Here is a 120,627-nt window from a genome sequence, read left to right on the forward strand (position 1 = left end):
TTAAATGAGAAAAAAAAAAGTTTAATTAAGGGAATGCTTACAAAAACAAGATCAGAACGAGCCCATCTAACAAGAGCATGTGTACGATAATTAGCACATCGAGACCTTTTCAAAACATTCCAACTTTAAAAGGAAGATAAGTCTAGACAGATACCTTTCCTTACGTGTTTTGTTTTTTAAAGAACTTTCTAAAACTCAATATAAATGAAAACTTTGTTTAACGCCAACTGTTAAAAAATTGTTGGTCAAATGATTAAATTTACCATTTTCTATCGGCTAAAACTTTTAGATATAAATAGTAGTTCTAACATTATATCAGAGCAAAACATACATCTTGAGTTCAAACATTATCTCCGCCAATTCACCCCCTCCAATTTCAGGTTAAATATTTCTCGTGTTGGTTCTTACTTATTAAAGAGAAGTTTGAGCTTACACATGAGAATGAGTTTTAAAGTATTGATTAAATGATTAAATTTACACATTTCTACAGGCTTAAACTTTAGGTTTAAAAATTAACGCCAACAATATCAATGAAGCAAACTTTCATTTATAAAATTTGTTATATACAAGGATTACTACATTTCATCATAACATACAGTCATACATGATGAGTTCCTCCTTACACTTTTTAAAGCCTATATATAGTAAGTACCACATCCTACGTACGCAGCAATCACCAAACAAGTACAACAAAATATAGAGGAAACCCTTTTTTCTTTTTTCTCATAAATAGTTGGAAATACTATTTTTATCCGAATTAAAATCAGATAAAAAAAAAAAGTGTTTCCAACCATTGATAACTCCATTAGACAGAGCCGTTACTTCTTGACGCTTTTAGGAAAGATCCACTCTTGGTGATCTCGCGTAACGGCTTGTCCGTGAACCTGATTATATTGTAGACCCATGCACCGGATATAGCCCCAAGAGTCGTCGCCGAAAGGTACACCCATAAGCTTTCGTACTTGCAATGTACAATAGCAGGCCCCAAGCTTCTCGCTGGATTCATCGATGCTCCAGAAATTGGCCTGTCAAAATAATATCCCCAAATCATTAGACTAAGGTAGTACAATTTTTATTACAAGTTCTTTATAAATTAAATTTACCGTTCTCGTGACGGCCTTCGTAGTACTATCGCATGAGTTTTTTTTTTTTTTTTTTTTTTTTAACAAATAGCATGTGTTATCATTAATACAAGAAAGCTCGAAGGCATACAACTTGAGAATTAAGGGACAGACCCCCAACACTTTAAGCCTGAAGAATCTGACTTAAAAACAGCTGTCTAAGCAGAATCACAAATCTCACTAGAATTACATTTAAGCCCCCTTACAATAAAATTTCAATAAAATTTAAGTCATACATGGGCAGACTGTACATAGAAACAAAGGAATACATAAACACATCTAACAAAAAAATCACTTAAGCCGGCAGTATGGACACTGTCATTGCCAGAGACCGGCACGTGAATTGATAAAAGAATGGAGTAAAACAGTGGTATTTTAAGTATTTTTCTTAAAATATGTGCCAAACATGAATATATACGAATGTCATACAATTTGATGATATTAAAAAAAAAAAAAAAAAAGATTTTCAGTGTTGCATCATCCTAATTATATAATAATTGTATTGCAGTCTATCGAATAAATAAATATAATAAAAAAATGGTGTGAACATATAATTTGTGCAATATATTCTACTATTCTAATAAGATTAGATTAAGCTATTACCCGGCAAACATTACGTTAAGTAGGACCGTAGACCCAACAGCAAGGCCAGCAAGCTCTCCGATCTGCATTGACAAAATATATATATTTTAACACTTTATATATTTATTTATTTGAACAGTGTAGAAGAATATTGATACGTAATTGTCAACATGGATAAGCTTCAAAATTATTTTCGTATTATAACTCAACACATTTGGGTTTATATACAAGGCAGATTGCTTGATATCATAAGATTCTGTACGCAATCGGTCAACGAGATGGGAGAACTAATCAGCCAACCAAATTGGCTAATTATAATTAATTTGTTGTGCAATTACTTTAATCGGAGAATTTGATTGAATATTAATTATATGATTTTTTTTAAATATTTCATTGGTGATTTGACATAATTAAGACAAGCATTTTTCTATTTGAAGGCCAACAAGGCTCTTCGTCGAGATGGGTTTACCTCCTATTTTTTTCATGTAGACTTGGTGTATTGTTGGAGATATGGTGTTACGGGTTGTGAATTTTTCTTTCTTCTAATGAGGAATGTTATTTCTTCAACTCCCTTGGTTCAACTCTAGTAACTTTTTGTAAAATTAATTATTAAATATGTAAAATCCACGTGTAAGAAAATAGATCTAATGATTAGTTTGAAAAATAAAAAATAATAATAAAAAAAAAGATTAAAATTAGACAGAAATTGAAAAAGTATTAAATCCCTTTTTTTATGTGTCTCAACAAACTTCTTAAAGTAGTCATTCTACAGCTATCTCTTTGATCTCGAAAGTTTCTTGCTGCTAAAAGATTTTAAGTTCAAATCCTGATTCTATATTTCACCCATATTAGAGCAGATATTTGAATTCAAACACCGACTCTATATTTCACCACCCATGTTAATTAAATATTTCACAACGTGTTAACCTCACTTGTATGATTAAAATTAGTACGTTTTATAAACTTAAACTTTTGAAAGAACAGCTAGAATTAAACAAAATTAAACGAATAAAAGGGTGAAAGAACTAACAGCTCTGTTGTCGGTGGCAACACCGGATATGACAAACATGAGGAAGAATGTGATTATGAACTCAAGCACAAAAGACTGCAGGTTAGACCCCGCTGGAATTGTTCCGGCAAACCGGTTCTCGTGCCCACTGAATATCAACAGTAGGGTGCCGCTCGCCAGTGTCGACCCGAGGACTTGAGCTGATACATAAGCTGGCACCTATATACAAGAGATATAAATTTGACAAAAGAAAAAAAGAAAAAAAAAAAGTTTTAATCAGACAGACAAATCTGATTCACATGGTATTTTTGGCAGAATATTATTCGAATACAATGTGGATTGGTTGGGAGAAGGCATATGAATCATGGGTTTTTGTCACAGCTTGAAAATTCACCAAAATTGAAGTAATTTTTTTTGGTAAATAAGTTGAAAATACATGAATTTTTTACATACCCATTTGGGTGTTAATAACAATTAATAACATGCCTTTTTAAAACAAGTTGGAGAATGTTTGTTTGAAAGGAAAGTGGGTTGTTTAGAAACTGCAAAAAAAAAAACTTGTTAATTAACGCGCTTTCTTGCGGTTCACCCAAACAAGAATGAGAAAGTTTCTCTGGTGTGGTTTACCTGCTTCCACGGAAATCTTCTACAAGTGGCAAAGGCAATGGTGACCGCAGGATTAAAATGGGCGCCGGAGATGTGGCCAACAGAGTAAACCAGAACCATCACAGCCAGCCCCCATACTATCGATATTCCCGGCAGAGTCACCACCTTGTCATTGTCCAAATTCACCACCACCGCTCCACAACCGGCAAAGACCAAGAAGTAAGTACCAAAAACCTCTGCCACCAACTGTCATCAACAAAAAAAATTCTCTTTTTCATGTTAAATCGGATTAGATAAGGCTGAATATGCAGACCCAAAAACATTCTTAAAGCTCATGTTTTCTAGGACTTGGAATATAAATTGAAAAAGAACAAAGGAATCAACTAAATATATATTATGCACCTTCTGCATGAAAGGAACAGAGAGATAGAAGCCTCCTCCTTGGTTGGTTTTGGACGCAGAGGAGGCATGGTTGTGATTGGCCTCGCATTCTTTAACAGTCAAAGAAACATCATGGTTTCCGTTACTTCCTGAATTCTGTGCCATCGCTCTTGACACGAAAACAGAGGAAGGAACAGAGGTGAAAGAACAGAGAAAGGAGATTGCTCAGCTTTGGCAAAGAACACCCAGCGGAACAACTCCAATTTATTGGTACATAAAGATCCAAAGAGAGAGAGAGAGAGAGAGAGAGAGAGAGAACGGACTTTTTTAGTCCCCAAATATGGGGATGTGTCATTAATGCCTCCTGACCTTTGTATTTAACTGTTTTCTGCCCCTCGTCTGGGCGCAACTCATGGAATTTGGGCCCTTTTTTTTTTTTATTTATTTTTTTTTTAACAAATAGCATATGCTATTATAAATTGCTGAAAAAGCTCGAAGGCATACATCTAGGGAATAAAGGTACAAGACCCCCTACATTCTAAGTCAGAATGATCTGACTTAAAATACAGCTGCCTAAGCAGTACACAAATTTTATAAGAACAAACATTTAAGTCTCTCTTTACAATAACGCACACTTCAAAAGAAAAGAGGATCGATCTAACTCCAAGCCTACAGATAATCCCAACAAAATTTGAGCAATACAAAAGCAAATTGTGACATGCGAAACAAATGAATAAACACAAAACAGAAACCACAAAGCAAACAGTGTCGGAAAAACGTCGTCGCCGGAACCGGTGCATGCAGGCCACACGCCGTCTTCAGTAGCCCTCCCAGTAGCGGACAACGCTTAGAACCACCGAACTCTGCCAAACCACAACCGAAATACGACGGTCGTGGCCCTCACGCGCGGATCCAGGGAGAGAACGCCCTGGCGTGTGCTGGCCACACGCTGAGCAGGACAGCCCATCACGGCCGTGGCTTGATGATGCCAAACCGGAGGAAGCCGGCGACTACCATGGAAGGGCATTTGTCTCAAGAAAACTAGCCGAAGACCACATATCTAGCTCCAAAAACTAACACCCAAAAAGCACTGCCAGAACGCCTTCATCGAAGACACTCCAAGAATGTCCATTCCCCTCAACCGACTACTTGTGAAGCTTCTATAAGAAAAACCAAAAAAGAAAGCAAGACATAATAGGAAAGAAAAAACTCTATAGCTCAAAGACTAGGAGGACCACCAGCCACCACCGAAAAAAGTCAAGAGGAAAACAAAACTCCATAACCCTAGTGGCCGTGAGAGATCTAGCCTCTACTAGTTCACACCATGAAAAATCAAAAAAATATTTCCTAACTTTTAAAAGCTAGAGGGAAACCAACTTCAGGAGGAGGGTGGCCTGAAGCCTCCCTCCCCCAACACTAAATCAATTCACAAGCCCCTCTCTCTCTCTCTCTCTCTATAAGAAAACAAGACCCCCTCTCTCAGAAAAGAAGAAAGGGTGACGACCATTTTTTAGGGTCCACTTGGGATTTGGCCCTTCTGAGTTTAGTCAAATGACAAGAAAAAAAAAAAAAAAATCAATTAATGATTAAACTACGTAAGTATGCCGTCATTGATAGTCTGATAAGTCTTTATTTTATTTTTTTTCTGAGTCAAATGGTGGAATTTAAAAGAAATATCGACAATTTAAAAGAAGAAAATGCATGGATTCAGAAAATTTTCCAACTGAAGATGAGCATGCATGTGCCAAAAAAGATGGATAGTGATTCATGACTTTGGTAGCAAAAATACCCATTTACACGACATTTTCTTTTTTAATGATAACTTCACTTATAATTATAATTCTTGAATTTTCATCTTTTTTTTTTTTATTTTTTTTTTATTTTAAATAAGGTACTTAAAACGTTTCAATTTATGATATTTATTTTTCAGAAAGTTTTAATCGCAGTCATCCGTTAAAAATTTTCGTTAATCCTGCCAAAATTCTCAAAATATCCTCTCTTTTTTTTGGAAAAAAAAAAATTGCTCGGATTTAGATGTTTGTTAGAATTAAACTGAGTTTACAAAAATACTCATGCCTAAATCTTTGAATAGTTTTATTAATTTTTTTTTAAAAAAAAAAATAAACACAATGGTATTTCGAGAATTTTGATAGGATTTAACAGAAAATTTTAACAAATGACTGAAATTGAAACTTTTTGAAAAATGGATACCGTACATTAAGACGTTTTAAAGTATAGGTACATTTTTTTAAAAAATTGGTGAAAGTTTAAGAGTTATAAGTGAAATTCTACATTAATTAAAAAATAAAAAGAAAAAGAAAATAAAAAAAAATATACTAACTTGTTTGAATTGATGCATTCCCTTTTAGCTTTGTGCATTTAAGAGCATAATTCATGTGATTAAGATAAAGAGTTGTCAAACACCGCCATGGTAATTAAAAATTTATCCTTATCCCACTTGAGAGTTGAGAATCAATCAATGGTTGCTCACTTTCTATATATATGTGTATGCACGACCCTTTCCTCGTGTCATCTCTTTCCTTTCCCTCGCATCTTACGTGCACGCCTTATCCCTTTTCTCTCTTTAATGTCATTTACGTAGTTATTCATGTGATATGTACTCACAAAATATTCCAACAAACTCTTCTTTACTTCAGTTCATTAAACATATATATCTTCTCTTATATATATATATATATTTTCTAAAAAAGTTAGAAAAAGAGGTTAAGTGAATGCTTTAAAAAATAAGATTACAACGAGCCCATCTAATAAGAGCATGTACACGATAATTAGTACATTGAGATACTTTCAAAGCACACTAATTTTAAAAGGATGATAAGTCTAAATATAAATCTTTCCTTACGTGTATTGTTTTTGCAAAAAAAAAAAAAAATTCGAACCCAATTTAGAACAACCTTGAGAATTGTTCTTTCAGCTCAAAGCAACTAACAACCTTTATCCATTTCTCTAGGTCTTTTATCATCTCCTTGACATATATTTAGGCTCTTTGTTTTGGTATAAAATATTTTTTAATTTTTGCTATTTGTTTGTAAATCATAAAAATGGTTATCACCCAGTGCCCTGGACCTGGAGGGATAGCTTGGCCTTGGAGGGAGTTGTATCCTTATTTTTTATATGAAGTGGCCAATCTCAAAACTTAAACCTACACACTTGTAATTGGCGGTCCAAGATTAATTTATATTACACCAGACATGGCCCTTATTTTGAGAAACTAGTAACTGACTCAATAACTCAATCAGAGCTTAAAGAGCTCATATTCCGGTGGGAAATGTTTCTTAGGTTAAGAGGATCCAACCTAAATTAAGTCTGTCAAGTATGTTCATAGTCATTAGAAAGAAAGAAAAAATGTATGTTCATAGTAAAGTACCATGGATTTAGTTCTTGTATACCTTAATCTATAACGACCCTGAAAAAAACGTCAGTCACACACATCTGCATTATCACCCTAAAATGACTTATCAATTTGGAGCTTTTCGAGAATTATTTAACTCAATTTCACCTAGTAAGTAACTAATGTGAGACTTAATACCTATGTGTTTCTTTCTATAACCCACCCTATGTAGGCAACTTTTGGACTGAAGTGTTACAAACTCCCCCACTTAAACCCCAAATGTCCTTGTCAGGGCCACATTATGCAGTACTAATAGTATTACATTGCGTATTACTAGGTGGCTCTGATACCATTCATAATGACTCAAGAAACGGTAGCCACATCTGTGTTAAACCCAAAAATACTAATCAATTTAGAACTTTTCTAGAATCCCTTATAAAACTCAGTTTCACATACTAACTAAGCAAAATGAAATTTAACACTCGTAACTATCTTTATAAACCACTCACTTTATGTATAAAGACAGAGGTGTTACATAAATTGTTTCCTATAGTCTCTCACAAGTCGAGTATCTGATTGCATAAGTTGATCGTTTTTATTTGTGAATTAATCCCATTACTCCTTTTAACATTACCATATATATAAAAGACATGATATTAACTCATGTCTTTATGAGCTTGCTTTCTCAAAATACATTTTTTTACCAAAGTATCTTGCTAGCTCCTGCTATTCGAGAAGAGCTTCTATGCCTATTGATGCTTATAGCAATAACTATTTTTGTTCTGACGTGGCATTAATCAATTTAGAACTTTTTTAAAATTATTGATAAAACTCAATTTTACTTAATAAATAATTAATATGGGACTTAGCATCCAGTAAATGTGTTTTATATATATATATATATAAACTACCCACTCTATGTGAACAATTTTTCTTCTCAATATAGAATTGGAGTATTACAAACTCTTCTTACTTTAATTTCTGACGTCCTTTAAAAGAGCTTCTATGCCTATTGATGAGTGTAGCAATAACTATTTTTGTTCTGACATTGCATTAATCTTTAGCATCTGATGCATATACTTTGATATGCAGATATGGCAAAGGGGAAAACCGAGTCAAGTTAGACAAACTTTCACCCAGTGTATTTTATTTTACAGAGAAAATTTAAGCCAACAACATGTAGCTTTCTGGTGTCTGTAGGTTGGAGAAGCTTTGAATGTAGTAGCTATTATTAGTTAGACCTACCTATCAATCGGGCCCTTCTCCTATGATTTTACTTATTTTTTGTTGTACAAACAGGCTGGGCACCGAGGCTGTACTGTGACCTTTATCCATTTTTCTAACCCTTTTGTCATCTCCTTGACATGGGAAATGCTTGATGGGAACACTCATTCGTCTCTCATCACTCATTTATAATAAAAAAATAATTTTTATTAAAAAAGGTTTACAAAAGATGGATGAGTGTCTAAGCTTGTTGCTGGAGGTGGCTCTATCCTCCACATTAATATTATTATTAACTAAAAGTGTTTAGGATGTTGAAAAGCACCTCCAAAGACTTGTTTTGGCTTTTCCTAACCGACAATTCTCTATAAAAACAAAACAAAATATAAAATAATTGAGAAATTAATAGTGGAGCCCTTTGTTTTTTTCACAAATTTTTCATCCAAAAAAATATGAAAATGACATCTAATTCTCAGGTACATTTTTAATAGGTTTAATAAAGTATAAAATATTTGTTCTTAGAATATGTGATTCTTACTTGCATTTTAAAAATGCATTTAGGTTTATATGCTTTAAAGACATATGTCAACCCTACAAAAATGTCCATTTTAAAAATGAGGTAATTATTATTTTTTGAACGAAAAATCTGAATATTTCATTAATAAAAAAATTACAGGCATAAAGCTCTTACATCATAAAACATAAAGTTTTACGAAATTACAAAGTCATATATACAAATAAAATTCTTACATAAAAGTGTTATATATGATTTTCATCTTTCGTTAACCCATGTACAAAAATAGTTAAAGAGCAAATCTGCTAAAAAAAAATAGTTACAGATGTGATCATTATTGAATTTATTGATTTAGCAATGAGTGGGTCATCATCATCGTAGGATAATTAGGAGTTTTGGAACTGATAAAGAGTAATGCTATATATCATATTTTTTTAATTTTAATTTTTAATTTTATCTCATAATTATCACATAATGTTGACGTGTGAGTCCCAACTAATTTTTGGATCAATTTTTGTCTTTTTTTTTTTTTTAAAAAAAAATGGAATCTAAAAATTGTTTACATCGACACTATAAAATAATTATGTAATAAAAAAAAAATATAATTTCTAACATTAATTTCCAAATGGGTAGTAAACTTTCCTCTTGGTCTAAAATATAAGCCTTGTGCATATGTCTATATCACTTTCCCTCCTTTTTTATCAACTGCCAAATTGACAAATTTGTTTGTCATGGAAATGTAAAGAGTACAGCAAGTTGAATTAGTCCCCAACTTTGGGGATGTATCATTAATGCTTCTGACCTTTGTATTTTACTGTTTTCTGCCCCCTCTACAAGGCGCAACTCATGGGATTTGGCCCTTTTGAGTTTAGTCAAATGAGAAGAACAAAAAATTATTAAAAAAATCAATTAATGCGTAAATCTTTACAGAAGCATGCCATCATTGATGGACTGATAATTAAGTCCTTTTTTCTTTTTTTCCTTTTTTTTTTTCGAGTCAAATGGTGGAATTTAAAAGAAATATTGACAATTTAAAAGAAGAAAATGCATGGATTCAGAAAATTTTCCAACTGAAGATGAGCATGCATGTGCCAAAAAAAAAAGATGGATCGTGATTCACGACTTTGGTAGCAAAAATACCCATGTATAAAACTTTTTTTTTTTTTTTTTTTTTTTTTTTAGGGAGAATTCATTTATAATTTTTGAATTTTTACCATTTTAAAAAAAAATGTACCTAAATTTTAGAACGTCTCAATTTAGAGTATATATTTTCTCAGTTTTAATCTCAGTTATCCGTTAAAATTTTTTGTTAAATCCTGTCGAAATTCTTTTTTTTTTTGATAAGTAAATTATGTCAAAATTCTCAAAAGACTCCTCCATTTTTTAAGGAAAAACAAATTGCTAAAAATTAGATGTTGGTTAGAATTTAACAGAATTTACAAAAATACCCATGTCTAAATCTTTAAATAGTTTTTTTTTTAAAAAAACAACGGTATTTTAAGAATTTTGATAGGATTTAACAGAAAATTTTAATAGAATACTGAGATTGAAACTTTCTGAAAAATGAATATACTAAATTGAAACATTTTAAGGTTTATGTACCTTCTTTCAAAACGAGTGAAAATTCAGGAATTATAAGTGAAATTTTAAAAAAAAAATTTTAAAAAAGAAATATAACTTTTTTGAATTGATGCATTCCCTTTTGGCTTTGTGAATCTAAGAGCATAATTCATGTGATTAAGATAAAGAGTTGTCATCTATAAAAAAAATAATAATAATAAATTAAAAAAAAAAGATAAAAAAAAAAAGATAAAGAGTTTTCAAATACCGTCACGGTTATTAAAAATTTGTCCTTATCCATTTGAGAAATAATTATGCAGAAAAATTTATCCTTATCCCCACTTGAGAATCAATCAATGGCGCCTGCTCACTTTCTATATATATGCATGCTGTCTTTCCTCGTGTCATCTCTTTCCTTTTCCTGCCCTCACATGTTACGACTTACGTGCACGCCTTATCCCTTTTCTCTATCTCTAGCTTTAATGTCATTTACGTACGTAGTTATTCATGTGACATTTTCTCCATCACAAAATATTCCAACAAACTCTTCTTTAATTCAGTTTATCAAACATATATTTATTTTCCTAATTAAATGAGAAAAAAAAAGTTTAATTAAGGGAATGCTTACAAAAACAAGATCAGAACGAGCCCATCTAACAAGAGCATGTGTACGATAATTAGCACATCGAGACCTTTTCAAAACATTCCAACTTTAAAAGGAAGATAAGTCTAGACAGATACCTTTCCTTACGTGTTTTGTTTTTTAAAGAACTTTCTAAAACTCAATATAAATGAAAACTTTGTTTAACGCCAACTGTTAAAAAATTGTTGGTCAAATGATTAAATTTACCATTTTCTATTGGCTAAAACTTTTAGATATAAATAGTAGTTCTAACATTATATCAGAGCAAAACATACATCTTGAGTTCAAACATTATCTCCGCCAATTCACCCCCTCCAATTTCAGGTTAAATATTTCTCGTGTTGGTTCTTACTTATTAAAGAGAAGTTTGAGCTTACACATGAGAATGAGTTTTAAAGTATTGATTAAATGATTAAATTTACACATTTCTACAGGCTTAAACTTTAGGTTTAAAAATTAACGCCAACAATATCAATGAAGCAAACTTTCATTTATAAAATTTGTTATATACAAGGATTACTACATTTCATCATAACATACAGTCATACATGATGAGTTCCTCCTTACACTTTTTAAAGCCTATATATAGTAAGTACCACATCCTACGTACGCAGCAATCACCAAACAAGTACAACAAAATATAGAGGAAACCCTCTTTTCTTTTTTCTCATAAATAGTTGGAAATACTATTTTTATCCGAATTAAAATCAGATAAAAAAAAAAAAGTGTTTCCAACCATTAATTACTCCGTTAGACAGAGTCGTTACTTCTTGACGCTTTTAGGAAAGATCCACTCTTGGTGATCTCGCGTAACGGCTTGTCGGTGAACCTGATTATATTGTAGACCCATGCACCGGATATAGCTCCAAGAGTCGTCGCCGAAAGGTACACCCATATGCTTTCGTACTTGCAATGTACAATAGCAGGCCCCAAGCTTCTTGCTGGATTCATCGATGCTCCTGAAATTGGCCTGTCAAAATAGTAACCCCACATCATTAGATTACGAGCATCGGTAAGGTACTACAATTTTTATTACACGTTCTTTATAAACTGATTTTACCATGCATTCTCGTGACAGTCTTCGTAGCTCTGTCGCATGAGTTGACTAAAGGATGTAGTAAAAACAGTAGTATTTTAAGCATTTTTTAAAAAAAAATTATGTATTAAACATGAATATATACGACTGTCATATAATTCGATAATGTAAAAAAAAATTTTAAAAAAATTGATTTTCAGTGCTACTTACTGAACAAATATATATAATAAAAAAATGGTATGAACATATAATTTGTGTAATATATTCTAATATTCTAATAAGATTAGATTAAGCTATTACCCGGCAAACATTACGTTAAGTAGGACCGTAGACCCAACAGCAAGGCCAGCAAGCTCTCCGATCTGCATTGACAAAATATATATATTTTAACACTTTATATATTTATTTATTTGAACAGTGTAGAAGAATATTGATACGTAATTGTCAACATGGATAAGCTTCAAAATTATTTTCGTATTATAACTCAACACATTTGGGTTTATATACAAGGCAGATTGCTTGATATCATAAGATTCTGTACGCAATCGGTCAACGAGATGGGAGAACTAATCAGCCAACCAAATTGGCTAATTATAATTAATTTGTTGTGCAATTACTTTAATCGGAGAATTTGATTGAATATTAATTATATGATTTTTTTTAAATATTTCATTGGTGATTTGACATAATTAAGACAAGCATTTTTCTATTTGAAGGCCAACAAGGCTCTTCGTCGAGATGGGTTTACCTCCTATTTTTTTCATGTAGACTTGGTGTATTGTTGGAGATATGGTGTTACGGGTTGTGAATTTTTCTTTCTTCTAATGAGGAATGTTATTTCTTCAACTCCCTTGGTTCAACTCTAGTAACTTTTTGTAAAATTAATTATTAAATATGTAAAATCCACGTGTAAGAAAATAGATCTAATGATTAGTTTGAAAAATAAAAAATAATAATAAAAAAAAAGATTAAAATTAGACAGAAATTGAAAAAGTATTAAATCCCTTTTTTTATGTGTCTCAACAAACTTCTTAAAGTAGTCATTCTACAGCTATCTCTTTGATCTCGAAAGTTTCTTGCTGCTAAAAGATTTTAAGTTCAAATCCTGATTCTATATTTCACCCATATTAGAGCAGATATTTGAATTCAAACACCGACTCTATATTTCACCACCCATGTTAATTAAATATTTCACAACGTGTTAACCTCACTTGTATGATTAAAATTAGTACGTTTTATAAACTTAAACTTTTGAAAGAACAGCTAGAATTAAACAAAATTAAACGAATAAAAGGGTGAAAGAACTAACAGCTCTGTTGTCGGTGGCAACACCGGATATGACAAACATGAGGAAGAATGTGATTATGAACTCAAGCACAAAAGACTGCAGGTTAGACCCCGCTGGAATTGTTCCGGCAAACCGGTTCTCGTGCCCACTGAATATCAACAGTAGGGTGCCGCTCGCCAGTGTCGACCCGAGGACTTGAGCTGATACATAAGCTGGCACCTATATACAAGAGATATAAATTTGACAAAAGAAAAAAAGAAAAAAAAAAAGTTTTAATCAGACAGACAAATCTGATTCACATGGTATTTTTGGCAGAATATTATTCGAATACAATGTGGATTGGTTGGGAGAAGGCATATGAATCATGGGTTTTTGTCACAGCTTGAAAATTCACCAAAATTGAAGTAATTTTTTTTGGTAAATAAGTTGAAAATACATGAATTTTTTACATACCCATTTGGGTGTTAATAACAATTAATAACATGCCTTTTTAAAACAAGTTGGAGAATGTTTGTTTGAAAGGAAAGTGGGTTGTTTAGAAACTGCAAAAAAAAAAACTTGTTAATTAACGCGCTTTCTTGCGGTTCACCCAAACAAGAATGAGAAAGTTTCTCTGGTGTGGTTTACCTGCTTCCACGGAAATCTTCTACAAGTGGCAAAGGCAATGGTGACCGCAGGATTAAAATGGGCGCCGGAGATGTGGCCAACAGAGTAAACCAGAACCATCACAGCCAGCCCCCATACTATCGATATTCCCGGCAGAGTCACCACCTTGTCATTGTCCAAATTCACCACCACCGCTCCACAACCGGCAAAGACCAAGAAGTAAGTACCAAAAACCTCTGCCACCAACTGTCATCAACAAAAAAAATTCTCTTTTTCATGTTAAATCGGATTAGATAAGGCTGAATATGCAGACCCAAAAACATTCTTAAAGCTCATGTTTTCTAGGACTTGGAATATAAATTGAAAAAGAACAAAGGAATCAACTAAATATATATTATGCACCTTCTGCATGAAAGGAACAGAGAGATAGAAGCCTCCTCCTTGGTTGGTTTTGGACGCAGAGGAGGCATGGTTGTGATTGGCCTCGCATTCTTTAACAGTCAAAGAAACATCATGGTTTCCGTTACTTCCTGAATTCTGTGCCATCGCTCTTGACACGAAAACAGAGGAAGGAACAGAGGTGAAAGAACAGAGAAAGGAGATTGCTCAGCTTTGGCAAAGAACACCCAGCGGAACAACTCCAATTTATTGGTACATAAAGATCCAAAGAGAGAGAGAGAGAGAGAGAGAGAGAGAGAACGGACTTTTTTAGTCCCCAAATATGGGGATGTGTCATTAATGCCTCCTGACCTTTGTATTTAACTGTTTTCTGCCCCTCGTCTGGGCGCAACTCATGGAATTTGGGCCCTTTTTTTTTTTTATTTATTTTTTTTTTAACAAATAGCATATGCTATTATAAATTGCTGAAAAAGCTCGAAGGCATACATCTAGGGAATAAAGGTACAAGACCCCCTACATTCTAAGTCAGAATGATCTGACTTAAAATACAGCTGCCTAAGCAGTACACAAATTTTATAAGAACAAACATTTAAGTCTCTCTTTACAATAACGCACACTTCAAAAGAAAAGAGGATCGATCTAACTCCAAGCCTACAGATAATCCCAACAAAATTTGAGCAATACAAAAGCAAATTGTGACATGCGAAACAAATGAATAAACACAAAACAGAAACCACAAAGCAAACAGTGTCGGAAAAACGTCGTCGCCGGAACCGGTGCATGCAGGCCACACGCCGTCTTCAGTAGCCCTCCCAGTAGCGGACAACGCTTAGAACCACCGAACTCTGCCAAACCACAACCGAAATACGACGGTCGTGGCCCTCACGCGCGGATCCAGGGAGAGAACGCCCTGGCGTGTGCTGGCCACACGCTGAGCAGGACAGCCCATCACGGCCGTGGCTTGATGATGCCAAACCGGAGGAAGCCGGCGACTACCATGGAAGGGCATTTGTCTCAAGAAAACTAGCCGAAGACCACATATCTAGCTCCAAAAACTAACACCCAAAAAGCACTGCCAGAACGCCTTCATCGAAGACACTCCAAGAATGTCCATTCCCCTCAACCGACTACTTGTGAAGCTTCTATAAGAAAAACCAAAAAAGAAAGCAAGACATAATAGGAAAGAAAAAACTCTATAGCTCAAAGACTAGGAGGACCACCAGCCACCACCGAAAAAAGTCAAGAGGAAAACAAAACTCCATAACCCTAGTGGCCGTGAGAGATCTAGCCTCTACTAGTTCACACCATGAAAAATCAAAAAAATATTTCCTAACTTTTAAAAGCTAGAGGGAAACCAACTTCAGGAGGAGGGTGGCCTGAAGCCTCCCTCCCCCAACACTAAATCAATTCACAAGCCCCTCTCTCTCTCTCTCTCTCTATAAGAAAACAAGACCCCCTCTCTCAGAAAAGAAGAAAGGGTGACGACCATTTTTTAGGGTCCACTTGGGATTTGGCCCTTCTGAGTTTAGTCAAATGACAAGAAAAAAAAAAAAAAAATCAATTAATGATTAAACTACGTAAGTATGCCGTCATTGATAGTCTGATAAGTCTTTATTTTATTTTTTTTCTGAGTCAAATGGTGGAATTTAAAAGAAATATCGACAATTTAAAAGAAGAAAATGCATGGATTCAGAAAATTTTCCAACTGAAGATGAGCATGCATGTGCCAAAAAAGATGGATAGTGATTCATGACTTTGGTAGCAAAAATACCCATTTACACGACATTTTCTTTTTTAATGATAACTTCACTTATAATTATAATTCTTGAATTTTCATCTTTTTTTTTTTTATTTTTTTTTTATTTTAAATAAGGTACTTAAAACGTTTCAATTTATGATATTTATTTTTCAGAAAGTTTTAATCGCAGTCATCCGTTAAAAATTTTCGTTAATCCTGCCAAAATTCTCAAAATATCCTCTCTTTTTTTTGGAAAAAAAAAAATTGCTCGGATTTAGATGTTTGTTAGAATTAAACTGAGTTTACAAAAATACTCATGCCTAAATCTTTGAATAGTTTTATTAATTTTTTTTTAAAAAAAAAAATAAACACAATGGTATTTCGAGAATTTTGATAGGATTTAACAGAAAATTTTAACAAATGACTGAAATTGAAACTTTTTGAAAAATGGATACCGTACATTAAGACGTTTTAAAGTATAGGTACATTTTTTTAAAAAATTGGTGAAAGTTTAAGAGTTATAAGTGAAATTCTACATTAATTAAAAAATAAAAAGAAAAAGAAAATAAAAAAAAATATACTAACTTGTTTGAATTGATGCATTCCCTTTTAGCTTTGTGCATTTAAGAGCATAATTCATGTGATTAAGATAAAGAGTTGTCAAACACCGCCATGGTAATTAAAAATTTATCCTTATCCCACTTGAGAGTTGAGAATCAATCAATGGTTGCTCACTTTCTATATATATGTGTATGCACGACCCTTTCCTCGTGTCATCTCTTTCCTTTCCCTCGCATCTTACGTGCACGCCTTATCCCTTTTCTCTCTTTAATGTCATTTACGTAGTTATTCATGTGATATGTACTCACAAAATATTCCAACAAACTCTTCTTTACTTCAGTTCATTAAACATATATATCTTCTCTTATATATATATATATATTTTCTAAAAAAGTTAGAAAAAGAGGTTAAGTGAATGCTTTAAAAAATAAGATTACAACGAGCCCATCTAATAAGAGCATGTACACGATAATTAGTACATTGAGATACTTTCAAAGCACACTAATTTTAAAAGGATGATAAGTCTAAATATAAATCTTTCCTTACGTGTATTGTTTTTGCAAAAAAAAAAAAAAATTCGAACCCAATTTAGAACAACCTTGAGAATTGTTCTTTCAGCTCAAAGCAACTAACAACCTTTATCCATTTCTCTAGGTCTTTTATCATCTCCTTGACATATATTTAGGCTCTTTGTTTTGGTATAAAATATTTTTTAATTTTTGCTATTTGTTTGTAAATCATAAAAATGGTTATCACCCAGTGCCCTGGACCTGGAGGGATAGCTTGGCCTTGGAGGGAGTTGTATCCTTATTTTTTATATGAAGTGGCCAATCTCAAAACTTAAACCTACACACTTGTAATTGGCGGTCCAAGATTAATTTATATTACACCAGACATGGCCCTTATTTTGAGAAACTAGTAACTGACTCAATAACTCAATCAGAGCTTAAAGAGCTCATATTCCGGTGGGAAATGTTTCTTAGGTTAAGAGGATCCAACCTAAATTAAGTCTGTCAAGTATGTTCATAGTCATTAGAAAGAAAGAAAAAATGTATGTTCATAGTAAAGTACCATGGATTTAGTTCTTGTATACCTTAATCTATAACGACCCTGAAAAAAACGTCAGTCACACACATCTGCATTATCACCCTAAAATGACTTATCAATTTGGAGCTTTTCGAGAATTATTTAACTCAATTTCACCTAGTAAGTAACTAATGTGAGACTTAATACCTATGTGTTTCTTTCTATAACCCACCCTATGTAGGCAACTTTTGGACTGAAGTGTTACAAACTCCCCCACTTAAACCCCAAATGTCCTTGTCAGGGCCACATTATGCAGTACTAATAGTATTACATTGCGTATTACTAGGTGGCTCTGATACCATTCATAATGACTCAAGAAACGGTAGCCACATCTGTGTTAAACCCAAAAATACTAATCAATTTAGAACTTTTCTAGAATCCCTTATAAAACTCAGTTTCACATACTAACTAAGCAAAATGAAATTTAACACTCGTAACTATCTTTATAAACCACTCACTTTATGTATAAAGACAGAGGTGTTACATAAATTGTTTCCTATAGTCTCTCACAAGTCGAGTATCTGATTGCATAAGTTGATCGTTTTTATTTGTGAATTAATCCCATTACTCCTTTTAACATTACCATATATATAAAAGACATGATATTAACTCATGTCTTTATGAGCTTGCTTTCTCAAAATACATTTTTTTACCAAAGTATCTTGCTAGCTCCTGCTATTCGAGAAGAGCTTCTATGCCTATTGATGCTTATAGCAATAACTATTTTTGTTCTGACGTGGCATTAATCAATTTAGAACTTTTTTAAAATTATTGATAAAACTCAATTTTACTTAATAAATAATTAATATGGGACTTAGCATCCAGTAAATGTGTTTTATATATATATATATATAAACTACCCACTCTATGTGAACAATTTTTCTTCTCAATATAGAATTGGAGTATTACAAACTCTTCTTACTTTAATTTCTGACGTCCTTTAAAAGAGCTTCTATGCCTATTGATGAGTGTAGCAATAACTATTTTTGTTCTGACATTGCATTAATCTTTAGCATCTGATGCATATACTTTGATATGCAGATATGGCAAAGGGGAAAACCGAGTCAAGTTAGACAAACTTTCACCCAGTGTATTTTATTTTACAGAGAAAATTTAAGCCAACAACATGTAGCTTTCTGGTGTCTGTAGGTTGGAGAAGCTTTGAATGTAGTAGCTATTATTAGTTAGACCTACCTATCAATCGGGCCCTTCTCCTATGATTTTAATTACTTATTTTTTGTTGTACAAACAGGCTGGGCACCGAGGCTGTACTGTGACCTTTATCCATTTTTCTAACCCTTTTGTCATCTCCTTTGACATGGGAAATGCTTGATGGGAACACTCATTCGTTCCTTATCACTCATTTATAATAAAAAAATAATTTTTATTAAAAAAGGTTTACAGAAGATGGATGAGTGTCTAAGCTTGTTGCTGGAGGTGGCTCTATCCTCCACATTAATATTATTATTAACTAAAAGTGTTTAGGATGTTGAAAAGCACCTCCAAAGACTTGTTTTGGCTTCTCCTAACCGACAATTCTCTATAAAAACAAAACAAAATATAAAATAATTGAGAAATTAATAGTGGAGCCCTTTGTTTTTTTCACAAATTTTTCATCCAAAAAAATATGAAAATGACATCTAATTCTCAGGTACATTTTTAATAGGTTTAATAAAGTATAAAATATTTGTTCTTAGAATATGTGATTCTTACTTACATTTTAAAAATGCATTTACGTTTATATGCTTTAAAGACATATGTCAGCCCTATAAAAATGTCCATTTTAAAAATGAGGTAATTATTATTTTTTGAACGAAAAATCTGAATATTTCATTAATAAAAAAATTACAGGCATAAAGCTCTTACATCATAAAACATAAAGTTTTACGAAATTACAAAGTCATATATACAAATAAAATTCTTACATAAAAGTGTTATATATGATTTTCATCTTTCGTTAACACATGTACAAAAATAGTTAAAGAGCAAATCTGCTAAAAAAAAAATAGTTACAGATGTGATCATTATTGAATTTACTGATTTAGCAATGAGTGGGTCATCATCATCGTAGGATAATTGGGAGTTTTGGAACTGATAAAGAGTAATGCTATAAATCATTTTTTTTTATTTTTAATTTTTAACTTTATCTCATAATTATCACATAATGTTGACGTGTGAGTCCCAACTAATTTTTAGATCAATTTTTGTCTTTTTTTTTTTAAAAAAAAAAATGGAATCTAAAAATTGTTTACATCGACACTATAAAATAATTATGTAATAAAAAAAAATATAATTTCTAACATTAATTTCCAAATGGGTAGTAAACTTTCCTCTTGGTCTAAATATAAGCCTTATGCATATGTCTATATCACTTTCCCTCCTTTTTTATCAACTGCCAAATTGACAAATTTGTGTGTCATGGAAATGTAAAGAGTACAGCAAGTTGAATTAGTCCCCAACTTTGGGGATGTATCATTAATGCTTCTGACCTTTGTATTTTACTGTTTTCTGCCCCCTCTTCAAGGCGCAACTCATGGGATTTGGTCCTTTTGAGTTTAGTCAAATGAGAAGAACTAAAAATTATTAAAAAAAATCAATTAATGCGTAAATCTTTACAGAAGCATGCCGTCATTGATGGACTGATAATTAAGTCCTTTTTTTTTTCTTTTTTTTTTCGAGTCAAATGGTGGAATTTAAAAGAAATATTGACAATTTAAAAGAAGAAAATGCATGGATTCAGAAAATTTTCCAACTGAAGATGAGCATGCATGTGCCAAAAAAAAAAGATGGATCGTGATTCACGAGTTTGGTAGCAAAAATACCCATGTATACAACCTTTTTTTTTTTTTTTTTTTTTTTAGGGAGAATTCATTTATAATTTTTGAATTTTTACCATTTTAAAAAAAATGTACCTAAATTTTAGAACGTCTCAATTTAGAGTATATATTTTCTCAGAAAGTTTTAATCTCAGTTATCCGTTAAAATTTTTTGTTAAATCCTGTCGAAATTCTTTTTTTTTTATATAAGTAAATTATGTCGAAATTCTCAAAAGACTCCTCCATTTTTTAAGGAAAAACAAATTGCTAAAAATTAGATGTTGGTTAGAATTTAACAGAATTTACAAAAATACCCATGTCTAAATCTTTAAATAGTTTTTAAAAAAACAACAACGGTATTTTAAGAATTTTGATAGGATTTAACAGAAAATTTTAATAGAATACTGAGATTGAAACTTTCTGAAAAATGAATATACTAAATTGAAACATTTTAAGGTTTATGTACCTTCTTTCAAAACGAGTGAAAATTCAGGAATTATAAGTGAAATTTTAAATTTTTTTTTTTAAAAAAAGAAATATAACTTTTTTGAATTGATGCATTCCCTTTTGGCTTTGTGCATCTAAGAGCATAATTCATGTGATTAAGATAAAGAGTTGTCATCTATAAAAAAAAATAATAATAATAAATTTAAAAAAAAAAAAAAGAAAAAAAAAAAAGATAGAGTTTTCAAATACCGTCACGGTTATTAAAAATTTGTCCTTATCCATTTGAGAAATAATTATGCAGAAAAATTTATCCTTATCCCCACTTGAGAATCAATCAATGGCGCCTGCTCACTTTCTATATATATGCATGCTGTCTTTCCTCGTGTCATCTCTTTCCTTTTCCTGCCCTCACATGTTACGACTTACGTGCACGCCTTATCCCTTTTCTCTATGTCTAGCTTTAATGTCATTTACGTACGTAGTTATTCATGTGACATTTTCTCCATCACAAAATATTCCAACAAACTTTCTTTAATTCAGTTTATCAAACATATATTTATTTTCCTAATTAAATGAGAAAAAAAAAAGTTTAATTAAGGGAATGCTTACAAAAACAAGATCAGAACGAGCCCATCTAACAAGAGCATGTGTACGATAATTAGCACATCAAGACCTTTTCAAAACATTCCAACTTTAAAAGGAAGATAAGTCTAAACAGATACATTTCCTTACATGTTTTGTTTTTTAAAGAACTTTCAAAAACTCAATATAAATGAAAACTTTGTTTAATGCCAACTGTTAAAAAATTGTTGGTCAAATGATTAAATTTACCATTTTCTATCGGCTAAAACTTTTAGGATAAATAGTAATTCTAACATTATATTAGAGCAAAACATACATCTTGAGTTCAAACATTATCTCTGCCAATTCACCCCCTCCAATTTCAGGTTAAATATTTCTCGTGTTGGTTCTTACTTATTAAAGAGAAGTTTGAGCTTACACATGAGAATGAGTTTTAAAGTATTGGTTAAATAATTAAATTTACACATTTCTACCGGCTTAAACTTTAGGTTTAAAAATTAACGCCAACAATATCAATGAAGCAAACTTTCATTTATAATTGTTAGATACAAGGATTACTACATTTCATCATAACATACAGTCATACATGATGAGTTCCTCCTTACACTTTTTAAAGCCTATATATAGTAAGTACCACATCCTACGTACGCAGCAATCACCAAACAAGTACAACAAAATATAGAGGAAACCCTCTTTTCTTTTTTCTCATAAATAGTTGGAAAAACTATTTTTTATCCGAATTAAAATCAGATAAAAAAAAAAAAAACCAAGTGTTTCCAACCATTAAGTACCCCGTTAGCCAGAGCTGCTACTTCTTGACGCTTTTAGGAAAGAGCCGCTCTTGGTGATCTCGCGTAACGGCTTGTCCGTGAACCTGATTATATTGTAGACCCATGCGCCGGATATAGCCCCAAGAGTCGTCGCCAAAAGGTACACCCATATGCTTTCGTACTTGCAATGTACAATAGCAGGCCCCAAGCTTCTTGCTGGATTCATCGATGCTCCTGAAATTGGCCTGTCAAAATAGTATCCCCACATCATTAGAATGCCAGCTTTAATTGCAGGGTACTACAATTTTTATTGAAGGATCCCGTTCATTTGAAATGGATAGGATTTTGGGTTTATTTGGCAAAAACATGTATATAGCAGAACAGAATAAAATAATAAGTTGTTAATTTTAAAATTAATAAAAAGTGATGATGTGATATAATTGACCCATGCACCGGATATAGCCCCAAGAGTCGTCGCCGAAAGGTACACCCATATGCTTTCATACTTGGAATGTAAAATAGCATGCCCCAAGGTTCTCACTGGATTGTTAATTTTAAAAGTGTTGATTGGCAAAGACATGTACAGAACAGAACAAAGTAATTGGTTAATTTTAAAATTAGTAAAAAGTGATGATGTAATATAAAGTAAAAAGAATTTGTATAGAAAAGTAAAAAAGTTTTGTATTGTAGTGAATTTTTTTATTTGAATAATAATAAAAAAATTATTGATGTGATATAAAAAGTAAAAGAAAGTGAGAATATTTTGATGTTGATTAATTTTAAAAAATATTAAAAAAATATATGAATAGTAAAATTCACTACCGTGTATTGTTCATGCTCTTAACAAACAAGGCCTCTATCCATTTAGTTAAATAAGAAGGGCATAGTAGTCTTTTTACATTTTTAGAGAATGTGAAAAGACAACTATACCCTTATTTTTATACTAAATGGAGAGGATCAAAATTCAATTTCTCTATTACATTTTTCTTATAAATTGATTTTACGATTCTCATGACAGTCTTCATAACACTGTCGCATGAGTTGATAAGAGTATGTAGTAAAAACTGTAGTATTTTAAGCATTTTTCATAAAATATGTACCGAGCATAAATATATACTACTGTTATATAATTTAATGATGTAAAAAAATAATTAATTTTCAGTGTTATGTCATCTCAATTGTATGATAGTTATATATCAGTCTACTGAATATATATAATAATAATAATAATAATAATAATAATAATAATAAAAATGGTGTGAACATATAATTTGTGCAATATATTCTAATATTCTAATAAGATTAGATTAAGCTATTACCCGGCAAACATTACGTTAAGTAGGACCGTAGACCCAACAGCAAGGCCAGCAAGCTCTCCGATCTGCATAGACAAAATGTATATTTTAACTCTTTATTTATTTATTTATTTGAACAGTGTAGAAGAATATTCATACACGTAATTGTCAACATGGATAAGCTTCAAAATTATTTTCGTATTATAACTCAACACGTTTGGGTTTATATACAAGGCAGATTGCTTGATATCATAAGATTCTGTACGCAATCGGTCAACGAGATGGGAGACCTAATCAGCCAACCAAATTGGCTAATTATAATTAATTTGTTGTGCAATTACTTTAATCGGAGAATTTGATTGAATATTAATTATATGATTTTTTTTTTTAAATATTTCATTGGTGATTTGACATAATATCACTATCAAGAATTAAGACAAGCATTTTTCTATTTGAAGGCTAACAAGGCTCCTCGTCGGGATGGGTTTACCTCCTATTTTTTCATGAAGACTTGGTGTATTGTTGGAGATAAAATTAAACAAAATTAAACGAATAAAAGGGTGAAAGAACTAACAGCTCTATTGTCGGTGGCAACACCGGATATGACAAACATGAGGTAGAATGTGATTATGAACTCAAGCACAAAAGACTGCAGGTTAGATCCCGCCGGAATTGTTCCGGCAAACCGGTTCTCGTGCCCACTGAATATCAACCGAAGGGTGCCGCTCGCAAGTGTTGACCCGAGGACTTGAGCTGATACATAAGCTGGCACCTACGAGAGATATAAATTTGACAAAAGAAAAATAAAAAAAGAAGTTTAAATCAGACAGACAAAATCTGATTCACATGGTATTTTACTATTTTTGGCAGAATATTATTCGACTACAATGTGGATTGGTTGGGAGAAGGCATATGAATCATGGGTTTTTGTCACACCTGGAAAATTCACCAAAATTGAAGTAATTTATTTTGGTAAATAAGTTGAAAATACATGAATTTTTTACATACCCATTTGGGTGTTAATAACAATTAATAACATGCCTTTGAAAGGAAAGTGGGTTGTTTAGAAACTGCAAAAAAAACTTGTTAATTAACGAGCTTTCTTGCAGTGCACCCAAACAAGAATGAGAAAGTTTCTCTGGTGTGGTTTACCTGCTTCCACGGAAATCTTCTACAAGTGGCAAAGGCAATGGTGACCGCAGGATTAAAATGGGCGCCGGAGATGTGGCCAACAGAGTAAACCAGAACCATCACAGCCAGCCCCCATACTATCGATATTCCCGGCAGAGTCACCACCTTGTCATTGTCCAAATTCACCACCACCGCTCCACAACCGGCAAAGACCAAGAAGTAGGTACCCAAAACCTCTGCCACCAACTGTCATCAACAAAAAAGAATTTTAATTCCCTTTTTCATGTTAAATCGGCTTAGATAAGGCTGAATATGCAGACCCAAAAACGTTCTTAAAGCTCATGCTTTCTAGGACTCGGCATATAAATTGAAAAAGAAAAAAGGAATTAACTAAATATATGCACCTTCTGCATGAAAGGAACAGAGAGACAGAGGCCTCCTCCATGGTTGGTTTTGGAGGCAGAGGAGGCATGGTTGTGATTGGCCTCGCATTCTTTAACAGACAAAGCAACATCATGGTTCCCGTTACTTCCTGAATTCTCTGCCATCGCTCTTGACACAAGAAGAGAGGAAGGAACAGAGGTGAAAGAACAGAGAAATGAGATTGCTCAGCTTTGGCAAAGAACCCCCGGCGGAACAACTCCAATTTATTGGTACAAAAAGATCCAAAAAGAGAGAGAGAGAGAGAGAGAGAGAGAGAGAGAATGGACTTTTTGGGAAAATGAAAGAGACGACCAAATGGGTTTTACTTTTAAAATATGAAGAGCATAGTAAATAACGTTGAAAAAAGTGATGTTTTAGATGATGTGAACAGGTATATGAATTGATGGCTGCTTCAACAACCCACCGGAAATGTGGAGGGATGAAATGAATGGCTTTTAAGACTCCAAAATCACTATTAATGGATATTGGATACTGCTTATACGGCCAGCCATGATCCGTTGCTGATTGTCTAATGCTATTGGGACTTCAGTTTGGATCAATCTTAGTTGAGGATAGCAGTAATAACACCTCTCATAGGATTTTATCAAATGTAAAAGAGATAAAAATAGATAATATACTCTTCTTCTAGAATGTGAAAGGATAGCTATGACTAATTTAATGAGGTTCTCCCTTTTTCTAAAAAATAAAAATAAAAATAAAAATAAAAATAAAAATAAAAAAGAAGAAGAAAAAACCTATTCTGTAAAGGCTTTCTGTTGCATGAGGGGACATAATTTTGTTCTTTTTTCTTTTAGGAAGTTATGCTTCAAAATATTACCAAAAAGATGACTAAAATGTCATTTTTTTTTCTTCGTTTTAGTAGAAAACAATGTTATATACTATACCTTCATTTCACTCTTAAGATGTGTTTGGCATTACGATTTTGTAGATAAAAAATTCGATTTTAAACCAAATCGCTGAACATGAATCGTTTAGAATTACGTTTTCTTAATATTTTAAACCTTTAAACCAAATCCCTGAATATGAATCAATTTTGTACATGAAATGTCATCAAAAGTGCGATTTTGTAGATAAATTTATGATACATGATACTACCCACAAGAACCATATATCAGTTGATTGAGTGAGACTTGAACAGTCGATTTCGTGATATTAAACAAACGAGACAACAATTGAGCTTAATTACCCTTGCGGGCACCGCAAATAACTTATAATAAAATGTTTACAAAATAAAACAAAATCTAAAAACACGGGTGTAAAAGTCTATAACCATATATATATATATAGAACCATATGTTAGTTGAGTGAGGTTTGAACAGTTTATTTCGTGATATTAACTAAACCAGACGGCAGTTGAGCTTACCCTTGCGGGCACTGCGGATAAGTACTTCTAATAAAAAGACGGGCGTAAAAGTCTATAAGACTATATATATAGAGGTTTAATTAATCAACTAGGAGGAAACTACTTTAAAAGGGTATTTCTAGAAATGTAAAACAAAGAAAATTAAGAATATTCAACCCGAACCTTTGGGCTCCTGAAAAACCTAAGGATTCATTCCAGCCAGTAGGATAACTTTAGTTGAATCTGCAGACTGCAGATATACATGTTTGTTAAAGGTTTAATAAGTCTTTTTATATTTTCAAAAATAAAAATACACATATTTTAGAAAACATATGCTTTTTTTTTTCCTTTTTTTGTAGAGATTAACTTATTACTTATAAAAAAAATATTTAAAAAGAGAGAGTGGTGGCCGCTCGGCCACCCCCCGAGCATGCATACAGGCGGTGCGATACGGCTTTGGACAATTCTCTTTGTTATGTACAATTAAAGACAATATTAACAAGCAATATTATAAGTGTACATGGAGGGCAAGTTGTCATGTTCAACTCTTCCTGCACAAAGGGATCCACATATTAATTTAATCATTCTTTTATTTACATTATTTTTTCCTTCAATTTTAACTTTTCTGATCCACCATTTAGTGAAGCATTTGTTAATTGTAAATGTGGGGAACATTAGAGAAGAGACGTTTGGCTTGAAAGGTAACCCGTGATCATGTAGATTAGGGACCAAACTAGAAATTTAACTTTAAAAATAGTAAATTGTATTTAAAAAAAAAAAAAAAAAAAAAAAAAGAGGACGTCTATTGTTTCTTTTTAACAAATTCAAAAGGTTGAAAAAACTTCTTACGAGAACTTCACTTATAACTCCTGAACTTTCACCACTATTGAAAAATGTACCTAAACTTTAAAAAAAATGTCTCAATTTAGAATATTCATTTTTCATAAAGTTTCAATTTTAGTCGTTCATTAGAATTTTTCCTTAAATCCTATTGCAATTCCCAAAAATACCCCTCATTTTTTTTAAAAAAAAAAAAAATTGCTAGGATTTAGGTGTTTGTTAGAATTTAATGAAATTTGCAAAAATACTCGTGCCTGAATCTTTGAAAAAAATTATATATATTTTTTTAAAAAAAAGTAGGGGTATTTTGGGAATTCTATATATAACACTTAAATTGAGACGTTTTAAAGTTTAGGTACATTCTTTTAAAAATGATGAAAAATTCAATAATTATAAGTGAAGTTCTCTCAAACTGTTTTTACAAATTCAATAGTAGGTGATCTAGGGTCTCATCTTCAATATTATTAGAGCAAGTGAGGGCTATATTTGAAAGAGTAACGTTACACGTGCTATTATGTAATTAGAGTCATGTTAGTTAAAAAAAAAATTAACATATTCTAATTACATATGCTGACACGTGTTAGTAAATTGTAAAAAAAATGTAGGTCTAATATTTTTCTATTTAAAAAACATTACAATTTAAGACAAAGCCACTTATAGAGCTTTCGCTTTCTTCATAAACCAAATGATTATGATGGTATCATATAGTATTAAAGTGGTTCGGCTCATATCCAATTTCGGTTGGAATTGGATTCGTGGAGATTAAGATATATATTCGATAATAACAAAATATAAGAAATATATGTCACAATCTTAACTAGTCTAATTTCAACTAATGCAATGATACAAAAGCTATAGTCCTAGATTTCTCCAACTTTAATCATCATAGCATAAGTCGTGGTTGGTTCTTTTATTATTATTTTTTAACCCTATATGAATCAATCTTAATTAAGCACTATGGTTCAATGACATATTGCTTCCAAATAATTGGTTATATATACCTCGATTTGGTGAACAGAATCCATAATCCAGTTACTGGTTCCACCAACATGAGACTAATTGGAGACAAACCACTAGCATTGCCGGCCGTGGTTGTTGACGAAGAGTGTCTGTGTCGACTCTGTGTGTCATATATATATATATGTTTGCAATTAATTTTTTTATATAAAATAATGTTATTTATTAGACCGTTGAAGAATCAGTAGCAGATACCCTATAGGTGGTTCATTTCCGTAAATATAGTAAAAATATCAACAAAAAAAAATCACAAAAAATTACACGCAACAGAGTCGATACAGGTTCCTTAAGCATTAGGAATGCTACGGTACTTCACAATGTGTAGAGAACCAAAAGAGCTTCCCTATAATTATTATAATCATAAACTCGATTATCTCACATCTCACATCTCTTCTCTCACCTCTCTCTTCTCTCCTTATAATAAAGTAAAAGTTAAAAAATTAAAAAAAAAAATTATATTTATATATTTTAATTGTTTAGGGAAAAATTAAGAAAAGCTATTGTGAAGTGTTTTTGCAACAGTTTTCTTTAAACTTTTTCTCAGTATAAATAAACTAAACCACTTTTTGTTTTCCTATTTAAATACACTCAATAATAGCTTTTATTATCTTTTCCGTATACCGTGTACATATTTTTTAAATTAAATGTTACGGGAAAGATATACGAAACATAAATCATTTAAATATTATTTCATTTATAAGAATGAGAGATGGGAACGACTTTTGCTTCTTTAAATATAGGGTACAATTTTTGGTTCCATTAGTATTTTCTTAATTTAGAGAACAACAAGAGAATCTTATTCAAGTGATTTTTTAGAAGTTTGTCCTACATCTGGAAAGGGGGTGGAATTTAAGAAAGCTGTTGCTAGTGCTCTTATACGATTGTTATACAACTGAAATGACATGACGACAGTGAAATTCAACATTTAGATCAACAAAAACATATAATAATAATAATTAATTTTCACTATCATTTTATCATAATTATATAACACTCTACTTAATAGTATTTAAAAAAAAAAAAATCAATTGCTGATCTTTATATAAAGGTCAATGGTCAGGTTTGACGGTTGGGAGGAGGATTAAAGGCATCAGATGGCCCACGTTTGAAGAAGTAATAGTGGGGTATATGCTAATAAAAATATGAAAAAAGGAGAGGATCATGGGGACGGACTGGATCGGACGGGGGTACTGTTTGTCGTGTTTCAAAGATTCAGCTTACATGAGTCTCTGATATATAACGGTGACGTCACATTCTGTCATAGATTACGTAACAAAGTACCCTCTCCCTCTGGTTGTGTCTCAACTATATATGCCACGTGGAAAGGATGCTCACAATCAATCAGTTCACTGTACAGTTCTATTTTCATTCAAAGTCACCCAATCAAGACCGGTAGTAGTTGCAAGGCAACTATAAAAACTGTCCATTTTCTACAATTAGTCGTTAAAAGGAGAAAAAATTAACCAAAGTGCACGTTAAAATCAACCACCGTAACCCATGTGTTTGACCCACCAATTCTGGAAGTCAACTACGCGTTGTTAAATAAAAGAGGGAGCGAAAGGGAAATGATAGAGACAACTTTTTAATAAAAATTAATTTTTTTATTATAAAAGGGTAATAAATGGGGGATGAGTGAAGGATGTGTAGAAGCTCTCGGAGTGAAATGCTTGGTGTCCCACCATCATCTCATTCCTATCTTATTATTGGTTACGTGGACAAATAATGTTATTAAAAAATCAGGGTCCCACTACATTCTCTTTGATATCTCTTACATTATTGATCCACGTAGACAACAATGAGATAGGAGTGAGAGTAGGACACCAACCGTTTCACTAAATAAAATTACAAAAAATATTCCGTTCTTTGTTTTAAAAAAATGACGGTTTTAAAAAATTCATGTTTTTAAACTCCATACAAGAGAGTGCATTTTTAAATAATGAGTCGCAGTTTTACCGAATTCTTAAACACAAAATTTTGTTTTAAAATTACTACTTTTTTTTTTCTTCAAATAAGACGTTTTGAAAACCATTAAACCAAATGAACAATAAGACCCTGTTTGTTTCGGCGTAAAATATTTTGTCGGAAAAAGTTGTTGGGTGAAAACATTTTTTAGGAAAAAAAAAAGTGACTATTTTCTGCTAATTGTTTGCAACCTTGAAAAATGGTTCAAAAAACATTTTCAACATTTGCAAGAAAATCATATTTTAAGATATTTTATTCAATATCTTAAAATACAGGGTATTACAGCTTGTATAAAAAATCACCAAATATTTATTATATTTTCATATAATCTGAGAAGCTACGAGGAAGAGAGAGACAACGAAGATGAGTTGTGAAGGAAGAGAGTACGTGAAAATAGAAGGCATTCGGCTTTGGGACTGAGATTGAGATCTAGTGCAATTGCATACCCATCTTGCTTGCAATTTGTACAAGCAATTATGAAAGGGACCTTGCGCGGCTCACATGCCCAAGTAGGTGCTCAGGCATCCCAAGACCTTTTCGGGCAAGTATACCCCATAAAGGGGTCCTCTCACAACTGCCTATCTGGGGCTATGGGTACGTAAGTGACGAAAAATTGTTTACGCAAATGAAAAACATAAACCATCTAATCGTGAAGGTTATTGTTCTTGGTCAACTGAAAACATTTTCAGGTTGACCAATATTTTACACCGCAACAAACACTTAGAAATAAGAATAACTTTTTTCAGAAAATATTTTATGCCAAAACAAACGGAAGGCCAAAAATAATTTGGGAAAAAAATAATATTATAAAGGCAGGAAAATCAAACCAAGTGATTAAGTGCTTATTAGTGCATCTAATTTTCTACAGGATCCACTAACAAATGCATGCTAAGGCAAGTAATGATCACACCAACTATGCTCATGCAAAATCTAACCCCCCACCATTCACCATTAATTTCAACGCTATGCTCGATCAAATTACTCATTGTGGCCTCTCTCTTTTTTTATTTTTTATCATTTATTTTTATTTTGAATGGAGAATTTCCACACCCATTTTGCATGCCAACGTTGGACTTGGACCCTATATTACTGTTACTCATGCAATCCCACGCTTTGGCAAAGAATCCATCAGTTCACACTATTTTTATGTGGAAAAACTTGACCAAAATTGCAATTTTGAATGTATTTTTCTTTTTTCTTTTTCTTTTTTTTCTTTTTTTCAAATATCCACTATGGTTGTTGGAAGTTGTAGAAAGTAGAAACCTTTGGTTTTGGGTGGCAGGCAAAGACTACTTCTCACGCTTTAATGTAAAAGTTTTCCTCCCTTTGCATGCCTCCTCTGCTTTTGTTTTGTTATGTTTCTTTCACTTTTTATAGTCATTGCACGAAATTTCCTAACGTGAAGTTAGATCAAGCTGCATGCAATTGTAATAACTTTGACTTCACCTGTGATAATTGTTTGGGTGCGCTTTCTTGCAGTGCACCCAAACAAGAATGAGAAAGTTTCTCTGGTGTGGTTTACCTGCTTCCACGGAAATCTTCTACAAGTGGCAAAGGCAATGGTGACCGCAGGATTAAAATGGGCGCCGGAGATGTGGCCAACAGAGTAAACCAGAACCATCACAGCCAGCCCCCATACTATTGATATTCCCGGCAGAGTCACCACCTTGTCATTGTCCAAATTCACCACCATCGCTCCACAACCGGCAAAGACCAAGAAGTAGGTACCCAAAACCTCTGCCACCAACTGTCATCAACAAAAAAATTCCCTTTTAAATGTTAAATCGGCTTAGATAAGGCTGAATATGCAGACCCAAAAACATTCTTAAAGCTCATGTTTTCTAGGACTTGGCATATAAATTGAAAAAGAAAAAAAGGAATCAGCTAAATATATCTATGCACCTTCTGCATGAAAGGAACAGAGAGACAGAAGCCTCCTCCTTGGTTGGTTTTGGAGGCAGAGGAGGCATGGTTGTGATTGGCCTCGCATTCTTTAACAGACAAAGCAACTTCATGGTTTCCGCTACTTCCTGAATTATCTGCCATCGCTCTTGACACAAAGAGAGAGGAATGAACAGAGGTGAAAAAACAGAGAAATGAGATTGCTCGGCTTTGGCAAAGAACACACGGGGGAACAACTCCAATTTATTGGTACAAAAAGATCCAAAAAGAGAGAGAGAGAGAGAGAGAGAGAGAGAGAGAGAGAGAGAGAGAGAGAGAGAGAGAGAGAGAGAGAGAGAGAGAGAGAATGGACTTTTTGGGAAAATAAAAGAGACGACCAAATGGGTTTTACTTTTAAAATAGGGATAAACACCTTTTTAGTCCTTGAGTTTTGGCAACTTTATTTTTTAGTCTCTGAGTTTCAATTCGCATCACAGACGATACCTAAATTTTTGGAAATGACCAAATAAGTACCTCGGTTAACTTCTCCGTCCAAAAACTAACGGCTCGCCACGTCACTGACACTTAGCACCACTAGAATGTCGACATCTGTCCAGTGAAACACGTCAGCATTCACTTAATTTCCAAATCACCCAAACACCTCCACCTCACACACCCACGTCATTTCTTCATTTTGGGGGGGAAAACTATTTTTTGCAATTTAAGAAACTCAAAACTGAAACTCAAATATTCAAACAAAAAAACTTAAATCATTTCATCGTTAAAATCAAAATCCCTAAAATTAACTTGTGAAGTGAAGAAGTGAAGAACCCTAATCCCTAAAATCCCCCTCGGCCGACTCTCTCTCGACCGGCCGACTCCCTCCCGGACTCCCGGACTGTCGCTCGATTTCTCTCCCATCGACTCCACAGAACCGGCCGACTCCCTCCCGGACATCGAAGAAAGGGGATTTCACCTAACCTCGGCCGGACGTCGAAGGAAGTGGATTTCGCTTGCTCATCAGGTCGGCACATTCCGAGGTATTTTGCCCATTTTTGTGTTTTTAGAAGTTTGTTTCGTCCTATATATATATATATGGATTGTGTATTGTGCTTGTCGATTGAATCTTTGTTTTGGTTTTTGGAACAAATGCTTGTCGGTAGTTGGGCAAAGTGATGAGGTTATAAAAGTTGATGGCTTCTTGTCGCACACGAGATTCCAAAGGGAATGAAGTTTCCCGTGGTGTAGACAAGGTCGGTTCTTAGGCTCAAATTTTTTTAAAAAATTTGTAATTTTTTAATTTTTTCCTTAATTTCCGTTTGAAGATTTAGACAATTTTTTGTTTGTTATGTGTTTTGTGTTGTCCGTTCCTTGAAGTCATCATCCGGATCGTCCTCAGTGGGCCGTGTTGACATATCCTATTTCTGTTTCTGCGATTTACCCGCCCCTTTGAAGACCTCGTGGACTAGGGAAAACCCTGGAAGAAGATTTTGGGGTTGCGCCACTTACAACTCAAGAGTAAGCATTTTGTTATAATTATAGATACTCGGTCGTGAGTTTTTGCTGACTGAATGTTACACTTCAACATGCAGACAAAAGCTGCATGCAAATTTTTCAAATGGCTGGACAAGCCAACTTGTGCAAGGGGTGTGGAGGTTTTAGATGAGATTACCAAGAAGCTTAACGAAGTAGAGGATGCAAATGGTACTTTGGTAGCAAGGGTTAAAGATTTAGAGAATGAAAATGTCAGTTGCATGGAAAGAGTTACGCAATCACAGAAGTGGGATGATAAACAAATGGAAATCATCAGGTGTCTAGAGAAGGAAAATGACAGCTATAGGACAAGAGAGAAATTTTTGATGTATGCTTTGTTCTTCTCATGGTTTATAATTCTGTTGATTGCTTGTGTTGCACTTATGAAATGAAATGTAGTTTGAGATATGAATTGTAGATTATGTAGTTTGGATATGTATTTTGTATATTTATGAGAAGTATGTAAGTTTTATGGATGGAGCTGCTGGAGAAATATTGTTAATATGTTATGTCAAACAATATCCCTTCATGCTGCAATTGTACACTCTGTGCTCAAATTCTGGGTCTAAACAATTTTATTCCATTGCCCTTCAAGCAGTATCACAGAGAGTACCTCATGTTTCCATTTATATCATAGTAGGTACCTAGATTTTATATAATTATCACACATAGTACCTCCGTATGGGTTTTAACAAGTTTTTAATGTAAAGCACAAACAATATCCCTTCATGCTGCAATTGGTCAACAAATGCACACTAAGTGCTCAAATTTTGGGTCGAAATAATTTATTTAATTGAAATTCAGTAAGCATCACAGAGAGTACCTCATGTTTCCATTTATATCATAGTAGGTATCTAGGTTTTATATAAGTATCACAAATAGTACCTCCGTATGGGTTTTAACAAGTTTTTAATGTAAAACACAAACAATATCCGTTCATGCTGCAATTTGTCAACAAATGTACACGCTGTGCTCAAATTTTGGGTAAAAACAATTTATTCCATTGCCCTTCAGGCAGTATCACATAGAGTACCTCATGTTTCTGTTTATATCATAGTAGGTACCTAGGTTTTATATAAGTATCACACATAGTACATACGTATGGGTTTTAACAAGTTTTTAATGTAAAACACAAACAATATCTCTTCATGCTGCAATTGGTCAACAAATGTACACTCTGTGCTCAAATTTTGGGTCGAAACAATTTATTTAATTGAACTCCAGGAATTATCCCAGAGAGTACATCATGTTTCCATTTATATCATAGTAGGTACCTATGTTTTATATAAGTATCACACATAGTACCTCGTTATGGGTTTTAATATAAGTGTCACGAGCAACCTGTGCCTTGATTACAAATAGCCTGCCTAACAAATATGTGTAAATAGTTATATCAACAACCAGTACACATCCAGTAGGGTAACAAAATACATTAACAATATGTGCATCCAATAATCAAACATGTACAAATATGTACATCAACAGCCCTTTTTGCAAAATATCAATACAACACAAAATATGTGCACATCACATGAACACCCAGTAGGGTAACAAAATACATTAACAATACTCTCGGGCATCCACAACCCGGATACAAGCATCCATTAACATAAAATGTGTCTTGTCTTTGTCTTGTACATCAATCTATTTGAATTGGTTGTGATCCACCTCGCTGCAACCCAACCAAGAGATAGGTCAATCAACATGTATTTAAATAACAATTAACCAGCCCACATAGGGTAACAAAAGTTAAAAATTAGTATGTGGCCAACCTTTGGTTGCCTCTTATACACGGAAGACATTCTCCTTTCTCTTGGTCTTCGACGTATGCTTGTTCCTCGAGGTATGCTTCGTGTTCGAGGTGTCCTTGCCGGTTGACCTGATGGACCTGCAGGGGCAGATGGGCCTACAGGGGTAGGTGGGCCTGCAGGGGTAGATAGGCCTGCAGGGGTAGATGGGCTTGCACCTGATGGACCTGCAGGGGCAGATGGGCCTACAAGGGTAGGTGGGCCTGCAGGGGTAGATGGGCTTACACCTGATGGCCCTGTCCTTGATGTACTTCCCTGCCCATATTTGACAAACACATTAGTTATAGAAATATGGTCATTGAACCAGTAAATAGAAATATAGTTATTCGACCAAAAATACCTACCTTCGGTTTCCTAGGCTGTTTGGGATACTTCTTCCTATTCGGGTTGTCGGGTTCACGGCAACTCCTAGCATTGTGCCCCTTTTCACCACAATTTCCACACCGCACATCGTATCCCTTGCGACTCACTTTGATGCTCTCGTCTGGCTGCTCATTAACTCCTCTTTTCCTCTGTTTTTTGGGCCTCCCGCGCTGTTTCCTTGGCTGCGGTGGTTCTATAGGTTCCACACCCTCATCAACAGGCCACTCATCCGGGCCAGGCATAGGACAAATCCCGGAGGCATAGGACTTTCTGTACGTATCCATCATGTACCAATGGCTGACATAAGTCTCGGGTTTTCCTTTATTGAGGTATATTGCACAAACTGCATGGGGACAAGGAATACCATTAAGTTGCCACCTCCCACAGCCACATGTTCTTCCTTGAAGATCCACCACCCGCCGAGACTCATGGGCACTATCGACCTCAAACTGCATCTGATTGCTCCACCGGCAAATATAGTTCTTCGCCTCTAACTTGTTTCTCTCCAACTTCTTCACAATCTTTGGACAAATTACATTCGGTGTCGTTGCTGCCCTAGCATTTTTCTTACTGAACCGGTTCATAATCTGCCGCCGTATAGTCTCGAAACAAGTTAGTATCGGCTGGCCTCTTGCTTCCAACACCCAAGCATTGAAGTTCTCGACGACGTTATTTAGCAAGATGTCGCTGCAGCTGGTGGTTCGAAATGCGTGCCTTGCCCACATTTTTGGGTCAACCCCCTCAATGTACTCGAGATTTTTTTGTCCATACCTCCAATGACAAAGAGGAAGTACTTAAATTGGACTTCATTGGGTGCCCTAGCTGCACCCCATAACGCGTCCTTGAACTCCTTCCCCTTCCATCCCTTCCCCTTCATGTTTGCATGCAGGTGCCTAACACAATAATGATGCTCGAGGCCGGGCATTAGATCCTCCAGAGCATCGATTAGTCCCTGTGTAAACAATAAATAAATATCAAACAAATGTTATTAAAATAAAAATGACCATACAATAATTGTATTAGATATTACCTTCTGTCGGTCCAAAATGAACGACCACATATTACTCCCGCGGAAGCCCAATATCCTCCAACAGTTGGACCAAGAACCATGTCCATGTCTCCTTGTTCTCGGTCTCGCATACCGCAAATGCAATAGGATATATGTCATCATTACCGTCACGGCCGATTGCGGCATGCAACTGCCCACCCCATTTCGTCTTAATGAAACATGCATCAACACATATCATCGGCCTACATCCTGCCAAGAATCCTTCTTTACATGCCATCAAAGAAACATATATCCTCTGGAAGAACACTCCGTCCCTTTGGATGTAAGCCGAGCTACCGGGATTCCACTTCCGCAATGCATTGCAATACTCTCGGGTGTGACAATATTGTTCACCATCTCTTCCATCGAGGATTTCGATTGCCATCTTCTTTGCACGATAGCAACTCAATATTGTCATCTGCACGTTGTAATCTCGGCGTATCATTTCCCTCAACGCCCTAGCCTTAAAGCTTCTTTGGTCTCGAAAAATCTCTACATATCGATTTGCAGCCCACCTGATAGTTGCCTTCTTATTGTAGTAATCACTGCCACAGTTATGCTCATTATGGAGAGTCTTGATCTGAAAATACTTTCTACAAGGCATCCAGGAGGCATGTATTTTCCATGGACATAACGATTTGCAGTGGGCGGTTACCCGTTTTTGCTCGTTATGCACATACTTGTAATCAAAGTTATTTTGCACTGTGAATAGTTGCAATGCTTCTTTAAATTCTTTCGGGTTCGTAAACCTCAACCCTACACTTAACTCCACTGTCTGACTCCAGTCCCGCTTTTTCTTCCACTGGGGATACCTTTTCTTACGCTTTACAGTTGACCCTTCACTGTCTTCTTCACCACTGTCTAGACTGTCAAAGTACTCACTGTCATATGAATCCGCGTCCGGGTCATTTGCTGCATCGACTCCAATTCCCGCGTTGGAATCTTTATCCCAAGTCTGAAACCAGGTATTTATATCATCATTCGGTTCCCGTAGGACATCCTGTTCCTTCCCTACAAACATGTCCTCCTCATCGCCATCAGTCAACTCAAAATCACTCAACTCAATGTCCTCCTCCTCCTCCTCCTCCTTATCCCTCTGTTTCCTTGGCCGCCCGGCTGGCCGTTTCTTTGGCTGCTGTGGTGGATGTTGTATTGCTGCTGGCTCTTGGGGTGTCTGTTGCACTGCTGGCACTTCTGGAGGAGACTGGGTCAAAAGCAAAACAGGGTTTACCACTTCAATTGGAAGAGGTTCTTCATGATCCACAAAAACATGCAGCTTTTTCCTGCCACTACTCTGCAACCCTTCTTTTAGAGTAGCGAAATCACCATCTTTGGTAAGACCGTGTATTTGCTCGTTGGTCTCATCATCAAACTTGTAGTACATTTTGGGTATGTTGTTGTATTCATATTGCAGGTAGCACTCCAAAATGTTTGTCAAATCTCCAAACTTGAACTGGGATGCATCTATACCGACGATTGTAAGAATGTCTCCGCCAATATAGGCCATCCTGTGTCCAGATAGTGACCCATTATGGTAAACAAGTAGGTCAAATGTTGGATCTGACATTTTCTGCACCCTGTGAATTAAACAAAAAAGGATCGTCACACTCTAGCAATAAAAACTGTAAAATTAACTACCAAAGAAAGATGGGCACAAAAGAGGGGCTTCTTAGAAAGTCTCTTTTGTTTTCCTCTCTTTTATTTTTTATTTTTTTTGATGTAGTAAGTAACATGACACATTTTTGGGATGTTTTTCAAAAAATGATCTTGCCTTCAGATAGGCATAGTCATTCAACCTTCATCCTCAAGTTTATTAATGATTTCTGTCCCGAACAATAGGAACTTTATGTTAGTGGGTCTGGTTTAGTTAATAAATGTAAATCATCCTAAGTGTCAGTCATTGTTTTTGTTTTGAAAAAATAAGTCTGTCTGTTAATTGGTGAAGAATTGAAAAAAAATGAATTAATCCTGTAATTGGTAAAAGTTATATGACTTCTAGAGTGAATATGAATTTAAATTTTGCTTCTGTTTGTTCACAGCATGAGTATATATTTGGTGTGTGTTCGTGTGCATATCTATTTTTAATAGATTGACTTTCTCTTGTCTGCAGCATGGGAGGCTTGGTTGTCAAGCAGATGCTTTATAAAGCTAAAGCAGAAAATATTGATAACCTTGTGAACAACACCATTGGAGTGTAGTGCTTTTTGTACAGATGCTTCACATTGCAGATGCTTCTTAGACAAGATGTATAGTGCTTTTTGTACTTTATTGTTCCCTTTTGCACAGTTGGGACCCTCTTGGCCAACATGTGCAACCACAAACACAACAGATAAAGACAGATATGCAATAAAGTCATACATTCAATAATGCAATGTACTGGACAACAACCCAACCAAACTGGTTGTTGGTTTTCTTTACCCAACAAAAGACAAAAACATGTGACGATGGTCAGGCATGTGACGATGGTCAGGCCTTACCCAACTCGGGATACACCCACAACAACCGAAAGTTTCGGTTTTTATAACCTCATCACTTTGCCCAACAACCGACAAGCATTTGTTCCAAAAACCAAAACAAAGATTCAATCGACAAGCACAATACACAATACATATATATATAGGACGAAACAAACTTCTAAAAACACAAAAATGGGCAAAATACCTCGGAATGTGCCGACTTGATGAGCGAGCGAAATCCACTTCCTTCGACGTCCGGCCGAGGTTAGGTGAAATCCCCTTTCTTCGATGTCCGGGAGGGAGTCGGCCGGTTCTGTTGAGTCGACGGGAGAGAAATCGAGCGACAGTCCGGGAGTCCGGGAGGGAGTCGGCCGGTCGAGAGAGAGTCGGCCGAGGGGGATTTTAGGGATTAGGGTTCTTCACTTCTTCACTTCACAAGTTAATTTTAGGGATTTTGATTTCTTTCTCAGATTAACGATGAAATGATTTAAGTTTTTTTGTTTGAAATATTTGAGTTTCAGTTTTGAGTTTCTTAAATTGCAAAAAATAGTTTTCCCCCCAAAATGAAGAAATGACGTGGGTGTGTGATGTGGAAGTGTTTGGGTGATTTGGAAATTAAGTGAATGCTGACGTGTTTCACTGGACAGATGTCGACATTCTAGTGGTGCTAAGTGTCAGTGACGTGGCGAGCCGTTAGTTTTTGGACGGAGAAGTTAACCGAGGTACTTATTTGGTCATTTCCAAAAATTTAGGTATCGTCTGTAATGCGAATTGAAACTCAGGGACTAAAAAATAAAGTTGCCAAAACTCAGGGACTAAAAAGGTGTTTATCCCTTTAAAATATGAAGAGCATAGTAACGATGCGTTTGGCAACAGAGTTGCCTCAGATTTCTATTCGGGTTTTTTCAAAACCCGCATTCAACCCGAGCAAAAAACTGAACTGCATTTCTATTCTACTCATCCACACGAATTCCAACACCATTATTACCTCAAAACCAGTGTTGAATAGTACTGTGGGCAAAGTGTCAGTCCCATTTTAACTTGAAGTTTTGTTAGACTAGTATATATATTATTGTATATGTAGGAAAAGGACTTTTGACTCTTGAGAGCACGCCTACCCTACCCCCAATCTTTTTTCTCAGCTGGGAATTGAGAACATTACCTTAACAGTGCCGACGGCTTTAATGGCCGCCACTCTCCGTCACCAGTAGGTCCTCTCTCTAGCTCTCTCACTCTCTCTGATCTCTTTTTCTCAGATCTAAAATCTCTTCAGCCTTCCAAAAAGCCTCAAATGGGGTTCTTCATGCTCTCACCAAAGGTCTCTTCCAGAATACTTCTTATGATTTTTTAGTTGAGTTGCATATTTAATTTTTGTCTGACTTTGTTTTGTTTGCTAATTAATAAATATTTAATATTTATATGTTTTTTTTTTTATTTTCTTTGCTTGGTTTTTTTTTTTTTGTTTTTTTTTTTTTTTTCAGTTATGAAGGTTGCATTGTATGAGCAGAATGAGAAACCTTCTTCTGCCCTTGAGTAAGTTCATTTCTTTTATTTTATATTTTTTTTTAAGCAAATGCGTTTTTTGATCTGATTTCAAATATATGTGTGTCACTTTGTATTTGGGTATGAACTGGTGATAGAATTTTCTTCATCTATAGTTGTGCGGCACTTTCTTCTTCTTCTTTTTTTTTTTTTTTTTTTTTTTTGGTTTTCAGGTATATTGCAAGGAGCCGGCATCACTTTCTTCTTTGTTTTTATTTTTTTATTTTTTTTTATTTTATGATGTATTTGTATTTATATATATATTTTTTCATTTTTTAATAGTATTAGTTGCATATAGAGATTTAATTAATGCAGTGAAGATAAATGGATCTAAATTTTTTTTAAAAATATATATATATATATATATTTTCAATTTTTTAATAGTATTTGTGGCCGCTAATAGTCTAGTATTAACAGCGATTTTAGACTCAGTTAACAATTATTAGCGACGGATAAAATTACTTTTAGCAGTGAACTTGGTGGCCGCTAAAAGGGGAGTGATCCTTACACTCACACTACACAACAATGGCACAACACCAAGGCTGTGTGGGCCCTACTCCATTGTGCCTTGGTGTTGTGTAGTGTGAGTGTTTTTATCATTTCTCTAAAACAATTATTAGCGGCGAGCAAAAAAAGTGGTCATTAATAGTCTTTAGCGTCGGACTATTAGCGGCTACTCTTTGGCCACTATTTATTAATAGTGACCAAAATAACATCATTAGCGGCCCAATATGTTGGCTGCTAATGATTAAATTTTTTGTAGTGACAACTGTTTGTCCAAAAGTGTGGGAGAACGGTAAAAAATGAGTAATGCTACACATCATCCCCTTGTCCTCCTTTTGTCATCTCAAAATTGATGTGACTCTTAAAATCACCATTGGATCAAAATTCAAAAGTGATATATCAAAAATTCAATGGTGATTTTAAGAGCCACATCAATTTTGGGAGGACAAAAGGAGGACAAGGGGATGATGTGTAGCATTACTCGTAAAAAATAATTTACGGCACATAAGATATATAAACTATTTTATGTCATATAAAATTTATATTTCCTTCGTCAATTGAAATATTTTTAAATTAACAGTTACTTTAAAAAAATATATATTTATAGTGGGCATCTATGTTACTTTAAAATGTAAATGGTCAATTAATAGAGAGTGGTCAATGAAAGAAAATTTTATGTTTTGCCCGTCTTGTACAGTATGAGTGAGAGCTCATCCTAATTCCTAAGAGTAATGCTACACATCATCCTCTTGTCCACCTTTTATCCTCTCAAAATTGATGTGGCTCTTAAAATCACCATTGGATCAAAATTCAATAATGATCTATCATAAATTCAATGGTGATTTTAAGAACCACATCAAATTTAGGAGGACAAAAAAAAGACAAGGGGATGATGTGTAGCATTCATCAATTCGTAAAGACTAGTTTAGGTTTATAGCTGGAGGTGGCTGTATCCTCCACATTAATATTATTATTACCTAAAAGTATATAGGTTGTTGAAAAGCACCCTCAAAGACTTGTTTTGGCTTCTCCTGACCGACAATTCTCTATAAAAACAAAACAAAATATAAAATAATTGAGAAATTTATGGTGGAGCCTTTTGTTATTTTCACAAATTTTTCATCCGAAAAAAATATGAAAATGACATCTAATTTTTACGTATGTTTTTAATAGGTTTAATAAAGTATAAAACATTTGTTCTTAGAATACGTGATTCTTACTTACATTTTAAAAATGCATTTAGGTTTACATGCTTTAAAGACATATGTCAACCCTACGAAAATGTTCATTTTAAAAATGAGGTGATTATTATTTTTTGAACGAAAGAACAAAAGACTTGAGTATTTCATTCATTAAAAATTACAGACATAAAGCTTTTACATCACAAAACATAAAGTACTATGAAATTACATAGTCATAGATAGAAACAAATTTTTTACATTAAAGTGTTATATATGACTTTCATCTTTCGCTAACCCGTGTACAGAAATAGTTAAAGAGCAAATCTGCTAAAAAAAAATAGTTACAGATGTGATCATTATTGAATTTAATGTTTTAGCAATGAGTGGGTCATCATCATTGTGGGATAATTGGGAGTCTTGGGACTGACAAAGAGTAATGCTAGAAATCATTTTTTTTTTTATTTTATCTCATAACTATCACATAATATTGACGTGAGTCCCAACAAATTTTTGGATCAATTTTTGTCCTTTTTTTTTTAAAAAAAAAAATGGAATCTAAAGATTGTTTACATTGACACTATAAAATAATTATGTGATAAAAAAAATATAATTTTTAACATTAATTCCCAAATGGGTAGTAAACTTTCCTCTTCATCTAAATATAAGCCTTATGCATATGTCTATATCACTTTCCCTCCTTTTTTTATCAACTGCCAAATTGACTAATTTATGTGTCATGGAAATGTAAAGGGGACAGCAAGTTTAAATTTTTTATTTTTTATTTTTTTCTTTTGAGGGAATTGGGGAAAGGAGAATGAGATGAAGTCACACACATCATAACTGAATTGAGAGGAAGAGATAGTCACAGACAGTCTTACAAGCTGAGTTCAACTCATCTCTTCAAAATAGCCTATCTCTTGAAGAGAGAGAGGAACTTATAAGGCCTCTGACCTTTGTATTTCACTGTTTTCTGGCCCTCTACAAGGCGCAACTCATGGGATTTGGCCCTTTTGAGTTTGGTCAAATGAGAAGGAAAAAAAAATATTTAAAAAATCAATTAATGCATAAATCTTTACATATGCATGCCGTAATTGATAGTCCGATAATTAAGTCCCTTTTTTTTTTCGAGACAAATGGTGGAATTTAAAAGAAATATTGACAATTTAAAAGAAGAAAATGTATGGATTCAGAAAATTTTCCAATTTTCCAACTGAAGATTAGCATGCATGTGCCAAAAAAAAAAAAAGATGGATCGTGATTCATGACTTTGGTTGCAAAATTTCCCATTTATACAACTTTTTTTAAAAAAAAAAATTTAAGGGAGAATTCACTTATATCTTATGAACTTGTACACTTTTTGAAAAAATATACTTAAACTTTAAAACGTCTCAATTTAAGAGTATCTACTTTTTCAGAAAGCTTCATTTTCAGTCATCCGTTAGAATTTTTTGTTAAATCTTATTAAAATTCTTAAAATACTCCTCAATTTTTTTAGGAAAAAAAAAATTTAAAATTTAAGTGTTGGTTAGAATTTAACGGAATTTACAAAAATACTCATGCCTGAATCTTTGAATAGTTTTATAAAAAAAATAAACACAATAGTATTTTGAGAATTTTGATAGGATTTAACAGAAAAGTCTAACGGAAGACTAAGATTGAAACTTTCTGAAAAATGGATACTCTAAATTGAGATGTTTTAAAGTTTATGTACCTTCTTCCAAAATGAGTAAAAATTCAAGAGTTATAAGTAAAGTTCTTAATTAAAAATTAAAAAATCACAACTTCTTTGAATTGATGCATTCCCTTTTGGCTTTGTGCATTTAAGAGCATAATTCATGTGATTAAGATAAAGAGTTGTCAAACACCGCCATGGTTATTAAAAATTTATCCTTATCCCCACTTGAGAATCAATCAATTATGGCTGCTCACTTTCTATATATAGATGCATGCTGTCTTTCCTCGTGCCATCTCTTTCCTTTTCCTCACATGTTACGTGCACGGCTTATCCCTTTTCTCTATCTCTAGCTTTAATGTCATTTACGTACGTAGTTATTCATGTGACATTTTCTCGATCACAAAAAATTCCAACAAACTCTTCTTTAATTCGTTTTATTAAACATATATTTATTTTCCTAATTAAATGAGAAAAAAAGGGTTAATTAAGGGAATGTTTACAAAAACAATATCAGAACGAGTCCATCTAACAAGACCATATGCACGATAATTAGCCCATCAAAACCCTTTCAAAGCGTTCCAATTTTAAAAGGAAGATAGGTCTAAACAGATATCTTTCCTTACGTGTTTTGTGTTTTAAAGAACTTTTTGAAACTCAGTAAAAATAAAACTTTGTTTGACGCTAATTATTAAAAAAAAAAAAAAAAAAAAAAAAAATTGTTGGTTAAATGATTAAATTTACTATTTCTATCAGTTTAAACTTTGGGGATAAGTAGTAATTCTAACATTGTATCAGAGTAAAACATTTTGAGTTCGAACATTATCTCCGCCAATTCACCCTCCTCCCTCTAAATTCAGGTTAAATATTCTATGTGTTGGTCGTTACTTATTAGTTTGAGCCTATACATGATCGAAGATGAACGTTCAAGTATTGGTAAAATGATTAAATTTATACGTTCATATCAACTTAAACTTTTAGAATAAATTAACGCCAACAATAACAAAGAAGCAAACTTTCATTTATAAGATTTGTATGGATACAGAGATTACTTCATTTCATCATAACATACATATATCATACATGTGTTTTTCAAAAAAAAAAAAAAAAAACATACATATATGTGAGTTCCTCCTTACACTTTTTAAGCCTATATATATATATATATATAGTAATTATAAGTACCACATCCAACGCAGCAATCACCAAACAAGTACAACAAAATATAGAGGAAACTCTTTTCTCATAAATAGTTGGAAAAACTATTTTTATCCGAATTAAATCAGATAAAAAAAAACAAGTGTTTCCAACTATTAATTACTCCGTTAGCCAGAGCCGCTACCTCTTGATGCTTTCAGGAAAGAGCCACTCTTGGTGATCTCGCGTAACGGCTTGTCGGTGAACCTGATTATATTGTAGACCCATGCACCGGATATAGCCCCAAGAGTCGTCGCCAAAAGGTACACCCATATGCTTTCGTACTTGCAATGTACAATAGCCTGCCCCAAGGTTCTTGCTGGATTCATCGATGCTCCTGAAATTGGCCTGTCAAAATAGCATCCCCCCATCATTAGAATGCCAGCTTGGCAAGGGTACTACAATTTTTATGGACAAGAAAATGGATATGATTTCTCCGTTATTTAATTAAATAGGAAGGATATAGTTGTTTTTTTACCTTTTTACAGGATGTGAAAAGACAATTATACCCTCATTTTTATACTAAATGTGGAGAGAATCCAAATTCAATCTCTCTATTACACGTTTCTTATAAACTGATTTTACGACGATTCTCGTGACAGTCTTCGTAGCACTGTCGCATGAGTTGATAAGATATGGTAAAAATTGTAGTATTTTAAGCATTTTTCTTAAAATATGTATTGAATATGAATATATACTATTGTTATTCAACTCGATGATGTAAAAAAAAATAATAATAATAATTTTTAGTGTTATGCCATCTCAATTGTATAATAGTTACATATCAGTCTACTGAATAAATATATACAATAAAAAAAAATGATGTAAACATATAATTTGTGCAATATATTCCTAATGAGATTAGATTAAGCTATTACCCGGTAAACATTACGTTAAGTAGGACTGTAGACCCAATGGCAAGGCCAGCAAGCTCTCCGATCTGCATGTAGTTACAGGTTGTGAATTTTTCATTCTTCTAATAAGAAATGTTCTTCAACTCTTCGGTTCAACTTTGATAACTTTTTTTAAAATTAATTATTGAATATGTAAGACTCGCATGTAAGAAATTAAAACAAATTTGCTGATTAGTTTGAAAAAAAAAAAAGAAAGATAAAAATTAGACAGAAATTGAAAAAGTAGCAGATGTCTTTTTCTGTGTGTCTTAGGCGAACTTCTTTAGTCAATTCTACGGCTATTTCTTTGATCCCGATCGACACAATCTCTATATCTCACCCATATTAGAACAGATGTCTAAGTTCAAACACCAACTCTATATTTTACCATTTATTTCAATTAAATATTTAACGACGTGTTAAACTCACTTACATGAGTAAAATTAGTACATCCTATAAACTAAAACTTTTGAAATAAATTAACAAAATTAAACGAATAAAAGGATGAAAGAACTAATTACAGCTCTGTTGTCAGTGACAACACCGGATATGACAAACATGAGGTAGAATGTGATTATGAACTCGAGCACAAAAGACTGCATATTAGACCCTGCCGGAATTGTTCCGGCGAACTTGTTCTCGTGCCCACTGAACATCAACCGAAGGGTGCCACTCGCCAGTATTGACCCGAGGACTTGAGCTGATACATAAGCTGGCACCTACAAGAGATACAAATTTGACAAAAGAAAAATAGAAAAAGAAGTTTAGGTCAGACAGACAAATCTGATTCACATGGTATTTTTTGCAGAATATTATTTGAATACAATGTGGATTGGTTGGGAGAAGGCTTATGAATCATGGGTTTTTGTCACGGCTTGAAAATTCACCAAAATTGAAGTAATTTTTTTTTTTTTGGTAAATAAGTTGAAAATACATGAATTTTTTACATACCCATTTGGGTGTTAATAACAATTAATAACATGCCTTTTTAAAACAAGTTGGAGAATGTTTGTTTGAAAGTAAAGTGGGTTGTTTAGAACTGCAACAAAAAAAAAAAAAAAAAACTTGTTAATTAACGCGCTTTCTTGCAGTGCACCCAGACAAGAATGAGAAAGTTTCTCTGGTGTAGTTTACCTGCTGCCATGGAAATCTTCTGCAAGTGGCAAATGCAATGGTGACTGCAGGATTAAAATGGGCGCCGGAGATGTGGCCAACGGAGTAAACCAGAACCATCACAGCCAGCCCCCAAACTATCGAAATTCCCGGCAGAGTCACCACCTTGTCATTGCCCAAATTCACCACCGCCGATCCACAACCGGCAAAGATCAAGAAGTAGGTACCCAAAAACTCTGCCACCAACTGTCATCAACAAAAAAATTCCCTTTTTTTCATGTTAAATCGGCTTAGATAAGGCTGAATATGCAGACCCAAAAACACTCTTAAAGCTCATGTTTTCTAGGACTTGGCATATAAATTGAAAAAGAAAAAAAGGAATCAGCTAAATATATCTATGCACCTTCTGCATGAAAGGAACAGAGAGACAGAAGCCTCCTCCTTGGTTGGTTTTGGAGGCAGAGGAGGCATGGTTGTGACTGGCCTCGCATTCTTTAACAGACAAAGCAACATCATGGTTTCCGCTACTTCCTGAATTATCTGCCATCGCTCTTGACACAAAGAGAGAGGAATGAACAGAGGTGAAAAAACAGAGAAATGAGATTGCTCGGCTTTGGCAAAGAACACACGGGGGAACAACTCCAATTTATTGGTACAAAAAGATCCCAAAAGAGAGAGAGAGAGAATGGACTTCTTGGGAACATGGAAGAGACGACCAAATAGGTTTTACTTTTAAAATATTAAGAGCATAGTAAATAACGTTGAAAAAAGTGGTGTTTTAGATGATGTGAACAGGTATATGAACTGATGGCTGCTTCAACAACCCACTGGAAATGTAGATGGATGAAATAAATGCCTTTTAGGACTCCAAAACGGTATTAATAGATACTGCTTACACAGCCAGCCATGAGCCGTGGCTGATTGTCTAATGCTATTGGGACTTCAGTTGACTTGGATCAATCTTAGTTGACGACAGCAGTAATAACACCTCTCATTGGATTTTATCAAATGTAAAATAGAGAAAAATAGATAATATACTCTTCTTCTAGAATTTGAAAGGATAGCAATTACTAATTAATGAGGCTCTCCCTTTTTCTTTTTCTTTTGTTAAAAAAATAATAATAATAATAATAAATAAACCCTATTCTGTATAGGCTTTCTGTTGCATGAGGGGACATAATTTTGTACTTTTTCCTTTCAGGAAGTTATACGTCAAAATATTACCAAAAAGATGAGTAAAATGTGATGTTTTTGCACGATACAACCCACAAGAACCATATATCAGTTGATTGAGTGAGACTTGAAGAGTTGATTTTGTGATATTAAAAAAATGAGATGTCAGTTACACTGCAGATAACTTCTAATAAAAAGTCTACAAAATAAAACCAAATCTAAGATGACGGGCGTAAACGTCTATAGCTATATATATTTATAAAGGTTTAATTAATCAACTAGGAGGAAACTGCTATATATAAAAGAGTATTTCTAGAAATGTAAAACAAAGAAAATTAAGAATATTCAAACCGAACCTTTGGGCTCCTGAAAAACTTAAGGATTAATTCCAGCCAAAGGACAACTTTAGTTGAATCTGCAGACTGCAGATATACATGCATGTTTATTAAAAGGTTTAATAAGTCTTTTTATATTTCAAAAATAAAAATACACATATTTTACAAAACATATGCTTATGGTTTTTTTTTTTTTTTTTTATAAGTAAAAATTAATTCTATATCTGCCTTGTGTTTTTTCAAAATAAATATGTTTAGCTACCGTTTTTTAAAAGGAAAAATACAAAACTCTTTCTAAAAAATTTATCAATTATTTTTTTTAAATGGACCCCAAAAAAAACATTTATACGGCTTTGGACAATTCTCTTTGTTATGTACAATTAAAGACAATCTTAACAAGCAATATTATAAGTGTACATGAGGGCAAGTTGTCGTGTTCAACTCTTCGTGCACAAAGGGATCCACAAATTAATTTAATCATTCTTTTATTTACATTATTTTTTTCCTTCAATTTTAACTTTTCTGATCCACCATTTAGTATTAGTGAAGCATTTGTTAATTGTAAATGTGGGAAACATTGGAGAAGAGACATTTGGCTTGAAAAAGGTAACCCGTGATCATGTAGTTTAGGGACCAACTAGAAATTTAACTTTAAAAATATTAAATTGTATTTTTTTTATAATTAAAAAAAAAAAAAAAAAAAAAAAAAAAAAAAGAAAGAAAGAAAGAAGAAGAAGGAGGACGTCTATTGTTTCTTTTTAACAAATTCAAAGGTTGAAAAAACTTTTTAAAAGAATTTCACTTATAACTTTTAAACTTTCACTCATTTTAAAAGAATGTACTTAAATTTTAAAACGTCTTAATTTAAAAAATCTATTTTTTAGAAAGTTTTAATTTCAGTCATTCATTAGAATTTTCCCTTAAATCCTATTACAATTCCCAAAATACCCCTCATTTTTTTTTTAGAAAAAAAAAAAAAAGAAAATTGCTAAGATTTAGGTGTTCATTAGAATTTGAAGATTATTATAATTATAAACTCATTATCTCTCCTCTCACCTCTCTTTTCCTTTTCTTCTTTCACCTCTATTCTCTTTAAAAATAAGGAACCAAACGAGCTTCTCTATGATTATTATAATTATAAATTTAATTCTCTCTCCTTTCACTTCTCTTATCTTTCTCTTCTCTCCTTATAATAAAGTAAAAGTAATATATATATATATATAGTTTAAGAAAAAAAATTAAGAAAAGCTATTGTGAAGTGTTTTTGCAACAGTTTTCCTTAAACTTTTTCTTTGTTTAAATAAATTAAACCACTTTTTTGTTTTTCTATTTAAATGCACTCCATAATAGCTTCCATTATTTTTTCCGCATACCATGTAAATATTTTTTTAAATCAAATGTTACGGAAAATATAAAAGAAAGATAAACCATTTAAATATTATTTCATTTATAGGAACGAGAGATGAAATAGATTTTTTTTATATATTAAAATAATGAGAAGGGGACAAGTTTTGCTTCCCTAAATCTAGGGTACAATTATTGGTTCCCTTAGTAGTTCCTTAATTTAAAGAGTAACAAGAGAATCTGATTCAAAAAGTTTTTTATGAATTTTTCTTACATCTAGGGAAAGGGGTGGGAATTAGGAAAGTTGTTGCTAGTGCTTTTATACGACTGTCATATAGCTGAAATAACATGACAACAGTAAAAATCAACGTTTGGATTAACAAAAACAAATAAAACAAATAAAATAAAATAATAGTTGTTTCTCAATATCATTTTTGTCATAGTTGTATGGCAATAGTATAACGGTCTGTATTTAAAAAAAAAAAAAAAAAAAAAAAAAAAAAAAATTCAATTTGCTGATCTTTATATAAAGGTCAATGGTCAGGTTTGATGGTCTGGGAGGAGGATTAAAGGCATCGGATGGCCCACGTTTGAAGAAGTAATAGTGGGGTATATGCTAATAAAAATATGAAAAGGAGAGGATCATGGGGACGGACTGGATGTGGCCATGTGGGTATTCTTTTTTTTTTTTTTGTCAAAGATTCAGTTTACATTTGTCTGATATATTAGGGTGACGTCATATTCTGTCATAGATTACGTAACAAAAGTACCCTCTGGTTGTGTCTCAACTGTATATTTCACATGCAAAGGATGCTCACAGTCAATCAAAAAACTGTACATATTTCTATTTTCTTCAAAGTCACCCAATCAAGACCGGTAGACGGTAGTAGTTGCAAAGCAACTATAAAAACCGACAATTTTCTACGATTAGTCGTTAAAGGAGAGAAAATTAACCCAAGTGCACTTTAAAATCAACCACTTTAAACGTGTGTTTGACCCACCAACTCTGTAAGTCAACCATGCGTTGTTAAATAAAAGAAAAATTAGGGTCCCACTATACTCTTTCAAATATTTTTTATATTATTGATTTTTTTTACGTAAACAGTGGTGGGATAGGAGTAAAATGGGAGTGATTTTTTTACCAAAAGCTTAAACACAACATTTCGTTTTAAAATCGATTTTTTTTTTCTTTCTTTCAAATCAGGCGTTTTGAAAATCATGCATTAAACCAAATGATCGGCGTAAAATATTTTGTTAGAAAAAAAAAAGTTTTTGGGTGAAAATTTTTTTCAGGAAAAGTGGTTATTTTCTGCAACCTTGAAAAATGGTTTAAAAAATATTTTTTTGGCATTTGACAAAAAAAAAAAACATCAAAAATCACCAAATATTTATTATAGTTTCATATAATCTGTGAAGCTATGAGGAAGAGAGAGACCACGAAGATGAGTTGTGAAGGAAGAGTGTGTGTGTGAATAGAAGGCATTTGGCTTTGGGAGTGATATTGAGATCTAGTGCAATTGCATACTCATATTGCTTACAGTTTGTACAGGCAATTGTGAGAGGAACCTTGCGCGGCTCACATGCCCGAGTAGGTGTTCAGGCATCCCGAGACCTTCTCAGGCTAGTAGGCCCCATAAGAGGGCCCTCTCACAATTTCTTGTCTGGGGCTAGTTATGGGTAAGTGACGAAAAATTGTAAACTATTTTACTTATCGTGAAGGTTATTGTCCTTCGTCAACTGAAAACATTTTCAGGTTGACCAATATTTTACACTGCAAAAAACACTTAAAAATAAGAAAAACTTTTTTCATAAAATATTTTGTACCAAAACAAACGGAAGGCCAAAAATAATTTGGGAAAAAAATAATATTATAAAGGCAGCAAGGTCAAACCAAGTGATTAAGTGCTTATTAGTGCATCTAATTTTCTACAGGATCCACTAACAAATGCATGCTAAGGCAAGTAATGATCACACCAACTATATATATTCAATGCGCATGCAAAAATCTAATCCCCCCACTATTCACCATTAATTTCAACGCTATGCTCGATCAAATTACTCATTGTGGCCTCTCTCTTTTTTATTTTTTTTTATTTTTTATCATTTATTTTTATTTTGAATGGAGAATTTCCACACCCATTTTGCATGCCAACGTTGGACTTGGACCATATATTACTGTTACTCATGCAATCCCACGCTTTGGCAAAGAATCCATCAGTTCACACTATTTTTATGTGGAAAAACTTGACCAAAATTGCAATTTTGAATGTATTTTTCTTTTTCTTTTTCTTTTTTTCCAAATATCCACCATGGTTGTTGGAAGTTGTAGAAAGTAGAAACCTTTGGTTTTGGGTGGCAGGCAAAGACTACTTCTCACACTTTAATTTAAAAGTTTTCCTCCCTTTGCATGCCTCCTCTGCTTTTGTTTTGTTATGTTTCTTTCACTTTTTATAGTCATTGCACGAAATTTCCTAATGTGAAGTTAGATCAAGCTGCATGCAATTGTAATAACTTTGACTTCACCTGTGATAATTATATCATTATTAGGCCACTTTTAGACCGAGTCACTCTCTTCACACACATTTCACACTGAAGGATGGGACATGTTTTAAGTAGCTAATACTTAAACGTCAGTCGGTGTGAATAAGTGTGATAAATAGGTGTGAAGAACAGTATTACTCAAGTGTAAATAATACTCTCTTGGCTTTGGAATGTGCTTTTCGGATTATTTCATTGTTCACAGTTTAGTTTAAAATTGTACTTTTAGTCTACGAAACGCACTCTAATTATTTCATGATATGTAAATCTTAATGGATTTCTATCATGTTTTATGACAGAAGGTGATATATATTGAAGGTGCAGTTGCATGATGAAACAGTGAAGCAAAAGGCCATGATGACAGTCTCTGGTTTTCAAGGTATAGAATTTTTACCTGATTGTAATTCTGCAATAACCCCTATGGTAGTCTCTGATATTATATATGCTTCACGTTGATGTAATCATGTTATTTGGGTTCAAAAGTTGAAGGAAAATCTGCCCTCAATAATTCGAGCTGATTAGGTGAATTAGGGCCCGTTTGGAATTACAATTTCAAAACATAAGATTTAAAAATAATAATTTCAAAAACGCGAATTTTAAAGATGCAGTTAAGTGTTTGGTAAATTCATTATTTGTCTTTAAAAATCGCAGTTTAACGTTTAAAATCGTGTGTTTTTAAAAAGTCTAAACTTTCGATTTGAGAAAGTCTAAACGTTCTTTTTATGTCCTTGTTTTCATTGAATGTGTAGTGAAATCTAGTTTCACACCTTCAGTAATTGGGTTTGACAACTCCAGTGATTGATTTTTAAGAATATTATATGAAAGAAAGACTGGAGATCGAATGACAAATAGCAGTTCTCTTTCTATTTATATACTTTAGCATGGCCTTATGGCTGGAAACATGTGAAAACTTCACACCGGCCAACTAACTTCAAAGGCCCACGAGACTTGTTGAATGAGAACTAAAAGCAACACAGCCAAACCATATGCTTCTTTTCAATTTTTTTGGTGTAAATTAAATATGTTCCAAAAATAAAATAAAATAAAAAGAACAAACCAAAATTGATGGAGAAAAGAATAACCCTAAAAAAAAAAAAAAAATCATGAAATCTTATTCATGACGGCTTTTAAATATTGAATTCATTGTTAGATCATCGAGTTTGAGAAAGTGAGGCCGAGAGATGAAGAAAAAGAAGAAGATGATGCAAAATTCAGATCGAATAAAATGAGAAGTTGAGAGGTTTCTTTGAACTTATTTTATGGTAACACTTGCACAATAGCAACCACAAAACCCTTTCACAATTTAGTTGAAAGGGTTTCTTTTATGCATCCACGAAATTTTCCTTTTTTCTGGTACTTTGTTTCACAATTTTGATGATAGGAGAGAAAAAAATATAAAAAGAGAACAATACATTTAAAAGAGGTTAATCCTTTAGGGGTCTATTTGAATTTACAATTTCATAAGTGTAATTAAAAAACATAGCGAACTTTAAAACATAAAATTTGAAAGCACAATTTTGTAAAAACACAACTAAGCGTTTTGCAAAATCATAATTTTCCTTTTAAAATCACAGTTTAACTTTAAAAATTGTGTGTTCTTAAAAATGCATCCTTATATCATAGATTTAAAATTGCATTTTTTTTTCTACATTTTCAATCCATAATTTTTTAAAAACAAACACTTTCTACAATTTTAATTAAAATCACACTTTCAAAATGTGGAATTGCACTCTAAATCACATTATAAAATAATGTGAATTCTTTTAGAAACTTTTATAATATGGATTCTTTTAGAAACTATCACCTTGCCATTTGACAATTTGAATGATAATATGAACTCTAGTTACAATATTTAAAATAGTAATTAACTATATACACATAAGAGCATTCCTAATAGTCTCACCAAATTTTACAAGATAAAATAGTTAAAAATCATTTTTCATTGTTTGTCATCCATTTTTTTTAAAATACACCCAACAACCTCACTATTTTAGCTATCTACAATCATTATATCATTTCAATAATCTTTTTAAAAAATGAGGTTGTGTGATACATGAGAGATAAAAATAAGAAAGAGAATTTTAATAGTTTTTTATTGTTTTGGTGAGTGAATAGTGCGCACTATAATTAGTGAATACTGTTCACTCATCAATTTTTTTTCGCTAGATTGATGAGTCTGCTAGAGACTCATTTTGGACCATTTCAACAAATTAGCTCACCAAAATAGTTAAAAACCTATTTTGACGAGTCTACCAAGAATGCTCTAACCAACAGAACAATTACTTTTTGAGTCACCAACTAGTCTCCCCCAAGAGCATTTGGAACCATAAAATAGAACACTTGTTACTTAATTAAATGCATCTAACTGAAAATATAAAAGTACCAAGAAAAAAAGATTTAACCATATCTGCACCAAACATCCACCTATAAGGCTATAAATATTGCCCAACTCTAGCTCTGCAATTTTGACCTCCCAATAAATCTTTACAAGTCAAAAGCAGTGGCAAGAAAAGACACCCCAAAAACTAGCACCTCATACAAACACGGAGTGCTTCATCTGATCTACAAATTGCCTGTAAGATGGGTGTTTCCACCCAAAACCTGCTAATTTTTCACCCACCGATGTGGGGTTATCATATTATAATTCAAAACTATGAAAGCCATATCCCTTCTTCCTCCTATCACCCTACAGTTCGATTTGCCAACAGTGCTGTGCGAACGCTAACAATGATTCAATTAAACAAGCTTCAAATTTAAAAAAAAAAAAAAAATCCATGCTTGGTTTAAGCAGGCAACTTTAGCTTTGCATTGTTTTTCCAGCTGCAAAACAAACGATTCTTAATGTTATTCATCCAATACAAAAGTGTCAGAGAGGATCATAAGATTGTGAGAGTTGATTACCTAAGAAAGTAGTAGTAAAAGAAATCTGCATATAAAGCTGTCTGAACAAGACCAGAGAAGCAAGCTGCAAAATTAAGAAAGAAATTTAGGTATATCTACACGCACCAAGACACACAACAAACAGTTTTTCTCAGTGATTCTAGGCATAGCTTACATATCCATCGACTGAAATACGTCTCTGTGAAGTAGCGGTATATCCAGTTAAGGATGTAGAATGCACGGTATGCCCTGCACAACAAAAATAAGGAATACTCCCACCATAAGTTTAATTAATATATATATATGCATGCTATATCTTTCCTTGCTTATGCGAAATATGAAGCAGAGAAAGACTGTCAGCAATAAATAGAAAACAAGATAAGAACCGGGCAAATAGAGAGTTTACGCTTCAACTGGAAACAGAAACAAGAAAGAGCAATACGTTAAACTGTTACACAAAGCTGCATATAGTTTTGATCTATGTTGCATCAACTAGGGGATGGGCGTCAGGTTTGGGTATGTACATGAGTTTCAAAAGCTCCATTTCCAAAGGTTTTACACCACATTGGAGTATCCAATACAACACATACCCTTCGGGCCATGTTGAAATGGGTTGGCAAGGTGTGAAGTGAAGGGTCCAAGAAACACCAAATCATAACAATTGAAAGCTAATAAGCTATCACGAGGAGTGTTAGAAAGGCCCCTTTTTTGCTCCCTCTATTGGTAGATCAGAAGGCCCTACTGCCGTCAGTTCAGTGACTCAATACAAATGCAATATTATGATGTATTTCATAAGGTCCCAAAATTATCAATTGGCACCCAATTTATGGGGTGGGGAAAATCAAAATAGAGAAAAAGAAAGGTCAGACATAAATACAAAACCAAGAATTCTAGCTTTTAAAAGCAGCATCCCATAAATTATGGTTATGTTTTTATGTGCGTGTATGTCTATAATGTTATATTGTGTGTGGGTACGTGCGCCAGTGTAGAGAGAGAGAGAGAGAGAGAGAGAGAGAGAGTTTGATTTACATCACTCTCAAATGGGTTCAATGTGTTTTGAGTTTTAGATGCATGCAGGTGCACTGATACCCATATACTATGGTCTGAATCATTTGATCCCGGAAACACCACATACATTTTTTATAATTTGATGCTCTCCTTACCCTAGTTTTCTTTTCAAAAAAATTTAAAGAACTACTCGAAAGATAGACTATGGAGAATGTAAAGGGTGTATCCTTTCCAAGAAATATTCTGATTTCTTAACTTACCAATAGAACATAACATCTAAACACAGAGAGAAAAACATAGGTATTTATACATATACATATATATTCATTCACATATATCACTTTTTTTCATAAAGAGTGATGCATTAAGAAAACTAAGGAGCAACAGAAACATTCCTTACATAGTACAAACCAGACACATCAGGGTGCTGTAAAAGTAGCCAAATCTACAGGGGTCTCAGTATAAACAACCAAATGGTCCAAATCTGCCACATATAATCATCATGTTGTACTGATAGGTGAAATTCTATATCTTATCCTGATACATCCATAAATGTTATTTTACACAAAGCTCTGAACATTCAAAATGTATCAACCGCTACAAAGTGGACTAGTAACTGGTCTTCTTTGCACATGAACATGACACCTTGTTTACCTCCCCCTTAGTTTATGACTTACAAAAGACTCTTATGTTCCTTTGGGTGCTAAGTAAGATATATAGACATAATAACCAATCCAATACAAAATTGTATATTCCTCAGGTATCTGCTAAGAATTATGCATGCTCTACTGATATATCTTCCACAGAGATACTTAAATATAGACAAAATACATTCCAAAGTAAAAACCTGTCGAGCATCATCCAATTACGCAAAACGCAAATTTTCATATTAGAGCTTTCATTTTTAATCTGGCACCGAACTGACTGAGACACTATGGTAAAGGAAACAGGAAGATCACAGTAGATATTGTGTGTAATGTTGCAGTGAACAATATAGTTTGTTTTCTATACACATTTGGTATAGGACCACATGAGTGTCATAATACAGAACACATTTGGGGAAGCAAAATTTAAATGGAGAAATGAAGTCCATAACACAAAATAATAGTAAAAAAAATCTAATTTTGCTAGCACACGATAAAGAGAATTCCTAAGAGCAACACTGATACGAAACAATAAGCATACCCAAGAAAGAACACATATTGGCCAGTTAAATTGTCCACATTTCCACTTCGTTGAAGCAAAACTAACTGGGGAAGAATCGCAACTGCCTCCAAGTATAGTGAAAATGCCCAGAGGATCTGCAATAGTTAAAATAAAATTAGTAACAGATCATTTTTCACCAATATGATTTGATAATATATGAGGGAACAAACTTGAAAGGTAGCATGAATGATACAAACTTGGGGTTGGATAGGTAGGTTTAGCTGAACAAAATTATAGAAGAGAACCATATGTAACAGGCCTTTACTAAGTATTTTAATGTTGACTTGCATGTGACAGGAAGGACTGAGGATTGACCATTGTTTTCTGTGGTGCTGTGTATAGGATATAAGAACCAAGGCAAGAATTGGACAAGATTCACTTAATCAAAACGGTGGACTACGTGAAATTAATAGTCCTTGTCATTGTATGATACACCATGATCTGTTTTGGATGAAAATTCATACAATATTCTAACGTGTATCACATCTGCAAAAGAAAATGATACATATTCAGACATCTAAGACAAACCATATCCAAAAAGAGATGTACTAGGCCAAAAATATATCATAATAATGTCCTACATGAGATTGTGCTAAATAGACAAAGAAGAGGCTCTTTTTTCACCCTTTTTCCTAATATCATACGAAGGCACTTTTATTTTGTTTACCTACAAAAATTCATTAAAAGCACAAGAGGTCACCACTCATTCAAGAGAAAACCCAACAAGAGAGAAAATAAACATAGAGGCACTTTCTTTTAGGATTTATAATTAGAGCCACTTTCCTCCATCAAAAAAGGAACTGATCTAGTAAGAAGCCTCTATTTACATCACTGTGATGTAAGCCACACACAAGATTTTTATTCAAGGTCAACTATGTCAATCCAATTTAAAGTAAGTAAATAAGTCAACCCCAGAACCCAGGTGAAACAAAAATGCCTCATCAAATTTCCACACAACGTGCAGACAATAGATAAGCTAAAAGTAATACAAAATAGCAACATAGGTATAAGAGCCAAGAGTAAAACCAACAACCACAGACACACAAACATGTGTGCATGTGCAGAAGTGATGTACAAGATGCACATTCTAGAATTATGGGCGCAATGCAACTGGGCTTGACAGGGGAGAAATCTTCCATGATCTACATACAGATAACAGCTCTTTTACACCTAATGTAGTGGAATAGTTGATGAATTAATACCTGTGATAAGCTGATACACCCACAAGAAGTTGATAAACAAGTTTTCCAGCCCTTTTAATAGCATCAACACTATTCTTTCCTGATAAGAGCTTAATTTTACTGCTTACGCTAATTTTCTTACTAGTCATGATTTTACAACTTAAAAATCATTACACAATCATGCCAATGAAGTGTTTATTACTATTAAATATTAACTATCACAATCCAAAATCAACACATAAACCTGAATAAATTTGCCTTGTTCGGTCAGGGTCTTCTGGGTCTTTGATACATTTTGATAGGTATTAAAAGGAAGATCTAAATCAGTTTGGCCCAATCTTCTAGCTAAATTGAACAAAGCAAATTGAGGTGCACCCAAGTACTAAAACCATGTATAGATCTTTTTGACACACATCATATAATAAACCTCATATCATTGTGTTATCAAATAAGGTGGAACTAATGAATAAGGGCTTCCAAAACAATATACGGAGGTTTTGGGTGAGGAAGCAATCTTAAAATAACAAGTAACATGCAACCAAAACTTAGAATCACAGAGAAACTACCACTGTTCAACCATACAAGAAAAAAGCAAAAAGTGTAGATCCCAATGAACCAGACCATAATGCATAAGACTAAAATTATGATATAAGCTAGAAGAAACTTATTCCAGAAATTTGGAATAGGGCCAACAGGCATTTGTTATCGCTCCTGAGAAATCGCGGAAATAATCCAGCTCACTAAGCAAATAATATCTCAAAATGATTAAGTTAAAATGAACCACCTCTTTAAATGTAAACTTCTCATTCACAAGAAGCGCCAAAGCAAAGCTCCCAGCGATAAGAAAATGGTAGCGAAATGTATCGAGCTGTTTATCATACGAACGCCTCACCACCCGGTGCATCCGCATGCAACAAACGATCGCTGCAGTGCTCCCTATGAACACAAGCTTCATCACCGTGTTATAGACGGAGATAAAGTCCGTGAACAAGTCCAAGTACCGTGTCAGAAACACCAGTGCGTAAAGCTCCTGAGTCTTAAGCGAAATCCCTGACATGATATCAAATTATCAACCAATATTAGCGTCACCAAGTCATTGCACTCAACCAAAACCTAATCACAACTACAATTCATTCTTCCTTTTGTTTCCTGAGAAAATGAGAGGAAAGCAAACAAATAGAGATCTTTCGATTCTCAAAGTATTCACAGTTCACTTCGCTTAACCTTATTCAACGGCTTACCAACACACATTTGTACCATTCCTTGACAGGAAACAATCAAATCAGGAAATGTAACACTATCCAATATTCATTTTCTTGTTGTCTAGCATTCTTGACTCATCAAACGTAACATCCCGGCCAAGAATTTTCTTGCGGGAAACCAGATCCCATAAGCGGTGCGCTTTAACATGCTTTCCATAACAAACAAAAACACATTTTTTGGACTTTTCATCTCTACTGACAGACACTATCCTATTCCTCCCAACAAGTAATGACCGACTGCGCTAGGGCGAAAGCCGAGGGAGTGGGTATAAGGGGAGTCTTAGCCCTTAGCATAGAATTCTAAACCGGCGCGGCGCACACAAATTACCAGCAACCAAACAGGAAAAAAAAACAAACCTAATGCTCCATTTGTTCACTAAAACTGGGAATAAATTAAGAAAAACGAACCAATAAGATGCCAGATCAAAGAAATTACATCAAAATCTGGGGAAACAAACAAAAACAAATAAAAGAGACTCAAATTTTCGTTCATCCGTTAATTTTATTTCCACTTTCCTGCGTTTTCTCGCGAACCAAACGGAGTGAAAGAAATGAAAATGTTGCTTAACCTGCGCACGACTTGGTGGCGTAGATTTTGAGAAGCAGGACCAGGATGCTGACCAAGTGCGTCATATCGCCGGCGAACCTAAAGATATTCATGGCTTTTCCGAGATCAAATGGCGAATATTCGTGCCCTAGATTTCAGCGATTCTCTGTGTGTAAGAGAGAGAGAGGGGAGCGGGAGGAAGGTGTCGAAGAAGGAAGGAATCGGATATTTGTGGCTTCCGTAAAAAGACTAAGAGAGGGGGAGATGACGTGGCAGTCGGAAACGGCTTCGCCTGGCCTCCACGGTGTGTTCTGAGGTGGAAGCTCGGACTTTTCACAGTACGCGTTTTGGCTTCTGTGTTAACCCGAGTTTTTCAGATGGGCGGCGCTCAAAACTGTGGCGGGTCAAATTTGCTACCCTTTTTTTTTTCTTTTTTTTTTAAAAATATTTTATATATATATACACGTAGGTAAAATTTGCTAGCTTTAACACGTAGCTCTATATTATGGGAGCTAGTAGTACTGCTTGTGAATATGTTCGAATTCTATTAACTCAACTCGTGATTGGTTTGTTTATTTAACAAATAAAGCTTGAATAAAAAATTTAGGCTCGTATAAATTTAGGCTATTTTTGTACAAGCTTGTATAAATTTATTTTTATTATTTTTAAGGTTAAATATTATTTAACCCCTTAAATTAACAGCAATTTATAATGTAGCACTATGAACTGACAACTATATGATATGGCCATTTAAACTACTAATTTAATATAATGTAGATACTCTGTTAGGAGATTTCGTCTTTTTTAAATTTAACTTAATTCTACCCAATATACCATTGTGAAGATTTTATATATATATATGTAAATTAATAAAAAAAATTTGAAAAGCACAAGAGTGGCTGTCGATCTTTAGGGGAGAGGGTGGCTTGCCATGGCGCCACCCCATGAGCTACAAGTGGCTTGCGCGCCAACCCCACTTCTGGGGTGCTCAATAAACCAACCCAAATGGGGTTAAGGGTGGCGCACGGCCACCCCTAGGTGCATGAGGTGGCGGCATGTGACCCAGAGGTGGAACAACTTCTATGGGTGGCTTGCAAGCTACTCTCTTGCTTTTTTAAAAAAATAAAAATTAAATAATTTAAAAAATAATTTTTAAGTTTTTAAGTTTTAGGTTTTATATATTATATTTTTCATATGTTAATATTTGTTTTTATTAAGAGTAACACATGTCATTATTCTATTGGTGATGATGTGGCACACTAACAAAATCCGTCAAGTGTGTTGATAAAATTTGACTGCAGACACTAAATTGTTATTTTGGCCAACTTTGAAAACATATTAATTATATTTTATACTGCGATAAATGATTTATAATTTACATTTATCCCAAAAATTAATTTGTTATGTTTTTAATTTTTATATATTTATAGTTTTAATTTATTCATTTTTTTTTTTTAAAAAAAAAAGTGATATGTGTCATTATTCTATTAGTAATGACACATGGTACACTAATGAAATCCGTCAAGTGTTTTGATAAAATTTGACTGCAGAAATTAAATTGTTATTTTAGCCTATCTCTAGGACTTTTGGATTATTTTTTATTACACTATAAGCAAATTGTAATTTCGGCCAACCACAAAGAACGAAATTTTGCATTTATCCTTATACTTTTTTTAAAAAAATAAAATAAAATAGATTTTTTCTTTATTTCTTTTTCTTTCTTTTTAAAAAAAGTATTTTTCTACTAATTAATAAATAGAAAATGTAATTTTTCGTTTTTCAATGGTTAAAATAAAGGTATTTTCAGAATCTTTTAATCAAATCTGAATTTTCATCTAAAATAACGGTCAAAACTGACAGAGGGGGCTAAATCATATCAAATTGGTAATTTAGAAGACCGTATCATGTGAGCTGTCAATTCATGGTTCTACATCTAAATAGTTGTTAGTTCAGGAAGGTAAATAATATTTAACCATTATTTTTTAATTTTATAATTAGAACATGTTAAGCACTTAAAAAAAAAAAACGAAAATAAAATGTTTTTCACAATGCTAAATCCATCCTAAATGGGATTATCAAACACCACCCATGCCCGTATTCACATAATTAAGAGAAAAATTAGAGGATAATCATAAGCCGGTGTGCCAGAATAGTGGACTTCCACTATGACCCAGATCCTCCCTTCTCTCTCTCAAAAAAAAAAAAAAATCCTCCCTTCTCTCCCTCTGTCGGGTTAGGTAAGTTTCCTATGGAGATGAGAGAGACTTAATAGCTGTCGTTTAGACAATCCAAGTCAAAGCCTTTTCCGATTCGCTTGTCGTCCTATTTCAACCCATTTCAATTTCTAGCTTATTCCCAGAATTTTATCCCAGGATTCATTCACTGTCTCTTGGAACTCTCTACGATGGGTTGTACCGGATCGTCTCCGGCCAAAGGGGATGGTAAAGATGCTAATTGGTTCACTTCTAATTGTAAAAAGTTGGTGTTTCTTTGGCATTATTGAAAGAAGCGATTTTTTGGCAAGAGCGTTGTTTTGTGCTTGTAAATGTTGCTTGAATGATTGTACTGTGAAATTTAGGTGTACATATTTTCTGGGTTTAATGTAATTTCTATATGGGTGATCGGTCTGGGCTCTAGCTTCAATGCTTGATGTTGGGATTGGATAAGCCTCTACCCTCTTAAGGAAAAAATTAATTAGTGTATGTAAATGTGGATATTTTGTTTGATTTGATAAGTGTTTGATGGCAAATTATCTCAACTATTTTCTGCTTGATATAAGCCAATAGTCCAGGTCATTCTTGGGTGACAAATCTCAACTTTGTTGTATGTTTGTGATGTGATTTGTTTGTAATCACGTGGTTGACATTTTCCACATAATGACACAATTGTATGTGCATATGAAATTTTCCATGTGCTTTTGTATCTGTTCTACATTTCTGGATATTTAGTATACAACAGAGCTTACTTTTATTATGAATGATCTATATTGGTATATGAGACTGATAGTTTGATTCCAGGTTAATTCAGTTTATTTGATGGAGTTACGTTGGTTTTATATGATCTCAGAGACTGCTAAGAAAATTCGGAAGCCGAAACCTTGGAAGCATACAGAACCAATTACAAGGACACAACTAATGAAGATGCGTGATGAATTTTGGGATACCGCCCCTCACTATGGTGGCCAGAATGGTACTCTTCCTATGAAAATTGTTTATGCTCTCAGAGAATGTATGCAGTATGCACAGATATTGTTTAGATATTAAGTTTGTTTTGTCAAATTCTGCTAGGCTTGGATTTCAAAATTAGTTAAGTATCTAATAACACACCCACTCTGAACCCTCCTGGAGTTACTAAAAACTAAGGGCAGGACATACTATATCTACTGTATAATTGGGAGAATAAAGATTGACATTTTATTTTCTTGTTTGCTAACTTATCTGTATGATTTGGGTGAAAGTTCCAATTTCATGGCCCATGTGTGGTGTACCGTGCACTAACTTAAATGGGTTCTATAAAGTCACATAGCAGGAAATGGACACCCAGAGGATTAGACGCTACAAACCATGTTGTCGGGGGTTTGAATCCCTCCTTGCCCACAACTGGACAAAAAGGGCAGGGACTTTCCAAAATCATGATTGGGATACTGGACCCAAAGCTATGGAACTTAGGTGTGGGTCTTTTGTCAAAATGTGATGGCCTTAATTTTTTTCTTTTTATTTATCGTTAATTTAATGATGGATAAATTAAACATTAAATGTAGTAGTCATAAAGGAATATGACTAACTAGAGGAAGAAAACATCAATATTGCATATGTGGGAACAACCAAAGAGCAAAGATTACAATTAGAAAATCTGTAGAATGGAGTATCCTTAAAACCTTTCTTAAAACCTTTTTTTTTTTTTCCTTTTCCTGTGTCTTCAAGCATATGTGTTGCTTAAGGCAGTAAGTAAAGCTAGAGAGACTGTTGAAGTTTCTGTGACAAGCATTTATAGTAGATATCGCATTGAAACTCTAGCAGTTACTTTCTTATGGTATTATAGCATAATATGCATAAAAATACCTTTACTTAAAGAGATCGTAATGAGCGATTGCAAAGAACATGAATCAACACAACTTATTTATTAACATTTTGATTGTTGTGTGTAAAAGATTTTGAACTTCAATAATTTTCATTGATGTATAGAAGGGTATAAATAGAGGACTAGATTACATGTAATCCTATCTAAAGTTTGAATTACAAACCTATCTAAAGTTTGAATTACAAAAACAGAATTCTAATCTATCTAAATTCAAATTCAAAAATACAGAATCCTATCTCTAGATGTTATCCATTAGTTAGAGATTATTTGAATGAGTCTTCAACTGAAGCTGGACGTGATAATGAATCTGGACATGATGACTCTGCACGTGTATTAGATGAGCTGGCAGAGATATCGTTTACAGTGTGCATCAGCCTCTTAGATTTTGTAGAATGAAATTTTGGATTATGTTTGTTGATCTATATAGACTCTGTGCCATATGCTTGTTCACACAAATAGGCAGCATATGGATGGTTAAAGATTGATTCAAAAAATTTTATGCTTTCATTGAGATTTGATGTTCAATGCAGTGCCTATTAGCATCACGAAAGCTTTTGTGTTTTGGACATTGGCGTATGGTTGCACTTAAATCAATGCCAACAGTTGTGTGATATTTTTTCTGTGTCAGGTTTACTTGCATGAGCATGAGCTGTGACATGGTAAAAATTGCATGTTTGTTCTAATTGTCGAATCCCCTGGTTGGGCCCTTCTTGTCTCTTTAAGTTAAAAAATTTCATGGAGAAAGTATACTTTAAAAGTTGCTTTTATTAATCTCTGACAGTTTACCTGTGTCTATTGCTTCATGCTGGAAGCAAATATTTAACTAAGCCCTGTATCAGTTGGTAGGAAGAGTTCACTGATTCTGGTTATCAGCTGACACTAATTGTGAGAGTTTCCTTAAAGGTTCACACATTTCATTTCATTGAAATGTATCCTTACTGCGTCAGCCTGTAAGGGTAGTTGGTGAATGTCTTCCAGTATATTAAGCATTTTCCTCTCCAACTGAATTGTCCAAAAGTTCTCTTAAAAATTTTTAGAAAGAGATTTATCGTAGAGCTTTATATAATATGAATATATATATATATATATATTTTTTTGATAAGTAAAAAAAAAAAACGAATACCATTGTTGATTATGACCAACATCCTTTTAGAGAACGCCTTTGTTAGAAGATATGGAGCCTGCACAGAAGTAGATATATATGCATATCTCTGCATTAAGTTTTTCATTGACATTCTTGTAGACTATGTTTTTAACATGCCAATCGTTGATAGCTGTGAAAATGAACTTATGTTTTTAATCATGTTGGACCTCTTTTATTCTAATAGTTTATTGCATTTAGATTACCGTGTTGACTGATGGTTGAAGAAGCTAATAGAAAAAAAATTGATTTAGATTATGAAATTGTACTAAATCAAGAGTTTTCTTCTCACGGTTTATGGTTACTGGTAATAAACATCAGTTAACCAGGACAAAGTGTTCTCGGTTCAGCAAAACAAGTTGGATCCTGTAGAGTGCAGGTCTATTATTTAATCTTCTACAAAATGGTTCCATTTCCTAGCTACCTACATTGTGGTTGTTTAATTACCTTGATCTGTCATAGTTCACTTGGCGAAGTGCATATACCACTTGCCAAGAATAGAAGGTTTGTTTTGCCGTGTCTGGTTACTTTTATCACTTTCACTCTCTCATGCTACCTATTTGCCTCATTTGTCTGTGTACTTGTGCATAATTAGTACAATTTGAGATCTAAATTATGTCACTTTTTTTAGTGTATCCAAGTTCACTTTTGTTGATGTCATTGTCATTGTTTAGTTATTATTGCTCTTAGCCTCTTAGCATCTGAACACTCTGGGCAGAAATATCGAGATATCAACTAGGAAAGAAAAACTGACTAATCTGAAGTTAGGAACTCCGAACTCTAGAATTTCATCTTCTGTTCCAACCAATTCCTGGAATAATTTTTGGAAGTTTTAATGTTTTAGATGCTTTAGTTATTATCTTTATTTTACAGTATAATGTGATTTATATGAGGTGACTGAACCTATCATCAGTGTTGACGATCAACCATCTTTTTTCTTTCTTTTCTTTTTTTTTTTCCATCTTTTTTTTTTCTTTTCTTTTTTTTCATTCATATATCATATTACATCTCTTGGACAATGCAAATGAGTTATGGCTATATTTTCTAGTTTTACTGTCAATGGAGTTCTATGATGTTCTTGTTTAGAAGTTGTGATAACCCTGAATGCCCTCCTTCACATAAACATTTGTTTAATTCTTGTTCCTATTTCTGTATGAAAGTATAATTTAACTTCTGTACTGTTATTGCTATAAGGCTAGGTTGCATAAAGGTTTTCAAAAAAGTTACATTTTAATCTGGTTGTTTTGCTCCCTCCTACTCGATTGTAGTCATCAACGTTATGGTATATGTTTTTTATTTTGACGGATACATGATAGTTGTATGTGCTGTGCAATCTACGTGTATAATTGGTTTAGCATGCTAGGATTTGTCTTGAAGAAATAATTTTTTAAGTGTTTAAGGGAAGAAAGAAGATATCTGAAGAATGAATGTTTGTGTTCTTTCCAGAGATATGGGATGCCCTTCGAGCTGCTGCTGAAACTGACTTAACCCTTGCACAAGCAATTGTGGACAGTGCTGGTGTGATCGTTCAGAGTGCTGACTTGACAATCTGTTATGACGAGAGAGGTGCCTCATCCTTTCCAAGAATAGAGATCCCCAGCAAGCAGTGCAGGCAGCAAATGTGAGAGTCTTTATATGGCTTACTTGCCCGAGCAGATCTCGGAAACCCGTTTTCTTGTTCGGGCAAATGGGCGCATAAAAGCTTTTTCACATTTGCAGTTTGGACTGCTAGTTACTGGGAATACAAATCCTCCTTTCCCCCAATCCCTTTTTTTTTTCTTTCACTTCTGTTATTCTAGTTTTCCTTTTTTATCCAGCTTACAGAATTCCCATTGCAGGTGCAAAATATGAAATTCCCAAGTATGTTTTGAGTGAGCCAACCAATTTAATACAAGATAATTGACAAGAGGGCAAAGAATACAGAACTTCATTGAGACTGTAAATTTTGTATATTGATCTCATGGTCGCTAGTGTTCTGAATCTTGATAGAGTTGAATGGGTATTAAGAATTCATTTGGCAGCCCCCAATTACTTTGATTCAAGGTTTTTTCAAATGGATTGTCCTCATACATCTTTTCCTCGTATCTGCACGTGCGCGTGTGCGTGCGAGCGTGTGTTTGTTTTTGTCCATTTATTCTCCAACCCAAAAAGCTAATTAAGTTTAAGAACCTCTTCTTAAGTTAACACCAAAGGATGCAATATATCAGCACTGCAAGAGCACAATAGTTCAAATCTGATTTCCCAAGGCCTTGGTGCTTGATTTGTGTTTGGTTCTGAAATCGATGGTTTGGGCCCAATCCCAACAGATTGTTATTGGGTTGGACTGTTTTGGTTGGTTTGACTTGCCCAATTAGCCCAATTGTCACACTTGTAACCTTATATATATATATATATATATCTTATCTGTACTTGACATGTTCTACCTGTTATTTTTTCGGTTGCATTTTCATCCCTACTTTTTCTTCTTCTTCCTTTTTTTCTCTTTTTTTTTTTTTTTTTTTTTTTTTTTTTTTTTAATTATTATTTTTTTAATCTGATTCACTGTTAGAGAATATATAATGTTGGGTCAACATCCACTACAAGTCCTTAGTATAAAAAATTGGCCACAAAGGAAGGACATGAAGACATGAAGTGAAAAAAGAATCACGAGGTTAAGAGCTTGCACATGCTCAATACCTACCTATGGTACAACATGATTAGGGGCTTCTTGGAGTGAACAACGAGGAGTGATTCACAGGGGACGGAAACCCATCCCCTATCTAACCATTTTTATTAAAAAATAAATTTTTAATAAAAAAGTGACCTCTGATGTGGGACAGGTGGGAGACCGTCCCTCACAAATCATTTTCTGTGAACAACACGATTTGAAACCTTTTGCAATCGCAGTATTCATTCTTTTAGGTAGCCCATGTATTGAACTGTCTCAAAAATTGACATTTTCGTGCTCAATCCCCTCCCTTTGTACCCTATGCCCACTCAAGCAACCCCTACATGGAAAATGAACAGCGGGTTATAAGCCTTTCACGCTGTAGGCATCTGAATTCTGAAGGACATTACCCTAAGACCATCATTCGATGGACTTTTAGCCTCGGACCATCATTCGAAGGAGATTTTGACGAGGGAGGCTTCCCAAGAGACCCATACTCTTGCTACATCACTTCCTAAGGGACTACCCCCATGGCACCTCCTATAAAAAGAGGGCACATTTCCTTAACTACGTAGAACAAACTGTCTCTTTTTAAGCTCTCTGTTCAATTTTCTCTTCTAAAAATATCTTACTAACTTAAGCATCGGATCGGAGGTCCCGTGGCCCCCTCAATAGTCAATACAATTCTTAACTCCCACGCTCGGGATAGGGTTCAAGTTTAGCCAAAACTTTGCTGCTTGTGCACCCCCTACTTGCCCCTATAGGGTAGCAAAGGAGTGCAAATGTGCAATATCGCCGCAAAGGGGCACGTTGGCACGTGATTAAGTAATCACTAGAAAAGAAATGGTGAGAGCTTTGTTTCTCAAGATAAGGGATTGCATTAACATAGAAAGTAAAAAAGAACGGAGATTGGAACACAAAATCATGTTGTTGTCCCTTGGGAACTAGACAAAAAAAGTAGCTTTTCTAATGAATAAAAATCATTCTCTCCACCAACTATATTAAGTAAGCTCAGCCTCAGTAGATGAGACATATAATTATATAAGCTCAGCTTAATGTTGTATATATATATATATATATATATAGAGAGAGAGAGAGAGAGAGAGAGAGAGAGAGAGAGCCTTGGGCAGACACCCTTGGTTGAAGGGGGGTTCACTTCTAAAAGAAAAGTATTGTCCATTTCCATATACCATTCATTTAGTGGCTTAATTATATTTTACAATTTCATGTTAAATTAAGTTTGAATCGTTAACCAAGTAATGCTACTTTTCATATCCATTTCACATTGACGGACGTGACGTATTTTAAATGATTTTTCTTTTTTGACTTTTTAAAGAATTGACACAGTGTAAAGAGTAACATTGCTCTAATCTATAATTTTAAAGTTTCACTTAACTCACGAGAGATCATATTTTTTAATTTTTAAAATTTGTTCAGATAAAATCACTGCCTTAATTAAAATTATTAGCAATCTTATTACAATCTCATTACACTAAACTCATGAAAAAAAAAAAAAAGGCAAATACAATATGACACTTTATATGAAAAAATTATAATTGAGTAATGTTTCTCTTCGCATTCATTTATCACCCACATTTTACACCGATTGACGTGACTTTCATTTTTTTTTTTTAATGATTGACATGGAAAGCTACTTAAAACACACAAATCAAAATGTGTGATAAATATGTACGAAGAGTAGCAATATTCATTATAATTTTGTTTTATATTCTCAATACAAAAAATATTAGTAAATTAATAACTCAAAATACAAACCAAAAGTTAAAAATATTCCAAAAACATATTAGCAAACATACTGTACTTTTGCTCTCCTCTGTGACATGGGTTTTTTCTTCTTTTATATGATCATCTTCCTTTAAAAAAATAAAAAATGAAGAGTAGTTTTGCTCGGGTGTTGGGAAGTTGCTTTGAGTTATTAAAAGTTGCCATTGGCAATAATGTCTCTAGCCCTAAAGCAGCCGTCAAAGATATCTTTTAGTTAATGGGAAGCCAAATCATCTTGTGATGTTGAATCCTTTTTTTTTTTTTCTTTTCTTTTGATGTTCCTTTCGGTTCTAATTTTAGCTTCACGGGTGGGTAGTTGATCAACCAATGAACCGCAAAAGATAACTGCTTCTCCTGTTGCCTTTTGAAATCACCCAACTAAAACTCAAAAGAACATCAACTTCATGCATGTTGCCTTTCAATTGCTTAGGATTAATCAATTGCCACCACTTTTCCCCACCATCCATTTCCTTCTGTCTCTAACATTTATGACTAGCATTTTGGTGATGAAGTATAAAAACCAAAGAAAAAAAGAAAAAAGAAGTTCATAAATGATCACAGCACAATGAGATCGAAATAAAAATGATCTCTTCATCAAAATTAGCTTGGAGGGTGCATAAATGGAATAAGACCTCTCCATTTCAGGTGTTACAGTTCAGATTTTTTGTTTTGTTATGCTTAACACATGCAGTATATATATGGTACTGTATAGCAATATATACTCCATTGAATATGTAAAAATTAACCTAAACTATGAAATGGATAATTAATTTCCCTTCCAAGAGTCCCGTCATTCTACCTATAACACAACTTCTTCTCAACAAGTTGAAGGAATTTTAAAAAAATAATGCTACTCTTCTCATTTATTACATTCATTTCACATTAGCTAATGTAATGTGTTTTAAGTGACTTCTCATATTAGGCACTTAAAATACTCTACGTCAACAAATATAATAAACAAGCATGAAGAGTAGTGTTTACTCTTTGCCTTAATTTACATAGTCTTGACAGCCAAATCCTCATAATCCTCTCCTTTGCTTCATCTTGTTGGCTTGTGCCTTATTTGTAATTCTACACTATGTCATCTAGTGGGAAGTTGAAAGCTGATGAACTAGACTAATACCTACCATGCCAAACCCTATTCAACAATAAGTTATTCCTCTAGACTTAGCAAGCAACTTTATTATCAGTTTTAGCAATTATTCAAGCCAATTAATCTCATTAATTATTCACATCTTGGTAATAAATTTCTCTATCCAACTAATTTTCCCTTTTGGGGTCACATAATTATCCTTAGCAGGCAATATAAAGGGACCTGCATGTACATTGAAGGACTTGAAACATAGAGGCCACCACAAAAACCTACATGGTGCATGCATGTCAATGTCGTTTTGCAGGGAATATATATATATACATGGTCCAACCCTGTGAGCTCTCGGCCCCAAGAATTTAGTTCATATGGCCAGTGATGTGAAACTTTCGTATATATTCCAAATTAAAAGGACACAAAAGATGGTCCAATTTAATTGTTTGTTTCCGCCCCCTTGCCTTATATAGTCCTAACATTAATACGTGCCAACTGCCAAACTTACACCAATGGAAAAGAGGGTTGGTAGTGTTTCAATTCTATTATCCAATTCTATTATCCATCACGAGCTCTAGAATTTGAAGTACGAAAATCATATAGAAACTCTAGTAGCTTTGAAGATCGAGAGCTCTAATTCTCTAGCTAGTTCGTGAGACCGTAAATTGAACGTAAATTGTTACCAAGTAAGACAAGCAACGAGTCCGACCCATGTACATGAATATCCCTTATTTTACGGCAACCAATATTTGAGGAAGGTGACAATTCATCATATATCTACGTTGACTTTTTATGTTTGTTGAGGTTTATGAAACACATAACGTTCTTAGGATGGACTTCTATGGTCCCCCCTTAGTTTATTAATTCATTGCCAACGAGAATCCAAGAAGATCACATGGATTGCCGCTGTACAAGATGTATTTGTCGATCTGTGGAGTACTAGAACTTGCGCAAATAGCAACCCCATACCTTGACTATAACTTGGACCTTGTGTGGGGGGCACATTAATGTCACAGTGTCACCTAGTATTTATGACCCCGCTACAAAGTACAAATTTATTTTTCTACTGCCAAAATTTGAATTTTGTTTTTTTTAAAAAAAAAAAAAAAAAAAACTCAGGGTGCATTTGGCATTGCGATTTCGCAAATAAAAAGTACGATTTTAAACTAATTCACAGAAAATGAATCGTTTTGAATTTCTGTTTTTAAAAAAATAATGATTTGAAAAAGCAGAAACTCTGCATTTTCAAATCATAGGCAGTAGAGTGTTTTTTTTTTTTTTTTTTTTTTTTTTTTTTTTTTTTAATGCATATAATTTCAAAGGCCAAATTATGATTTTGTCAAACACTTAATTGCGTTTTTAAAAACCACGTTTTCAAATCGCATATTTTAAAATTACAAACCCCAAATGGACACTTAATATATTAAACTGATAAGTATTCTTAGGACATGTGATTCTCAATTCTTTTATTTTTTAATAAAATTAACAAAACATGTAATTCTCACGTACGTTTTAAAAAAAAAAAAAGAAAGTATAAATAAGAATTGCATACTCTAAAAATAAATATCAATTCAAAAAATTACATTATTAAAATATAATTTCATCTACACGAGTCACACGACATTCCAGACATGTAAGATTGTTAACGATCTACTGCATAATATTTCTAAAAAAGAACACAGAACATGCAGCAGCAACGGGTACGGTCCACTGTTTCTCTCGACATAGGTCTTTCCATCTCTTGGCTCTTGGCTGCGCCCCCAACACGTACATATGGCTTGCAATGTCTTTCTGTAGGCATGGGTACGTACCTTTGCATGTTTGTGCCCCATCTAAGATTGGTAGGCCATATTCAGTCGGAATTTCTATCTTCTGTCTAATACAATATTAGGATCTGACTATCTAACGAATTAAGATCTAATTAGATCTGCAAAACTTTGGTCTTTTGGTGATACTTACATTGTTTTTAAGTTTTGTTGGATCGGGCATTTTACCTTCTCATCTGAAAATTAAATGGTGTCAAACGAGAAAAGTTAAAGCTTTTTATGGCATTCGAAATCGTACCTCGCAAGGCATATTCGAAGAGTTGTCCACATAAGCAGAACGACATTGTTGCATCCCAACAAGTTTGAGCATCACAATTTGGATGACACTACTGTAGGTTCAAACTCATAGGGCTCCATCATTTTTGCTAGAACTATGGTTTGCCCCTTGTGACCCGAACTCGGGAGAAGCTTTGACAGCCATGCTCGCAGTTTTCACAACCTTTTATCTCAAGATTGACATCATCATCCTAGAAGGAGAATTCTTGGCAGTGATCCTTTCCCTTTAACACAGTCACCTGACTTCATATTGAAAAATCACACCATTAGTCTTAAACATCTTTGGCTTGTAGCCTTTTTTTCATAGCTGGATAGCTTCTAAGGTTCACGAGAGCGCAACGCATTTACAACTGAGTAATGTTATATACTACATTTTTATCTCACAAATATACCACAGTGCTAACGTATCAGTCTCAACTAATCCTTAGATCACTCATTTAACGTGGCTTAAGCTTCTCAATGCTTCCCCAAATGTTGGCTAACAAACATACCAATAAATAAATGTGTTGGGTCCTACTTCTTATATATTTGTTGGTAGGATTGCAGCACCTAATTGAAAGAATTAAGTATTGGATTGTTTTTCAAAAGTCATCTGAAAAGTAGATCAAATTCAAAACTAATATAAAGATAGTCACCAATCACCATCCATATATAAAATAATCATAAAAAAAAAAAAGCACACCAAATTAAACAGGAATACAGGAATCCTAGTGAGTAGAGAGTTTATAGAAACAGTCTCTTTTTTATTTTTTTCCTTTTATTTTCTAATGATGAATGTATTATTATTATTATTATATTTTTTTATCCAATCAGCAAATTTCAGACAAGTTTCGTGTTGAAAAAACAATAATAACCATGAACATGCACGGTGGTGCTAACGACAAAAGAAAAGTGGAGACTAAAGTAGAAAATCGTATAGAATAATTATATGCATCTCTATCATAAATTCTCGTTTACTATAAATTATTTAGAAAAGAAAAAAGTGTTAAGTGTTATAATCTTGCTGTCCACATCTTCTCGTTCCATACCATTCACTGAGATGTCGGCAACAAGTAAAAGGTGACTGCATGCAATGTATTAGTTATATTTACGTTATTATTCTAAAACGATTAATTAAATATTCTTTAAAAAAAAAATTATAAAGTTTAGTTTTATTTGTTGAGGCAAGTGGTTTATATTCTCTTAAACATAGAAAATAATACGAGAATACCAATAAAGCGGCCAGTGAAGCGTAATTAAGTTTATGTTGCATGTGGATGATTAGGTTGCGGGGGTGCGGGGGCAACGGCCCCACAGTACGGTATATAGTATTTTAAAATTTTTCATATATGTCCGTACAGTAAGGTTTTGTTATGAATTTGTTATGCTGTAATTTTAAATCATTATTGAATATAACTGCACTCCTGTAAACGTAGGTATATTACCGAATCACGTAAATTTGTGCCTTAATTTCCTCTTGTTCTCTCTCTTTTCAATTTCATATTATTCAACATTATTCTGTACAATAACAACATACTTAATAAGAAACAACACTCATGTTACGTGACTTGGATTGTGAACGAAGTAACAACTCATGGGCACATTTATAATTCACCCAATTAGGAAGGGCATGCAATTTGTTTTCTCAATGTGGAACTAATTTTCTTGAGTGCCACAATCTCCAATCGCTCAAATCCTTAACATCTTTATCAGGGTCACGCCATGCAATATTTCAGCGTCACATGATATTATTAGATTGCTTTGAATTTTTTATATCATTTGTAATGACTCATAAAAAAATGTTAACTGTTAGGGAAATAATCAGCCCCAAAGACACGTAGGCCTAAAGTAGTATCGGGGGCCCAACCCATTGGATTGGTCCGTCCAGATCAGACTTAAGTACATGACCCGTTGTTACCTCCAAAAAGGACTCCTATCCCGAGTATATCGAGATAGACTCATATCTCATCAAATATGGGATAAGGTATTTAATAATATGGCATCAGATGAAGAGTTAGTATCCTATTCAGTTTGGACTCTACTACCCAATTCAAATTCTATGAAGATAAGACAAAATATTCTTAATTAGATTATGCTCCAAGCACTCCAGTAATTCTACAACTTTGGACTGTGAGCCTATAAGTAAAACTACTACGTCAGGTATTTACATATACATATATTCTCTAAGCTCTGAGATTTTTAGTTCTCCCTAAAAGTCATAAAGTTTGTACTGACTTAGTCATCGGAGTGGGCGTAGTCGGTGCCCCCGACTAATTGTTTATTATTTTGCAGATTACGTGGAAAGCGATTATCAAGCAAGACGAAGAATCACAAGGCAATACGTCATTGTGCCGAAAACTGTACTAACAAACCACGTCTGCGCTATCATTTCTAAATAATTAGTCGAATTATAATTAAAATTTCTTAAAATCACTTATAAACTTTAATCTGGCTTGATAAATTTAAGCTATAGAAATAGATCCTTTAACCAATAAAGTTTTTTCCTACAAACAATTAACACTTGCTGATGCTAATCAATCTAAATCATCCAATAAAAGTACTCCATAATTCACGAGCTCGAGATCAAGAATTGACTGTGATCTGTCCACATTAAGCATTATTTTCAATTGAGATAATGCTGTTTAACAGTATAAGCATGTTCAGTTGAGAAGTCTAATCAATCACGTGTCTCACGTACACTAAAGCCTCTGTGGGCAATGTCTTAAAGTTGAGTGAAAAGTGAACGTTCCTCGTCCTTTGTGTCTTATGATAACTTACCATGGATAAGAAAGAGTATATTTATTTATTATTTAAATACTATTCTTTATGTATTGCTCTTAACTTTCATTCAATAAAATAAAATTTAAAGTTCAAAATATTTTAATTTTAAATAAAAAATAGAGTAAAGATACAATTTGAACTGAAAACCTTACATGTATGCCACATAGATAGAAAAAGAGTTATATTTTGCAGTTACTTGTATGAAGACCCTTAGGCCTTATTACTTTAAAATGATTAAATTTATTGTTGTTATTTTTATTTTTATATAGAGTTAACATTTTGAGATAAAATTGTGATTTAACATTAAATGAACGGGGATGCTCTACAGATTGTAATAGCGGTTACAGCAAAAGGTAATAATTTAAGCAAAATTGGACATATAGTTGATGAAATCAAAATAAGTCTGAGCTAATTAAGATCTTATAGCATTGCACATGTCAATCAAGAGGAATGCAAATTCAGCTATTCGTGTTATAAATAGAGTTTGATGCTTCATTTGTTTCAACGTAGAATGATTTCCGTCGTAAAATATTTTTAACGAAATCATTTTCAAAAATAATAATTTTCTCAAAAATATTCTCAAAAAAATAATAGATGTTGCCCAATTCCGACGCCGCCTGGATTCCGACGACCGATCATTGCTGGATTCCGGCCATCGGATATCAAATATGCATGCAAGGGCCAAGAGTTTAATTTCGGAAAACGATTTACGGTTTTTAAAACCGCAAATCGTTTTTCAAAAATTAAAGAAGTTTTTACGGTCAAACCGAAAATAATTTTTGTTGATCATTATTTTCACCCCACCAAACATCGTAAAATGTCGAAATTATTTTACGCCGAAACAAACGGAGCATGAGTTGACGAAACTCCAAATTGTATATGTTGTATTGTAGCTAGGGAGCAATTTGCCCCTCGTTGATTTGATGAATTTTCAATAAAATTTGAAATTTATTCAAAAAAAAAAAAAAAAGTAGAAGTTTTGAATTCGAATTATGATTCCGTAATTTAACATCTATTTCAATTAAATATTTCATAATAAAGAATTTAGACCCATAATGTGATAGCTTAAATTTACTATTTACTGTCAATAAATAATGATGAAGGAAATGAATATATATAGAAGCATAATAAAAGAAACTCGATCTTCCAGTAGTCCGAGTGGTAGATGATAATTGCCCGTTTCATTAGCATTGAACATCATAAGAATTAGAAACATATGTTTCTTTAAACATGAGCCATCATTGATGAGTTGAAACTTGAATGGTGCACGTGACAATGACATTGATAGTTGGTCTGAGGACTCCAAGTTGCTGAGATACTCTTGTTTTATAAAAACGGGCAGTGCTCTCTGGCATCACCCATTGGGGACCATGGCTTTGTCACAGTAGACTTGATTGGACCCTTTTCTACTGAGATTTTTTTCCTCTTTAATCATGGGACAAACGGTGATATTCCGTACTAAGAAAGAAATATGATTATTTGTCATTTCAAAAGACATAATTTTTTATCACTTTTATTTGTTTATCTGGTAATTTTTTATCTTATAATTCTCTACTACATAGGATAATTGTGTTTTTAATTGTATGAAAAGTTGACAGAGAATCATATCTTTAGAAAGAAAACCTTAAAGTTAGTTAGGGACCACCTTATCATATGAACAAGGCGGTTAAGAATTGTGTTTTGAGGTGGCAAAAGATCATATCTCAATAAGATAATGTAGAACTTATTTATTGGAGAGAATTATTACAATTTAAAAAAAGAATTGCAACAAGTACCAATAAAAAAGTTTCACAACATTTTGGTACTGGTCTCCCGGTAAAAGATTTGATATCTCTAACATTTTTCTATGTGAAACAAAAAAGCACATAATAAAAATGGAGTTTTGAATTTTTTTTTTTATTTTTTTATTTTTTTTTTAAAAAAAGTGTTTTAAAGTGATATAAATGTGAGGAATATTGTTTTCGATGGATACACGTACTTAAGAGGAGAAATGATCCATACACTCATTTCTCACAACAGCCCCACAACAAGCTGATGTGGCTGGTAATATTTTATTATTTTTTTACAAAAACAAAACAAAACAAAACAAAAAAAAATAATAAAATATTACCAGCCACGTCAGCTTGTTGTGGGCTGTTGTGATAAATGAGTATAGAGATCATTTCTCACTTAAGAGTAATGCTATTGATCATCTTTTTATTCTCCTAAAGTTGATATGGCTTTGAAATCACTATCGGATGACCCATCTCAAATTTAATTATAATTTTAAAAACCATATCAATTTAAAAAGATAAAAAGATATTTCCCAGCAATATTCGAATACCCAATCCTTTCCATTTCAAAACTCATATTTCTAGAAAAAGCTAAGAGAAATTTTCTTTCTTAAAAAGATGATAGTAGAAGAGTACATTAAATTTAGGCATCTTCATCTTCTCTCTTTAGTGTTCTCTTTTTGAAAACAAAAATATTAACAACTATTTCCATTTTTATTCACATTAAAACACATTTTTAAATAAATAATAATAAAAAAAGGCTTTCTAAAAAGCATTAACAAACTTACCAGTATTATCTTTACTCAATAACAACAAATCCCCATTTCTAGGGTTAATATTTGTGACAACCAGTTAAAAAAAAAAGATAATGTAATAATTTTGAAGATATATCCCGAAATCAGTTATATTATATGCAGTTAAATTACTTCAAAGAAATAGATATGGGTTATATTTTTCCCTCTTTTTCTTTCATTACACACTTGGGTCTTAATGCACATGTTTTGCCACCATTCAGTCTGTCTTTAAACCATTTTCTTCTGTTAACTCACATATTGCAAGGAAAAAATAACAGTTAAAAGAAAAAAATAATTACAAACTGGCGTGATAATCCATAATCGGTGAATGTGATTAATCAAAATTTTGTTTTGTCAATTTAATTTTAATTAATTGTTAACTTGTAAAACATACACCGTTAATCATCTTACCAATTATGAACTTTCACCTTATTCCTTATAATAAAAGTTATAATATCACAATCATTTTTCAAAAGGAAACTGTACGGCCTCAAATATACCGTTCGAACAGTAAATGTGATAGAGCCTCCACGAGGCCCACGTGCCCAAACTGAATTGCACGCTAAATTGTTGGAGATTCGTATCTTATGGAAATACAGTTTTCCGTTAAAATAACTTGAAAAACTTCCTAATACGACAATTTTTTTACCATGACATCACTCAAAAGATACTACTATTAAATCTAATGCCTAATACCAAATGATTTATCAAAATTTTCCGTTTTAAGATCCAAAATTCTGTTAAACAAATAACAATTCAATCTTTACCAATCCAAATTCTTCCTCCTCCTCCTTTTTCAATAATTGAAAATTTGAAAAGAAAAGTCCTCATGTTTGCTTGGGGTTTTACAAAAAGGAAGTCTACTCTCTACCTAAGCGAAGAAGAAAACAGCAAATTCAACGGAAAGAACATGCTTGGTCCCCACAAATTCAAAATCTTCAAAATTTGTAGATTTTCTTTTCGTACAAAACAAAACAAATTATTCTCAAAAATTGAAAAAATACCGAAAATGAATAGAAAACAGAGTATGTAGGGAAAAAGGCTAAAAGCCAAAAATAATTTGCAAGCTCAAACAAACGGACAAACCGCTTTATTTGTAATGTGTCCCCTCTGCCCAGAGGCCTTGCTCTGTACCTGTCTGTAACGGATCTCATCCCCATACCACCCCCCCTCTCTTTCTCTCTCACAGTTAGAATAGAATACTGTTGTCACTGAACTGTCTCTCTCTCTCTCTTTCTCTGTGTGGGACTATCGTTTTCTTTGAAAGAAGGGCTCGTGAAGTGCATGTAAAGCTTGGTGAGAGATCCAGGGACTTAATGATCGAAACGGGTCTCACTAGCTTTGCTTTTTTCTGATTCAGGTGATTGGAGTGTTTCCCTTCTTGCTTTTTGCTTCTTCTTCTTCGAATCTTCTTGGCTTTTCTGTTTGTTCCCTTTTGTGATGTTACATTAGTTCTTTTGTTATCTCACTCCCTTATCTAATTCTCTCCCGTTTTGTCAAAATCCGTAATCTTTTACGGGTTTTGAACCAAAAGGGTTGAGATTTTGATCGCTGCTGAGATTTGAAAACATGGGTTTCTGTTAGTTTGTTCTGTTCTGAGTTTTACATGTTGAAGGCTCAGAGTTTGGTTTTTGTTTTGTAATCTCATGCATTGGAGCTCAGGTGGTGTTTTGTGGTGGCTAATGCTGCTTCTCGTGGGGTGGCATTTGAGTTTGGTGCTTTCAAAGCTTGGTTCTTTTTGAGTTTGGTTTCTTGGGTTAAAGGAATTGCGTTGCCTACTCTATGGTTTTGTTGGTGGGATTTTTGCCTTCGAGTGAGAAATGATTCGTTTTGAAAGCTTTGTTCTACTTGGGGGGGTAGTTTTCAAGTTTGGGGAGTTTTTGTTGGAAATGGGGTTACGGGATTCGGTAATAAGTGCTGTGTTATTGATGGAGGATCTCTAGGTGCTTGAATTTCGGCATTGCTGTGGGCTTTGCTATGCCATCAGTGAGATATAGTTTGTGGGTGTTCAGGAACTTTGTGGAGCTTGTACTGCCATAATTGCGAAGATTGGCGACAGTTATACAATAAGAAATGCTATATACTTTGATTTGTTTCCTTAATTTTAAAGAGATTCTGCTATTGGATGCATTGATGTTCTGATCATGACCAGAGCTGTCCGCAATAGGATTCTTAAGGATGCAAATGGTGATATTAGTGATCATCTACGCAACCACATACATTTGACAAATTGTATTCACTTGAAGAACCATATGCACAAGCAGAGCCCCATATTAGCCGATAGGTCCATTATGAGGGACCTTGTTGTCCTTCAGAGATCAAGATCTCTCAGGGACCCATCTGCTAGTCCTCCCTCATGGCATTCTCCTTCCATTGTTGATCTACTGCCGAAGAAGGGTGAAAATGATGCCATGATTCGGGAGGGGAGAAGGTCTATAGGTATTGAGCGTCGGAGGGAAGCTAGGAGGATGTCGGGAAGCTCGCCACCCTCAGCTAATTTAGCCACATCAAAAGTTGCTCCTGGCGAGGTTGGAGGGTTTAATGATGGGGTAGCGGCAATCAGTGAACACAGTTGCAAGAGTGGAGTTGGTAATGGTAGAAGAGTTAGGAGAGAGGAATCTAGTAGGAAGAGTAATAGGATCGATACAATGCATGGCAACGAGGAGTCTCCACTTTGTCAAGATGATAATGATTGGGCTCATAATGTTTTTCCGGGGAACTCTGAATCTAAAGATAGATCGAGTAAAAAAAGGGGGAAGCATATTGGAGGTGTTCAACTTAGGACCCTCTCTGAGCAGTTGGATGATCTTCCAATGGATAGTGATGATGTAGCATCTTCTAACATCCGTCTTCGTGGAAGACATTCTCAACGGCAGAAAACTGTTGAGGAACCAGAAGCCAGCATTCATGGGTATTGCAGTGGGTTAAACAGAGTTAACAGGCGCAAGTTTCGAGGCACAAGAAGAGCTCGAGGTGCGACGACTTCAAGAGATAGTGGAGCTCATAATGAATTGTCTGTGGCATCTAATACATTAGCTCAAGGTTCACGCCCCAAATATTCCATGGAGATGGGAGAAGAAGAGTATGCTGAACCGAATGTCACTAGGGCTCCAAGAAATGGGTGTGGGATTCCTTGGAATTGGTCAATAATTCATCACAGAGGTAAAACTATTCTTGACATGGCTGGAAGAAGTTTGTCTTGTGGTTTGTCTGACTCAAGGTTAAAGAAAGCGGGTTCAACTGCGAATGGGAGAGATATGTCTAACATGCCAATGGTGTCCGACTTCTCAAGCTCATCTACAAGATCTGATGCAGAGGCAGTGCCTCTGCTAGTTGAGGCATCTGGATCTCAGGAAAGCACTGGAAATGCTGGTTGGGTCCACGATTATTCTGGCGAACTTGGTATTTTTGCTGATAATTTATACAAGCATGATGTTGATTCTGACCTTGCTTCTGAAGCTAGATCTGGTGATCAACACAAGTTGAGAGGCTACCGCAATAGAAGACACCAGAGCCTGACACAAAAGTACATGCCGAGAACCTTCAGGGATTTGGTGGGACAGAATTTAGTAGCACAAGCTCTTCTAAATGCTGTCATGAGAAGGAAGGTTGGTTTGCTATATGTGTTTTATGGACCTCATGGCACAGGTAAAACTTCCTGTGCCCGTATTTTCGCTAGAGCTTTAAATTGCCAGTCTTTGGAACATCCTAAACCTTGTGGCTTTTGCAATTCTTGCATTGCACATGATATGGGTAAGAACAGAAACATAAGGGAAGTTGGTCCAGTCAGTAATTTTGACTTTGAGAGCATTATGGATTTACTTGACAGTATGATTGTCTCCCAGCAGCCATCACAGTATAGAGTGTTTATCTTTGATGACTGTGATACTTTGTCCCCTGATTGCTGGAGTGCCATATCAAAGGTCATTGATCGAGCTCCCAGACGTGTGGTTTTTGTCCTTGTCAGTTCGAGTCTTGATGTTTTGCCTCATATAATCATATCCAGGTGCCAGAAGTTCTTTTTTCCAAAGCTGAAGGATGCTGATATTATTTATACTTTGCAATGGATTGCAACCAAAGAAGATTTAGAAATTGATAAGGATGCACTAAAACTTATCGCATCAAGATCAGATGGATCATTGAGGGATGCTGAGATGACTCTTGAGCAACTGAGTTTGCTTGGGCAGAGAATCTCTGTCCCTCTGGTTCAGGAACTGGTTAGTACTTTTTTGCTTTCATTAATCAGAATTAGAGTGTTATACTTTTCATATACTCTGATGTTTGTTAATGTTTACCCTCTTTAAAAAATTTCAACCAAAAAATTCTTGCTACAAATGTTGGGTGTTTTTGATATCAATGAGCGGTTAGATATCCTAGACCACAGGATCTTCATTCCTCTGTTTCTATAGGTGGTGGCTTCTTCATAATTCTCACTTATCAGAATTTCTTGAAATAATGTCCTTATCTTGATCTAGATGATGTAAATAAGCTTATGAGCTATGCATTTAGATATCCATGGTGGCGTACTAGCAAGATATTAAATCTGGAGGTGCTCCTAGCTGATTTTCCTTTAGGAATATTAATTATTAAAGTTCAACTATCAGGTTTCTCTAAGTTAATATGTACGGTGTATGATTTAGGATGAAGTACTTGGTGCATTTATTTTGGCCTCTATTGTTTGGGGTTTTTGTTGGGGAAAGATGGAGATCAGTGGCTTGATTCTTTTCTATAAGTGATTAAAGGAGATGAAAAAGTCTCATCTTTGCTTTGATCTATAGATTACAAGGGTAAATGATAACATATAATAGCTATCAGTATGTAATGGATATCTGGAATTTACCATGCTCGTGAAGATATTAAAAAAAGAAGACATCGTTTTGAGGGCAGAATGCTTAGCTTTTTGTGGGAATAAAAATGTACTTTGTGATGGTAGGTTCATGGATTCTTATGGTAAATTTTGAATTTGGTTCTTTGTGATTTGGAGGGGGTATAAGAGAGGTAGATGTGGTACAATGATGTGAATGAAATTGTTGTACGTAATAGGTGTTTCTCACCGCAAAAATGGTAGTAAAAGTAATTGGGTGCAAATATGGTGCATTTTAGTCTTAAGATTAAATTTTTTTAATAGGTAGTTAAGATTAAATTGATCAGGTTTTATAATTATATCAACCATGGCTGGGTTTTATGTTTTATACTAATATGATTTTTACTTATTATATTTCAATTGCATATCTTTTTAACCTAATATATCATGTTTAATGCATTTCTAATTTAAACATGAGAAGAGTAATGATAGGAACAGTAACTTGTTGCCCAATGAGCATGTATGTTGGCTGTTAGGTTAGAATTTTATTGTAATTGTACTTGCCACACAAAAAAAAGGATTAAAAAATGAAAAAGGATTTTTCTTTATGGTTGTTATAATGTTTCCGTTGTGCCTCATGCTTATTTATATCATGTATAAATCTCTTCCCTTAGATGTCAAGTATTTCTGGTCAATATTCCTATTACTTTTAACATGGATAAACACCTTTCCTAATTGCTTGCCATTCTTATCATGTGCAAGTGTGACTTCATCGTCCTGCCCTATAATGTCCCCTAATTCGTTATTTTTTGTTTGCTAAACCTTCTTGTGTTGCATATGATCTTTGTCCGTCCAAAATTTTTCACTGCATTTGTTGTCTTCACTGACAAATTCCATGTTGGGCTGACTTCAACTTACCCTAGGAATAGAACTTCAGAGTATGCTGATAATGGCTGTCAGTATGAGTACTTTATTCCACTTGTAAATCTCAAGTCAAAGGAGATAGTAATATTTACATTTTGTCAAAATGATGGTACATATCTAGGCTTTTTTCTTTAATACCATTTATCACTGGACGGCTGCGTATGATTACTTTCATATTTCTAGCTCTTATGATTTTCTTGTTCTTTTTTCTTTTTTTGGTTAGGTGTTTTTCTTGTATACTCTCTGTGTACTTGGGTTGCCTTCTTACACTATTTAATGAAATTCGATTACTTTTATATTAAAAAAAAAAAAAAAAAAACATATTTAGAATGATTCAATCTGATTTGCTTGGTGGCAGTGGCTATTGTTAGAGCATCTCCAACAAAATAGGCAAATGATCTATAATAGCCAAATTTGACTATTATGAGTTGTTTTTTTGTGTCTAGCAGAATAGGTACTTTAACATTATTTCTTATAGTGTGAATAGTTAATAGTGAATAGGCAGAAGTGCCTATTCACAATTAACACTATAATTTTTTATTACTATTTTCTCTTTCCCTTGCCCTCCCTCCCTCCCTCCCTCCCTCTCTCTCTCTCTCTCTCTCTCTCTCTCTCTCTCCCACACAAAATATTTAAAGAAAATAGAAAGTAGAATAGAGAATCTGTTAGAGTGTGTATAGAAAAATGAATAGTTAAAGTTTATACTTTTTCAGAGCTATTTTGGCTATTCCTACTAGAGATGCTCTTAGGAAATCTTAAATAGCCACTTACCAAGTTATAATGGAAGTATGGAAGAGTACGAATTACTTTGAAGGAGAAAATTGAACAGTCTTTATGGATTGATCCAAGCATAAAGATTACTACAGTGGGCAGGAGTTTGTCCTCTCTCTCTCTCTCTCTATCCTAGTGACGGCGCGTGAGAGTGCGTCCAGCTAGGGGTTCGATTTTTGTTCCGTCCTCTCACTTTCTCTATCTCTCTTAGCCTCCTGCTTGGTCCTCTAGCTTTGTGATTCGGTCATCTATTTCGTTGGGTGGTTCTTTGTTCGGCAATGTAGCTTTTTTGGGTTGATCGTCATAGTCCCGGGTGTGTCATAGATGGATAAGAACTTCTTAGTGGAGTTGAAGTCCTTTACCTTTTCGGTTTTGGGTGGGGCGTCGACGGTGAGGGTGGAGGAGAAGAGGAAAAATTTCTTGGGTGTGGTCATTTTGAATGCTCAGAGCTCCGAGTGGCTTGTGTCGTCGTTGGAAGTGGTGTTGGGTCTCCCGGCAGAGCAAGATTTTGTTAAGTTGTTTAGAGAAGGTTCAAAGGTCCTAATTGCTCAGAGAGGTGGGAATAAAGCTGGGCGCTTTTTAGAGGCGACAACGTTCGGGTTGGGTGGTCGGAAAGGGTCCATTGTTATCCCCGAGGGTCGTGGAGGGTGGGGATGGCTTAAATTCTCCGACGAGCTGAGAAACGTTGTAAACTTTTTCTCAGCCTCGGTTGGTGGCGGGCCTGGTTCCTCTTCTACATCGGAGAAGAAGGCTGTGAAGGATGTTTGGCCAACTTTGGGATTGGCTCCAAAGTGGACGGGCCCTTCTTTTGCGGAGGTTTTGAGGTCGGATTCGACCACTGCTGCGAAGACGATACCCGTAGTGGGTGATGGTTGTTCCTGGTTAAGGACTTCGTTGGCGACACCTTGCGAGCTTGATCTTTTTCCGGCGGTGTGGCATGCAGAGGCTGGTACGAGATCGGCGGTGGATTGCTTTTCTTTGGAGTCTCACCCGCTGGAACTGTTGGACAAAGACCAGTTTGTACGTCCGCAGGGTAAGCAATCTCGTTTGAATTTTGAAAATTCGAGATTGCGGACGTGGCGTAAGTTGGGTCCCAGTTTTTATTTGGCATTGGGCCGGGCTGTGAGGAGAGTTTTGATCCGGTCTGCCGGGTCGGGGCTGTTTCGAAAATTAGGTTTTCGCTTGGCCCGACTCAAGCGGAAACCTAAAGTTTCCTGCTTGCCGCCTTCGTCGTCGGTGACGACAACAGAGGTGTCCTCTGGGTTGGTTCTGAATCGGCTTCCTCATGGGGATTTGGAGGTTACAACGTTGGGAGCCAAAGAGGGCGCGAGTCCAGCTTTATCGGTTTTTGTTGGGGACTCCTTTAGGTCGGAGCACTCGTCAGCGGCAGATACAGGGATAGTTATAGGGACGGAGTCTTCTTCCGGGGGTGAGTCGAGCAGTTCCCAGGTGTTTCCGGCGGTTTCTAGTCGGACTCCAGCCTCTAATCTGTTTGGTTTCCCCCCTCCTCCGGCACCAGATTTGACTTTTCAGGTGGATCCTGCTCCTTTTTCTTTTAAGTTCACTCCATTGGGGAAGCTTCAAAGTCCTAAACTCCTTTCTGCCGCTCTGTCTCTCGCTGGAGCAGCTATTTTAGGAGAGAAGCTGCGTTCTCCCCTCCCTATGGTGGTTTCTAAGCCTTTTCAGTGTTACTACAGGAGGGCGAAAAATCTAAGGGAAGGGCATTCTGTGAAGTGGAATGATGGGCTACTTTCTGACTCTCTGGAAGCCGTGAAGATGTCAATTGGCGACGTTGTTAAGAGGTTTTCAGGTGCAGAGCCGTCAGCTGAGAAGGTGGCAAAGCCTCCTGCAATGAAGAAGTCAGTGACGTCAGTGAATCAGGGCCTTTTTAGGAAGGGGTTTCTCAACCTTCCCCCAATATCAGTCCTTCCTGTGGCGCTTCAGGAGGTCAACAATGGAGGGGTGGTAGGCCCCTCTTCCCCTTCGAGTGGTTGCTTTAATGGTTTCTCCCAATCTCAAAATTGGCCAGTTGGTTTTGATCATAACGGGGAGATTGCGGTGTGGGAGGAGGATGAAGATGATTATTGGGCTAGTTTGCCATTAGATTGGGCGATGGATGGAGATTTTGGGGAGGAGGCATTGGCTATTCGGGATGCCATGGAAGAGGGGTTCCAATTTTTTGCGCGTTAGAAGTCTAAAGGGAAAAGGAAGCTTCTAAATTTGCATAGTTCCATTAACTATGGTGATGCGAACTATCCCTCTAGGCGTAGGAAAGGCAAGGCGCACATATTGTAGGTTTGTTGTGCCTTGAAGGGTAGTGTAGTGGGTAGTTCTGTTCTTAGTTGGGTTCTTTTGTAGCTTGTTTTGGTTCTTTTGTGTTCTAGGGCCTTGGTGTTGCTGGTTTTTTTTAGGTTAGCTTTGGTTGTTCCTGTGTACTTAGGGGCGCCTTACGCTTTCTTTAATAAAGTTCTTCTTACTTATCAAAAAAAAAAAGATGCTCTTAGCACTAGGTTTAAATTAAAGAGTTAAATACTTTTTTAGTACCTGTGCTTAGGGCCGAAATCAAATGGCTACCTTGGTTTCAAAAAGTGTTACAAGTGGTACCTGTTGTAAACCCAAATATTGAAATGGTCATTCCGTCTATTTTTTAATTGTGATCCACATCAAACCAATCAACAACTGACACGTGTCTCATATGTCTTATTAATATTATTTAAAAAAAAAAACAATTAAAACATTAGAAAAACTTAAAAAACTAGAAAAAGAAGAAGAAATAATCTGGGTGGCTCTAACCACCCCCGTTGGCCGGCCATCCCAGAGGTTTGTGTATATTTGTGTTTGTGAATTCGCAGCAGTGATAGGGATGGTAGGGTTTACAGTGGGCAGTTATGGAGGGGGACGATGCTGTTTAGCACGGGAGGGGGGCGATTGCTAATGTGCGCCAAGGGCGGATACACTGGAGGCGAGAGCTGGGAGGCTTGGCGGCAACGTTGAGAAGCTCTCGTGGGCTGGCGAGCCTGTGAGCTTCTAGAACACATCCCTGAAGTCGTTCTTGTTGATGTTATACACCGGCAGCTAATGTTGCTGGACATGCGGCTGTGATTCGCATAAAAGTTGTGTATTTTAGAGACTTCTAAGACCTTTGACAAGGCTTTTCCAAATCATCAAACATCTGGAGTACCGCTTGGAATCGAGGGGTGCCTCAACGGTGTAAATCCAACTCGACAGTGGAGGTCCTTATGGGCTGCTGACCTTCTCGGTGCCAAGATGCCCATAGGTTGGCTATGCTTGCTCTAGACACTTCCAGAACTTTTCGAAAAAGCTGGCATCTTTTGGAAATAGAACTGAGAGGTTCTGCCTTGTGTTGTAGCATGTGCGAAGAAATGGTGAAACTACAAAAAGTTCGGGTAGAGGAATGAAATAGAGCAAATTATGGGTTAAATGAGATACAAGGAGCCAACTGTCAGCCACCCCCAGCCACACCCAACCTCTAGGTGGCCGTCCATAGTGGGAGCCACCCCAGATTATTTATTTATTTTTTTAAGGGTTTTTTTTTAAAATTTTTTTTAAAGGTTTTAATTTTTTTTTTTTAAAAAAATAATATTAATAAGATATATGAGACACGTGTCAATTGTTGATTGGTTTAACGTGGATCACTGTTAAAAAAAATGGAAGGTACTTGGATGGAAGGACCATCTTGGTATTTAGGTTTACGACAAGTACCACATGTAATATCTTTTGAAATTGAGGTAGCCTTTTGATTTTGGCCCTTACTACATGTATGAAAAAAGTATTTTACCCTAAATTAAATTATGCTCAGATGACTACTTTTTTTCTTTTTTCTTTTATTCGTGATTGCCAGATTTTCGGCACTTTGGAGGCTGTCGTGTAAATATTCTCCATTTTGTATGCATGTCTTATAACACTGTCAGTAGAGCAGGTTGTAGTATATATATATTCTCCATTTTGTCTGCATTTCATATAACACTGTTAGCAGAGCTAGCTCACATGCTCTTTTTATTGTTACTTCTGCTGCTCGGATTAGCCTCGCTTGGATATTTGTGACTGAAAACTGTGTTAGTCACATAATTGTAGCGATTCCCATATCGGTAAGTTATATATTCCCTGTATGCTCTTTCTGTCAAATTGAGTGTAATCCCTTCTAGGTATTTTCTTTCCAACACTTGTTATAAGTTTCAGATGTCATTGATATATTTTTTTTAATAAGTAATGCAATCTTATTAGAATAGCGCAAAGGGGCGCAATCCTAGTATATAAGAAAAAATCCCCCATTAAAGCAGTAAAGGAAGAACAAAAATCCAAAACTAAAAAAATTAGAACAAAGCAGACTAATATGAGTTGCTATCCATGTCATCGATAATTATTATATCAATAGCATACATGGAATACTTTTCCACCTGCATAACAAGTGAAAGTTATTAAGTATGATTTTTTTTTTTTCCCTTTTCAGGTTGGGCTTATCTCAGATGAGAAATTGGTAGATCTTCTTGATTTAGCACTCTCTGCAGACACAGTTAATACGGTGAAGAATTTGAGATTAATAATGGAAACTGGTGTAGAGCCATTAGCTTTAATGTCACAGCTTGCTACAGTAATTACCGATATACTTGCTGGTAGTTATGACTTCAAAAAAGACAGGCTTAGAAGGAAGTTCTTTCGACGACAACCATGTGAGTAAAAACTGTACCAATTATAAAAATCTACTGATTCATCTATTTATTTACAAGTTGTGGTGACGTTGATCATGTTAGCCCTCTGCAGAACTATATATCTGAATATCTGTAATAGTGTGGCTCATTTATAAACTCATTGTTATTATCTTCACATCATTTGTTACAAAAATCATATTGATACCATTTTTCTTTTTTGCATGCTCTTCCGGCCTTCCTCTTTAAATAATTAATTGAGATTTGCTCATGCCAACTTTTCCTCTGTCGTTTTTCTAACTACAGCTCAATCTGTGTTCTTATTGATTGCAGTATCCAAAGAAGATATGGAAAAACTGCGTCAAGCTCTGAAAACTTTATCTGAGGCTGAAAAACAACTGAGGATGTCAAATGACAAATTAACATGGCTAACTGCTGCATTGCTTCAACTTGCTCCTGATCAGCAGTACATGTTGCCTGCTTCTTCAGACACTAGTTTTAATCACAGTCCCCTGGCCCTAAATAATGCGGGAGGAAGGGATTCAGCCAGAAGAAGAGTAGGTGAGCATTCTGGGATGGCCAGTAAAGAGAGAACCTTGCCAACAAACGTCAGAATAGAAAATCTCCGTGCTGGAAGTTCTGCTGATTTCTGTGGAAATGGTACACATAAGGGTATTAGTTTAGAGAAAAAAAGACATGTTGGGACTTGTATGGCTCATCAACAGACATCTGAGAACGCTGCTGAGATGACTAAGATTAGTGGCCGGCAGATTTCTGGTAAAAGCCATGGAGGGATTGAAGATATCTGGTTGGAGGTGCTTGAGAAAATTCAAATTAATGGCGTAAAGGAGTTTTTGTATCAAGAAGGGAAGCTGATCTCAGTCAGTCTTGGAGCAGGTACCCCCAGAATGCATTCAAAATAATTCACAAATGCCATTATTAATGCCCCAGTATCTCACAGTTAGAAAGTCTTTTCAAAATTGCCATGTTTTTCTTTCAATTTCATATGTGAAAAATCTTAGTGCATCGGAACTTGAAAAGTTTTGGGGATAGTTTGTGGAGACATAAAATATGGGGCTAAATTGGAAACTCAGAAATGGAATCAACTCGGGGTTCAACTACTATAAAATTAATTGAAATTCCATCACTTCTCAGTGTTCAAGATAATTGGTTTCTTTCTGCTGCCAAAACTGCCATCCAATCTTCTTACCAACATCATTACATCCATTTTCAACATTTCAAAAACAGTCTTTGAAATTCTTATGACCAAAAGGTTTGTTTGCTTTATGCTTTGAGTAGCTGATGCTTCACCTAACAAAAAAATTATAGACAATGGTTCAATTTCCTTCTCCCATTTTTTTTTTCCATGTAATTTTCCCTTAAAATGTTCTTTTCATGGGACTTTACTTTTGCATCTATCATGCTCTAACTTTTCAACTGTAGCAATACTCCCATGCACTTTGCACCTTGCATCCTACTTTCAATAGATTTTTATATCTTACTAATGAAGGAGATAAGAGTATGGTGCACTATAGATTGGTTTCGCTGGTCATCATACAATAATATGCATTAATGATCTTATCCTCGGTTGCTTGGTTCGTTGTTGAGGTTAAAATCATAAATACCTATGTTGAATTGATGATCTAAAACTCAATTTGCATATAAAGGAACGGTACATATGGATCAAATAGTGCTATGCTAGTTACTTGAGATCCCCTCTTATTAATAAATGACGAAAAGATATTGACAGAAGGAGATAATTGACACCAGGAAAATTCCATGTAGGACGTCACTTCAAATTGATATTCCAAGGAATGATTGACATGAGGAGGAACGTCCAAGGGTTTAAAGTATAAAAACCCTTTCTTTTATGATGTAAATTGATTCATATTGCCCAAGCACTGGCTCTTATAGGCAAGAGGTACCCTTTCCTTAGATAAAGTGGAGGTCTTGGGTTTAAACCATGGGAGATTTAGATCTGGGAGGAGGAACCACCCCACTTTATGTCACCTACTGTTATATTTGATTGTGAAAAAGTATGACCAGTATTTCCGTCTTGTTTGTGTGTGTAGCCAAGTGGTGCCTCTCCTCTTAAATAAGGGTAGGTACTTGTCCATTCCATTGGAAGGGAGCAATTTGCAAGGGGAATGGCTATCCCACTTTGTGTAGTCAAAAAACATCATTTAATTTGTCTCATTGTTTGTCTCTCAACTTGAATCTGTTAATGTTTTGAAGTGTACTTCCCCAAAATATATCCACTCTCCAGTCTGTTTCACGTAGATACCCTTATATATTGAATGGTGATAATGACCTTACCTTCTTTTGCCCCTCAAGAAAATGAATACATGCTCCCATTGTCATGGTCGGCAAATATTTGTTTGGAAACTTTTTAAATTAGCCTTTTCCCTGTCAAGTTAGCCAACTTTATTTTGGTTGAAAGGCAGACCAGCACCTTCTAAGCTTCAGAAATTTGCAACTACCATACAGCTTGCTTTGTTTACCAAGCAGTGGAAGGTTTAACCTGAATACTATTCTTTGCTGACTGGCTTTCCAAACATTAAAGTAACTAGGACACATCTATCCCAACATATATTTTCAATGTCGTCCATATTTTTTTTTTTAGGGTTAAATAGGATATTGGTACATGTGGTTTAAAACCTTTATCTTTTACCCCTTGTGTTTCAATTCGTATTACAGATGGTACCTGAGTTTTGAGAAAAAACTGAATTGGTACCTCCGTTAGTTTTTCCATCTACAAACTAAAGGTTATTCATGTGTCTACTCTCAGGAGTAGACACATGTCATAATGTAAAAAACAGAAAATAAAAAACTTTAAAAATTAATAAAAAAAATTTGAAAATAATAAAACTTTTTTTTTAAAAAAATATTAAAAACATTTTAAAAAATAAATGAAAAAAAGAAGAAGAAGAGAGCCACCCTCATGGCTGGTTTGGGGGTGGCCAAACCACCCCCAAGAGCCAAAGAGCCCAAAAAAAAGAAGAAGGGGATAATTACACTTAACCCCCCTGATTTATCCACGGTGTGGCGATTTACCCCCCAATGTACCAAAATTAGTACATGACCCCCCCAAACTTGCCAACGTGTGGCAAAATCAACCTTCCATCCAATCGACCGTTCGTTTGGACGGAAAATCGGTCACGTGCAAGTCACGTGACCGTTTAAGACAGAGACCCTCCCCAAGTCACGTGACTTGCACGTGACCGACTTTCCATCCAAACGAACGATTGATTGGACGGAAGGTTAATTTTGCCACACGTTGGCAAGTTCGGGGGGGTCATGAACCAATTTTGGTACATTGTGGGGTAAATCGCCACACCGTGGATAAATCAAGGGGGTTAAATGTAATTATCCCAAAAAAAAAAAAAAAGAAAAGAAAAGTGGCGGCGACGAGCGTAAATGTGGCGATCAAAAAGGGCAAGATCTTGTGGTGTTTCTCTGACCGTTCATCCAAAGTGGAGGGCATACTTGGTGGAGCGATTGAAAATGAGTAAGAATTGCAGATATCAGGGCAGACACCTAATCAGGGTTATGGACAAACGAGGGAAGCACATGATTGATAGCACTGTGTGAAGGTTGAATTGATTTCATTTTCTAATAGCTTTCTATGAAGCAAACCCATATCATTATTATCATACAAAGCGATTTGATTGTTCAAACAAAGAAAACATCAGAGCCAAACCATCACATAGAGAGAGAGAGAGAGAGGAAGGTTGAACAAAGAGACAAGAAAGGTCGGTTGGGGAAGGTTGATGGAAGACCACTTCTTTTGTTAGTGGGTGAACATTGAATTTTGTCGTTCTTGTATACTTCCTGTGTACTTGATTGCACTTTGCGCTTTTAATGAAATTTCTCTTACTCATCAAAAAAAGTTTTTAATACTTTTATTTAAGTTTTATTATTTTCAATTTTTAAAGCTTTTTATTTTCAATTTTTTAATTTTTTTACATTATGACACATGTCTACTCTCAGGAGTTGACACGTGGACAACCGTTAGTTTTTCTATCAAAAAACTAATAGAGGTACCAATTCGGTCTTTTCCCAAAACTCAGGTACTGTCTGTGATACGAATTGAAACACAGGGGGTAAAAAATAAAGTTTTTAAACCACAGGTACCAAAAATGTATTTAACCATTTTTTTTATACGAAATATCATTAAAAGTGCAATCCAGGTACATAGGAAGTATACAAGAGAAAAACCTAACTAGAAAGAGAAAAGAAAGAAAAAATTATGAAAACTAAGCAAATTAGGATAGTCAAACGCACCTATCTAAAGGTAAAGAGTATTGAAGAAAACAGACTTTATCTCCACAACTGTCCTCTCGCGGTCCTCAAAACTTTTATAATTCATTTATCTCCAAAAACACCACAAAAGGCATGATGACATCATTTTCCACACTAATGCACTTTGAAGATTTCCATATAAACCCCCACCCCCAACAAGCAAAACAAGTCTACTACTAGTCTAGGCATAACTCAAGACAGCCCAACACGAGTGAAGATAGCAACCCATATAAGGCATTAGCAACCTCACAATGGAGAAGAAGATGATCCACAACTTATCAAAAAAAAAAGAAGATGATCCACAAACTCTCTGCTCCTCTTACACATGCAGCACCAATCAATCACAATAGCATACAGCTTCTCTAGGTTATCCATGGTGGGGATTTTCCCTAAGGCGGCCAACCAATCAAAGAAAGCCGCTATCAAGGAGATTTTTATCTTGCCAAATACTCTTTCAAGGGAAGGGAGTGCCATCATGAAGGACAAGGACATTGTAGACAGATCTAACGTTTAACAAACCCTTTTTTGGAGGGGGCCCAACAAAGCTTATCTTCATCTCCCTGTCTCAATCTAAGGGAGCAAATAATTTTTAAAAAAATGTAAAGACATCCACTTCCCAATCATGAGTTGCTCTAATAAATCTTATGCTCCATTGATGGGAGCCAACAAAAAGCCTCAAATGATATGCTATGGAGGCATCCTTAGTGCGAACAATGTTATATAAATTTGGAAAGGCTTCCTTAAGAGCTTGATCCCCACACCACAGATCATGCCAAAATATAATCTTGGAGCCATCTCACACCTCAAATCTGGTATGTCTAGAAAACATCCCCAACCCCTTATTATATTCTTCTATCACACCACCCATATGACCTATAAACCTCATTAGAACACCACCTACCTCATGAGCTAACAAATTTAGAATCCACCACAACTATCCACAAAACCTCTCTCTCTCATGCATATAGCGTCAACAAATTCTGGACCCCCAACCCTCCCTCAAAAATTGGAGAACAAACCATGGACTAGCTTACCTAGTGAAATTTGAACTCTTCACTTAGCCCACCCCAAAAGAAATCTTATTGCAACTTCTCTATGTGGTTTGCAACACTAGTAGGGAGAGGGAAAAGATATACGAATACATAAGCAAATTGGAAAGGTTGCTCTTAATTAAGGTAATCCACCACCCTTAGACAAGTACATTTTCTTCCAACCAGCTAAATGATGCTCTATCTTCTCAATAGCACCATCCCAAATAGATTTGGCCTTAAAAGAGGCTTCCAATGGAAGACCAAGATATTTTAAAGGAAAAGAAGAAACCTCGCGACCCATAATACCGGCCAAACCATCAACATTATTGACATTAGCCACCAAAACCAATTCCGACTTAGCCAAGTTAATTTTCAACCTGAATACAGCTTTAAAGAATAATATATTTTTTTTGATACGTAATGCAAGTTCATTCAAAAGTGCAGAATGGTGCCGTACACAAGAATTATACACAAATAACCTCTGAAGTGTAGAAAAAGAAGAGCAAAATTCTGAAAAATTAGAAACATGCAAACTATTCCATGCTACTCTCCAAGTATACAGGGATTGGAACACGATCTTCTTCATCTCAAACATCATAATCTCACATCTTCAAAGTTCTTTGTGTTCCACTCTCCAAATACCCTATATTAAACACAATCGAGCCAACCTCCATATTTTCAAAACAATACAGTGTCCCAATTGTCCCCTCCAATTCTCCAACAGCTCGCTCACCCTGTGAGGCATGACCCATGCAACACCAAACAACTAGAAAAGAGCACTCCACAGTTTTGTTGCCACCGCACCTTAGTTCCATCTCCTATCTCATACCTCAAAAATTTAGAAAGTCTTTCCCACCCCCTCCTTATACATTTCCACACCCCACACCATAGGTGGTCAAGAGTAGTCCCACAAAAAATCAAGGTGTCATCTTTAAGCAAAAGGTGGGATAAGTTAACCACACCATAGTTCCTAGACCCCACAGAAAAGCTTGAAAGAAAGGCCCCATTAATAGTTGCAGATATCATTTTACTTAAGGCCTCCACTACAATAACAAACAACAAGGGTGATAAAGGATCTCACTATCTCAAACCACAGGAACTACTGAAGAATCCGAATGAATTGCCATTCACTAATAGAAAATCGCATCGAAAAAATACAATGCGCTATCCAAGAGCGTCATCTCTCCCTAAATCCACATCTCTTCAACAAGTATAATAAGAACTTCCAGTTGACATAATCATAAGCACCCCTGGCTCACCAGATTTGATCCTACTATCCATACATTCATTTGCTATAAGCACGAAGTCAAGGATTTGCCTACCTCTAATAAAAGCATTTTGGGGCTTCGAGAAAATGTTCTCCACAAATCTTCTCAACCTATTGGTTGGGACTTTGGCAATAATCTTGTAAACTCCACTTACAAGACTAATAGGTTGAAAGTCCTTAACATCTATAGTCCCAGATTTCTTCAAAATGAGAGCAATGGAAGTGACATTAAGGCTTTTTTCAAACTTTTAGCATGAAATTCATGGAACACCCCCAAAATATCTACCTTGATCACATCCCAGCAAACTTAGAAGAATGCCATAGTAAAACCATTAGGGTCTGGTGCCTTTTCACTGTTCATATCTTTCACCACCTCAAAAACCTTACTCTCCTTAACGGTCTCTCTAACCAAGAGGTCTCCTCGTCATCAATGGACTCAAGAGCAAGTCCATCCAGTTTGGGCCGCAAACTAAACTATTTAGAAAACGGATCATAGAAATGCAAAATGTAAATGTTGTGCATTTGTCATCCTCTTTTAACCGTAAAGCTCGTCCAGATATTAGCATTATGGTCCACCTTTATCCTAGTTATACATGACAGAGTCTAGATTTAGTCCTTTTGAAGCTCAGCATTTTTGTTCTGCATTTATATGCTATTATTGCTTTCCAAGTTTGTTTATATGACTTCCTGTCTTGTAATATGCCATTCGGGGAACTTTTTGTTGGCAAATTACTATAAGATATTGTCTGCTACATTTATGACTACTCAAACTAATTATAAAAAATAGAGCTTATTTGGGATTGGTTATAAGTTTGAGTATAACATTTGATCCTGTGGGTCACAAATCAAGTGCATTGCTATCTAGAGTGCTTTTAATTCAGCATTTTCCCATATATAATCAATTAGATACATCTCATTTTAGAAGTTGCTCCTTTGTGGATAAATGGGATAGAACTTTTGTTCCCTTCTTTCTTTCTTTCTTCTACTTGATTTTTTTTTTTGGGGGGTGAATTTGGTATTTCAGATTTTTACTATATATACATACTTCTCATTTAAGAGTTGTTAATGCCTATCTACATTTACTTCTTGCTCACTGTCTAATTATCTGTCGAATTAAATGGCATTTTCTTGCAGCCCCTACTGTGCAGTTGATGTTCAGTTCACACCAGACAAAAGTGACTGCAGAGAAGCTTGGGGGGCATATCTTAGAAGCATTTGAGACCGTTCTTGGGTCCCCATTGACAATTGAAATAAGATGTGAATCAAAGAAAGGATCAGGTGTGCATGTGCCTCTTATCTTACCACCTTCCAAGGAAGGTTCATCTCAAATTAGAGATACAAATGGGGTCAGCACTCAAGCTCAGATCTTGCAGTCTGACAATCTTGGAATGGGGAGTGAAATTGTAGAAGTAGCAGATTCTCCCGGGGAACCCAAGGGTAATGATCACATTGATAATCATGCAGTGTCTGGTAAAAGTGGCTTGGGAGGTTCCCAGGTGAGAGAAGGAACAGCTTCTTCTAAGAAATCAACCATGGCTTCACTCCCAGAAAGAAGAAAGCTTGGGGAACAAAGTCAGAGCCAGAGCCTTGTCAGAAGCAAGGTGTCCCTTGCACATGTAATTCAGCAGGCAGAAGGATGTACACAGCGAAGTGGATGGTCAAAACGCAAAGCGGTTTCTATTGCTGAAAAGCTAGAACAAGAGAATTTGTACGTAAAGCAATTCCGTTATATTTTCTCAAGAATAATTTCTTTTCTAATTTCACTTTACCATAAAGTTGAATGGCATTAGATAGTAGACAAGAATCAACCTCTATATCTAACTACTAAAATTAAACCGCAAAATTTTAATATCATTAAATGACTGGAACATTAGTTCTTAGCACCTCCTCTCCTCCTAAGAATGAGATGGAGCATGAGGTCATGGGTTAAAACATGTAACTTACCAATAAAAAAAAGAAAACGTTAAGAGTGTTAGGTCTAGGTGTAATAGACATGGATTTGGGTTACATGAAACTTCTTGTCAAGCCTAAGTTCCCATCTTCTCAATTCAGTAATTGTATTATCATATGGCTAGACGACTTCACATAATCTGGTCAAACTATGGGATTTGGCAATTAGAAATGAAGGACATAGTCTAAGGTTAAAAAAATACACTATTTTTTGAAAAAGGTCCAGAAGTTAAGAAATACTCAGAAAATTATATGAAAATATAGGATAAAAGAAGCAAGAGAAGTAATTTTGACTTTTGGGTAGATAATCAGAAAAGGTTTGCATGAAAAGGATGTCGACTTAGCCTTGTTGAAGTTATTTGAAAATGCATTCTGGTAGAAATATTTATTTGCTAGATATATATTTTAAATAAAATGAACTGATAACTGTTTATCTTGCATTTGCACATTTTCTGGAAGGTAAGAAAAGAAGGCCTAGATATACCCTTTTCATGAATAAAGTCCAGAAATATGATTTTGAACAAATTTAAATTTGTCTTAATAACGTGACTGCTTAATTTCCAGGAAACCGTCCTCCCCAAGGAGAGACAACAGAAGAGCCTTTCTTCTATTTTCTTTGTTTATTCTTATGCTTTTAACAAAATGGTGGGATAAGTTTCCTAGAACCCTTACCTAGATCGAATTTTCCCCAGCCCAATGGAACTCTTTGGATTAGAAGAAGTTGGCAATGAGAATATTTTGCATGCTTTCGAACATAGTCATGCCTCAGTTTGAATTTGCTCTAAACAAATTCTTGAATTAACAGGAGATTGGAACCTAGATCGAGAAGCTTACTTTGCTGGAAAGCAACTAGAGTAACTCGCCGGAAGGTAATGCATGATCATGATAATCTTATGATAGGCTTTTTTAAGTTGCATATATTTTTTTTAAGACAAAGAAATTGTTATCTTCTAAGAATATTGATGTCTCCTTTCATCCCGCTTTACCATGTTGATTTTTCTTGCAATGAGTTAAGTCCAGTATTAGAAGAGGCACACTGTTAATTGTAAATGAGTAAAGGTAATATAATTTAATGTTTGTCCTTGTGATGCTAATGGGAAGCATGCTAAGGATCACTCTGATACAGGTCAGAGGAAGGAGAAACCTTAGAGTGTTTGTTTTCAATTCTGTTGTACATTGTTACCGGCTAATTGATGCAGGATGGGGCTACAGAAGAGCTTCATTACAATCTATTGCATAATTAACCATGTAATCCAGTACATAATACTAATTTACTTGAAATTTTATACTTGCATAGAGCATATATGGTGTTAAATGTAACGGAGTAGCAAAAATAGGGTAGATTAACAAGCAAGGCACTGGTGGTAGATTGATCAATGGGAAATTGGGAATATAATGCATGATGGATATGCACTAGTCCATAGTTAGTCATGTTCAGCTGAAGTTATAATTTTCAATCAGGCAGGCTAGGTGAATTGTCAAAAAGCCAACCCACAATATTTCACTGTTTTGTAAACTATTCCCCTTATTCATCTGACTGACAGACTCATACAATTGAGCCTGAGTGGGGTCAAATTGTCTTGATCAGAGTCTCATCTGTCCATCATAATACTTCAACCAACGCCAGCTGCTTTCTTCTCTGAATCGTTATGTCTATGCTCGTCAGTTGCTGTTGTTTTCATCCTAATCGAAGTATATTAAACTTTTCAGGTGTCATGTCCTTTCCAGAGTAGTGCTTAATGTTTTTTCCAAGGCAATATTAGGATTTTTCTTTCCTTCAAGTACATAATGAAAAATAGAACTGAAATTAATAGTTTGTTTCTATAATTGGTTGGGCCTAGTGCCAGTCATTGCCAAGACTGTCTGGATAAAACTTCCAATTGTTGTCTTCACAAGATTTCCTGAGGTTTAGATTTTAAGTTAGTAAGTTGGGTAAATTATGCAGTAAGATCATTAGTTCTTGTTCCCTCTTTTTAGGCTAGCACCTGTGAAGTTTTTTTCATTTCTAATCGCATTATGATTAATGCTTACTAATGATTATGTTATTTTGATCCATTTGAGGATATTGCTTATGAGTTTGGCCATGTGCAGCTTTCACGTTTGAAAATTAGGCCACGGAAACCACATTCGTTGCTGAAGCTTGTCTCCTGTGGAAAGTGTCTCTCAGCTAAATCTCCAAGGTAATACAAGAAAAGAATGGCTCAGAAGAGTGCTTGTGCGACCTCATTTGCATTACTTGTATTTAGCATTTTTCCTGCAGTTTACTAGGTTAATTTTATCTTTCAAATGATTTTTCATTGAATAAAAGTATGATTTAGATCTGATGAGAAAATGTAGGAAAGAAATTAGATTGTGCAGCCTCTATTAATGATATAATTTTTTTTTTTTAATGAGCTACCATTTATATTGTTGGGCCTTCCTCTATTCAATCAATTGCAGCCTCTTCTGAGTGGTTGCTGTTTTGGTTCGAATTAATTTTAGAAACTTGTGCCCATCAATAATTATCCTGCGCAAGGCATTGGCATAAGAAATGCGTCACAAAATGTGCCTATGTAACTATTTGTAGTGAGAACTTTTCCAACTTGTCTACCTTTTTTCCTTGTAAAATGGGTAGAGATATGTATATGTAATCTGTATTATGGAACTGTGAGACGAGAAGTGGTACAATGAGTGTCTATGCTAGGCTTACTTAAAGTAGAAGTATAAGACTGCCTCATTGATACATACCTCTCTTGATATTGCAATTTCCATCATGCCTAGCTTGTTACAAAGTTTTAAAAAATGATTCTCTCTTGATCCTTGTTAAAAGCATCTCCCTGCTTATCACATGACTTAACATTGAATGCATCCAAACAGAAAATCTGACATAGATGCTATGGTCTGAAGTGTATTTTATTTGGTTTTATAATTTCGTTCACACCTGACACCTGTGGAATTTTTCAATCTTCCATAAAGGAGCAGAATGAAACCAAAATTCCATGTTCTGTTTTAGACGTAAAAATGGTCTCACAAGGAAGAGGTGTTTGCTGGTACATTGTTCAGACCTCTTGAGTTTAGAAACTAATGAGATTTGAACAGATTTACATAGCAGGACTTTTTGAGCTCTCAATCTCTAATAGTCACATTTGTTCTTCATTTTCATTGAGAATGTTGGAATGTGTTGCCTCTTTTCCTTATGTGAAGAATTTTAACTATGTATATGTGACTTTTTGCTGATATTTTTGCTTCCCCCTAGACCATCAATCTTTCTGTCAACCGTGTTTCATCAGTTCCTTTGAAAGGATAATAATAATAATAGTCATAAGCTTTTGACATGTATGCATGAAAGGATTTAGAACCACTCTTGAGCAACTTTTAGTTTTATGATCTTCTGATTTTATTTATTTATTTATTTTCTGCCCAAAGGCCGGGTGTAACAGTACTATTAGTGTTAGTGGGCTGAATTACCATTAGTATAGTGGGCTGAATGGGCTTGGCCCATTCCACTTATTAGAGTTTAGGACTATGTCTATATAAGCCCATTCAGCCCAAATGAACTGTTATTGGATTTTTAGGGTTAGGGTTAGGTTTACTGAATCATGAATGTAATTGGAGTGAAACTGAAGAAATGGAATAAATATTCAGTAATGAGAGAATTGATAAACAAACAGTAATGGAATTTTTTTTTTTTGATAAGTACAATCAGTAATGAAAATTACAGAAATGAAATTGACAATTTGAGATGTCCGGTTTCCAGAACATTTCGATGTGCTCAACCTCCAATTACCAACTCACTAATCAGATTCAAGATGATTTCTACAATTGGGGAAACGGATCCTCTCCATTTCAAATGAAATGGAAAGGAGTCGATTAGTGAAAAAGCAGTGGTAAAATTGTCATTTCAAATTTTTAGACAATTTTGCCCCTACTTTTTTCACTGGCCGGATCCTCTCCGTTTCAGATCCGTTTGCTACAATTGGACTTATGGCCTTATATAGACATAGCCCTAAACTCTAATAAGTGAAATGAGCCAAACTCATTCAGCCCACTGTACTAATGGTAATTCAGGCTACCAACACTAATAGTACTGTTACACTGGGCTGCACAATGGGGTAGCCTGCCCCTACACAAAGTGCAAAAGGATTAATCAAGGAACTGACCTGACCTAAAGCCAAACCATTTTTGTGTAACCTGAAAGCTGTTTCACTCCAAACCATTTCATTGTTGCAGAGTTAAGAGGGGTCAGTGAAGAGAGTCCCATAATTTGTGTTTTTGTTTTCTGTTATCAAAGTAATATATTAACCAACAATTTGAAACACAAAAACAAGTTTTTACCTTTATCTTATATCAGAACACTTTTTTCAAATCAAAAATAAAAAATACCCCAAAACACGTTAACAAATATTCTAGTCATTTGTACTTTTCCATAGCAAGTCAACAAAATCATTTAATATACCCGTGTTTGAGTGCATATTAGTCAAACCAAATTGGTTTTTCTTTCTTTCTTGGTAATAAGTTTTCTGGTTTCTCACTTTGGCACCAAACTCTAATAATTTGTCTCGAAGAAGTTATTATTTCTTCAAGCATAATTTGAATGAGATGATTGTCTGAGAATATTATATCACAGATTCCTGTTTCCTGTTTACTCTTCAACAGTAGTGTGCAAGCAAATTGTTTTATCAACCGGTCTCGTACTCCATTATTGACCCAACACTGACGCTTACCAGAAGCTGCTGCTTCTTTGTTTTACTCTTCTTCTCTTTTACCCTTTCTTACGGACGATCCATTCATCTGGGTGTTTCTGAATTGATTGCTTCCGGATAGTAATACATCTGAAATTTTTGAAAGGTAAAGAGATCCCACACAATTGTACTGTCTGAAAATGTGAGAGAGCCTCTACACCCCCACCTACCTATTCGGGCAAATGGGCTTCATAGGAGCTCTTTCACATTTGTTAACAATCTGAACAAAAAAGTTGCTCGAGATTCGGATCCCAAAATCAACTTCTTCATGGATGGTAATGAACTCCTAACATGAACAAAGCCCCCGCTAGATAAAAGGTCATGTGTGATAGTTCCAAGCCTAATTGAACTTAATGGTACTCTCTATTGCAATTGCTCCTTGATTGGAACATCTGCACTCCCAAAGCATTCCAAAGCTGTTTTATTGAGATTCTCTATTATTAGACTATTTGGGTTGCATAGACCATTTGTCCTGAACAGATATATCATGCATCTTAAGCTGTTCAAAGCAGATAGGTCTCGCAACTCTTTCTGTAAGTATTCTAGTATGAACTCACAAAATGCAGTCATTTATCCATGACATCAATTAAAGCATTCCAAAGCTGTTGTATTGGGATTATCTGTTATTAGACTGTCTGGGTTGCAGGGCCCATTTGTCTTAAACAGGTAGATCATGCATCTTAGGCTGTTCAGAGCAAATGGGTCTCACAATAAGTATTCCAGTATGAATTCATGGAATGTAGTCATTTATTCATAACATGATCAATTAAAGCATTCCAAAGCTGTTGTATTGGAATTCTCTGTTATTAGACTGTCTGGGTTGTAGGGCCCATTTGTCCTGAACAGATGGATCATGCATCTTAGACTATTCAGAGCAGGCGAGTCTCGCAACTCTCTTTGTAAGTATTCCGGTATGAACTCGCGAAATGTAGTCATTTATCCCTGACATCAGTTTGATTTAATTAATGGCGGAACCTTGACTTCTTTGTCGAGAGTAAGAACATGACTGGTCTGAATTTTGAACTCCGTGGTCGGTCTGTTAGAATACGGAAAGCGACCGGAATGAGCTGCATCTTTTCTTGCTTTGCTGAAAGGCAAAGCCTTTTTGAAAGAAGTCTTGAAAGGGGTTTACCGGATGATATACTCATACGAAAGAATGTGTGTACACCCACAGCTTCGGAAGGACAGGAGGCAACTTCTTTGTTGTGTGATTTTGTATAAAGGAGTTGAAAGAGCAAAAACAAAGAGAGATGGTGAATATGCTGATGACCCATTGACCCTACCACCATCTTTGATTATGCCATCATGTTGCATGGGAGGTCGGCATCAATTTGTGGGTCAAATAGTGTAACGACCCAGAAAGAGCGTCGGACACATTTGTGTATGGCTAAAAAAAATTAGTTACTTTGGAGCTTTTTTAAAATCATTTATAAAGTCAAATCTTATTGGAAGCAACCCATTTGGCCGGCTGATGTGCCATGCAAGTAGCCTCAATCACACATATTAAGGAACTAATGTCGGACATAGCATCTATATGAACTACTTATATTCCCAATATAGGACGGAAGGGTTACAAATAGGCGGGGGTGGGTTGACTTGATAAAATTATTTGGTATTCGAGAATAATGTTTAACAAGATTGATATCAAAGTAGATAAAATTTTCTCTGCAAGGATCATTGCAAATAAAAGTAAGGTTAGGTACCAAAGAGAAAATTTTGATATATTTCAATATTACTGTTTTTGAAAAGCTATTTTTGATATATTTTCAAAATTTTGTGTATTGAATTGTTTGTTAACGTTTATGTTTTGAAAAGTAAAAACAAAAGAGAAAAGATCGAAAAAATCGGCTTTGTTTGTTAAATCATTCTCCTCACTTTCGTTTTCTATTTTCAAAACAAGTATATTAACAAACAACTCGAAACGCAAAACAATCAAAATCATTTTTACATTTATGCCACGTCAAAACAAGTTTTCAAACAAAAAACACCGTCCCAAAAAGCATTAACGAAGAATTTTTTTTATTTTTTATTTTATCAAACAAAGCCGGTGATTATTTGGTGGTTTCTCATCATCATGACGAGATACATTTGGGTGGCACTAATCAATGTGTATCCTTAAGCTTAGATCTAATTAAAATTAATTGGTATATGTATCATAGTTTTTTCTTGGTTCCATTGACTTCTAGTCTTCTTCATCATTGATCATGCAATTTCAAAGAAAATGCAACAATGGCTCATGCTGCATGCCAACAAGCATATGCAAGTGGGATAGATTTTTATAATTGTTGGTCGTAGCCAATGTATTAGGTGGAAATTTGTCAGCATTATTAGAATAAATTTGTAGTCAATTAAAACCATAATTTCCAAATAAATTACTGAATATACGCTTACATTATTAGAATTCGTCAGCAGAAGCTAACTTATTATATTTGAGCTTCACAAAATCTTGTTTGGGATTCGAGAAAATGACGATTTTCTAATATTGAGGTTCAAAATTCAACTGTCTCATCCAATAAATTTTACAGGCAGCTAATCTATTTTGTTTGATAAAATTCAATGCGAATTATTGTATGTTCAAGACTTGATTTAACAATGATCTTAATAAACTTTTAAACTTGGCTTATTGGATGAATTTTCCACTTTCAACCCTTCAAAATCATTGGCAGAATTGTCTAAATAATCTTGCATATTCTCCCATACAAACATTCAAATAACTTAGTTTTAATAACCATAAAAGCAACAAATGGAGAGTAAATTATTCTTCCCTTTTAAAAATAAAAAATAAAAAATACCAGATTTGAATTTTGATCTCAAGTAATTTGTTCATTGAACAACATGATTTTAATTTATTGGGGTAATTACCTTTTCCCCCCATGAACTGCCGGCCTATGTCATTTTGCCCCTACGAACTACCACTTCGACCAAAAGAGAGCATCAAACTACCATTTTTACACACTTTGACCCCTTCCGTCAGGTATCCCGTTAACTTGGATGGAATATGCCATTTTTTACCATTAATTTTAATTTAAAGACCAAAATGCCCTCTACAGTAATTACTAAAAAATATTAAAAAAAAAAAAAAAAAAAACCTGAAGGAAAAGGGGTGGCTGCCGGCCGGGTGGCCTGCGAGCCACCCCCAGAGGTGGCTCCGGCCACCTCTGGGGGTGGCTCATGGCCCACCCCGACCTAAGGGGTGGCCGCACGGCCTCCCCATAACCTGGGGTGGCCGCGAGCCACCCCAGAGGTGGTCGGAGCCACCTTTAGGGGTGGCCGCACGGCCTCCCCATAACCTGGGGTGGCCGCGAGCCACCCCAGAGGTGGTCGGAGCCACCTTTAGGGGTGGCTCGCGGGCCACCCACGGCCTCTGGGATGGCCGCGCAGCCACCCTAGAAAAGACGCACGGCCACCCCTTAGGCCAGGGTGGGCCGCGAGCCACCCGGCCACCTCAGGGGGTGGCTACTGCCACCCCCTTTTCCTTCATTTTTTTTTTTTTTTTTTAAGATAAGGGTATTTAGGTCATTTTTAAAATTGAGTTAGGACATTTAAGTCTTTGCATGAATTAAACTGACGGAAGAGGGCAAAGTATGTAAAAATGGTAGTTTAATGTTCTCTTTTGGTTGAAGTGGTAGTTCGTGGGGGCAAAATGACACAGGCCGGTAGTTCATGGGGGGAAAAGATAATTACCCCTAATTTATTCTATCGGGCTGAGAAAATTAGAAGGAATTAATTGTAATAATTATATCCTAACATTCTAATTATATATGTATTTCTAAGTTGTTAGTTACATAATATAATGATTTTTTTTTTTTCTCTTTTCGATGAACATCTAATTGAAATGAGAGGTGAATATGTTGTTATGACTAAAAAAGAATTAGGTTTGCTTAACCTCATTCTGGAAGGAGATGCATTGCCAGTAGTAAATGAGATCAACTCGGATTACCCTTATCTGAGCTAAATTGGGCACTGCACTGATGGGATTAAGTCAACACTGAACTCTTTTCGTCACTATAATGTATTTCATGTGAAAAATAAGGCAAATTTTGTTACTCATGCTCTAGCAAAAACAGTTATGTTTAATAAAGCTTTGTTAACTAAACAGGGATAGCGACTTTTGCATAATCCCTCAAGTTTGGCGGGATGTATTCTAAAAGCGAAGTATTTTCTTAGAGGGACTTTCCTAGAGGCTACTCTTGGCAGCCGGCCTTCATATGCTTGGCACAGTATTTTTTTTTTTTGCCAAGGATCTTTTTCAAGAGGGTTTGGTTTGGAGAATTGAGAGTGGATCAGATGTGATGATTTGGGGGGATAAATGGATTTGAACAAGCGTGGTTTGGATTTGGATCCTTTCTGTATGTTCTATAATTTGGAGCAGGAGACCATAATGCATATTTTGTGGGAATGCCCTTCCACTACGGATGTGTAGGGGTCGGCTAGGAGCAACATGCAAAAGTGTTCTAGTGCAAGGACGTCATTTCAGCACTTCTGGAGTTTATGTTGGCGAGATTTTCCATTGCAGAGTTTGAACTCAATGCAGAGATTGCTCGAAGAATTTGGTTTAGACGAAATGCAGTATTCCATGGAGGTGAGTTTATGCATCCTAAGTTTATAATAAAAGCATCTATTGATTTCATTGCTGCTTATCGAACGGTTATGGAAAAGGATGCCAAGGTTGGCGGATTTGGAGTTGTACCAACTGTTTCTCTGAGAATATTTTTTGGAACCCACCTCCTATTGGCAGTTATAAAGTAAATTGCGATGCTGCTCTAGATCATTAGAACGGTAGTATGGGATATGGTTACATTGAGAGGGATTATAATGGTACAGTGGTGGCTGCGGCATGTCATTCGGTGATGTTTTTGACTGAACCTATTATTGTGGAAACGCTTGCGACTTTGAGGGCTGTAGAATTTTGCATAAATAGAGGATTTTCTCACAACTTTTGGGAGGGAGATTCTTTGATTGTAATAACTGCTCTTAATAAGAGGGATGAAAATTGGCGAAGGCATGGGCAAATCATGCATGACATTGATATGGTTCTTAATTATTTTCAAGGTTGGCGTTGTTGTTATACAAAGCGGTGGACTAATAAGGCAACTCATAGGCTGGCAAAGGAGGATGTCTTGCATGGCATTGATAGAGTTTTGTTTAATTTTATCCTAGTTTTTCTTGCTATTGTAGTGAATTCAGAGAAGCCGTCTTCGGCTTTTTAAGGCCTTTTTAAGGCTTGTTTTATACAATGAAATATTAGTGATATTTTTTTTAAAAAAAAAAAACTAGTTGTTTTTAATGTTTTGAATACAATACGGGTGGAATTTCGTCCACCTTATGTTTATGGCATTGTTTTTCAAAAGTCTTTATGATCCTGATTTTGACCTTAAGGTTTCTAATATTATTTATAAAGATGATTTCTTGTTTAAAAAAAAAAATAGTTATCTAAATGGTAAATTTAATTATTTAATTAATATTATAAACAATTTTTAACTAAATAAAAAAAATTAGTAAATTTATCAAAAAAAGAGAGTATATATTTCCTTATTCTCTATGTCGACACAAACACGTTAGAATCTTCGTGTCTCAAACATACTAGCAAGCGCCTAGGATAAAGACACGTCAGCCAAACCCAAGGATCCTCGAAAAGTCCACGCTGAGTGGCTGAGATCATCGTCATCTTTTATTACTTTGTAGCGTTCGGTTAGAAAAGACGGCACGTATCACGGTATCAGTGTGGGATTAGCGTGGTCATACGCGGGACGTCTCTTTCTTTGACTTTCCGGCTATGGCAAGTACGCGTTGACTGCGCTATACGTGGCGTGATCGTGACGGACAGAATTACTGGTCGTGAATGTTACGTGCTTCTAAAGGCTAGTGAAGAAAAGACACGTGGAGCGTCTAATTCAACGATCTTTGTGGTGCTGGCCTTATTATTGGTCGACACGTAGCACTGGCAGCAAAATCTCCGTGTTGAGTTTTCTTTGATTTTTACGTTTTTTTTTTTAAAATAATAATAAAAAAAAAAACAGAAAAGAGGTGTTGGATGGAGAGTGGAGACCAGTTTAAGGTGAGTTGGAGTATGTGATAAACTAATAAAAAATATAAAAATGATGCAGCAAGTAAACAAAAGTAAAGTAAATGCGTAAAAAAAAAAAAAAAAAAAAAAGTAAACAAAAGTAAATTACTAATTAGAAAAGAAAAAAATTACAAAAATCCTCGTGAGGTTTAATGTATAATTCCTTACATTTACACCTCTATTAGCCAATTGTTAGTAATTAGTTGTCACTAAAAAAATTTCTTAGTTATTATCCTACCAATAATTCATAAAAAATAAAAATTAAAAATAATTATGAATTGCTCTTAAAGGTTATATTAAGAGAGCAGTTATGAATGCTACAAATTTTATTACAACTTTATTATAAATTTATGTGGTAGTTTGTGTGGCATTTACTATGCTATTTACTAATAATTAAATTTTATTATAACTGATGTGACAATGCTGCATGGACTATTACGTCAATTTGTAATTCTAAGTGACACTTACCATGTCTATTACTAAAAAATTAAATTTGATCAATCTGTAAGGAATTATAATAAAAATTATAGTACTTCAAATATTTTCCTAAAATTGAATCAATATTTAATGCTTAAGTCATTTTTATTAAACTACTTAAGTCCTAACTAACTTTTGAATCGGTCATTGTTAAAAACAAATCAAAGAATTAATTAAGATTGCTACGTTAATATCGTAAGATAGATGTAAGATAAAAATATAATATATAACATTAATCTTTCATTAAATAATAATTGCATCCTACATTTTAGGAAAATATTAACGTCAAGCTTTTCCTAAAACGCAATTTTTTTTTAATAAGATCAATCTTTATTGAATAAAATTCAATCACCTATAGCACAAAGGCTCACTATAAATAATATCAGAGATACAATTTAGAATTTCTTCAATCCAAACTCTATTTATGGCACACAAAATTGCCTATTGGGGTATGGTATGAATAGCTGTATTAGCATTCCTCTTGACATGTTCGATTATCCATGATCTCAGCGGACTCAACTCAGATTTGATTCCATCCACAATATGTCCAAATTTGTTCAAATTATTACATGTTTTCACCGTATTTACAATTTAGATGACATCTCCTTCCAAAACTATATTAGGAAAACCCATCTCTCGGCACAACTCTGCGACATGAAAAACTGCCAAAGCTTCAACTACAACAGGTTCAACTAAAAAGTTCTTTGTGGTATTTCATGCAGCTAAGACTACTTTTTCATAATCCCGAACAACAATACTAAGTCCAATACACTCATTCTTCTTATCTACAGCTGCATCCTAATTTACTTTATACATATATGTAGGGGTGTCTATCATGTCACTTATCACCCTCTTAAAGTCATCAATCGACATGTTTGCTTCACGGAACAGTTTTTGAGGTGGAGTAAACTCCCCTCCATGTACCACCTCATTTTGACGAAACCAAAATTTTCAAGCCACAACCACCGTGAGCTTTAGATCCGACACGTCACAACGCTTCATAAGGGTTTCAAACAGATTAAAAAAATTATGATACAAATTCGTACCGTGTGCCTTGAATGCAGTCTTAATGAAGTGGTGGCAGATGTAGGTGGAAAATAAATATAATCACGAATTTAATCGTGGGTGGTGGTTTATTTGAGTTGAATTTGTTTTGTTGACTCAAATTCGCTACAGAAAGTCTCTCAAATCTCGTGAACGACATTAAGACTGAAATGTTTGTATTTTTATTTATTTATTTTCTTTCTTTTTTTTAATTTTTTAATTTTTTGGTCATTGATTTTTCAATTGCAATGAATCCTGTCTTTTTCTTGGGGCAGGTAATTCCTGCAAATGTCCTCTGTTCCTGCCAACTTATAGGGCCAAAGTAAAGTAGACGTTAAGCCAAAGTTTGAATAGGAGATTTATTCCAAGTTTCAGGTCTCTGGCACCAACCTATAGGTGTTGGACTAGGAATTTATTTATTAATTTTTATTATTAGGTTGTCTCAAATTTTGTAAAATTCGGACAAAGAAAGAGGTTGTAAGACTTATATATTTGAATAGTTTAAGATACGAGATCCATCTGTTTGGGACATGTGACTTTGCAATCTTTTTTTTTAAAAAAAAAAAAAAATTATTCATAATTTAAGAGAAAGGGATTTCGGGGGATCTACTTTACCGAGACGGGTGACCTTGCAATCTCTATTATTTTAAATTACCTAAATTTCATAAAAAAAAAAAAAAAATAATCTTATTCCTAGGAGAAAGCCTTTCTTAGTTTTATTTGTTGTCCTTTGGGATAAATATTTATTATCTAAAAATAAACAATTCCGTTGTTATGAGGAGTTGGAGTACATCTAATTTCCAACCATACCATGAATGTAGACCATCGTCATATTGCTGTGATTTCCCTATTTTTGGGTTTGATACAAATAATTTAGCCGGCAGTCATTGTTCAACCAACTTCAATTTCAAAAACGAGTTGAAAAAGGGTTACCAAGATAGAGTTAAATTGAATTGAAGGAAATTTATTTAGTCTAACTTATTAAATTGATGTATTCCTATAGAAGCACGTGATGAATAAAATTTTCTCAATTTCAAAAGAAATGAAAAATTTGAAATGTAGAGGTTCTATTTTACGCTTAAGAATTTATTTTATGCATCGAACAATGTAGGTCAAGAGACCAATAACAAACAAGTACCGCAAGAAAAAAATGAAAAGAACTATGAAAAAGGAGTAAACGAGTGCGTGAGATTGTCAGGAGGAAAGTGGTCGGGGGCCTGCAATGCACCTCGGTCGGATGTGGAACAGGTGATAAGCTGGTCTGTCGATTGACTTGGGCCGTGGATTAATGTGGATTGCGGCGGCTGCCTAAACCCGGGATGTAGTCATGCCAGTGGAGACGTCGTTGTTGCAATCGTGGTGGGCAGAATGCTCCATGTCGATGCGCTTCGGCTTGTGAAATTTAATCTAGACCATGAAATTTAATCTGACAAGGAAGTGGTGCCACGTATTTTAGAGTTTTTAAAAAATGTGACAACATATATACCATTAAATATGTGAAATTTAATCTAAACCATGAAATAAATTCTCTTGGTCATTTTTTAATAGGATTAACATATGTCAGTTTAAAATGCACGTGAGAACCATTGCATTAAGGAAATATATCAGTTTAATAAAATGAAAAGTAGATAAATTTTCTCCCACCCAATTTGAATCAAACCCCCCCCCCCCCCCCCCCCCCCTTTCTTTGATTGTTCCCTATATTTCGTGTAAAAAGTAAAAGCCAAAAATGAAAGATAGCACCTAGCTAGCCTTTAACAAATTCGCATAGTCTAAACTCAAGCTTTATAGATTGAAATCTCTACACTCTATGCTACCCAAATTGTGTAAATAAGTTTTAAATTGCACATTTATTTATTTGGACAGGTATGTATCTTATAGAATCTTTCATAATTGTTGTTCAAATTACTAGCAAAATTATTGAAGATCTTAATACTAAATTAGTATATTTGATTGATGGTGCCCTAAATGCAAAAAAAAAAAAAAAAAAAAAGAAAAAAAAGAAGAAGAAGGGTGTGGGGGTACATGATGTTTAAAGTATGAAGCATGAAGTTGTGGGATTACAAGTGGGCCTTTCGAGAACTTTCTTGTAATAAGGTTGTCACACTTTTACCTCAACTTTTTTTTTATTCTTGGGTGGAATTCTCAATTCTGCACTCCAATGTGGGTTCTCTAGTTGGTCAACTTTTGTTTTGAACGTTTTTTTAGTCAAAGTGGAAAATTTGGCGTTTAACTCCAAAACCCAGCTAATACGGCCCGCCAATCTCCACGCCTCCTTAAAGCTGCGTGGGACCCACGGCCTTTATTTAGTCAACCCTTGACGCAAATCCAATGCTGCTTCCTTTACTTTCGGGTAAAAAGGAAAGTAATCATATTCTCAAAGGAAAGTAATATAATAATAATAATTATTATTATTATTAATATTAATACTTACTACTTTAATATGTAAAGCATGCCCCAATAAAAGAAAATAAAAAAAATTTGGGTATAAAATTCAATGTATATAATGCAAGCATAAAAAAAAAGAAAAAAAAATCATTCAAATTGGGTTGAAGGAATCTATTAAACTCATATCTATAATTATTTTGAATATAAATTTTCGCCAACTTAATATTTAAAAATGACATATATTCGTTGAGCATGTGAAAAACGCGTAAAATTAGAAAAATATTATTTTTCGCATGATAAGGAGCCCATGTTATTTTTAGAGACTAGATTAAAGAAAATTTATGTCCTATTATTTCACATGCTCTAAAAACAGATGAGAGTTTAATAAATTAGTTGCGAAGAATTTTCTAAATATTAAAAAAGAAAACAGGTTTCCCATTTTTTCTTGATTAACAAATTTTCAGTTTGGCTTTTCATTATTTAAACGCGAAAAATTAATTTTGAACTTATGACATCAACCCTAAGGGCCTAAGATGTACTAAACCGTAACTAAATGTTATACAAACCATTTATGACCATTTTTATTGCATTAAATTATGGTATTCGTTTGGTATAAAGTAAAATTTGTGACAAAAAAATCTCAACTATTTATTAAACACATATTTGTAGTAAAATGTGAAATACACTAGCATCAATTTTATTTTATTTTATTTTTTTTTTTAAAAAAAATTCTAAATAAGATTTGAATTTAATGTTTTTGTCTATCCTAATTGCACTTATGGCAGTAATTTGTATTTGTGTTTCGAGTTTTGATCGTAACGAAGAATGACTATAAGACTATATAAGTAAACAGTAATCTGACCTATTTAATTAAACAGGTCAAATTCCTCAACCATAATCTGCTAATTTCATGTTAAATTCGTGTCGGGTTCAAATTAAGTCGATGCATAGGCATAATAAATCTATGCAAGTCAATCATAACACGACTTATTTAATTAAACGAGTTAAACATTTCAATTATAATCCGTTAATTTTGTATTAAATTTACGAATCGTGTCAAAAATTGACTTGCCGTGCTTACGTTCAACATAACTTAAGCGCTTTAGAGATTTCCAAAGTATAGATAAAACTGACATATCGATGACATAACGAAGATTAATATGTGTTTGGCCAATCCGTGGGGTGGCTTAGCTAGCTCAAAGGATGACCATATATGTTCTTATCCGACAGACAAAATGACATCATATTACACAAACCCATGTCGTATAATTGGTATATCCAAGCTGTACGCGGGTGATACTGTAAGAAAATTAGGAAGCAATGGACAGGAATCTGGATAATCGTCCGTCAAACCAAATGGTGTCGTTCTCACCCGAGCCTGCAATGCAATGCAACCGGCGTTCAAAGAAAATTCCTAGAGAGAGAAAAAATAAATAAATAAAAAAAGAAGGAAAAAGAAAGCCTTGGAAATTCAGACCCTTTTTCCGCTCGAAAGACGCGGATTCTGCCAAATAAAAAAGTCCAAACACCCCCCATTCTCTCTCCGTCTCTCTAACCTTTGAAGATTCAACCACAACAACAGCAGCTGCAACAACAACAAAGCCAACAACATTAACAAACAACAACTGTTGAGACTGTTTCATAGTCTTTCTGTGCGCACCATTTCTCGGCTTTACAGAGCTACATACCAAGATTTCTGTTTTCTGGATCTCTTCTATATTGGGTATCGTACGCCGATCGAGCAAAAAAAAAAAAAACGAAGAGTTGGGTGTATGGCGACCGCGGCAATATTTTCGTCGTTGCGGAGGCGGAGATCGCCGTCGTTGGAGGCGTTCTTGGCGCCGGTGGACCTAAGCGAGGTCGCTTTGGTGCAAACCCTAGCGACCGTCTCGGCAGAGCTGGTAGCCGATTTCTCGCCCAAGGTTTTCTTCTTCCAGCGCAAGAACTCCCGCTCTCTCATCCGAAAAATCGAGGTCTTCCTCGTCCTCCTAGACTATCTCAAGGACTCGGGCTCTTCCGGCCCGGGCTTGCCTTCCACGGCGGTGCTCTGCTTCAAGGAGGTCTATCTGTTGCTGTACCGGTCCAAGATACTCCTCGATTACTGCGCGCAATCGAGTAAGTTGTGGCTTTTGCTTCAAAACCATTCGATTTCGGGCCATTTTCATGATCTGAACCAGGAAATCTCCACCCTTTTGGATGTTTTTCCTTTGAACGACGTTATTTTGAGTGAGGACATTAGGGAGCAGGTTGAGCTTCTGCGGAAACAAGCTAGGCGATCCAGGTTGTTCATTGATAAGGACGATGAGTCGCTTAGGTTTCGTTTTTTTGGTTTTCTTGATGAGTTTGAGAGTGGGAAGGCTCCGAATTCGGAAGAATTGAGGTTGTTCTTTGTGGAGAGGTTGGGGATTAGGGATGCAAAGAGTTGTAGGGTTGAAATTGAGTTTTTGGAGGAGCAGATTGTGAATCATGAGGGGGATGTGGAGCCTACGGTATCGGTGCTTAACGGGTTCGTTGCGATCACTCGGTATAGTAGGTTTTTGCTATTTGGGTTTGAGCAGGAGAATGATCAGGTGGGATTGGAAATTGGTGGGAGCGTGAAGAGGCAGAGGAAGGGGTTGATCACGCAGGAGATTGCGGATACTTTTGTGACGGTCCCCAAGGACTTTTCTTGCCCAATATCGTTGGATGTGATGCGGGATCCTGTGATAATATCCACAGGGCAGACATATGATCGGAGTTCCATAGCAAGGTGGATGGAAGAAGGCCATTGTAGTTGCCCGAAGACAGGACAAATGCTTGTACATAACCGGCTTGTGCCTAATCGGGCTCTGAGGAATCTGATCATGCAGTGGTGCACTGCTCACGGGGTTCCCTATGACCCGCCGGAGGGCACAGATGGCTCAGTGGAAAGCTTTTCTGCTGTAGCTGCTCCCACCCGGGCTGCAGTCGAAGCCACTAGAGCCACAGCAACACTTCTCATTCAACAGTTGGCTAATGGGTCGCAGCGTGGAAAGACTCTTGCTGCTCGTGAGATACGTTTGTTGGCGAAAACGGGAAAGGAAAATCGTGCTTTCATTGCGGAAGCTGGGGCTATTCCCCATCTTCGGAAGCTACTTTCATCTATGAACCCTGTGGCGCAGGAGAATTCAGTGACCGCAATGCTTAATCTATCAATATATGATAAGAACAAAAGCCGAATAATGGATGAGGAAGGGTGTCTGGGATTGATTGTTGAAGTATTGAGATTTGGGCATACGACTGAGGCAAGGGAAAATGCTGCAGCAACATTGTTCAGCCTCTCTGCAGTTCATGACTATAAAAAGAGAATAGCAGATGAGGAAGGGGCAGTTGAAGCCCTGGCAGGGCTGTTGAGAGAGGGGACTCTAAGAGGAAAGAAGGATGCCGTAACGGCTTTATTTAATCTATCGACCCACGCAGAAAATTGTGTGAGAATGATAGAGGCAGGGGCTGTAGCAGCCCTAATAGGGGCTTTGGGAAATGAAGGGGTTGCTGAGGAAGCAGCCGGTGCATTGGCCTTGATTGTTCGGCAGCCGGTTGGGGCAGAAGCTGTGGGGAAGGAGGAAATGGCGGTGGCGGGATTGACAGCAATGATGCGCTGTGGAACACCTAGGGGAAAAGAAAATGCAGTGGCAGCATTGCTTGAGTTATGCCGTAGTGGTGGAGCAGCAACCACTGAGAGGGTGGTTAAGGCCCCAATGTTGGCTGGGCTGCTTCAGACTCTGCTATTTACAGGTACAAAGCGGGCAAGAAGAAAAGCAGCTTCACTTGCTAGAGTGTTTCAGAGATTGGAGAATGCATCCTTGCATTTTGGTGAATTGGCTGTAGGATATGCATTGTCAAGCAACTCAGCTGCAAACAGGGATTCAAGTTTCGCCGCCGGTGATGTTTCGGTGCCAATGTCCATTTCAGTACCTGTTTTGTAGTGGTAACATCCACTTCATGTCGTTGTCATCCCTGCTTATATGTGTTCCATTTTTGTTGGAAGTATTTACAAATTCTTTCATTGAAATTTACATGATAAAAAAGTTTATAGGAATACCATATCTGATATGTTATTAAAGAATGATAAGTGGTGTTGAGCAGTTGGCCTGAGTTCGATATATGTATTGTCCAATGATTTAGCAAAACAGATTAGTAAATGTTAACAGAATTTCAAACCAATGCCGTTGCTCTCAGATAAAAGCACTTCAGGGCGTTTTTCATATTGTTTGTCTAATTTATACATCAAACAGGCTTGAGAAAAGAAAGGAACAGTGATTTGGAATCCTGTAATGGGCTGATGCAACAAGATTCAAGTTGATTCTTGCCGAACCTTCTAAACTTGTTTGGTGGCTTTTATGTTGTGCCTATGTATGGAAGAATCGCATGCCTTTTACTTATTCTCGTAAAAAATTTTATTGCAGCAATTAAGTATAAGAAACTCAGCAAATTGTTGGATGTATCCCGTGTGTTACCTTATCTAGAATATCTCGCAATGAGGGTGCACATCCATAAATTACACAACTCAAAACTGAAAAGTGTGCTTTATCCTTTTTTTTTTTTGTTAACTTCATAATTGGAGCTGTCTAGAATTTAGAGGTATGGATTTTGACTGAGATGATAAATGGTACTGTGGTAACTACTGATGACAGTGAATTCCATGCTATTCTTGGGTTACTGTTGCTTCTGATTAAAATTTTGGATTTACGCCTGCCTGAAATGCATCTTGTGCTGGACTGGCTTTGATTTATCTTTGGAATTGTGTCACTATTTGCTCTTCCTTAGCCAATATCTTCTGCAGAGAATTTACGACTACGGAGATGATACTGGGTGCCCACTCCAATGACTACCTTTGGTAAAGTCAGAATGCAGATTCTCTGCGTTTGAAGTCACATGTGAACTAGAAGCATCTACAGGTTTCAAGAGTCAAAATGTGGCCTTTCTGATTAATGTTGTGGTTCTAAAATCATGAGAATAAGGCATCTTACTTTTGTAATCTGAAAAGAATTACTTTACATAGATTCTGAGGAGAGGAAGAATATACTAAATAGCGGAAACTTTTACTAGTGGTTGTCTCTGTAAGTGATGGAGGTTGGGCTAAAGTTTTTTCTTTTAGATAATAGCTAACCACAGAAAGCTGGATATGGCAAAGCCAATAAGTTTCATGCTCTTAGATTCTGTCAGTCAAGCATGTCAGCGCCATATCTCTATGGTGATGTTGCATCTGTGTTTTCAATTGGAAGCAAGATTTAATGCCATTCTCCTATCCTTTTCTGTGAATCGATTGGAGCACCCTGAGATGCACTAGTTTAGCACATTGTTTTTTGCTTCTTCTCACCTTTCTTAAAGAAAAAATTGTTGCGTTAAACACCCATTTAAGACTAATTGTTGGGGAAATTCCACCAGCAGCACAATCATTTTGTAATTGAGAGTTTTGGAAATTGAAGGTGTGGTGGGGCATGCCTTAAATTAGCCACATATTTATTGGATTAGACTGAATGGATAGTCGAAGTGGATGTACAAGTAGGCCATTTACTTGAAAAATAATTGGAGACTGCTCGCTGGAAACCCAACGATCAGACTCATGGTGGTAGTTGAGCATATCTAGAGTGGCAATTTAGTACTGGAAGATATGAGTGTTGCTAATGATGATATCCAGACAGTACTTACTTAGTCTAATCTACTTGATCTCTTCCTTGATTTTTAGTTGAGTACCTCAGCTAACCCACAAAAGCAGTGTTGGAGAAGAGAAGATTCAAGGGGAAATATTAAAAATAAAATAAAATGAAAAGTTGCTGGACTTGATTCTGTATGGCCAAAAGATTATACTCTCCCTCTGTCTAATTTTTTTTTCTTTATGGCACAGCTAGACAGGAGCTCATCTACCATCATGAAATATGTATGTACGGGGGATTCTGGTCGTCAGAACTTGGCCGGCAACAAAGTCTTGAAGCATTTACAATCTTGTTCATCGTTTTTCTTTATTTTATTGTAGTCACTGTTGCAGTGGGTCCAGTCAAAACCTGACAAGTTGCCGTCTACGCTGCTGGCTGCTCCAGTTTTGGTTGTGTGCATCTTGGACTTTTGTTTTGGTAAGTGTTCAACTTGGACTTTTCCTATCTGTTGGGTTGGCCACTTTGGTCCATGCTTCTTGGAAAATTGGAGTGTAGTCCATGGATGTGATGCACAACTGCTCGGATTGAAATTTCCAGCAATTCTACTGGATTGATTGTTAGCAATTTGATTAATAATTGTGAGAGAGTTTTTATGAGACTTATTTATTCGGTAGTTGCTATCCGAATTGTTGGCAATTCAAAAGCACCGCCTTTGGCATCCCATTAGGGCAAGTCAACCTAGAGATGGAATAGTTCAGAGTACTATAACATACTTAACCCATAGGTAATCCATTGAAGGGGAAAAGTATGACTTGCCTTCCAACTTTTCACCGTATGAAATTGCTCTCACGTCACGATATCACTTTTGCAGTAGTATTACTGATCCTCCTGCTGTGGACAGTCCTTACCCTCAAGGCAAAGCCTTCCTATGTGCAGGACCCACGTGATAGTTTTGTGTATACATTGTCTGTATATTTGTTTTACTTCATTCCTTAGTTTTGGATTTTCTTTACTGTTTCTTTTTTGAAGAATCTAGCTCGAGGAGAGTAAGAAAGTTTCCTTTTCTCTTTCTTTCTTTTTCTAAGAATCTGCCATCCATTGTGTTTCTCTTCTGTATAAAGTATTTTTGTTTAATCAAGTTGGTGCAGGTTGCTTAAAGAAGAAGAATGGTGGAGGAAATGAGGGCCTTTTTGGTTACAATTTTCTGAAAATTATTCTAAAAATATATATATTTGATAAGGATACAATTTTACCTTTTTAGTTGAAAACGTGTTCGAAAAGCTGCATCTAAAAATTATTATTTGAAAATTAACATATATCTAGAGACAATTCTTAAATCCAGATTACAACATCTGTTATTGTTGCTGCCACACTGGTTGGATTCTTACGCTTTCTATAGGCTTCATCAACTTTAATGTCC

The 120,627-nt window shown here is 35.0% G+C and overlaps 10 protein-coding genes across 12 annotated transcripts; 3 read left to right on the forward strand and 7 right to left on the reverse strand.

The window, feature by feature from the left end:
* Positions 1-527: 527 nt before the first annotated feature.
* LOC133868418 (aquaporin NIP1-1-like) lies at positions 528-4,044 on the reverse strand. The gene is made up of 5 exons (XM_062305308.1): positions 3,721-4,044; positions 3,340-3,564; positions 2,734-2,931; positions 1,725-1,786; positions 528-1,025 (listed from the first exon to the last, which is right to left on the reverse strand). The coding sequence occupies exons 1-5, from the start codon at positions 3,862-3,864 to the stop codon at positions 806-808; spliced, it is 849 nt and encodes a 282-aa protein (XP_062161292.1). The 5' UTR covers positions 3,865-4,044; the 3' UTR covers positions 528-805.
* A 7,416-nt stretch (positions 4,045-11,460) lies between these two features.
* Positions 11,461-14,638, reverse strand: LOC133868383 (aquaporin NIP1-1-like). The gene is made up of 5 exons (XM_062305270.1): positions 14,322-14,638; positions 13,941-14,165; positions 13,335-13,532; positions 12,326-12,387; positions 11,461-11,959 (listed from the first exon to the last, which is right to left on the reverse strand). The coding sequence occupies exons 1-5, from the start codon at positions 14,463-14,465 to the stop codon at positions 11,740-11,742; spliced, it is 849 nt and encodes a 282-aa protein (XP_062161254.1). The 5' UTR covers positions 14,466-14,638; the 3' UTR covers positions 11,461-11,739.
* Positions 14,639-22,060: 7,422 nt separating this feature from the next.
* Positions 22,061-25,441, reverse strand: LOC133867795 (aquaporin NIP1-2-like). The gene is made up of 5 exons (XM_062304551.1): positions 25,149-25,441; positions 24,766-24,990; positions 24,188-24,385; positions 23,638-23,699; positions 22,061-22,563 (listed from the first exon to the last, which is right to left on the reverse strand). The coding sequence occupies exons 1-5, from the start codon at positions 25,290-25,292 to the stop codon at positions 22,344-22,346; spliced, it is 849 nt and encodes a 282-aa protein (XP_062160535.1). The 5' UTR covers positions 25,293-25,441; the 3' UTR covers positions 22,061-22,343.
* A 6,298-nt stretch (positions 25,442-31,739) lies between these two features.
* On the reverse strand, positions 31,740-32,531 carry LOC133867796 (aquaporin NIP1-2-like). The gene is made up of 2 exons (XM_062304553.1): positions 32,252-32,531; positions 31,740-32,096 (listed from the first exon to the last, which is right to left on the reverse strand). Exons 1-2 carry the CDS (start codon positions 32,393-32,395, stop codon positions 31,755-31,757), a joined length of 486 nt encoding a protein of 161 aa, XP_062160537.1. The 5' UTR covers positions 32,396-32,531; the 3' UTR covers positions 31,740-31,754.
* Positions 32,532-35,402: 2,871 nt separating this feature from the next.
* On the reverse strand, positions 35,403-36,659 carry LOC133869250 (uncharacterized). The gene is made up of 3 exons (XM_062306205.1): positions 35,916-36,659; positions 35,536-35,826; positions 35,403-35,435 (listed from the first exon to the last, which is right to left on the reverse strand). The coding sequence occupies exons 1-3, from the start codon at positions 36,657-36,659 to the stop codon at positions 35,403-35,405; spliced, it is 1,068 nt and encodes a 355-aa protein (XP_062162189.1).
* Positions 36,660-45,337: 8,678 nt separating this feature from the next.
* On the reverse strand, positions 45,338-48,214 carry LOC133867794 (nodulin-26-like). Of its 2 annotated transcripts, XM_062304549.1 has the most exons (5): positions 47,944-48,199; positions 47,562-47,786; positions 46,949-47,146; positions 46,413-46,474; positions 45,338-45,882 (listed from the first exon to the last, which is right to left on the reverse strand). In XM_062304549.1, exons 1-5 carry the CDS (start codon positions 48,085-48,087, stop codon positions 45,663-45,665), a joined length of 849 nt encoding a protein of 282 aa, XP_062160533.1. In that variant the 5' UTR covers positions 48,088-48,199; the 3' UTR covers positions 45,338-45,662. The 2 variants fall into 2 exon arrangements, with proteins under 2 accessions (XP_062160533.1, XP_062160534.1); XM_062304550.1 differs by lacking the exon at positions 46,413-46,474 and having other exon boundaries at positions 47,944-48,214.
* Positions 48,215-55,310: 7,096 nt separating this feature from the next.
* On the reverse strand, positions 55,311-61,427 carry LOC133869425 (ER lumen protein-retaining receptor A-like). Its single transcript, XM_062306417.1, has 6 exons — positions 61,037-61,427; positions 59,990-60,255; positions 58,004-58,119; positions 55,986-56,059; positions 55,832-55,895; positions 55,311-55,750 (listed from the first exon to the last, which is right to left on the reverse strand). Exons 1-6 carry the CDS (start codon positions 61,125-61,127, stop codon positions 55,714-55,716), a joined length of 648 nt encoding a protein of 215 aa, XP_062162401.1. The 5' UTR covers positions 61,128-61,427; the 3' UTR covers positions 55,311-55,713.
* Positions 61,428-63,141: 1,714 nt separating this feature from the next.
* Positions 63,142-68,304, forward strand: LOC133867785 (uncharacterized). The gene is made up of 4 exons (XM_062304544.1): positions 63,142-63,455; positions 64,081-64,203; positions 67,682-67,801; positions 68,074-68,304. The coding sequence occupies exons 1-4, from the start codon at positions 63,419-63,421 to the stop codon at positions 68,136-68,138; spliced, it is 345 nt and encodes a 114-aa protein (XP_062160528.1). The 5' UTR covers positions 63,142-63,418; the 3' UTR covers positions 68,139-68,304.
* Positions 68,305-80,334: 12,030 nt separating this feature from the next.
* LOC133868653 (protein STICHEL-like 3) lies at positions 80,335-101,553 on the forward strand. 2 transcript variants are annotated; one of them, XM_062305591.1, is made up of 7 exons: positions 80,335-80,539; positions 80,842-83,396; positions 90,150-90,369; positions 90,679-91,242; positions 98,080-98,653; positions 99,701-99,764; positions 100,987-101,553. In XM_062305591.1, the coding sequence occupies exons 2-7, from the start codon at positions 81,324-81,326 to the stop codon at positions 101,077-101,079; spliced, it is 3,588 nt and encodes a 1,195-aa protein (XP_062161575.1). In that variant the 5' UTR covers positions 80,335-80,539; positions 80,842-81,323; the 3' UTR covers positions 101,080-101,553. The 2 variants fall into 2 exon arrangements, with proteins under 2 accessions (XP_062161575.1, XP_062161574.1); XM_062305590.1 differs by having other exon boundaries at positions 80,335-83,396.
* A 13,533-nt stretch (positions 101,554-115,086) lies between these two features.
* LOC133867758 (U-box domain-containing protein 17) lies at positions 115,087-117,695 on the forward strand. The gene has a single exon (XM_062304521.1). The coding sequence runs from the start codon at positions 115,365-115,367 to the stop codon at positions 117,534-117,536; it is 2,172 nt and encodes a 723-aa protein (XP_062160505.1). The 5' UTR covers positions 115,087-115,364; the 3' UTR covers positions 117,537-117,695.
* The last annotated feature ends 2,932 nt before the right edge of the window (positions 117,696-120,627 follow it).

The sequence above is a fragment of the Alnus glutinosa genome, chromosome 5 (genome assembly GCF_958979055.1).
Source record: "Alnus glutinosa chromosome 5, dhAlnGlut1.1, whole genome shotgun sequence".
Classification (NCBI taxonomy): domain Eukaryota; kingdom Viridiplantae; phylum Streptophyta; class Magnoliopsida; order Fagales; family Betulaceae; genus Alnus; species Alnus glutinosa.

What these genes read in the sequence shown, in the direction of transcription:
- LOC133869425 (XM_062306417.1), bottom strand. Translation starts at nt 61,127, where the DNA reads ATGAATATCTTTAGGTTCGCCGGCGATATGACGCACTTGGTCAGCATC. An exon ending in GTATTTCAGTCGATGGATAT is followed by an intron (nt 55,896 to 55,985) that starts GTAAGCTATGCC and finishes TTAATTTTGCAG; the next exon opens with CTTGCTTCTCTGGTCTTGTT. An exon ending in TTTTACTACTACTTTCTTAG is followed by an intron (nt 55,751 to 55,831) that starts GTAATCAACTCT and finishes TTTGTTTTGCAG; the next exon opens with CTGGAAAAACAATGCAAAGC.
- LOC133868653 (XM_062305590.1), top strand. Translation starts at nt 81,324, where the DNA reads ATGACCAGAGCTGTCCGCAATAGGATTCTTAAGGATGCAAATGGTGAT. An exon ending in TCCCTCTGGTTCAGGAACTG is followed by an intron (nt 83,397 to 90,149) that starts GTTAGTACTTTT and finishes TTCCCTTTTCAG; the next exon opens with GTTGGGCTTATCTCAGATGA. An exon ending in AAGCTAGAACAAGAGAATTT is followed by an intron (nt 98,654 to 99,700) that starts GTACGTAAAGCA and finishes TTGAATTAACAG; the next exon opens with GAGATTGGAACCTAGATCGA.
- LOC133868418 (XM_062305308.1), bottom strand. Translation starts at nt 3,864, where the DNA reads ATGGCACAGAATTCAGGAAGTAACGGAAACCATGATGTTTCTTTGACT. An exon ending in GAAGATTTCCGTGGAAGCAG is followed by an intron (nt 2,932 to 3,339) that starts GTAAACCACACC and finishes TCTTGTATATAG; the next exon opens with GTGCCAGCTTATGTATCAGC. An exon ending in CTTAACGTAATGTTTGCCGG is followed by an intron (nt 1,026 to 1,724) that starts GTAATAGCTTAA and finishes TTATTTTGACAG; the next exon opens with GCCAATTTCTGGAGCATCGA.
- LOC133867795 (XM_062304551.1), bottom strand. Translation starts at nt 25,292, where the DNA reads ATGGCAGAGAATTCAGGAAGTAACGGGAACCATGATGTTGCTTTGTCT. An exon ending in CTGTTCCTTTCATGCAGAAG is followed by an intron (nt 24,991 to 25,148) that starts GTGCATATATTT and finishes TGTTGATGACAG; the next exon opens with TTGGTGGCAGAGGTTTTGGG. An exon ending in TTGCCACCGACAATAGAGCT is followed by an intron (nt 23,700 to 24,187) that starts GTTAGTTCTTTC and finishes TTGTCTATGCAG; the next exon opens with ATCGGAGAGCTTGCTGGCCT.
- LOC133867758 (XM_062304521.1), top strand. Translation starts at nt 115,365, where the DNA reads ATGGCGACCGCGGCAATATTTTCGTCGTTGCGGAGGCGGAGATCGCCG.
- LOC133867794 (XM_062304549.1), bottom strand. Translation starts at nt 48,087, where the DNA reads ATGGCAGATAATTCAGGAAGTAGCGGAAACCATGATGTTGCTTTGTCT. An exon ending in CTGTTCCTTTCATGCAGAAG is followed by an intron (nt 47,787 to 47,943) that starts GTGCATAGATAT and finishes TGTTGATGACAG; the next exon opens with TTGGTGGCAGAGTTTTTGGG. An exon ending in GAAGATTTCCATGGCAGCAG is followed by an intron (nt 47,147 to 47,561) that starts GTAAACTACACC and finishes TATCTCTTGTAG; the next exon opens with GTGCCAGCTTATGTATCAGC.
- LOC133867785 (XM_062304544.1), top strand. Translation starts at nt 63,419, where the DNA reads ATGGGTTGTACCGGATCGTCTCCGGCCAAAGGGGATG. An exon ending in GTCTCCGGCCAAAGGGGATG is followed by an intron (nt 63,456 to 64,080) that starts GTAAAGATGCTA and finishes ATATGATCTCAG; the next exon opens with AGACTGCTAAGAAAATTCGG. An exon ending in AATCTGTTATGACGAGAGAG is followed by an intron (nt 67,802 to 68,073) that starts GTGCCTCATCCT and finishes TTCCCATTGCAG; the next exon opens with GTGCAAAATATGAAATTCCC.
- LOC133867796 (XM_062304553.1), bottom strand. Translation starts at nt 32,395, where the DNA reads ATGGCAGATAATTCAGGAAGTAGCGGAAACCATGAAGTTGCTTTGTCT. An exon ending in CTGTTCCTTTCATGCAGAAG is followed by an intron (nt 32,097 to 32,251) that starts GTGCATAGATAT and finishes TGTTGATGACAG; the next exon opens with TTGGTGGCAGAGGTTTTGGG.
- LOC133869250 (XM_062306205.1), bottom strand. Translation starts at nt 36,659, where the DNA reads ATGTGGGCAAGGCACGCATTTCGAACCACCAGCTGCAGCGACATCTTG. An exon ending in AACAGCCTAGGAAACCGAAG is followed by an intron (nt 35,827 to 35,915) that starts GTAGGTATTTTT and finishes AAATATGGGCAG; the next exon opens with GGAAGTACATCAAGGACAGG. An exon ending in TGTATAAGAGGCAACCAAAG is followed by an intron (nt 35,436 to 35,535) that starts GTTGGCCACATA and finishes GTTGGGTTGCAG; the next exon opens with CGAGGTGGATCACAACCAAT.
- LOC133868383 (XM_062305270.1), bottom strand. Translation starts at nt 14,465, where the DNA reads ATGGCACAGAATTCAGGAAGTAACGGAAACCATGATGTTTCTTTGACT. An exon ending in CTGTTCCTTTCATGCAGAAG is followed by an intron (nt 14,166 to 14,321) that starts GTGCATAATATA and finishes TGTTGATGACAG; the next exon opens with TTGGTGGCAGAGGTTTTTGG. An exon ending in CTTAACGTAATGTTTGCCGG is followed by an intron (nt 11,960 to 12,325) that starts GTAATAGCTTAA and finishes CTATTTTGACAG; the next exon opens with GCCAATTTCAGGAGCATCGA.